Here is a 144,179-nt window from a genome sequence, read left to right as displayed (position 1 = left end):
TTCTTCTTTTTGTTTTACTCTATTAAAGGGAAAGATCCTAACTGTTCCAGCATTTGACAGAAAATATAATAAACCAATTTAACAAAGTAAAACACAGTTTGAAAACAGCATTTGAATTGCATACAGAGCTATATCAAATAGTAGTGCTAATAGATTAATCTTTATAAAATCATATGTTGTATTCCAAAATAAGAACCAGAGGTATGCACAGGCTAAATGACTTCCTAGTGGCAGAACACACAAAAACTGCAAAACAGAATTAGGAAGGGAGTTGCCTACATCTAGTTTACTTTCATGTACAATTTATATAAATCAGCTGATTCTACTAATAATTATTGGTTTTCTTTTGTAAGTAGATTAGTTAAGCATCTTTATTATAAGTCATGAAGATTTATATTATATAATCTTTTCATTTAAAGTCTACTCAAGGATTTATACAGGTTTATATGCGACCAGAAATTCAGATTAGAACAATCATTATATGTCATTTACAAGAATAAACTTCTTTGTTGTTTCCCATTTCCCATATCACTCAATATCTTGCTTCTTAAGAAAACTTGATATAAAAAATATGTTAAATATTGAGATTCCAAAGTGTTACACCTCCTGATTTCCCTCACACTACCATAGTTAACTAAGTGTTGACTGGAGACTCAAGGTTTCATTAAACTCGGTGGCAAATAGTTCTTGAATCACCATTATAGACATCATGACTACTTCCAAGGTCCTCTTCCAAAATTTAAAACTAATGCGTTGATTTTCTGTCACTATCCTCAGCTTTTACACCACTGATGACTTTAAAGTATCATTTACAAGATGAAACATGGAACATCTGTTGAAAATGAAAGAAAAAGAAAGAAAATAATTTCTTCAAGTTTTATATAGATCAGGTTATCCTTAAAAAAGATAATTCTTTTTTCCCCTTAGGACCAAGCTATACATTTTTTTCCATATTTGATTCATGTTTTTTCCATTAAATATGTGTTTGGTATTGTAATTTGTCTTTAAACAGTGCTTACAGAGATAACATTAAAGTTGCCATGTAACAAATGAGATTTCCTCTTATTGTGAAGGAAACACTCCCTCTATGTCACAGTCAGTGGAGAAAAGGGGGGAGCTCAGTTACAAAACTATTTCTTTCTTTGGCTGTGGTTGCCAAATTGGACCACATTCATCAAGTATTTCAGGCAAGTTCCTTTCTTAAATTGTTTCAGGTATTTTACTGTTTGAGCATAGTTTAATTAAAAGAGGGGCAAATTAACTCTGAAAGTTAACAGCAGCACTGAGCTGAAATCTCTGCTTTAACAGAAGGCCACCTTACAAAAATTTAAAACATTTTTTTTTACTGTGAAAAATTAAAAGTACATTAATCTGGCAATATCAAATTATATTAATTTTAAAATAAACGTTTGGTATTATACATACACACACACACACATACATATATATATATATATATAAATCTAAGAGTTCACCTGGAAAGGATGCCATTTTAAAAAACTTGACCTATATTTAGATATTCTGAAGAGAAGCTCGCACCATAGTCTATGTTACAAACAACAGCACTAGAAAGTTTCACTTGTTGAAGGTAATATATGAGTGACATTGGTTTTACTCACAAAAAGAAACTTCCTTTCACCACCCAAGTCCAAATTTTCATAAGGACAAAAGAAGAACCTAAAGCTCATAGGACAGCAGCAAAATCACCCTTAAGTTATAACCATTCACTTTAGATTATGTTTGATAGAATAATGCTATCAGGATTTTGAGAAAAACCAAGTTTATGCTTTTTATGAAACTCATCCTAATTCAATCTTAATTAAAGTAAGTTTCTGAGTATTATTACCTTACACAGTCACCAGGGATTATATAGATAAAATACAGTGTCCAATACCAATGTCCTCACATATCACTTCTCCTTATTTTCTTACTAATCTAAACATTAAACTACCTGCACCCAAGACTGAAGGTAAACAATCTCTGCCCCTTTCCTCTTAAGAATGGTCACACATATCCAGTACTATTTTTTTCTTAGCTTGTCTGCCTGACTACCATAACTCACCTTAGAACAATTGCTCCCAACCTGCTCTTAGACTGAAATTTGCAAACTCATCTTGGAACTCATCTGGGACTATGAATAAAGGCTTTTATGCCAAAAAAAGTTAGAAGAAAAAATACAATAATTTTTATCACTTGAACTCATAAAAGCAGAAGCTTATCTAAACTCCTTTAACTCACCTGGGTATGAAATTTTATAATCTCATCACATCCCTTTCTAAAGCAGCGCTACCAACGTTTTTGATGTTTCATAAGGGAGCAACCTTGTGTGTGTGCATGTGTTAATCCAACTGTTTTACCATTTCTGTAACGAATTCACTTCTTGGCTTTTATTTGAAAATTGCCTATGCTGTCCATAAGGGGCAGAAAGCAGTACCATAAATATACAATGGGCTACCAAAACCTGCAAAAATCACTTGTCTGATGATCCAGTAGAGAATGAAAAAAGGATCCCATGCCACTTCTATTTAACTCTGAGGAGTTAACTCTGCCAGTACGAGGATGATTAGAGGGATGGAGCACCTCTCCTATAAGGACAGACCGAGGGAGTTGGGGCTATTCAGTCTGGAAAGAGAAGGCTCTGAGGAGACCTAATTGTGGCCTTCCAGTATCTGAAGGGGGGGCTACAAGAAAGCTGGTGAGGGACTTTTTAGGGTGTCAGGGAGTGATAGGACCAGGGGAAATGGAACAAAAATAGGAATGAGTAGATTCAGATTGGATGTTAGGAAGAAGTTCTTCCCCATGAGGGTGGTGAGACACTGAAACAGGTTGCCCAGGGAGGTGGTAGAAGCCTCATCCCTGAAGGTTTTCAAGGCCAGGCTTGATGTGGCTCTGGGCAACCTGATCTAGTGTGAGGGGTTTCTGCCCATGGCAAGGGGGCTGGAACTAGATGATCCTTGAGGTCCCTTCCAAACCTAACAATTCTATGATTCTATGATCCTTTCAAAGTTGATCATCCTGAATCCTGCTAAGACTCTACTTTGAAGTGTCTAGCTTTGAATATTAGACCATTGATTAAGAAAAAGCCAAGTCCTGCATAAAGGCAAGGAGGGCTATAAACATCACAAATGGCAGGCTACCCTAGAAAGCAACCACCTTTGCACAACTATACACTGTTGTACACCAGGACACCAGATACCAAACAAGAAAATGTCACTGTGAGCCATTTTTACGTCTCTTCACTGCCATATAATTTCTGCTCAATTAACCATGGCAGCACAGAAGAGTCCAGATATCAAATAGAATAAATCAGGAGTATGTTGTTATGCCCTTTTATCTTCTGCCTAGCTATATGCCTAACTCAAAGCCTCTTCGATTTGATTAAAATGATTTTATTTACAGATCTGTAAGCCCCATAACTGAATGGTGGAACCAATCCAATTTTTTGGACATTCACTTTTAAAATGAATAAAACACACGGAAGAAACATACAGTTCAGAGTGGAAGTGCCTCAAAGCATTGATAAAATTAATGTTAATAGGTTCATTGATAAATACCAATTATTTGCAGATCTTTAAGTACTATACTGCAGTGATGTTTCATTTTGCACCGGTGGACCACTTCTGTGTTTTCCCAACATGATTTCACATTGTGATACCTCCTAGAGCCCATAGAACACTGTGCACTCTTCTTGTGAATAGTTACACTTGAATGCATTCCAAACTAAAAATAATGGTGTTTCCTCTTATAGAAAAAGCAAAAATGCTGTTAATGCATCAAACAAAGTCAAGCCAGACTGCTACAATCTGTTTAAATAATTTCATAGAAAATTATTATCGCTGATAAAAATAGAATCCTTTCTAAATGACAATGTCTGCTACATTAAACAAACAAATTATTACAAGATACACACTGGGCAACATGAAGCCACAAAACATTTTGGAATATGCCTGGAAACAAGAATGTCATATTAGGCTATCACTTTGACAGCTAGTTTGCATTCAGCTTCTCATTTGGAAGCTGATTTTGTTGTTACATGTCAAAATCAAAATGATCCCTCAAGCTTTCTCAACAATATCATGAACAGCCTGACATTTCTGTCACAGTATGGTTTTTAACAAGTCAGACAACAAAATGCAGATTTGTGATGGCTTATGGTAGAAAACTAGTATTTGAAGGTCTCGGTATTTGTCAAGAATATGAAGCAACTGAACAGGGAAGTGAAAACAGAATCATAGGATGGTTTGAGTAGGAAGGAACCTTTCTAAGTCATCTAGTCCAACCCCCTTGCAATGAACAAGGACAACTTCTACTAGATCAGGTTGCTCAGAGCCCCTTGCAGCCTGACCTTGAATATTTCTGTGGATGAGACTTCTACCACCACTTCCGTATATCGAGTCTTAAATCTAACCTCTTTTAGTTTAAAATTCATTCCCCTTTTGTTCTATCACAACAGAAGATACTGAAATATTTGTCTACAGCTTTCTTATAAGCCCCTTTTAAGTACTGAAAAGCCACTGTAAGGCCTCCCTAGAACCTTCTCTTCTCAAGGCTGAACAACCCAAACTATCTCAGCCTGTGTTCATAGGAATGGTGTTCCAGCCCTCTGATCACTTCTGTGGCCCTCTTCTGGATCCACTCCAACAGGCCCATGTCCTTCCCTTATGAGGAGTCCAGAGCTGGAGTCAGTACTCCAGGTGGGGTCTCACGAGAGTGGAGTAGAGGGGCAGAAGCAGCATCCCCAACATGCTGCCCACACTTCTTTTGATTCAGATCAGGATAGAGTTAGACTTCTGGATTGCAAGCACACATTGCTGGCTCATGTCCAACTTTTCATGCACCAGTACCCACAAAATCCTTTGCAGGGCTCCTTTCAATGCTTTCATCCTCCAGATTGTATTGATACTGGGGATTGCCTGATCCCAGGTACAGGACCCTGCACCTTGCCTTGTTGAACGTATAAACATGTTGCATGAAGACTGAAACAAAGTTTCTGCTTCACCCATACTTCTCATCACCATCTATGCCACAACAAGAAGTTCAGTTGTTAAAGACAATGCATTGAATACAAAGCTCCAAAATATAGCACAGGAAAAATTTCATCAGATGCAGATTAATTAGATTTCTGCAACTGCAGCAGCAGCAGAAGTTTCTGTGGTAATTTTATGATAGCTGTTTTATCTCACTGCAGAAAAGAAGATTGCATCTAATCTACGTCTGTCATTTCGAAAACATACCAAAGGAAGTAATTTTTTACCGTATACTTCTAAAATAGTGTGAATGAGACCAAATAAACATGTAAAACTTGACAGAGTTTGGGCTGGTCTGGTCCGGTTTAGGCCGGTCTGGTCCGGTTCAAACCGGTCTGGACCGGTTTAAATTGGTCTGGTCCGGTTTAGGCCGGTCTGCTCCAGATCAAACCGGCCTGGTCCTGTTTAGGCTGGTCTGGTCCGGTTTAGGCCGGTCTGGTCCAGTTCAAACCGGTTTGGTCCGGTTCAAACCGGTCTGGTCCGGTTTAAACCGGTTTGGTCCGGTTCAAACCGGTCTGGTACGATTCACACCGGTCTGGTCCGGCTTAAACCGGTCTGGTCCGGTTCAAACCGGTTCGGTCCGGTTCAAACCGGTCTGGTCCGGTTTAAACAGGACTGGTCTGGTCTGGTTCAAATCGGTCTGGTCCGGTTTAAACTGGTTTGGTCCGGATCTAACCGGTCTGATCCGGTTTAAACAGGTCTGGTCCGGTTCAAACCGGTTTGGTCCGGTTCAAACCGCTCTGGTCTGGTTTAAACAGGTCTGGTCCGGTTCAAACCGGTCTGGTCCGGTTTAAACAGGTCTGGTCCGGTTTAAACCGGTCTGGTCCGGTTCAAACTGGTTTGGTCTGGTTCAAACCGGGCTAGTCCGCTTCAAACCGGTCTGGTCCGGTTCAAACCAGTTTGGTCTGGTTCAAACCGGTCTGGTCCGGTTCAAACCGGTCTGGTCCGGTTCAAACTGGTTTGGTCTGGTTCAAACCGGTCTGGTCCGGTTTAAACCGGTTTGGTCTGGTTCAAACTGGTCTGGTCCGGTTCAAACCGGTTTGGTCCGGTTCAAACCTGTCTGGTCCGGTTTAAACCGGTCTGGTCCGGTTCAAACCGGTCTGGTCTGGTTCAAACCGGTTTGGTCCGGTTCAAACCAGTCTGGTCCGGTTTAAACCGGTCTGGTCCGATTCAAACCGGTTCGGTCCTGTTTAAACCGGTCTGGTCCGGTTCAAACCGGTCTGGTCCGGTTTAAACCGTTTTGGTCCGGTTCAAACTGGTCTAGTCCGGTTTAAACTGTTTTGGTCTGGTTCAAACCGGTCTGGTCCAGTTCAGGCCGGTCTGGTCCGGTTTAAGCCGGTCTGGTCCGGTTTAAACCGGTCTGGTCCGGTTTAAGCCAGTCTGGTCTGGTTTAAACTAGTCTGGTGCGGTTTAGGCCGGTCTGGTGCGGTTTAAGCCGGTCTGGTCTGGTTTAGGGCTGTCTGGTCCAGTTTAGGGCGGTCTGGTCCCGTTTAGGCTGGTCTGGTCCATTTTAAGCCGGTCTGGTCCGGTTTGAGCCGGTCTGGTAGGGTTTAATCTGGTCTGGTCTGGTTTAGGCCCGTTTGGTCCGGTTTAAACCGGTCAGGTCCGGTTTAGTCCGGTCTGGTCCGGTTTAAACCGGTCTGGTCTGGTTTAGGCCGGTCTGGTCCGGTTTAAACCGGTGTGGTCCGGTTCAGGCCGGTGTGGTCCAGTTTAAGCCGGACTGGTCCGGTTTAGGCCGGTCTGGTCCGGTTTAAGCCGGTCTGGTCCGGTTTAGGCTGGTCTGGTCTGGTTTAAGCCAGTCTGGTCTGGTTTAGGCCGGTCTGGTCCGGTTTAAGCTGGTCTGGTCCGTTTTAGGCCGGTCTGGTCCTGTTTAGGGTGGTCTGCTCCGGTTTAAGCCTGTCTGGTCCAGTTTAGGGCGGTCTGGTCCAGTTTGGGCCAGTCTGGGCCTGTTTAGGGCAGTCTGGGCCGGTTTAGGCTGGCTGTGCAGGGGTGCAGGTATGCTGATTAGGAACATCCACAGTCTTCCATCAAGAAAAAGGCCAACTGAATTACAGCAATTTCACAGGTGTGGACAGTGGAAACTGCAAATTGTTTGTAAATCTAAGATTTTATTCTTCTTTAGTTTGTGGTGTATGAAATGGGCTAATCTCTAGGGGCATTTACAGCACAACAGTGAACACTGAGCTCTCAAACCTGCATCTGTGGGTATGGTTTCCTTCTTTGCTATATAGCTTGAGGGAACAAAGCACAGTACCACACTGGTAACAGATTTTCATGTCTGGATTTTGGTGGATTGGTACAGGTAAATAATTTTGATACTTCAGTGTGTTAAATTGTACATAGAGGTGGGGACTAGGGACTGCAGGAAGGATACTTGTTCTGTCATTTTCTTACGGAAGATGTGTTTTACAGGCTTTTGAAATTGCCACGAAACCCATATGTCTGACCACTAAAACTCCTGCACATCGTAATGTGGAAACATTTAATTCCACTTTGTTTCCTGAGGTGACCTCAATCTGCTCAACTACTGCCGAGAAGCGTTTAGGAGATGGTTGGGAGTACAGAAATTTGCCTTGACATGACACTGAGGTTTTAGATGTGAAACTCGTTATGCAACCTTATCATAATTCTCAGTCACATGTTTTGATGATTAAAGAAAACAGAAGAATTTTCTGTTTATAATAATCCATTACTTCTGTGGAAGGCTCATACTGGTATGTATGTGCCATTAAGGGCAAGCGGAAGAAAATAAGACTACAGAAGTATATTTCTGAGATTAAGTTGATCAAATACACATCAGTATTGGTAAATGTGCAGAGAAATGACAGTATCTGATTTGGCTTTTAGTTTTTACTTGGATTTTTGGGGCTGAAGTTCCTTGCTGTTCTGCTTGTAAACTATATATTTGATATGAAAACCTTTTAGAAAATAATCCTAGATGGTTTTAGGATTTGTAAAATTATTTCCAGAATCTTCATCTTGCAAACAAACAACACTGGATTATAATTTGCCAGGATACTTCCAAGAAATAAGATTAATGTTACTCAGTTTTGCAAGGATGAAGTTTAACTTTCTTTGGGGGGGGCATTTTACTTGTAAACTATGTATTTTATATGGAAATTTATTTTTTTATTAGATGGTCATAAACATTTTTAAAATTTCCAAGACAAGGTTTAGAACTTTTGTTCAAATTACATTTACTGATCCTTCTTTTTAAGTCTACAGCAGAATAATAGGATGAGCTCATGTTTACAGCTGATAAGATTAATGATTTCAGATCTATTTTTCTTTTAATATCTATATATTTTTCAGTTCAGAGTACTACTGCCCACAGAAAGTACACTTTCTTATGCTTGCTTAAACACTTCTAATATAGTTAAGGTGCAGCCTTCAGTGATTAGCATGGTATTTCTCGTTTCCTAGAGACCAAGTGCTAAGTCTATTAGACATTTCCTGCTATTCTTTTGAATTGTAAATACTATTCTTGTAAATTGAAAAGGCCAGTGTAGGGAGATATTCATGCAACTTCCCATCTATTAAAGATGTAGATTTTAGAATGGAGAAACAATAAAATGCAGTTTTTCATAGAAATTAAGGCGCACTATAGATGGAATTTACACTCTTGAGCATTCACAGACAACAAATATTTGGAATGCTAGCATCAATTATTTTCCTTTTCTCATGATCTGTTTGAAGCAAATATCAGCACATTAACTAAAGCAAATTGTCAAATCCTGATTTCAGTGATCCTGGAGGAAAGTCTGTAGCAATTCTTTTTAGCGTCAGTGAAATTATTCAGTAACATAAGTGAGATCAGAATTTGGCCTCCTGCTTTAATCTTTTTCAAAAGTCCTTTAGTATACAAATGCAGATGTTGTAATTCTTAAATTAAGCTATTTGGATAGCATTTAAAATAGCAGCCTGTAAGAACACGTAGAGCTTACCATGTACACTAGGCAATGTACGCTGTTTGTAAGAATTAATGTTTATAGCCGGACACAGCTGATTTTGGGGCAGGACAGAATGGGGGGGGGAAGGAGGAGGAGAAGGAAAGAAATAAGAAAGTCCAGGGAGGGTGAGAGGAGGGAGAATGAAATCACACAATCTACTGAATGTTAGCTCTGTGTGTCAGCCTGAAGAGGAAGAGGACCACCCATGGGGAGGACAAGTGAGTCTAACATTTTCTTAAAATTCTGCCTGCCTTTGAAATGCAGCATCCTACAAAGCAGCTGTAGCAAAAAGTATTAACCAGCCTCAAGTGCAGGTATAAACTTCATGCTATCCAGACTTCAAATGCATCCTGTCAGCTGTGTTTACTTATGTTTATCTAGAACACATGACATTTATTGGACTTGGTTAATCTTTCCTGGTGTAGAAGCTCAGACTAGAACGATCCTGCTGCATTTCAGGAGAGCAGGTGGGAACTGCAATATTTCTTTCCTTAGTGATTCTGCCAGGAAAAAATAGAATCTCATTACATCTTAGATTGACTAGGACTTGTTTCTGAATGTATCAGTATATTATTAATTGACCTACAACTTCTGGTCTGATTTTTTTTTTTTTCATTTTTCCCCCCTCTAGCTCTAGCTTGGCTTTTTAAAGTTCTTCTCTTTTGTGGGCAGAGTTTTAAGCCTTTTACATTATTACACCTTTGTGGTTGCAGAGACACAGTAATCTAAACCAACTTCAAATTGTGTGCCAATAAACTTTTAGGCAAAAAGTACAGGATTTAGCCACATGCTGGAGGAGGCATGACTTTAAGATAAGCACATGGGGGCATGCCTGTATTTCACTCAGCCTCTTACTCTCCTGCAACAGTACCTTCATTATAATAGTTTATAAAAAATTTACTCTAATCTGGATCCTTTTATGCTGCCTGTGTTTTGTAAATGGCTTGTGGTTTTTTTGCCTGAGTGGAACCAAAACAAGTTGCAGTAGCAATAGAACCCAGGATTCCCTGCATCAGTTTTGTCCTCCAAAAAACCCAACCCAAGACGGTGAAATAAAGTGTGCTGAGTAATGACAGCATTGGACTTCCCCTTGCACAAGGCTTCAGCTTATTTTGCACCTTTGGCTTCTAGGCAGTCCTCAAGTAAACGTAGGGCAATGCTTGTGCTGCAGTAAAGAAAACTTGCAGGTGCAGCTGTGTTTTCCTTTCAGAAGTTTTGACTGTGAAAGCAGCCCCTTTCTTTCGCTTGCTCACAATGGGTGTGCTTTGTTCTCTGAAATAAATGTTGTCCAGTTTACAGAATAAGAATGTGGTGGGTTTTTTTCCAGGGACTAGCTGTGAGGCCTAGTTCAATGATGCCAATAGATTTGTCTTCAAAAGGTTTTCCATTGCTGGTGGAATGGTGTCTTGTAGCTCCCCTCTTCTCGGGGGAGATAGGGGCTAGAAAGGTGAAAGCATTCCAGACAGGTGGCTATTTCTTTGACAGAAGTGCTTTGTTGTCTGACTGATCAAAGCCCGAAATACAAGCCTACATATTGCAGCTCACCATCTCTTTCACTTGTGCAATATGGCACAGTTCAAAACAATATGCTTTGCGCTCATTAGTGATGTTTTCCATGCACCAGATGTGCTTACAAGTTGTATATGCCATTCAATAATTCTAGAAAATAGGCAATACAGAAAGGAGAAAAGTATTTACAACGTGTTGTGTCCTGTATCAAAACACTAGTGTGTGTGTGTGTGTGTGTGTTTGTGGAGTGAACACATGGGTTTTACTGCTGAATTATTTGGGTTATTAGTTTATCTCAAGTAGAGGTGGTTTCATCCAAAGATTTTGCAGGTGAATAAGGTAAGGCATGGAAGGACTCTTGTCAGAGGCATCTTGATGAACAGAAGTTGGAGGCACCACAATAAACCCAACATAGTAATTATAATATTTATTTTAAAGGAGATACTATCTTGGAACTGCTATACTATAACTGACTAAATTCACTGAAGAAAAATCTGTCAAAGACAAAGCTGACAACTGGTTCAGGAAGGGTAAACAACCTAAGGTTAAACGGCCTAAGGCAAAACAGCCTAAGGTTAAACAACCCTCCCCTGGCATCAGGACCTGCTCCCTCAAAAAAAAGAGGAGGGTAATTGTTATTGGTGACTCACTTCTGAGGGGAATGGAGGGCCCCATTTGTCGGCCAGACCCATCTCATAGGGAACTCTGTTGTCTCCCTGGAGCCCAAATTAATGATGTTACCAGAAGGCTACCCAGGCTGGTACAGCCTTCTGACTATTATCCTTTGCTACTTATGCAGATAGGGAATGATGATGTTGTAGTCAGAACTCCCAGGGCTATCAAAAATGATTTCAGGGCCCTGGGAGATCTGGTTGAGGGGACAGGTGCTCAAATAATTTTTTCCTCAATACCCTTAGTTGCAGGAGGGAATACCACAAGGAACAGGACAGCAGCCATAATCAACAAGTGGCTTAGAGGCTGGTGCAGACAAAAGAATTTTGGGTTTTTTGATCTTGGTAAAATTTCTACTGCACCAGGCCACCTGGCAACAGATGGAGTACATCTGTCCCAAAGAAGGGGAAAGGTCACAGTATATGAGAATGGCCTGTCCCCCAAAGGTAAAAAGATTCTGGGGAGGGAACTGGCAGCTCTCATCGACAGGGCTTTAAACTAGTTTCGAAGGGGGGAGGGGCTGAAACTAGTCCCCTCAGGCAAGAGTCTGGGGGCAGTAAGCTAGGGTCAGAGGCCAAACCAGCAGCCCAGCTGAGGTGCATGTACACTAATGCACGAAGCATGGGAAACAAACAAGAGGAGCTGGAAGCCTTGTTGCAGCAGGAAAGTTATGACGTAGTTGCCATCACGGAGACGTGGTGGGATAGCTCACATGACTGGAGTGCTGCAATTGATGGCTACAGGCTTTTCAGGAGAGATAGACAAGGAAGAAGGGGTGGAGGGGTGGCCATGTACATCAGGGAGGCACTAGATGCCATTGAGCTAGAGATTAGGGACAATCAGGTTGAATGCTTGTGGGCAAGAATTAGAGGGAAGACCGGTAGGGCAGACATCCTGGTTGGAGTCTGTTATAGACCACCCAACCAGGAGGATGATGTCGATGAAGCATTCTATAGACAGCTTAAGGCTGTCTCAAGATCTCCTGACCTTGTCCTTATGGGCGACTTCAACCTGCCTGACATCTGCTGGGATCTCAACACAGCAGAGAGGAGGCAGTCTAGGAGGTTCTTAGACTGCATGGAGGACAGCTTCTTATCCCAGGTGCTGCGTGAGCCTACCAGGGGCAAGGCTTTGCTTGACCTCCTCTTCATCAACAGGGAAGGGCTGGTGGGTGATGTGGTGGTCGGAGGCTGTTTAGGGGCCAGTGACCATGAAATAATAGAATTTTCAGTATTCAGTCAAGCTAAGAGGGCCAGCAAGAAGACCTCCACTCTGGACTTCCAGAGGGCGGACTTCAGGTTGCTCAAGGAAACAATTCAGAGGGTTCCTTGGGAGAAAGCCCTTAAAAATAAAGGGGTCCAGGAGGGCTGGACCTGCTTCAAGAAAGAGCTGATGAAGGCTCAGGAGCAGGCTGTGCCAATGTGCCGGAAGAGGAGCCGCCGGGGCAGACGGCCAGCCTGGCTGTGTAATGAACTTTTAATTGAACTAAGGGAAAAAAAGAGGGTGTATCATCTTTGGAAGAAAGGTGAGGCAACCCATGGAATGTTTAAAGAGGTTGCTAGGGCATGTAGGAGGAAAATTAGGGAGGCAAAAGCATATTTGGAACTTAAACTGGCCTCTGATGTGAAGGACAACAAAAAGTCCTTCTATAAATATATTAATAGCAAGAGGAAGGGCAGGGACAACCTCCACTCCTTGGTTGACATAGAAGGAAATGTTGTAACACAGGATGAGGAAAAGGCAGAGGTACTTAACACCTTCTTTACCTCAGTTTTTACTACCTGGAAAGAACGTCTACCAGACAGCTGGCCTGCAGAACTGGCAGAGGGAGCCAGGGAGCTGCATGGTTTCCCTTTGTTCCATGAGCAAGTGATAGGAGCTCTCCTCAGCAGCTTGGACCCCCACAAGTCCATGGGACCAGATGGGATCCATCCTAGGGTGCTGAGAGAGCTGGCAGATGAGCTGGCCAAACCACTCTCCATTATTTTTCATCAGTCCTGGCTCACTGGAGAGATCCCAGCTGACTGGAAGCTGGCCAGCGTGGTACCCATCCACAAGAAGGGCCGGTTGGATGAGCCAGGGAATTACAGGCCTGTCAGCCTGACCTCAGTACCAGGAAAGATTATGGAGCAGGTCATCCTGAGTGCAATCACACAACACTTAGAGGATGGCCAAGGGATCAGGCCCAGCCAGCATGGGTTTAGGAAGGGCAGGTCCTGCCTGACCAACCTGATCTCCTTCTATGATCAGGTGACCCGCCTGGTGGATGTGGGGAGGCCTGTGGATGTAGTCTACCTGGACCTCAGCAAGGCCTTTGACACCGTTCCCCATAGCAAGCTCCTGGCCAAGCTGTCAGCCCATGGCTTGGATGGGACCACACTGCGATGGGTTAGGAACTGGCTGGAGGGCCGAGCCCAGAGAGTGGTAGTGAATGGTGCCACATCCAGCTGGCAGCCAGTCACCAGTGGTGTGCCCCAGGGATCAGTGCTGGGCCCCATGCTCTTTAACATCTTTATTGATGATCTGGACGAGGGCATCGAGTCCATCATCAGTAAATTTGCTGACGACACCAAGCTGGGCGCAGGAGTTGATCTGCTGGAGGGTAGAGAAGCTCTGCAGAGGGACCTCGACAGGCTGGGCAGTTGGGCAGAGTCCAACGGCATGAGATTTAACACATCCAAGTGCCGGGTTCTGCACATTGGCCACAGCAACCCCATGCAGAGCTACAGGCTGGGGTCAGAGTGGCTGGAGAGCAGTCAGGCTGAGAGGGACCTGGGGGTGCTGGTTGACGGTAGACTGAACATGAGCCTGCAGTGTGCCCAGGCAGCTAAGAGGGCCAATGGCATCCTGGCCTGCATCAGGAACAGTGTGGCCAGCAGGAGCAGGGAGGTCATTCTGCCCCTGTACACTGCACTGGTTAGGCCGCACCTCGAGTACTGTGTCCAGTTCTGGGCCCCTCAGTTTAGGAAGGATGTTGACTTGCTGGAACGAGTCCAGAGAAGAGCAACAAAGTTGGTGAGGGGTTTGGAACATAAGCCCTACGAGGAGAGGCTGAGGGAGCTGGGGTTGCTTAGCCTGGAGAAGAGGAGACTCAGGGGTGACCTTATTGCTCTCTACAACTATCTGAAGGGAGGTTGTAGACAGACAGATGTTGGTCTCTTCTCCCAGGCAAGCAGTACCAGAACAAGAGGACACAGTCTCAGGCTGCGCCAGGGGAGGTTCAGGCTGGATGTTAGAAAAAAGTTCTATACAGAGAGAGTGATTGCACATTGGAATGGGCTGCCTGGGGAGGTGGTGGAGTCGCCATCACTGGAGGTTTTTAGGAGAAGACTTGACAGGGTGCTTGGTGCTGTGGGTTAGTTGCTTGGGCGGTGTTGGATTGGTTGATGGGTTGGACGCGATGATCTTGAAGGTCTCTTCCAACCTGGTTTATTCTATGTATTCTATGTATTCTATGTATTCATTAAGTTTCGAGTTATCTGGATATTAGGAGAGTATTCAGGGGAAATATCACTAGAGTTGGTTTTTTTATTGTTGTATTATTTATTGTTTATTTCATTACTCTTCACAATTATTTTGTTCACTCTGAAAAAAGTGCATGTCCAGATGATCCTTTGGCCTGAGCCTGTAGCTTTTTGTCTCAAGAACCTGGACAGAAATGTCAACAAGAAGTAGTTTTGCTGGTTTTTCAGGCTACAATCTGCATTTGTCCGCTTTTGCAAGCCTAACCAAAAATATTATGACTCTGGAAACTGCCATAGAACCCTTTTACTATGGCATGTTTTAAAAAGTAGATAAATAAACATTTGTATAGACCATGTGTTCTTGTAAATGCTTGGAGCTGTATTTGAAGCAAATGGAAAACATAACACACAGTCTTAAATAGTTGCAGCAAATCTAGTCTTAATAAATCAGTGCTGGGTGTGGCATAATTCAAAATTAGAGCACCTGGATGACAGTTACTGTGGACTGAATCTCAGATTATTTTTTATTCCAGTAAAGGCCTTGTCTTCTTTTCTCCTTCCTCTTTTTCTCACAAAATCCCTCTGAAAACATTTTCATACAAGAGAATGGAAAGAGCACTGTGGGTGTGCTTGGCCAGAGTGACACAGAATAAAAAAAGTGAAAAACTAAACTAATTTAGAACATCGTTTCTGTAGAAAATCAGACCAGTTTATTTCCCCATTTTAAAAATAATATTTCTGCAGATTTTCATAGCAGCCCTTTCAAAAACTTTTCACTTTTTTGCCCCGGATGTGTTCAGAGAAACTGTTTTGCTTTACCACTTTGCCCTGGGATATCCTGGTCTAAACGAATATTTTCCTCTTCCCATAGATGCCAGCTAAAACATGCTGGGGGCAGAACTACTTTTAAGTGAAGATTATCAGCTGTTGTGTTTCATAGCTGTTATTCCTGTATGATAATGGCCTCTTTGTGAAAGTGCCTGCCTATTGGGCACATACCTGATTTATTTCAGACAGCAGTACTAAGACCATTCATTTTGTGCCTTCCTGCTCCATATTGACCTTGGTAAATAAAAAGTCATCATTCATATAGTTAATAATTTGAATGGGATGGCATTAGCTGCAAGTGTCTGCCCTCTGAAACTGAGAAGGTAAGATTGTTTTCAAGCAACTCTGGAAGATGCATAAGACAACGCTACTAGACCTATTAGAAGCATGAAACAAAAGCCAGTTATGTTACAGTACTAGTATTCTAAAGTCCTTTCCCAAAGGTATTTGTCTAGAATATGTATGTTTGCATGTATGAATGGATATTTTCCCCCACCATTTTCTTTTGTAGCAGTTTAGTGAATTTTTTCTTCTAAAAGGAGAACATAGGGTACAAACTGGACAGGACTAACATGACCAACAATTAAATACATAAACAATCATCTTTGCAAAGAAGTGAAAAATAATGCATACAAATGACTGAACTGATAAGAACTACAGATGAGAGAATGATGGAAGAAACCCAGTGCCAAGGAATAGACTGAGATGATCGCTTCCCCTTTTCTAGCAGGAAGGGAATAGAGAGGGAAAGGAGATTTGGCTGCCTTTGGTTGAAGATGAATGAAGCATGCATTTTGCTGCCACAATATAATTTAATTACTTGGTTTGTTTATTTAGAGGGCTCCATAAAATTGTGTCATAAAGACTGCTGAGATTTAGATTTTCCTGTCCAAATGTAATAAACAGTCCACTTTGAAAATAAAATGCTTTGGTTATGCAGTATACCCAGGTCTAGTATTACTGATTTCCATTTGTGTGTAATTCTGTCATCAGCATTCCAGTTCATAGGAAAAAAAATAATTATGAATTTAGCTTTAGCAAATTACTTCTTGATAATTTTGTGGGAAAACCTATAGGATAGCAATGAATGACTTAATTTATTTTATTTTTTTCATGCCCTCTGGAACATCAGAAGGATGAAATGGTGGAAGTCTGATTTTGTTTCAGCTTACTGTGGTACTGCTCCTCTGTAGAGTTTTGCTTCCTGTGGGTTGCACCCTGTGACAGGAGGCAAGATGAAGCCCTTAGGCAGAAAAACATACATAAAATTTTTGACATGTCTTCATTACATGAGAGGCCCTGGAGCTACCTGCAGTTGCTTAAGGGCCGAAAAAGCTTAAGAACAGTTAAAGCATCTGTGTTCACCTGGGAAAGAAGGCCTGTTTGCACCTCTGGCTCAGTATGTCAATTGTTACAGCTCTCTATTTTTAGAAGCCTGAAAGGAAATACAGATACATTTGTTCCAGTGTATGCTTCAGTAGATAACTTTGCTAGTAAGGTTGCCTACAATTTTAATTTCAAGGTTAATTTTCTTCTCAGGTCGACCTACTGGCCACTGAAATAGTTCTCAGTATTTTCAAGATTTTTTGTACATTGTACTGCCACTTTAAGCATATAACATTTATCTAATTCATAACCATCTCATGGAGGAAAACAGCAAGTCTACATAAAAGAAGAGCATCAGCATCTAGATATAACACAGTTCTGTATTCATTACTAAGAATTTTCAAGGCTGATATAAAGTTATGTGCTTTCTAAAGATGGTGTCTACCTTCCCAGTTTGATACGGAACCTGCTCAGCTTTTCTGTCAGAAACCAGCTGTGCTTGCACATGTTCTCTGTTATATTTAGGAAACAAGAGGAAACCTGATCCACTGCCAATCAGAAATAGTTGCTTGTAATGTCAAGGACATTAGTAGCCCAAACCAGTTTACTTTCAAAATGTTTGGGTTTTTTTTCCCTGACAAATGTGAATTATATGGACAAATTAATTTCTTTTCCTTCCAGAAAACCTCACTTTAAATTTTCTCAATTGTGATGAGGTTATGCTTAGCTTGATTTGACAAAGGCAATATCCTTGCACCCAACCTGTTTTAAGTTGAAGTGAAGTTAGATCTTAACAGAATGGGATTGTGTGTGGTTTAGGCTGGCTCAGGGGTTTACAGATTTTGTCACCAGTACTTCAGCCACTCATGATTTCTTCCTTCATTCTGCATTTGGGCACTGCTTTGGGATGAAGGAACATGAATAATAAAGTCTCTCTGACATCTGCAGAAGGCAGTAGCTGTAACTCATGATAGAGGTCACTGGTAGGACAAGAGGTTTGTATTGTGTCCCTTTTTCCTGCTGCCAGTCATTTATTTTTTTTATAGTCATTAAATGTTAAAATAAAAATGATCATACATTATAAGCACTTCCTTTGATGGAGTATACAAATGTCACTTGAAACAAAGTGAGCTAATTCTATGACTGATTTAGATTAAATGTTCTGCAGGAGAAGCTTTATGTTAAGATTTGAGTCATTTACATCCCAGCTCTAGCTTCCATTTTAACTGATTTTCCTAATTAAAAAAAAACAAACAGCCAAATGATAGCACCCAGGTTAGCCTTCAGAAAAAGCCTGAGGTGAGCCCACTAAATGTGTTAACTTTAGAAGGTATTTCTTAAATGACTTTATACAGACCCTTATTCTTGCATGTCTATAAATAGTGAAATACTTTTTGAAGAGACTTGTAACATAATTTTAAACAATACTACAAAGAACAGAGAGTTGGTCTATTTTCTAAATTTGTACTTTGTCATTTCTTGTTGCAGTTAAGGGTACCTTTTGTTCACTTTTAGTATCTGTGCTGGGTCTCATGGGATGGAATTAACTGTCTTAGCAGCCCATATGGTGCTATGTTTTAGATTTCTTACCAGAACAGTGTTGACAGCACTGATGTTTTTGCTATTGCTTATCACTTGCACAGCATCTCTTTCTCAATCTGTCCACCTGGAAAGCAGGTTAAGGGTAGGCAATAGTTTGGGAGGGGACAGTGCTGGGACAGCTGGCCTGAGAGGACCAAAGAGATATTCCATACCATATAATACCACATTCAGCAATATGATTAGCATCAGAGAGTTTTTCCAAGGTAGATTTTGCTGGGAGAATGTCTGGTCATCGGTGTGCTGCAGGGAGGTGGTGAGTGGCTGCTTTTTACATCAATCTGGTTTTGTTTGTTTTTTATTTTCTTCACTTCTTACACTGCCTTTTTCTTCTCCCTGGAGTTTTTTTTCTCCCTTTTGCCCTTCCAGTTTTCTCCCACATGTCACTGGGAAGGAGTAAGCAAGCAACTGGGTGAAGGTTTTTCTGCCAGCTGGGATTAACCCACCACAGTACTATATGTCAGTTAAAAGGTTGTGCCTCCTGTTTTTGTGAGGTTGCTGTTATTTTGACATTACATCATAGCCTAAAATTTATAGATTAATGACCTTGTATAAAAGGAGAAAAAGCACAAATGTGGAAACTCATTCAAACCCTCTTTTCTTCTGCCAAATTTTAAATCCCTTGATATAGGAAATTTCTGTATATGGGTAGAAAGAAATAGTGTCAGCTGCAAAAACAGTGAAACCTTTTTGAACAAACTGGAGACCTCCCCAGAAACATCACAATGTTTAAGTGAACAGTATTTGCCAACGGAAATATACACAGGGTATACTTTATTTCTTCATTAAGGAGTATACATACATCTAAGCCAAGATTAATTCTGTCAGTTGGTTTGGATTTATTGTAAAACAAACATGGGCACAGAAATTAGTCATAGTGCTGGTGCTTTCCCATTATATTAAGTCAGTCAAACAGTTTCAAACTTTGAAGCAATGTAATCTTAAATGAGATGTGTGTGAAATACTAATTCAAATTAATTCTTGGTTTATGGTCTCTCTGCTGAAGGGCTCAGAGAAAAATGACATTTCATAAGAAAAATGGGCCATTGTAGATGTAAGCAAAAGTAATAACTTTGGGGGAAGCTGCAAAGAATTCAGGTTAAAGCGTGAAATATTTTAAAGTAAAATCAGGCACGGTGCAGTTGAATGTCAACAACTAATTTTGGTGGTTGTTGCAAATGTAGCTGCTACTACTACTACTACTGGAGGAGATTACAAAGTACATTACAAAAGACTGATGGGCAAATTAAATGGCAAATATATGTGTGAGAATGAGAGGCATTAAAAATAAACAGACAAACCCAAACATTCCAGAAACCTAGAGCCGATTAGTGGGGCTCTTGTCTATGTTTCTCTGAGTAGCTTACAGGGGTTCATAGAAAAAGTGAGCTTGTAAAAATGAAAACGAAAAAAATATCTGTTATATGGATAATGTCAGAAAAACAGGGGGAGAGGTGATATTGAGTGAATGAATACAAACTATAAAAAAACTAGATTATAGTAAAGTTGAATTTTCTATGTAACAAAAGAAGGCCTCCATCCTCTTCTCTGCTAAATATTTTATTCTTTTTTTCTTTTATTTTTTTTTCCCCCTTTTCAGTTTAGGTCACACATTCTGGAACACAGAGGGATATTTACAGTTCAGCTATTGGAACATGAAACTCAGTTTGTGAATTTATGTCATCTACAAAAAAAATTGCGCCTTAGTTTTCCGTTGTTGTAAAGATAAAAAATGTAGGAGTGCTAGTCTTACATTACTTCAAGTAATACTTGAGGGACTATAGGAAAGTCATTAAAAACTGAAAAATTACTCATCTGTTCTCATGTCTCTGTTTGTACACTGATTTATTTTCTGTTGATTATATTATTCCTTTCCATGTGTGTGTTTTCTTAACTGGGTACTAACTTGATTTCCTAATAAAAACAAAACAAAACAAAACACACACACAAAAAAACCAAACCCAAACCAACCAACCAAAACCAGAACAAAACCCCCAAACTAACAAAAATCAATACAAGCTGCTGGATTTTCCCCAATTAACATATTTTTCCCTAGGTCTTCCTATACCAGAGGTTAAAAGTGTGCAAAAAACTGTATTGTGAAGCATGAGTGGCATACTGCAAATTGCTTCCATGAATTTCACAAGATTTCCTGGTGGTCATATGTGATTTAACACCATACATCTCCACTTGTATTTTTCCTACCAGACTCCAGTAGAATACGGTAAGTAATCCAAAACCTGACTATATAAAACCTTATTATTTTGTATCCACAAAACTGTGTGTGGGTTTCCTTTAATGGACTTTTTGTTTTAACAGAGTTTAGCAGAAAACTGTTGCTTCCCCAGGTTTAGAAATATGCTTTGATCTCTGCCTACTTATTTCATCTTTTCTTAAGTCAGATGCAGCCTCTCATTATATTTAACTGAACACACAGAAAGTGTAATAGGACATCATCTGGTGCTAACCTGAAGGTTACATAGTGCAATGGTGAGGACAGTAGGGTTTGAGTTTCATTTGTGTTGTCAAATTGACAGATTAGCCAGTGCTTGTTGTGGGTTATGTGCCAAGTGATGTCTTGAATCTGATTCCAAAGAAAACAACAGGCTTTCCAATCGATGAATGCCTTGAAGCAGTTCTTTCTGGTTGTTAGAAGTAATGGATGACTGAAAAAGCTCAAGCACATGAAAGTGTACACACTGCTATGATCACTGTAGTTTACATATTGGGTGGAGCATATAAAATAGCTTGATGTAATATCACAATTTCATTAGAGAAAAAAAAATCTCTGATAATATTAAAAGTAATGTACTGAAGAACAGCATTACAATGTGGTGATATTCTAGACAAGTACTTGAGACAGAGTGTCAGACCTGTATGAAAGAAAGGTTTCTTCAGACCTGTATGAAAGAAACAGCCATGAAAGCTCTTTTAATTTGCCATAAAAGTAGGGGCACCTTGCATTTGCAGCCTGTTTGTGCCATCAATATGTGGGTTAGAAGTTAGAGATGCTCTACTGGGAATTGCATTAGAACTGTGAGACTGACCTTTTGATCCTGAAGTCTTTCCTTTTTTTGTCATTCTGGACTCACTTCTGTGCATGGAAACAAGAATGAAAAGAAAAGCATGAGAAAGTAAAGAAAGAATTAAAGAAGTTGGAAGTACTGCTGAAATGAAGGGGCATCAAGGAAAAATTAGTAAGGGAAGGTTCACTCACATGAATACCAGGCAATTTCTGACATCTGCTATTGTGACTATTTCTGATAACTAGACAAACTCATTTAAAGATAATCAGTTTCTGTGTGTGTATGTTTAGGGCAATTACCTCAACACACATGTTTTTTTCACTCTGTCAAGTTTTACATGTTTATTTGGTCTCATTCACACAATTTTACAAGTATACTGTAAAAAAATACTTCCTTTGGTATGTTTTAGAAATGACAGACGTAGATTAGATGCAATCTTCTTTTCTGCAGTGAGATAAAACAGCTATCATAAAATTACCACGGAAACTTCTGCTGCTGCTGCAATTGCAGAAATCTAATTTATCTGCATCTGATGAAAGTTTTCCTGTGCTATATTTTGGAGTTTAGTATTCAATGCATTGTCTTTAACAACTGAACTTCTCGTTGTGGCATAGATGGTGATGAGAAGTATGGGTGAATCAGAAACTTTGTTCCAGTCTTCATGCAACATGTTTATACGTTCAACAAGGCAAGTTTACAAGCAGAACAGCAAGGAACTTCAGCCCCAAAAATCCAAGTAAAAACTAAAAGCCAAATCAGATACTGTCATTTCTCTGCACATTTACCAATACTGATGTGTATTTGATCAACTTAATCTCAGAAATATACGTCTGTAGTCTTATTTTCTTCTGCTTGCCCTTAATGGCACATACATACCAGTATGAGCCTTCCACAGAAGTAATGGATTATTATAAACAGAAAATTCTTCTGTTTTCTTTAATCATCAAAACATGTGACTGAGAATTATGATAAGGTTGCGTAACGAGTTTCACATCTAAAACCTCAGTGTCATATCAAGGCAAATTTCTGTACTCCCAACCATCTCCTAAATGCTTCTCGGCAGTAGTTGAGCAGATTGAGGTCACCTCAGGAAACAAAGTGGAATTAAATGTTTCCACATTACGATGTGCAGGAGTTTTAGTGGTCAGACAGATGGGTTTCGTGGCAATTTCAAAAGCCTGTAAAACACATCTTCCGTAAGAAAATGACAGAACAAGTATCCTTCCTGCAGTCCCTAGTCCCCACCTCTATGTACAATTTAACACACTGAAGTATCAAAATTATTTACCTGTACCAATCCACCAAAATCCAGACATGAAAATCTGTTACCAGTGTGGTACTGTGCTTTGTTCCCTCAAGCTATATAGCAAAGAAGGAAACCATACCCACAGATGCAGGTTTGAGAGCTCAGTGTTCACTGTTGTGCTGTAAATGCCCCTAGAGATTAGCCCATTTCATACACCACAAACTAAAGAAGAATAAAATCTTAGATTTACAAACAATTTGCAGTTTCCACTGTCCACACCTGTGAAATTGCTGTAATTCAGTTGGCCTTTTTCTTGATGGAAGACTGTGGATGTTCCTAATCAGCATACCTGTACCCCTGCACAGCCAGTTGTGCTTAGGTATGCCTTACTGGACTTGTCCAGGGAGGTATGAGGTAAGACCATGGTCAACAGCTGGAAGTGAAAGAGGTTAGTACTGTTTCAGCAAGCCCTCAGACCAGTGGTGTAACTGTAAATCTTCCTGGCAGCAGTTTTATACTGTGCCAAGTCCTCTGCCATATGAGGAAAGGCTGAGATAACTTGGTGTGTTCAGCCTTGAGAGAAGGGAAACCATATTACTGTGTACCAGTATCTAAAGTGTGGCTACCTTTTTTCACAAGGAGTCACATGGAAAAGACAAGGGTAACAGGTACAAGTTATTCCTGGGGAGACTACAATTTGATTCCAGAAGGAAATGTTTCAGCATGAGAACAGTTAGACATTGGAATAATCTCCTAAGAGAAATAGTGGATTCCCTTACCTTGGTCAGTTGTAGAACTCAGCTTGATGTGGTTTGGGCCATCTAATTTAAACTAAACTATCACCTAGAAAGGTTGGACCAGATGATCCTTGGGGTCCCTGCCAACTTGGCATTCTGTGATTATGTGATAAGGAAACCTGCTGCTCCTCATCATTATGGCAATTTAATATTTAGTTATATAGCTTTGTTACTCATACAAACATTGAACAACAAAGATTGAAACTTTAGCTTATGAAATTTTCTTCTCCATTGCATAGTTCAGAATATTTTAGGAATAAGTGTAGCAATAGGTAAATTTGATTTATTATGAAATATATTCCTTTTGAATTATGAAGGTGAAGATCTACAAAGGTGATGACAGAATTCAGCCATAAGAAAATACAGCTGCAAGCTTAAATCCTTAGCTGCAGCTGGGGGGGAAAAAAGAGGAGAGGAGAGGAGAGGTTCGGAGAGGAGAGGTTCGGAGAGGAGAGGTTCGGAGAGGTTCGGAGAGGAGAGGTTCGGAGAGGAGAGGAGAGGTTCGGAGAGGAGAGGTTCGGAGAGGAGAGGTTCGGAGAGGAGAGGAGAGGAGAGGAGAGGTTCGGAGAGGAGAGGAGAGGTTCGGAGAGGAGAGGTTCGGAGAGGAGAGGAGAGGTTCGGAGAGGAGAGGAGAGGAGAGTCATGCAAGTACTACTCAGTATTCTGTTAATCTATGTCAATTTTAAATATTAATACTTTTATTCAGAGGCTATCTACACAGATGGAACAAGGGCCAGAAGAAAGACAACTTCATTTCATGCAAATTTTTTATATAATCTTTTAAGTATGAAAAGGCCTTCAGGGATCCCCTCAGCACTGAAATGCAAGTTGCCTTAGAATTCAAAAGAAGAAAAAAATCTGTTCTACCACTCTGAGAAAAGCTGTGGACCATGAAAAAAAAGTGCTATATGATTCCTATGATTATTTCTGTAACCATAGGTTGCATTTTACAACTAAACTTCAGCTGTTATATAAAAGGCAGAACTATGACTTCTATAATAAGCATGCGGGAAGTGACTGAACATAATTTTTGTCCCAAAATGTAATGCACAGACATAAAAATTAAACCAGAGTTAAATCATTTTATCTACTGTGATGAAACTCAGCAAATCTAATGCAGGGAAAGGACATGGCCAATGGAAATAACAAAACAAAACAGAAAGAAGTCCTAACCACTTACTTCTTGTGAATCCTAACAAATGCCAAACCTAACACCAACAAATATTTTAGACAGAGAAGCCTCTAAAAATACTTTCCTAGTGACTGAGGAAAGGAGATATTTTAACAATACATTTGCATGTAGTTGAATGCTGCTGCTTTTTCCACTGATAAAGTGTTTTTTAGGGCTCAGTTTGTAAGCCAGAACCAGATAAGGAGCTTGCAGAAAGTACATCTGAAGGCGTACTGACCTAACTTACTTAAATGATAAAAACAAATAAATAAGACCATCTGTTATTTCTCCTTTTTAAAAGAAGATGTAAGTATTCTGCATACCTAACTGACTTGAAATCCAGATGATATTATATGTAGTTTCTCACTGAACAATATGTAGTTTCTCACTCAACAGAATACAGCTGAATTTAATTTAAAAAAAAACCAAAAACACCAAGAAGAGAGAGAAGTTTAAAAATATTTAATTGCCTTAAGATCTGAGACAAATCCCAATAGCAATGACACCCAAGCTGCATTTCACATGCAGTCCCTTGACCTGCAATAGGAGAAGCATGCTCATTTCTGATTACTATCAAGATGCAAGATGGTCTGGTGATCTCTCAGAAACACACTGCTACACCATAGCTGGCAGCAAAAGTGGCTTCCTCTGTGGCTGCACCACCAGCCACCATCAGCTGCCTTTCTAGGGTGGCTCCAAGGAAAGCAATCTCAATGACTGCTTCCCTGGCACTGTAAGGAAGAAAGATGCTTGTACATGGGGAAAGAGACATGTAACACTGCTGCAAATGAGAAAGGAGGCCATGACTGAAAGCAAGAAGTATTTCAGCAGAGAATTTAAAGCTACAAAGAGTATGAATCTTAGGTGTCAAAGAGTAGACACTGAATTTCAGATGTCAGACACTTTGTCTACAGCATTACATATTACAAAATGTTTGGCAGACTAACACTTCAGAATACAAAACAAACCCCCCAAAAAAGCCCCCGAAACCACAAACAAACAAACAAAACCAACCAACCACCCAAACAAACAAAATAAACCCCTCACCAAAAATCCCAAGAAGTCCTGGACAGTAGACCTCCATTAGATCCTCTGGGGGTGGGTAAGGGGGATAATAATTTAAATGAATAAAAATCAATTTTTGCATATTTCCCAGCAATCATTAGGTGATGCATATGTGAAAAGTTTGTAGCCCCAGATTTTGCCATAGTTTCAAGGATTTCTCTTGTGTTATCAGTTAACTGAATTCTTAATTAATTGCAGAAATAAACATGAAAAGGCGAGTAAGAACACAGACAGAAAACCATAAAAGCAATAATAGCTGAGACCAAGGGTCCATAGAGATAAGCACTTTGATCACCAACAATAGTAGAAGTAAGGACTGAGCAAGTATACATGAGCAAGCAAGAAACCCCTAAATTATTTTAATCCCAAAGGTTATTTCAAGGATGATTTTTTTTGTTGTTGTTTAGTAACCACACACAAATCTCTTTTTCAAGTACTTAGAGCCCCCTGAACTCAAGCAAATATTTTTCGCATCATTCATGAACATAACCCTTGCTCTGCAAATAGTTCTGGAACCAGCCTCAAGCTGAAACATCTCTAAAACATTATTGGCTCTGAATTTACACCTGGAGAATCCATCACTGCATAACAGGGACAGAATTATTTCTGAAAGTCAGAATATGGGGGATGGGGGGTGGGAATAGAATATGCTTGCAAGAAAGCTAAAAGAACTACATTTGCATATACACAGAGCACAAAAGCTAAAATTTTAGCTTTGGTCTTAGAGAGGAGAGAGATAATTATTAATGCCTTGCAGTTAAAAAAAAAACCACCAGTTACCATTTGCCTCAGTATGAAGATTTTTCATTATTTTAAATGTGTGTTGTCACTACAGGCTCTTCTATTAATTTCACACAGAGTAAATTGCAGATAGTATCCCAAACCTATTCCATACAGAATTGGCACCCAGAAACTTGCTATTTAAAAATAATTTAAAATTGGGTTCTATACAAAACTTACTTTCCAAACAGCCCTTTTAAAAAACCAAACCCCATAATTCGTATATATATTTTACCTGTTTTTCCTGATACTGCTATCAAGAATACAAAAATACTTTCAAAATACTTCAGAAGTGAAAAACCACATAGAAGAATCAGGTCCGGCATGACAGAGCTGATCCTGAGGAACATTTCTACCATTCTGTTTTGGAATTAATAGTAAGACCTTAAAACCCAAGGGGAAATAAAGGGTAAGGAAGCAGGATGAAACCTTGTGTCACATTACCTGGGTTAAAGACAATTGAGTTAAAGGGAATAATTTTTAGCTTTTTATGAAAAGCTGAAGCAGTCCTGATTGCAAGAATTAGCAACACTGATTTATAACTTTCTCATGTCTGCGGAAATTGAATAGGAGAATTAAATTAAAACATTGCCCGTTGTATACAAACGTTTCAGCAGCGTTTAGCTTGTTTGCAACCACAAATATTTCATTAAATAATCTTCATGGGACAACCAAGTGTCTTGCTCATTACATCAGAAACGGGTAGCAATTTCTCCTATTTATCTCAAGTCAGCTTCACTTTGATCCCACAATTTAATCGATACTGTATATATCATAATTTCTTGCATACTCTCAGAATTGATGTTTCCATGTATAGAGATATCTAATTCCCTGGGGTGTGTTTTGTCAATTTACTGGCAAAACTCAATATGTTTAGTTTCAAAAATAGTTTTCTGGCATTGCTAACTTGTTTGTAGCAGGACAAATATCCATCAGTGGTTATTTTCTTGTTTTATAGCCTGAAGTCCTGTTTGTACTGAGGAAAAACTCAGCAGGAAAAACAAAAATGCACAAAGCGTTATTTCAGATCTTGTGTAACTTTGTACATTTTGAGATACAATGCATGTCCAACATTTGATAATCAAAGGCAAATTTAATTTAGTAGCCTCAAAGCTTGTTGGTAATCCCTGACAAGCCAGGAGCAGGCCTTTTTAAGGCATCAATAGAACTTACATATCTTACTTGCAAAAACCTCATTTCCAAGTGCCACGCAAACACTGACCAGTTTGCTAACACAGCACAGATTATATTTTCATTTACACAGGCAGTGAAACAAGACCTATCTACCCTTTTTTGTGATTTTCTGTTCACTTTTGCCAGAATGTGCCGCTGCTATTTTCATTCTGTTCACTTTTTACCTTCTTTTTGCCATCACTTGTAATCTCCTTGAAACTTGATCAAACTCTTGTTTTTCCTACAAAACCTGAATCATAAGTCTCCTGACAATGCCAGTTCTTTAACAGTTTTAAAAGTAGTTTGGACACAGAACCACCCTCCCATAGTGATCAGAAGACTATGTACATGTTTTGTTTAGCTAGTTAGGTTTTTGAGAACCCACATAAAGGATACCATGGAACATATTCAAGGGAGAAAAAATGTATATAATTATAAAAATCTGAGGCAAGCATGAGAGGCAAGAAAAAAAAAAAGCACATCTTGAAGCCAGCCTTAGCTTCCCTGTTGAAGTGGAGACAGCTGTTTGGGCAAGGATCAACATAACTGAGCTGCTAGGTCCTGGCCACTGGGAATTTGTGTGTGTGTGTGTATGCTGGTCTGCTTCAGCTGTCATGAAGCTCTTTGAAAAGAAACTAATGAACCACTAAAACTTCCAGTGAGGTAAATAATTATCATCCTTCTTTCACAGATGAGTAAATAAAGATAGTAAATAAATAGATGGCTTACAGCCACAGAGAGAATTCAGTAGGTCCAGAAACAGAATACTCCTTCCCATATTTATGTATTCCCTTTTAAGAGCTTCTTTCCTGCTCTGATTTTTGGTTCAGACTGACGATCAGTCTGTGTGCTTCCAGCTAGCACACTTAGCTCAAATTCACAGAAAAAAAACTCACAGGGGAACAGACATTGTACAGTATAATACAACACAGGGATCCCTGAGCAACAGGACAAGCACATCAGCAAAAAGCAATTTATTAGCAGAGAGAAGACCCAAAACAATTGTTCTTGCAGAGGTTTTTATGCTGTGACAGCATCAACCATCTCATCTGAGTGTTGGGTGATAGGTTGAACTCAATGATCTCAAAGCTCTTTTCCAAACTGGATAATTCTGTCTTCTGTATTCTATTCTGTATTTGCAACACAAGCATCTTTCCACTATCCACTACAGGCAATAAGTAACTTACTTCATTAGGAGTTTAACACCTATTTCTACTGTGAAATTCCAGCCCTAGTTATTTAAACTGTAGCAGTACATTGTCTGATAGATGAGCTTTCATGCTGCTTAATTACATCCATATGAACCAGAAGTTCAGTACAGGCTTCAGAATGACTACTGATTAATCTTTTTGAAAAAATAAGAAGCAATGTGAGAGGAGCAGAAAAGAGCAGAAAAGAGCAACTAACTGAGATGCTGTAACAGCGGGCTGGGTTTACACACTGCACTACTATCTAGAAATGGAAATCTTAGTATTACTTCTCTAGAGATGAAATAGCTCTGTATTCCAGGTTATTAAAGAACAGCAGGACTGTAGAAGGTAGCACTGTAGAAGGTAGCATAAAAATGATATATGTGAGAAAGAGTATAACAGTCAGGAGCAAATCACAGACTCATACAATGGTTTGAGTTGGAAGGGACATTCGAAGGTCATGTAGTCCAACCGCCCTTCAGTAAGCAGGGGTATCCTTCATTAGATCAGGTTGCTCAGAGCCTTGTCGAGCTTGAACTTGAGTATCTCCAGGGATGAGATGTGGCACTTGGTGCCATGGTCTAGTAGTCATGACGTCTTGGGTGACAGGTTGGACTTGATGATCTTTGAGGTCTTTTCCAACCTTATTGATTCTATGGGGCTTCAACTACCTCCCAGGGCAACCTGTACCAGCATTTCACCACGCTCATGGTAAGGAACTTGTTCCTAACATCCAACCTAAATCTACTTTTCCCTAACTTCAAACCATTGCCTCTTGTCCTATTGCTACAGGCCTTTGCAAGCAGTCCCTCTCCAGCCTTCTTGTAGGCCCTCTTCAGGTACTGGGAGGCCGCTATTAGGTCTCCCCTGAGCCTTCTCTTCTCCAGTCTGAACAGTCCAACTCCATCAGCCTGTCCTTGTAGGAGAGGTGTTTGAGAGAAGGATGTTGTGGGGGACTTTGTCAAAGGCTTGACAAAAGTCCACATAGATGACATCTGTTGGTCTTCCCTTGTCAACTGATATATTATCATAGAAAGCCACCAGGTTGGTCAGGCAGGACCTGCCCTTGATGAAGCCATGCTGGCTGTCTCAAATCGCCTCCCTCTCCTCCATGTGTACCAGTATAGCTTCCAGGAGGATCTGTTCCATGATCCACCCAGGCACAGAGGTAAGGCTGACAGGCCAGTAGTTTCCAGGGTCCTCCTTTTTACCCCTTTTATAGATGGGTGTAATGTTTCCCTGCTTCATGGCCAAGCAGAAAGAAAAATAATCTGATCAATTAAGCTCTTTATCAGCAGGACATGACCAGTCAAAAAATCTTGGTGGAATCATGGGAGGCTGCTTGATAAGGATGGCTACATGCTATAATGTATGGCATATAGAAAGGGAAAGGTAGGAACATCATCTTTAAAAATAAAAACTGGGTGACGAGGGCACTGCAACTGAGAAAAGGGAAAAGGCCAATCTTCTATTTCACAGAGAGGCAGAAAATTAGGGTTTTCTCTTACTTCATTTGTGTAATGTGGAATTAAGAAAAGTCAGTCATCCTCTCCTCCAACATTCCATGTCTCTCTTATAACAGAAAATTCAAAATGAAAACTCATAACACACAAAGCAGGAAAAGTACTGCTCCTGTATTCAACAGTGTCCTGTTTTAGAGCATTTGAGTTTGGTTTACAGTAAGACTTACTTTCCAGAAGATTTGCTTAAAATTGGCATCTTTCCAAGAAGTGTTTTGTTCTTGGTACTGCATTTGTCTACTAGAAAAATGTTTAGAAATTCAAGAATGACATAGCACCTTGATTCATTTATAGCTATCCACTTGAAATTCTGTTTACAGCTCATTAATAGGAAACATTTTTTCAAGACTGAACTGACAATTCAAAGCAATGAATCTTCCTTAAAAAAAAAACCAACAACAAAACAAACAAACAAACAAACCCAACAACCCAAAAACTTTGTTCTGTAATGGACAAAATTTCCAAGAATAGGTATGTAGCCCATAGACATTTGTGGGGACAATGGAAAACATTGATGTTCCTCTTTGAGGGTTACATCACCTTTGAAAAATTGCACTAGTCCAATGGGAGCTTGGCTCATAGGAATAGCTGTCAAGGGCAGGGTAAAGAATTTGTAAAGAAATGGACATATCAGGATGATTAAAGCAAAAGCTAAAAATCCCCAGAAGTGTACTAATAAGCAAAACATCCACAGAAGTCAACCATGTAGCCACTCTCTCAAACGTTATCTCATCTTAGTGATCCAGTGCACACCTAATAAATATTGTGGTATGTCAATAGTTTTCAGCAATATTGCTCCATAAATTTTAATATCTTGCCTTTCATATTTAACTACATCTGTGCATGGGGTGAATAAAATTAAAAATTTAATTTTATAAACTTGCTTACTCTGTAACATCCTCCAAGATATTGAAAAGGTATTCAGCAGACAAACACTAAAATGTGTAGTAACTTGGTGACATTAATGTACCCATACAGCAGAAGCAAAAGAAGCAAACAAAAAAAAAAGCTTAATGTGTTCTCCACTATAAAAATAAAAATTCAGAACAGAGACACATTAAGGAGCAACTCTTTTAGATAACAGTTTAAAGCATCTGCCAAACACAGTTAAGGAGCACTGATAAATTAACATGAAAATGACTGTATATGACACAGTATGTTTTCTGTTTAGTGGATTAACAGACAACTGTAACCTATTAGTGTTCTCAGTGCTATACACACATCAGACCACTAAAAATACAACTTCTGTAATTTTAACTTCAACTCCCAGATAAACAACTCTTTTAACATGACAGCTACAAGTATTCATAAGAAAATAAGTCTCTTAAGCAGTCATGTAACAGAAGCCATATGCAGAAACACATACCAGCAGCAGATAAAAATCTTACTACACTGCACTCAATTTCCTCAAGATACATTTCTGTTCCCTTTTCCAACACAGAAGAACCACTATTCATAGGAACATGCTTCTCATGTGGTAAAAAATCAGGTACGTGACTTAGTTTGATCCTAAGTGCAATTAAAAAGGAGCATTTGGGAAACTCAAGTAGAGTTGTACACACTAGCTAGGAAAACACATTTGCAGAAGAACTTGAAAAGGAGAGCAAGTTGTGTCTGAAAATGTCACTCAGAGCATAAAAAAATTGAAACACACATGTCCATCACAGTCTATGATGGTCACCGTGTTTCTGTTTAAGGGATAGTTTTCACAATATTGTTACACTGACTGTAACATTTTAAGGACAGAAACCTGTGAAGTATTACACACATTCTGCTAAAGACTTCGAAAGACAGCTCCAAAGAGCAGAGAAACTTAACACCAGAGAAAGTCAGTTTATTGCAGATTTCAACTCCTGTAAGCCTTAAAAGAGTCTTCAAAGAAAGGCCAGTCTCTGAACACAATGGATCAGGCAAGCAATTTTTAGCATGCCATTAACAAAAAAGTTCCAAACAGAAGTACAGGATTGGGTTGTCTCTCTGAAAACAATACTGTGCATGTCATAGTATTTCTTCAATATAATTTTGATTTGGTGAGAACAGTGCTTTGAGTTTTCTTTAGCAGACCTTCTTTGAAAGGTGGGAATTTCTAAAGCACAGACTTCAGCTGTGAGTCATTACTATTGTTTCCTTTAAATTTTCCCACCAGCTCATCCTGCATCACTTCCCTAGTTCTCATGAATGAACAACAGTAATGGAAACACATCCACTGGTAAGAAAAACCGAGAAACCTATTGTGATGGATTCTAAAATGCCCTGTCAACAAAAAGTTAACATTTAATTCTAGCTGATAACTTTTAGGATTATATGTGTTTCCTTGTTGAATACAAACTTATTTAAACTCTGCAGCCATGTGACTTCTCAACATCAAATAAAATGCACCCATCTTGAGCAACATTGTTTTATGATCCATTACGGTAAAAAAGAAAGGGGATATGATTTTAATCTTAAAATAATATGCCATTTGCGTAAAGCCAATGCATCATCAAGACTTAATTTCCCCACAGCATCTCTGTACTTCAGCACAAGGGGGAAAAACACCGTCCTTGCATACCATGAAATCTTACCTCCCTTCAAGATTAATAGGCACTAGTCTGTACGTACATTAAGAGGTCAGTCGACCCCATCTGTTGTGCAATAGCCAGGCACACTGGGATAAGCAAAGGAGACCAAAAAGCTTAGTTTGCCCTCTATAATTCATTGCATGCAATCTTTGTGTTGTGGGCCCTTCATGTGTTATGCTTGTGGAACTCCCTTTGATATCACTGGAATTTCTGAACATGACAAGAGTGCAGTACCATCGCATCTGGCTCCATGAAGTGCTATTTTCCTGCAGAGGTCCTCTAGTTATTTCTTCTCTTTTAATATTGGGGTGGTGGTTAAAAAGCAAACACATAAAACTCCACCAAACAAACAGAAAAACATGAAAATAGTCTAGTTTTACTATACATGTGCAACCTTGAACAATGTTAATTAGCTACTTGGCTACAAAGAAGGCCAGCAGATGCAAAAGTCTTTCAAATTGCCCTTTCAGCAGCACTACGACAGAAACTCTGACCAGATAGATACCTAAGTGCAGTTTCTATTTCACTGTAACTGCTGACGGTCCTCAAACACAACTGAACACAAACATTGCTAACATTTCTCTCCTTTCACAATTATAAATAACAGCCTTGCGACAAGATTACCTCTCTTCTCATTAGCTGTGCTTTGATGCATAAAAAGCGGCTCCAAAAGCTGCTTTTTCCTGACACTAAAATCAGTTAAGCCAAAAGCCCCTGATGCTGTGTATAACATTGCCATCTAGTGACACACTGCAAGGGTGCTTGCTTCTGTGAACTATCCTCAATCACTTTTTTAGCTAATGAAACCTACCTCAGTGTATTAGTTTAATATAATTACAAGGTTATTCAAACCATTAACGTGATTTAACAAGAGAGGAAATTTTGTTATTTGATTTTAGAACATTTCTTACTGTGTGTTTGCATTTCCATGATTAGCTTTTCAGAAGTCTGGGTGGTATCTTTTAATATTGCTAATGAAGAAGACCTTATAAGTAGGATATGGAAGGTAGCATTTTCTCCTTTGGAAAGAAGAGGTAGGGCAGATCTTGTTGCAGAACTTGTCATTAGCACTGTGAAAACTCACGTACACTTTTACTTGTTTTACATTTAATGCTGAACCTTTTTCTGATGTATGTCTTATATGCTATCACCTTAATCAGTACAAGGTATTTTCAAAAGCAGAAACACTATAATAGAACTCTTAAGTGGACTTTTCAGCCAAAACTGAAAAGTTTTGCAGTGAGGATCAGCACCATAGAGCCACTGCTGGCTTACAGCCTTCTCTTGATTAGCAGTTAGTCCCAGCAGACCAGTTGAGCCACAGTGTCACAGACCTGCTCACTGAGACAGTGCAAATTCCCTGCAACTGAACAGCAGCAGAAGCTGCTCCAGTGCAGTCCTGCTAAAGCAATATAAGCTCTAGGAAGCCACAGTCAAACCCTGGCATGTTCACTTCAGCTTTACAAGCCCTGTGGAGACTTCACTGCACTGCCTCTGGCCACTTTCATGACAGTTTTATAGCCAACAGTCCCACAAGTAGAGGACAGTTCCAAAGGGCCTGTCGTAGATTACATAGATTAATTGGCTGACAAGTTTACCATTACCCTTCTCTTAATGTATTATTTGTTCCAAAGGACCTTTGAAATACTGCTACTTAGCAGAAGTTATTTTGCTCACTTTTTGGCAGGGTGGCATGTCTCGTCTGAACTGGCTGTGGACCCAGCCATTGAAGTGACCAACTGGCTGAACTTTTTGAAGTTCAGACACGAGTGAGTGAAGGAGGGCCAAATTAAAGGAATGGAAACCTAACCATGCTGATCTTGCAAGAAAGAAATACTGAGCACCACAAACTGCTAAGTGCAGTCTTAAGTAGATACTAATCAACTCTGCAGGTACTACAGAGGCATCAGCTCTTGAGCCAGAGTGTAAGAGATGGAGTGTGTGTTTAAGATTTTCTTTCAAGTCAGCTACTTTCATACAAAGTCATCCTCTGTCATTTCTTATCTGGGCAGTTTCAACATGCCTTATGAACACTATTGATCCACATTTGTATGGGGTCTAGTGTTTGTATTTCCATTTTCATTTTGATCAAAAAGACTTTCCTAATACTCATGAGTGAAGGAAAACCCCTCAACATTCTGAAACAAATGGAAAAGCTCAGTAGGTGTAGTTCTCTCTCTTTTTCATATATACAGAATAATTTTTATGCCAACTGTTTTGGTCCTTTTTATTTGCAAGGGCTAAATTTGAGAAGGGAGAGTATAAAAATAGTGGTTTGTTTCCAATACAATGGGAACTACCAAGACAGCAATTCTTTCATGCTCAATCCTTTCTGTTGTTTTTAACCAAGACCACTTTGAGACTCGTGGTGTCTCTAGCTCTAGCAACTGACTTGTATCTTGACTCCTTCAGAAGCAGCTGTTCCCACTTAGCTGGGGGAGACACTCAGAACACAGACATTTACCTTAAAGCATGAGGTCAGTGCGGTTATCTGTATAGGAATATCACCCACTTCAAAGGACAGCTATTTGTGCTCTACTTCCCAAATGTTGAAGAATATTTTTGTTTTGTTTCCCACAGGAAACATTTAACAGGCAGCTAATAAATGCACTGAAAATGGACTTAAATATATTCACAACAGTGGAGCATCACAAAGAAGTTCAGTCTTGTCAGTCTCTACACCCCCTGCCCATACAATTCAAAGCTGAAAAATATGATTTATATTCGCAATGAATTAGGTTTCAAAACATTGAACCAACCATTGCTCCTGCACACTTTAAAATTCTGTACACAGTTTTGTCATCTGCAGCTTCTTCTTTGGTCCATAAAAGGTCTGTAGAGGGGCCAGGAATAGTATCTTAGAGTCCTGACTTTGTCAAGGACTTTAATTGTAAGGATTCTTTCACTTTTAACAGATGGCCAGTCAAATTCCAGGGAAATGAAACAGTACTATCTTCAATGCCACCAGACACGTAGTGTCTAGAGAAGACAAATATGAGGATGTCACTTACATACACATGTCCATAATTTTGACTCTTTTTTTTTTTTTAATCTTATATAATAAGGTATTCAGAAATAGGTCAAATATCCCAAAAGACATCCAATTTAGATTAACCTCACACAAAATACCCTTAAAAGTAATTCATTACATCAACATCTCTCAACTCTAATGTGTAAGAAGCTGCACAATACTGGTATGTACTTAAATTTAAAAACTGAAGCTTCTTCCATCCTACTGTGAAAATGGGCACTTTTCAAGCGCAGTTGCTTTGTAAAGTGAATGCCTGACATCTGCTGGTAATTAGACAAACTGTCCTGAATTTAGGTTTTAAACTAAGGAAGATGCTTTAGAATACAGAAACTTTTTAAATAAAAGATTTAATTATTACAATCATGATGCATTGTATTTTTGTACCAAAACTGCATCGATGTGACCTTTGTTAGATGCAAAATAGTGTCTTAGAACTTCCTATGAAATTTTAATGCCGAATTGGCTAAATCCAGTTTTTCCCCAATATGCTTAATAAAGTAGCAGAAGTAATTCTGCTATTGTACTTCCCCTTCCCTTTGTTTGTTTTTTTTTTTTAGGCTGAACATTTGTTAGAAAGCTGTTTCTACGCTGTTCTGGAATATATCAGTCATGCTACCAGAATGTTATCAGTCATGCTAACAGAAACAATGTGAGTGCAGAAACGTCCATTAAAATATTGACTTAAAAAAATCCTCCCGGTGCTGAAGGATAGCATATATGTTTTTATTGAAGAAGACTTCTCAGGAGCCAGCAAAGACTTAGGAGAAAATAAAAGATATTGCATTATTTTAAAAATATATATTTAATCAAAAAAAAATACATAGCAAGAGGGGACTGCCCCAAAATTGATGAACTGAGGGTTTCACTCTTTTGTGAGCTGCTCAATTCTTTCTCAAAAAAATTGCTGACTTATCAGAACTAGTAAGTAGGACTTGGTTTTACACTACCTAAACATCTGTGATTTTATGAAGCAAATGTGTAACACAATCAGTTGGTAAAACAAGGATGTCCTCGCTCACTGAAGGGGGGTTGGACTACATGACCTTTGGATGTCCCTTCCAAAGGAAAAAGGTTCCTACCTGATAGTCTGAGGAAACAGTAAGCAAGAAAGCAGACTGGTGCTTGTTGCACCACAGAAGCAATATCCCACATGTGAAATTCAAAGGTAGTTCTGATAAAGGGGATCTCCAATTACCCCTTTTGCCTGTAAACCACAAGCACACACAGGTGGTAGTGCAGTGTCCTGGGTACCTCTAGCTACCACCAGATGTTTTTGGCAGTTGCTTGCAAAAAGCTCTTCCAGTATAGTTTAAGAATGCCATTGTCTTTTTGGAAATACAGATGTTTCTTGTAAAGCACTTGGATGTCATTGGATTACAACTGCAGAATATATGACAATTGTTGTTACTAATGTTACAGATATACTAAAAATGTGTCTTCAAATTACAAAAAGGCTTGCTCACTGCCATAGCTCACCAGTGCCGGAAAGCTGCCTATATTCTCTCCAATTAATTTCTGCCAGTTCCAGGATTTTAGAGGAGTGACAACTATTTCTTCAGAATTGATGGTCTGGAGCACGGCTAACAAGCACAAGGGGATACCGCCGGAAACCAGAGGATAGAAAGATAGAATCTTTGGTGGCCTTCATTTTCACTGAGCTGAGGGAGGGAAAGCAGTTAGGAGGTCAGAGACTCCTTTTTGACCATATCTGAGTTTTGAAATGTTGTCTTAAAGATATATGACTCCATTATATTTCTTTTCAATCAAAAGCTTATAAGTCTAAATAATGTATCTATATCAATTCATAGGGTGGGTTTTTTTTCTGTTTTGTTTTCTCAATATCTTAGGAATAGAAGATATAGAATTTCATTATTAGATCATTAAAGTTTTGAGAAAAATCATAAATGCACCTCTGTTGGAGCTCATAGTAAAAAGATGGGAGAGCAAAAAAATTTGAAGTAAAACAAATTGGAATGAAGAATTGTTAATTAAGAACAATTATTAGTTCATAAACTAAATGACTTGTATAAAAGGATTTATTACTGTGACAATATTAAGGGGAAAGGAAACTTTAACAATGGAATGTCTATCTTTACCTGTGCCATATTTCTTCAAGAAAGTGCATTCAGGAAAAATGGTCTCAGGATAGTGGTTGCAGGGTGCCAGAAAAAGGTCCAGCAGGAGCAGTTTGGCATATTCAAGCTAAACTTTGGATTTTATTTTGCTTAATAAAAATATACCTGACTGACTACTGTAATACAAGCACCTAGATGTGGGCTTAGAATAGGACTTTTCATGCTAACTCTATATGCCTGTTTGCTTGTTTGCATAAATAAACTTTTTTTTAAAAAAAGGTTTTAGCTGTTTTTAATGGAGAAAAGTCATTTTCTTCCAAAATAAAGAAGCCAAATAAACCAGAACATTCTTTAAATACCAGATTTGCAAATACTTATTTCCGCTATTTTTGCTGACAGAAATTTGGAGCAAGATTGCTCCAATACCAGAATTTTCCATTTAAATAATTTTCATTTTCCAGAACTCTTGCTGCAAAATCTGCCTTGAAATAATTTTCACAAGCATAATATTTCCATTATTTGTAATCCAAAAAGCTCAGGAACCATCTCTGGAGGTATTTAAGCGTCATGTGGACCTGGCGCTTAGAGACATGGTGTAGTGTTGACCCTCCAGTGCTGGGTCGATGTTGGACTGGGTGATCTATGAAATCTCTTCCAACTGGATGTGTTCTATGATTCTGTGTATCTCTACTTGAATCTGGGTGTTAAGCAACATAATAGCTAGCTGTCATTTCGTTGTTCAGAAGAAATGTATTAAAACAATAAATAGCCAATAGTTATAAAACAATTTATTTCCTCAATGTCTATTTTCAGGATCTGTAGTGCAAGTCCATAAGTAACTGTGTGTGCAGGGGAGCGGAGTTTTAAATACAGATTAAAGGAAGGAAAGTAACTTTCCTGTATAGGGCTTTCCATGTCATGCTGCATGTTCTCAATGAAGAGTAAACCTTAAGAATATGTATTTTTCAGTCCTCACACAAGAACTCCAGAGCATCAATACCTATCTGAAATGCATCAGATGTGTTTGCAGTTCAAAATTCCCACAAAAGAATTTCAAGCCTTTTCCCATTAAGTAAATCAGTTTCTAGTTATTACATTTTTTGTACATATCAGTAGATAAACCATGATTTAGTTAACATCACACCCATGAAAACAATCAGCTGCCAGCAATGCTTATTTTTAAAGGATGTATCAGAAGAGACAAGTGAATGTTGTTTCCATAGAAGTGCATTGTCAGTGGTTTGAGAACTGAAACACTTTGAAGAGTCCCAAATGAGGCATCTGCCTTCTTGCTCCCAGAGCTAAGAAGAGAACAGAGAGCATACCGTCCTGCTCAGTAGCTGAGTAGGCCTGTAGTTAGCAATGTACTCCCAGGAGTAAGTAGTGGGTCCACTTTTTTTTCAACAACTTCATTCATGATCCAGATGGTGGGACAGAGTGTACTCTCAGAAGCTCAGAAGAGTGGGAAAAGTGGCTGACACGCCAGAATGCTGTGCTGCAATTCCATGAGACCCAGATAGACTGGAGAGCTGGACAGAGGAGAACCTAATGAAGCTCAACATGGACAAGTGTAGGGTCCTGCATCTGGGGAGGACTAACATCATGCACCAGTACAAGTTAGGGGCTGATCTGCTGGAAAACAGCTCTGTAGAGAAAAACCTGGGAGTCCTGGTGGACATCACCAGGAGGCATACCTGTGCCCAAGAAGGCTAATGGTATTCTGGGGTGGCTAGCTCAAAGGACCTCTCCCTCTCTGCTCTGCCCTAGTGAGGCTATGTCTGGAATTCTGGGATCCCCAGTTCAAGAGAGAGGGAACTACTGGAGAGTCCTGGGATGAGCTACAAAGGTTATTAGGAGACTGAAGCACCTCTGATGAGGACAGGCTGAGAGACCTAGAGCTTTCAAGCTTGGAGAAGACTGAGAAGTGACCTTATCAATGCTTATATATATCTAAAGGATGAGCATCAAGAGATTTGGGACAGACTTTTTTCAGTGGTGTCCAATTATAGGACAAGTGGCAATGGGTGCAAACTGGAACACAAGAAGTTCCACCTAAATATATGGAAAAACTATACATGGAGGGAGATAGAAACACTCTAAGAGGCTGCCCAGAGAGGCTGTGGTTTCTTATTTGGAGACAGTCAAAACCTGCCTGGTCACATTCCTGAGTGACCTGATGTAGGCAAACATACTTTAAGCAGTTGGGGTTGGACTAGATGGTCTCTTGAGGTCCCTTCCAACTCTCCTACCATTTTGTGATTCTGTGATTTAAGTGCTTCTCTATCCTAGCCTTTCCTGCAAGATAGAACCATGTTCTCTCTAAGAATTTGAACATAAAGACAGTGATGGTTTCCTCCTCATCCCTCTAGAGGACTCACCTCTAACATTTCTCTTCACTGTGAAAGCTATGATTCTAAGCTATAAGCTTCAAGCATCATGCTTGAAATGACGATTCTAGTGTCTTAAATCTCTGCTACTCTCTACTGGGAGGAATATACCATTTTGGAGGAAAGAAGGTAGATTTTTCTCTGACATTTTTTGACAGCAGATCCTAACTAGTTACTTAGGGGATAATTCACAAATACTAAAGATCCCTTTTTTAAAAGCAAGTTAATTTCCTAAAAAATCTGTCAGCTCTTAGGTGAACTTGCAACAAAGAGGGAGACTCTGAACCAATCCTTTGCATCTCTTCTTGTGAAAGGCTTGTCACACTGGAAGTCTCATCATTTTTCCTGTTTGTTTTTTTTGTGTGTTTTTTTTTTAATTATTTTTTATTTATTTGCAATATTAAAAAGCTCACAGTTTTAATTTTAATCTATGACTGCTCTTTTTGAAAGTCCCCAGAACATGTAGGACATCAGAAGTCTGAAAATAAACTAACTTCTACCATACTTTGAACAGATACATGTATATTAAGAACTATGTAAGGAAGGTGGCAAGTGCCTCCTCTTCTGGATGCATGACAAGCAAGAAACTAGACAATTACTATAAACCATTGTTATCAAGAGGCAATCTTGATACCATTCCTTTTCTCTGTTCTTCCAACTATGACAAGAGTTTGAGACTGTAGCCGAGTGAAATAGGACACAAAGAGGATATGCAGACAGAGAGACCACTTCAGCAGAACCGCCACCCACAGCTTGCTGCCTTTCCCAGTTGATGCAAATCAGGAAGACTTGAAGGTAGACTCACTCATTTTCAAGCTAGTACATCTGTCTAAATGCCTTTATGTTCCCATGGGAAATCCTCTATTTCTTAAATATTTTCTCAGACTGTTTTGGAGAACATCTGTCCCATACTTTGCTATGGAAGGGCCTCTCTAATATTAATTGTCCCAGCCGCCTCTGGAACAAGTGTGTTAATTCATCCTACTGAGCAGATCCCAACAAAAATCAAGTGGTTGCTTTGTACACAACATTTCTTTACCTAAACCTTTTACTTTCCTTACTGACTTAATACACTGAAAAGGTTTTTTTATTCTTACAGTTAGCTGCATTATAAATAGTTATTAAAATATGATCATACAAAATTGTACGTGGGCTACATCAATGGCTCTCAAAACAAGATCTGCAGGCTTTATAACAGAAACCTATCAGTAGCTGTTGGCAGTTCTAGAAAGGACCAAGCTTACCTTACTGCAGCATGCTAAGCATGCATTTAGCAAAATGCCTATAACAAACTTCCTTCAGGCACAAAGGAAACTTCACAGAAACTGACTCCAGAGGGTGTATTTGAGCTTTACACAGATTAGGTAACTATGATGGCACAAAAAAAGCCCCGACCAACCAAACAAAACCCCCCAACCCCCCCCAAAAGCCAGTAAAGACTATCTTCTGGTTTTAAAATGTTTATTTAAAAGAAAAAGAATACCTAGATGACCAGCGGGGGGGGGAAAAATGAAATTCTTCAGTCTTCCCTCCAAAACCGTTACTCTGCAATTTGCCTTTCACTTAAGTTTCAGCTTTAAAGTTTTATTAAAAAAAACCCAAACAAACAACTCATGAACTTTCATTTCCTTTCCCTATGCTGTCAGACCTGAGAAAATGAAGTACCTTTCACTGAAGGGTTGCATGGGGTGTGAGAAGAAACCGCAATAAAACTTATTCACAATATACAAGTATAAAAATATCTTGCTTAGGATTCAGTAGTATAATTTAATAACTTTTCGTTGTTTCATAGGTATCTGGGAAAGGTACAGACACATGTCCTGATCCTGTTACAAGAGGTAGAATGCCAGCATTTGGAACAACATTCCAGGAGAGAGTCAAAGTGATGTTCCTGTTCCCCCTGCAAAAGCAACAAAGAGTATTAGTACAAATTCTCAAGTTAACCAATTTAATTAATTATTGCTAAGAGTAATAAATTAGACACAAATTGTTTTCCCAATCCAGAAGCAATGTTTTAATTTTACCTAGTTACTTCAGGAAGTATTTTACCCATTTTCAAGATGTAACTTGTTTTAAGTTACTCAACTTTGGAGTTGAATGCATCACAGAACAAATTCTATGTAGACAAGGATACTGGAAGCAGAAACCCAGAAGCCTATTGCTCATATTATCAGAAGAAACAGGGTATCTTGTATCCCAAAGTATCTTCTAACAATCAAACTGCAAAGATGCAGGAGAGTGAAAAGAGTGTCACATAAAATGTGTGTCACAGAATGTTAAACCACAGCAATAAAAACACATATCAAATGCAAAGTATGCAAGTAAATCAAGACACCATGAATAATACAACAAAAGGATTTACTTACTTGAGACCATTTCCATCATCAAAGAAAAAGTACTTTGACTTCATGTCTTTTAAGAATAATCTTGGGTTATCTCCTCTCAACATAATCTTGTCCCAAAGAACCACCTGGTTCAGAGCCTACAAATGTAATTGTAATTAAGTCAGCATGCTACCTTACAAGATCATATTCAGTCACCAAAATTTCATAGCACTGTTCATCTAAAAACCCTGAAGTGAAGAACATGCTTGCAATTTGTAACTAATTTAACAAAATAATCCTTTACGACAGGGAGGACTACTACTATACACTGAGGCACAGAATAAATGGAAACAACAGCTCAATAAGACACGAGAAAGCCATTCAGAAAAGTCATAAGCTATCAAAGACTTACAAAGCATGATGGATTTTCCTCTTGAACTATTAAGGTTAAGTCACTTATAAACAGTATTTAGACTTCATTTCAGATGAAGGACATAAACTGAGCTATAATGTCACTGTCTAGGTATGTAGCATTTTTCCAATTCCAATGGGAAAAAAACCTCTACTTGAACTGCAAATTTAACTGGTCACATTGCAAGGATATAGTGAATGCTTGGGGGTTTTTCTTAACTTGCTACACAAAGCTATCACCCTACTTTTTTTTTTAACCCCTAAAGCATCCTGATTGTTTTATACATGCTGCTGGATAATGTGTTCGTACTAAAATTTTGTCTTGCTTCACCCTGTAGATTTGTTTGTTTGGTTTTTTTTCTCTCCACATAAACCACTCTTCACACAAATACTGAGAATATTTTTTCCTAAATTGCTCTGTAAGGTACTAAATAAGACTGCTTAGCACACCTTATTACTAAGAACAGTATAAAGATTGGAACATTCAAGAATTTGGGATGCATCTTTTGAATTGTTCATACAGTCTGTTCACCTGTGATCTATAAAGATACATCACACCTGGTGAGACCCAAGGCCACTATATCCTGTTTCTAATACCACAGAACATTAGGGAAAAGTAAAACAGAGCAAGTAAGTAGAAAAAAATGATTTACAGTCCACTATTGTGAGTTAATAACAAGGCATGTGGTACTTTTCTTCTGTTCTGTTGGGAACATATGTAGTTAGGCTTCATGAGGGTGAACTTCATACCCTGCAGTTAAAACTGTCAAGAAAACAACAATCACAAAGGCCAGTAAAAACAGTCCAAACTAGGAAATGTTGGTGCCTTAACTCTTCCCAGCAGAACTTCAGAATGTTAAAAATAACTGCAATACAAAATAGGTAATTGCTTCAACTTTCTTTTTGATACTTACATTGTTTTTTGTTGAATATTCTGCAGACAAATATAGAAACAATTGTTTAACATTCCAGTCAAATATACTCTGCAGATGTAGGTGAGTTAAGAAAAATACCATATTGTACTTACATAACCTTGCTTTATTTTTACTAGATCTAAGTAGGCCAAACTACAGTGAGGTTGTTTTACCTTTCAAAATAACTCATTTATAAATCAGAGTAATTCCAGGAGTTCTAACATGTATTTTAACCATATTAAAGCAACAAGTTGTTGTTTTTTCCTTTTGTTTTTGTGTTTGGGGTATTTTTGTATTTCTGTTTGTTTGTTTTTTAACTTTACTATTTAAGCAATCTAACAGGTATTTCTTCTCGTTTTGACACTGCAAGCTAGTAACTGTAATACACTGCTACACAATGTATTATAAAACCCTAAACAAAAGGAAAGACAGAACCCTTCAGCACATATTTTCAAAATGGTTATTTATACTGTCAAAGAACCCTGTTATAGAATTGTGGATCACAGTTTCAATAGCATTAAATAAGGCATAAACACAAAATTGGCACAGTATAGAGAGTTCAGAGTCTGTGATACAGTACAGAAGTTAGTGGATGGTCAGTATTTCCTACTGGACGGGACACCAGGGATTAGCATATTTAATTACCTACTTACTACTAAGAAAGTCAACTTGTTAGACTGAAACAAAATTCCTCACAGATTTCTGATCAACCGTAAGGAACTGATGACTGCCATTTGAGACTCTTAGTATAATAAAGCTGATATGTATGCTAATTATTGTCTGCTTATTTAGCAATAAAATGCAGTATGTGTGACTGATAAGGAAAAGACCTCCCAACTCACAATAAAGATTAGCTGTAACCTTTTAATTCCCAGTCCTCTTTTTTTATTCTATTTGCCACTGTCTCAAAGAATAAATTAAACTGATTCCCCAACCAGCCTCAAAGTTTGCTTTGTCACGTTCCACTCAAGACTAAATCATGTTTTTAAGACCTTAGTTCAAAAGGCAAGTATTTCAAGAATAACTAACTGCTGCTGCAAGAATAGCTGGAGCTATTTTACTTGACCATTTTTCGTTATCTAACTCAAAAGAACAGACTAGATTCTGAAAATCTCCTTTTTAGCCACAAATTAAGTAAGCTAAAGAGTTTGTGAAAACTGTCTCCTTCCCTTTTCCTTCCCTATTTGTTTTCTGAATGTCATTTTATTTAATTCTTTCTAGGACTAATAACTTGTTTCTGTTAGTTAAGACAGCCCATGTACCAGTAACTCTTTACAAATGTATTCAAAAACACCCCAACCCTACAAGAAAGTTGTATTTTACAACTCTACATACTGCAAGGTTTATTTCTGCCAGGCATGAAAGGTTAAGTCAGAGTTTCTATATTTAAAAAAAATAATTAAAAATTAAAACTACCGCTCTCCAGCTTCCATCTGACAAAAAAAAATCCCTCTTATTCCTGTGAAATACACACCTGCAAAAAATCAGATTAACCTGTTTATCCAGCAGTCACATGAATTCAAGAATTGTATTTTGTTTGGTTTGCTTGCACAATGTATTATTCTCCAAACATCGACAAAAAAAGAGCACACAGGGAAAGTCCCAGGAATCTCAGCCTGGCTGCTAAGCAAGGCTTATTGTAATCACCTGAGGTAATGCCTGCTGCCTCATATTTGGTACACTAGTAATGTATTAAGCAAAATCCTAAATCCTATCGCTTTCTACTGTCAAAAAGCCTACCCAAACCAAAACCAAACAAAATACACCTACCCACAACCCTCTTCCCCTAGTAAAAACCAGACTAAGATGGAAGTAGAAAAATATGGAAGTTGCCAAAAGGTAACAGCAATGAAAAACAGGCAAAAAAGAAATGTCATAAATTGTGCAGTACTTCATATGCTTCCCAAGGAAGTTCTTACCATTCAGTGTTAAAGGTTTGATAGGTTTAAACAAGTAAAGGGTTATAATGTATTTTTATTTTTAAAGACAGGTATTTGTATACAATCACGTGGCCAGAACTTTGAGAGCCTCACAACAAAACACATCTGAAAGGTGTATCAGTTTCCAGATTCAGTGCAACAGTAAAAATAGTATGTTATAAAACCCATGTAATTAATTCATACCTCAAAACACCCATTAATGGCAGTATCATCTACTTCCCATTATTAGATACTGTGCTTTTCATTGAAGCCTGATTTTTAAAAAAGGTATTACAAAGAAAGAGAAAACGATTTGCCCTGTGTCATTTACTACAGAACAGCTATTTCAAGGCCTATTTTACTGCCCTAGATATGTGAAATGCTACTTTTTACAGCTTTAAATTTGTATTTTAACACAAATAGCTAGTTCTCCCTCAAATCCTGAGCATCTGAAGATTATAAGGTAACAAAGCATATGTCAAGATGTTCCTATTTCAAAATGTTTCCAAATAACTTTTTTCATTAAGGATATCTGCAGTGATGTCAAATGTGATGAATCCCAGATCACTTCTTTCTCTGGGTCCAGTGAAATCTTCCACATTTTTTCTAAAATAAAACAAAACAGATGATTATCCTTTCTTATTATTTCTTTTTCATGCATTACATAAATTATTAGTCTTACTACATATTTCCCTCATCCATTTTCTGTGCTTTCTTTGAAATACTTTTGGCTGAAGCATAATCAGTATTACAAAATAAAACCCGCCTTCCAGAAATTAAGAGAGTCTCAGTTTTCAATGACAGGCTTTGTCACCACAATAGTCCAAGTTACACAAACAGCCTATAATTTTTTTTCCTGTTAACAAAAATCTGCATCTGTCTGTACTTAAAATGCATTACATTTCATTTTAGTAAAATGTGTTAGCCGTCCCCAAATATATAAATCTGATTAGAACATCTGTAGCACAGTTGTCTGCTGGCAACCATTTTCAGTTTCCACTAAAAAAGCCTCTAGTGCTCAAGTCTCATAGAAGATACTCCAGACAGTCTGATAAAATAGTTTATGTTTGTAGTGCCTTACAAAATTTCTCTCTGGAATGTATTTAATTAACAGTATGAAGAAATGCTTCTTTTCTCCTACATGATGGAAAACGGTATCACTCTGGAAGAATTTATTACAGATCCATATCTGGACAAATAGCTGACGTTGCCACACTAAACTACATTAGAAACTGAAAAACAGCAGCATGAAAAAGAAAAAAAGAAAAGGCACTTTTGGAGACAGTGATTAAGAAAACCATGAGGCCTGATGAGGTGTACCCAAAAGTGTTCAGAGACCTGGCAGATGCTGTTGCTCTACCACTCTCCATTTTTTGCAAAATCGCGGCACACAGGAGAGGTGCCTGGGGACTGGAGGAAAGCCAGTGTCACTCCAGTCTTCAAAAAGGGCAAGAAAGATGACCAGCCAGCCTCACCTCCTTCTCTGGAAAAACGATGGAGTGCAAAGAATGGTGATCAATGGTGCCAAGTCCAGCTGGAGACCTGTAAGCAGTGGAGTACCCCAGGGATCAGTGCTGTGTCCAGCCCTGTTCAACATCTTTATCAATGACATTGATGACAGGACAGTGTCTGCTCAGCAAGTTTGCTCACAATATGAAAATGGGAGGCTTAGCTGATACACCTGAATGCTGTGCAACCATTCAGCAAGACTTGGACAGACTGGAGAGCTGGGCGAAGAGGAACCTAATGAGGTTCAACAAGGATAAGTGCAGAGTCCTGCACCTGGGAAGGAATAATCATAGAATCGTAGAATTGTTAGTATAGGTTAGGAGGGGATCTGCTAGACAGCAGCCCCATAGAGGACCTGGGAGTCCTGGTGGACAAGAACTTATCCATGGGACACCAATGTGCCCTTGTGGCCAAGAAAACCAATGGGATCCTGGGGTGCATTAAAAAGAGGATGTCCAGCAGATTGAGGGAGGTTCTCCTCCCCCTCTATTCTATCCTAGTGAAGCCCCAACTGGAATATTGCATCCAGTTCTGGGCTTCCCAGATCAAGAGGCACAGAAATCTACAAAAGACAGTCCAATGGAGGACTACAAGGATGATTAAGGGATTGGAGCTTGTGTCTTACGAAGGAAGTCCGAGAGATCTGGGGCTTTTTGACTGGAGAGGAGAATACTGAGATGGGGTCTACAACTACCTGAAGGGAGGTTGTAGCCAGGAGGGGGTTGGTCTCTTCCCCCAGGCAATCAGCACCAGAACAAGAGGACACAGTCTCAAACTGCACCAGGGGAAGTAAAGGGTCGAGGTGAGGAGAAAGTTCTTCACAGAGTTGTTAGCCGTTGGAATGGGCTGCCCAAGGAGGTGGTTAAGTCACTGGCCCTGGAGGTGTTCAAGAGGGGACTGGACATGGTACTTGGCACCATGGTTTAGTAGTCATGAGGTCTTAGGTGACAGGTTGGACTTGATGATCCTTGAGGTCTTTTCCAACCTTATTGATTCTATGAAATGTATATAAATATAAGGGCTGGGTGTCAAGCAGGAAGGGACAGCCTCTTCTTGCTTGTGCCCTGTGACAGGACAAGGAGTAATGGATGTAAACTACAGCACAGGAAGTTCCACCTCAACATGAGGAAAACTTCTTTACCGTAAGGGTCACAGAATCTCCAGAGAGGCTGTGAAGTCTCCTTCTCTGGAGACTTTCAAGACCCATTGGATGCATTCCTTTGCGACCTGTGCTAGATTATATGGTCCTGCTCTGGTGGGGGATTGGACTCGAAGATATCCAGAGGTCCCTTCCAACCTCAAACATCCTGCAATCCTGTGATATGCCCTTATACTGTTTTTATGCTGTTTGCAACCCTCAATCTAGGAAAAATGTGGGGGTTATTTTCCTAAGATACTAAACTAATCCAAAATGCAATTGCAGATTCTGCTCTTTATTTCACAGAATTGTCAGCGTTGGAAGGGACCTCAAGGATCATCTAGTTCCAAGCCCTCTGCCCTTTGAGTTATCTCCCCTTTTGTACCTTTCTGATAGCCATCCACTTACCTCAGGGTGGCTCCAAAGCTCCATGAGATGCTTTAGCTCACTAACACAGCCAAAATAAAACTAAACAAACTCATTAGTTGATTTAAAACAGCTTAGTACCCTGTGAGCCAGGGTCACCTATGCAGTTCTAGTGCAAGACCATGTCAGTATAACCACCATCTCCACTTTTTGGTGGCAGTCACAACTGCTCAAATGTTCAGAAAAGTACAGCCCTCCACATTATTCATAATTCACTTGATGGAATTTTTCTGTGACACTTTTCTTTTTGGAGGGTGACTGGGGGGGTAAGAACTGAAAAAGTCCACTCCCCCTGCACAGATTTGCATCAGCACATTGTGTCTTATGAGCAACATGATGTGGTATTACTTAATTTACACCTGGTATGTTTCACATCCCGGTCATCTCACTGTCATAGGGCTTGCAAAAAAGACTGAAAAATATGCTACCAGCAGAAAAATGGACAGTGGCATTGAGAGCACCCTCAACAAGTTTGCTGACGACACCAAGCTGTGTGGTGCACCAGACACGCTGGAGGGAAGGAATGCCACCCTGAGGGACTTTGACAGGTTGGATAGGTGGGCCCATGACAACCTCATGAGGTTCAACAAGACCAAATGCAAAGTCCTGCATCTGGGTCAGGGCAATCCCAAGCACTGTCATAGGGTGGGCAGTGACTGGCTTGAGAGCAGCCCTGAAGAAAAGGATTTGGGAGTGCCAGTGGATGAGAAGCTCAACATGAGCTAGCAGTGTGCATTTGCAGCCCAGAAAGCCAATCACATCCTGGGCTGCATCAAGACAAGCACAGCCAGCAGGTCAAGGGAGGCAATTCTCCCCCTCTACTCCACTCTGGTGAGACCCCACCTGGAGTACTGTGTCCAGTTCTGGAGCTCCTGTTACAGGCAGGATCCGGAGATGCTGGCACGTGTCCAGAGGAGGGCCATGAGGATGATTATTGGGCTGGATCACCTCTCCTATGAGGACAGACTGAGGGAGTTGGGGCTATTCAGTCTGGTGAAGAGAAGGCTCCAAGGAGACCTTATTGTGGCCTCCCAGTATCTTAAGGGGGCCTAAAAGATAGCTGATGAGGGACTTTTAAGGGTGTTGGGCAGTGATAGGACTAGGGGGAATGGAACACAAATAGAAATGGGTTCCATCCATCACATTGGATGTTAGGATGAAGTTCTTCAGGATGGTGAGACACAGGAGCAGGTTGCCCAGGGAAGTGGTGGAGGCCCCATCCCTGGAGGTTTTTAAGGCCAGGCTGGACAAGGCTCTGGCCAGCCTGATCTAGTGTGAGGTGTCCCTCCCCATAGCAGGGGGGTTGGAACTAGATGATCCTTGAGGTCCCTTCCAACCCTAACAATTCTATGATTCTATGATAACTGAAACAACAACAAATAAAAAAACATTAGGGCAATAATCGGTATGTTCATTTAGAGAATTTCATCCCCAAAATTGTTAAAAGCAGTTCACACTTGTTTCCTCGCAATTCACTATACCTTTACCACTGAACGCGACCGGTGCTAGCACACAAGCCTGCCTTAACGCCACGGCCGCTCACCGCCACCTTCAGCAGCGGGTCAGCCCCTTAACACGCTGCCCAGCAGCGAAACGCCCAAGGCAGGAGGCACCGCCCCCGTCCGGGGCGTGTGGCTGCGGAGCGCCGTCGTGGGGCTCCCTCATTGGCCCAGGCGGCAGGCGAGGGAGCGGGCAGGAAACGGGAGATCTCCGCGGCCTCAGCCGAAGCAAGCCGGCGGCGCGGCGGTGGGCCTCTGTTCGCGTCAGCACCGCTCCGCAGCCGGGCGTTAGCGTCCCCTCAGGCGCCTCGGCCCTTACCCGCCCCGCAGCGACTCCTCGGCAGGCAGCCGGGGAAGATCCGCAGCTCCCAGACAAACCCTTCCACTCCCTAGCGGGCAGCCACCGCCCCGCCCGGCCCGGCCCTCCTCCGCCACTCCCTTCCTACTCCCGGCCGCACTCACAGCGTGACCCGGGACACGGCGATGCTGACGGGCACGCTCCGCTCTTTGAAGGCGGTGGTGATGAAACAACCGAAGGTGAGCGCCGCCATCACGCTCAAAAAAAAGGCGAAGAGCGAGTTGGCCCGGGACAGCACGGTGTTCATCTCCCCGCTCGGTCCGGCCGCTGCGCCGCTCAGACTCCCAGGCTCCAGCCGCCGCTCGGAGGGGCGGCGGTTCCAGCGGGCCCGGCGGCGCTAGGGCACGGCAGGAAGCGGCGGAAGGGGCGCGCGCGCGGCCGGAGGGGGGGCGGGGCATGGCGAGAGCCCGCCCAGCCGGGGCGGGGCCACGCTCCGCCCGCACCGCGCCTGCGCCCGCGGCGAGCTCGGGTTCCTACTGCTTCCGCCCGGCGGTGGCTGTGGTTTGGCGCTGTGGTCCTAGCGCACGACTGCTTGTCGCGCCGTTCCTCTGCCGTCCCAAGTGCCTGCTGTTACTGGCTAGTCGTTAGCTTTAAGACATGATGCTTACTGAGACCCGCCTTGTCCTGTTCGGCTGCCATATGGCAAAGGTCATTTGCGCTCAAAAAAGAGCTTGTACAGTCTGCGCCCGCCTGGTTTATTGAAGAAAAAATGCCTGAAGATGTACCTGCTTGGTTGCGCCGTGTTTAGCTGTGGGTGGTTTGTTTCCCTTCTATGTGCAGCGGCTTGTCGGTTTCCTGCGTGGCTGTGAGAAGGTGCATGCTGACACCTGTGACTCCTCTGAGCCGTGCGTGGTGGAGACACTTCTGTATCCCCCTGCGAGTGGTGCCCAATGAAGGGTTTCCTGGGGGGTCTGTTTGTGATCCCACACCGCAGAATGAGATAGTCGTTCATCTTCTCCAAATTGGTTGAAATTTCAGTTTAGATCTGGGCTAGCAAGCCATAGCTTATGTAGTTAAGTGGCTTGCTAACTCCTCTTTCTAGGCCCCTACTTGCTTCCTGTTCCTGCTCCCTGGACCTGCAACATTATGAGTCTGAGAACAGGGTGAGAGACAGCCTATATGGTGGTGGTTTTCTCCGTATTTCCCTGTGTCAAGTACACCAGGCCGATTAGCACACATTTATCAGAGTGGGCAACAGGTGTCAGTAGTGGTTCGGTTATATTTGTTTCCAGTCCTGTAAGTATGGGAAGTAGGAACAGGAGCTCAGAGGGGTCTAAAAATGTCGAAGGAATTATGGTAACTGAAAGAAAAGGGACAAGAAAGTGTGGACTGTCAGGCCATTCTGAAAGGCATATGTTCTATAATGATGGTGCTTTTTTTTTCCTCCTGTAACTGAGAATCAGGTCTGTAATTCAGGGAAGAAAAATCTTTACAGGTAAAGGTAGGGAATGGAAGAGCAAAAAGATCATACTAATGGTCTTTATTTCCACCCAGCTTGAGTGTCTGTGGTACATTTCTGCTTAGCCCTATTGTTAAATGTAAGATGTGAAGTTGTGTATGGGAACAGGTCTTGCATCTGGGAACCTCTGCTCCACTTGCTCATACTCCCACACATCCTGCCACGCTTAGTTATCTAGCCCCAGGGCAGCTCTCCAGGTAGTATTCTGTATTGCTCTGGACAAAATCTGGCCCATCAACTGAGATTACATCTAAACTAAGTGGCCAATGGAATAACCATGTAATAACCTGCTAGTAACCAGCACAGCAACAGCACAGGTCTAAGCAATTTCCCCAAGGTGACAACAGCACCAGAGAGCACACAGAGGACCCTAGCACATCACCTGCAGCTGCTCCCAGAAAACAAATGCATCAATATGCAAACACACCATAGGGCGGGAAAAAACAACACCCAAACTTACATAAAACTCTCTTAACAAGTCTCAAGACTTAATTGAATCCTCTCATTATCATCTTCTTATCTCAACCCTTTTGTCTCCTGCCAAAATAGACTGTCTTAGTTAAGACAGCTGTTTTTCAGGACCAGTGTTTGGTGCCAAATATGGACTGTCCTGCATTAACACAGCCCACTCTCACAAGTCCCCACCTCTTTCCCTATACAGACAGGAACACCAAAAAAAACCAAACAAACAAACAACACCAACCCACCAACCAAAAAAACCCCATTGGAGCTGAGATAAAAAGAGTTTAGTGATATGATAAGATGCAAAATTGCCTTGGCCTGTTTGCAGAAAACATTCAGCCCACACACTGGAAAATACCAACACCCCAAACCTGGAAACAGAAAGCAGCAATCAGAACAAGAGGCCTCTCATGTTACAATCTGAACGCCAAGCCCCATAGTACTTTGCTTCAACCAGCACTTTCATTTTGAAGCTGGCGTGACAGCATCATGGTATTGAATATCAGCAGCAGATTCAACTCACCCCATGACAGGGACTCTACAGTTGTTCCCTGTCTCTTCTGAATTGGGGAACCCAGAATTGGAATAATACTCCAGATGCAGCCTCACTAGGGCAGAATAGATGGGTGTGAGAACCTCCATTGACCTGCTGGTCACACCCTTCTGAATGCTATTCTTTTTTATGCCTACAAACAAAAGGCTCATTTGCCTTTGCTCTTGCTTTTATCTCTTAAAGTTGCTATTTACTTTTTCATTGGATGTTAAACAGCTCTACTGTTGGGGAAAACTTAACTAAGGTGGAACTTGTATGAATAAAGCAGCAGTCAAGTACCTAAAGAAGATCAAAGTTAAAAGGTTTAGCACGTGTTTTTAAGAAAAATAAGCAAATATGACTTCTGCTCACATAATTCTGAATTTATTGAGGTATAACCCCTAAGTAAATGTCACTATTCCTTATCAATGTTCTCAGGCCCAGAGCAGCAGAGCACCTAAGGCTTGGCACTGCTCAGGCTGGTTCTTACTTCAAGAAATGTTGTATTTTTTCATTATGAACTCATTGAACAAAATGCAGACATGGGATTAAGAGCATGTGTGAAAGGTAGAATTCTTCCTTCTATCCTTCCCCGAATTCGGACTTGTGGTCTTGTGCACTCTTTGATATATTAATCATGTGTTCTTTTTTATAGTGTCAGCACTTCAACAGAATTGATACCAGTCAGTAGCTGATGATGTAGTCTTCTGAGAAGGAGTAGCCTGCTTGCTTTGGTTGAGATGTTTCTACTCTATTCTTCAAGTTACTGAGCGATTCCTTTATTCATCTATAAACAAAATCGCAAGTGTTGACACTGACCATCAACAGAGATGATGATGTTTTGAGGTATGGTTTGTGAATTCCAGGCAAAGGGACAGTGTTAAATTCAGCCCAGGAGGTAGCACCTTTGGCCTTCTTGGGGCTTAAGTTTCCATTTTACAGGTGAAAATTTAGGTGCCTGTGGCATCTGTGATGCCTGCCTAGCTATATGACTACTATATGGATAACTTTTTTTGGGTCTAAGGCCATTTATATACTTCCTAAATTTTACCATAAATGTCTAAATCCTTCACTGAATTTCTCTGTAATTACTGAAATATTCACTCTTAAAGAGACAGTGGCAACTTACAGCCTCTTAAACAGCTCTGGGTATGCAGATGAATAAAATAAATATGGTCATGAGCATCTTGCAGAATTTTTTTCTATTTTTTTATCAGCTCTTCTGGGTCGTCAGTTTTTACTACTTATGTGGAAAGGCTGTGGCTAAGAGAAATAATCTTTCTGAACTGCACTGAAGGGTTTTTTTCTAACCGTCTTCTCACCTCCAGTTTTTCAGTTTGGATCTACAAAGTATGGAGAATAAGAAGACAAACAGAAGACCTGGCAAAAGTCTGAAAAAAGGAGGTATGAAGTAGAAGGCAACAGATAAGATTTAACTGTTTTTAGAAAGAGTTTGCAATTAAATGAAACCAATTAAAGAAAAATTAAAAGGCAGACTGTAATGTAGAATAAAATAAACCAATTTTGGAAGGAATTCAAATTGGTGGCTGAAAATATTCAGAACTCAGATATCACTTTGAGCAATCTTTTCACTTCAGAATAATTGACATGTCTCATCTTGACTTACAGTTCATTCAAGAGAAGGTTAATACAAAAATACCAAGTTCATTTACAAGAATTTTGATTAAAAAGATGGCTGCACAGTACTAGAGGAATGAGAAATTGCAAAGTCAGTTCTGTAAAGCTAGCTCAAATATCAAAAGCATAGTAGCTGTAATACCACATACCTAAGGAAGAGGGTGAGTTAGTTGATGGAAAAGGAATCTATTAAGTTCTATAAATGTGGTTTGTGATGAATACATTTGTTTGGACCCAAGAAAGGAGCTATCCAAAGAGATGCAGAATGGGGAGACTCCAAAGTTTCACAGATATAGTCGTATACCAGTACACTGAACCATCAAAAATTACACAAATACCCTTATTAAGAGGCAGCTTGACCTCTCCTTTTATAGTTTGTTATTTTTTAACAAGAGGTTACTATCTGTGTAATAGAATGAGTAGTAGGGGATGTGAGTGGTTTTTTTCATTGTAAAGTCTAGCAGGTTAGTTTAAACTCATCAAAAGTTTACACTGCCAGATTGTGAAGTGGCTGAGTATCAGTACAGATTCCTTTCTTTTGATTGCCAGGAAGGGAGAAAGAGGGTCAGGAGCCTTTAGCTGGGGAATGGAATGGGCAACTGGAGGTGGTAACTTTTAAAACTAACAAGGGGGCAAGATTTGCTAGAGTTTGTCTGTCAGCAGGCTGTGTGTGCCTGCTGTCTGACATGTTTCTGGTTTTAGACCTGTCTCCAAGTATGCACATGACTTATTTTGGAATCTCCTTCTATAGTGCTCTTAATAATTGGGTTGTGCTAGATATCCAAAGAGGACTGCAACAATACTGCAGGACGGACTTGCTGTGTTTCTTAGCAGAACTCAGATTGAATTTACTTGTAAGCAGGTCAGTTACACCTGCTTTCCTTCTGTGTAGAACTTCAATGTCAGTGATTAGATTGACTGGCTAAGCAGATCAAGCATACTCTTACGATGGTGTTGCTGGTAGCAGGGACTCTTTTCTATTAGACTTGTAGTTGAATGTATTGAAATAGTTGCTCTGTGTTGAGATTTATTCAGTTTAAATGCTTTGGCTAGAAAGTGGTAGAAAAACCTGCTTAAAGAACATACGTGAGGAGGAAATAACATAAATGGCATTCACTAACTGTGTATGAAGCAGGTAAAAGTTGAAGTATTGAAGATTAGTGTCCCATCCACCTATTAAAATACAAGCCTTTTTTAGTAGCTCAGGCTTCTCAGAATTTTTTAGTCCTTCATCAAGCACTATGTGCTTACATTGAAAATAAGGTACTAAAACTAGTGGCATCTTACTGATTTTATTTTAAACTCTCTCCGTTTTGAAGTCATTCTTCCAGAAGTTTCTCTAGGTAGGTTTTATGAAATAATTTATTCTTCAGAGCACCTAATTCTTCCAGTTCCTCTGCCTGGCATCCCATTTTCTTAAATGATCTTCTGTTATATTTGTTATTAGGCGGAAGTTTAAAAACCAGGACAACTATCTTAACTTCTTGGTATTTTTAGCCAAATCTCTTATATGTGGAGAAAGACATGCAGATGAAATGCCATCCAAATAATTCCTTATACAGCATTACATAGTTTGTCTTCAAAAAAAGCATTTTTACTTTCAGACATGTAAATGCATTTCCAAAATACTGATGAAAATTATTAAGACTAAGTGTAACAGAATTTATGCTGTGAGTATAATTACTCTTCTACAACCTATATAAGTAAATTTAAGGATATTTCTTTAAAAGATTTAATTAGAAGTATATTTTCCAGAACTTAACACAGTATATGCTATAAAGAAATAATATTTGTAAGGGGTTTAAAGTCTTTAGTAAGACTATATATCTGTTATGGTATGTTTCTTGTGTCTCTTGGCTTACTTAAAATGAAGCATTCTGATGTTCTAGAGTGTTGAGGGAAATCTGGCAGAAGAAAATAGTTTATTAATGTGGTTATATAATTGATCACAGAAGATAGAATGCATTTATTTTTTTTAAAGTTACTCAGGTTATATGTAAATGGTTTTGAATTAGCAAATTCAACCACTGAATGCTTTCTTTCTGCACTTGGCCACTACACAGTAAAACACTGAAAGGCAGGCTACTTTGAGCACTGGAAATGAAATGAACCACTTTTATAGTAATTATAAATGACAGTATTTCTATCTGGAGTGTGCTGGTTATGTTCTTTAGGAACGGTAACTGACCAAGCTACACAAAACCAGGATTCAAGACCATAAATTTTCAGCATTTGTAGTTTTTAAAACGGTTTTAACATTAAAATAGCTAATTGCCAGAAATGGGGAATGCATACCAGAGAAATGAGTGTATTGTTTTATTTGCAGGGAATATGCTAGTACATTAAGCTGTCTTACTGTACTCTTAGTGTTCACTATGTTCAATTACTGCTGTGTTCTTAAAACAAAAAAACCCTAATGTTTTTCTGCAGTGTGGTTCATGCCATTTTGCTGTGTGCTATGATAAAGCCTGAAATGTTTTAATAATTTTATATGCTGTCCATTTTGGAGCCATTGAATGAATGGTCAGTATTTTGTTTAGGTTTATCCAAATTTTGTATTAAAATTTTTAGCTACCTAATTAGTTTCAGTATTGTGTTCTGTTAATAGTAATGAAATACTCAGAATACTCCTCTTGAATGGTCTACTCAAACCCATTTTACAAGTGAGAAAATGAGATGGAGAATTTAATCTCCCAAAGTCAAAACTATAGAGAAAATATTAATGTCCAGATTAAGCCACTGTTCTTTTCAAGTGATCTGATAGTTTTCTAATGTTATCTGTTGTAAGATATTGCTAATACATTTCTATTTGGAGGGTCTTGGTATTCTATGCTGTTGCTAGACCAGACTCCAATTGCTTCATGTTGCCATGCAATAGAAAATTTGCAATGCATATCATGCCAGTTTTTTTACACTCTTTAATGGTGTCGCATTGACTCTCAAATCAGTATAATTTACTTATGCTTCTACTTTCTGATTTCTCTTGCAACATCTTTAGCTTTCTGTTCCTGGTTCTAGTCTGCATGGGCTTGCTTCAGCAATTTTGTGTGCAAGTCTCAGTATTCACATTGTTGATTCTTCCAAAATGCCCTGTGAGTGTTAATACCTGAACAGTTCTGTTTCCATGACTGGGTGCCTGGTAGCATGGGTATGCCAACACTCTGTAATGGCAATTATAGGCAGGGCTTTAGTACAGCAGAGCCTTGGATTAAGATAAACTAGGTTGTTCTGTGCAGTTGGGAGTTTACAGCTGAGCTGGCACATGTAAATTGGAGAGCTTTAAAGAAGTAAAAATATTATTAGGGCATAATTTTGCCAGCTTCTTACGAGCATATGTGAAATTAAATTCTCAAAACTCATAATTTATTTCATTTGTATGTCATTTATAGCTAAGAAGGGAAAATTTTGAGAGGACAGCGGGCAAACTTTAATATAAAGGAATAACCTCCTGCTCAGTTTTCTTGTTTCTAAAAGTAGAACTTTTATGGATCAATGACAAATTTGAAAGCTCATGTACAAAACATTACATGCATCCACAGCCTTAATTTTGAACAGGTTGCTGATATTTTTGTTGACCCTTTAGAGAAAAAGCCAATGTGAAGAAGGCAATGTAACAACTGAGAAATTTCAGTGATTTATCTACTGCAGTTATAAGCAGGAAACAGTATTTTTAAGAGGAAGATTGACTCTGAGTGCTGCTAACTCCAGCTCTTAGTTATAGCAATTGCTGTTTGGATTTTTTTACAAAGACTGTTTTGTTAATTAACAAAATGTGGGAGAAGTCCAGATGAGAAAGCACAGTTACTGGGTGGCAGAGTGTGGGGTCAGAAATGAAAAACAGTCAGGGAAAACATTCTAAGAAGAAAAATGTTTTCCATGAGATAATTATGATTCTTGCATATTCTGCATGGTAAATTTGCAAAGCAGGTACTTAAGATATATGGGGAATTCTCTGGACTGATTGAATTAATAAGACTAGTAGAAATGTGGATGAAGAAATTCCAACACTGGATGTGTTACTAACGAAAATACAATTTGTATTAATGATTGAAACGGAAATTGGCAGGGATGGCTGAGAACATAATGCCTATTTATCCTTACGGAAAGCATGACACCTCAATTCAGTGTCAGATAACAATGTGCCAAATATAAAAAGGGATTTTCATTTGGTATTTTAAGTACTCTTGTTTCTAACGATGGTATGAGGAGAGCAGTTCCTATTCTGGCTGGATGAGTAAATGTCTATAAATGAAATTTAGCAGAAAATGTGAATATGTTTTTCATAGACTAATGGAGTTTACAGTTTAAACTGCATTTCAATTGCATTTTCTGATTTTTATGTGGATTTTTTTTTTTTTTACTTTTCAAAGAAAAAGACTGAACATCTGTTTCTCTTAAGCACAGTTCAATTTCTGTCTGTTAAAAATCTTGGTATTTCCAAGCACGTTTCATTTTGTCAATGTATTTTTTTCATCTATATAAGTTTATTTGAAGGCAGTTTTCAGAGCACGTTATACTTTCCTACGCTAATAAATTACTCCTGGAGCCAGATGATAAGATGTTCTTTATTTTGCCACTTTCCCTTAAGAAATACGCTTTTGTATCATATCCTTAACGTCTGCTATCCTGTTCATTGAAGTCAGGGGACCCTGTGGATGCAGTGGCATTTGGGTCATACCCCCTGTTTCCAATAGGCAGTTGTGAACATTCTAAAATGTTTTTTTCTGACCATTAAACAAAAGAATTCAGGGTAGAATAGAAAGGATGTTTCAGTTCAAGATTACTGTGGGTAGACTATTTTAAAATGTAATTAAAACCAGTGATTTCTTCCTGTGCTGCCAGAATCATTTATTTAGGGTTATAGCTTACTTAGGAATCTAGTTCTGTCCTGCAGCATGTCTGTTTGTACCTTTCAGGCACAGTTATTTACTCAGCAATTACACTAATGGAACAATTTCTGCCTGACTATGAATAACAACTTTATGGTACATAAGCAAATTAATAAGAAAACAGAATCCCAGGAATTTAGACTGCCCCTCTTTAAAAATGGCCAAGAAATAAAGCCTGTCATGTCATAGATTTAAAATAATATGATACAGCAACGAAATGTGTATCATAAACATTATAAAGCTTCCGTGTTTTGTATTTACTATTGCATTTATTTTAATTACATTTTAATTAACTTAATTTTAGAAGTTCTGTGATCTTATTTATAAAAATACCTAGAAGTTTGATTGTTACAGTCTGTTTTTAGTACAATGCCATAAGCCACAATGTAGTACACATTCAGCCTGAATAAAATGATGTGAGACTGTCAAAGCTGATATATGTTAAGTCTCTGCTTCTTTGTTAATATGTATTTCAAGTATTTACTGATGTGGGTTTAGTTTTGTAAGAAAAAAAAATAGTGGTTTAACATAAAATGAAGTAACACAAAGGACCAGTTGTACTTAAGAAGCAGGAGAACTTACCAAAAATCTGATTATCAGAGTTACCTGGTTTAGTATGTGGTTTAGTTCTTAATACTTTTGACAGTGTATTTTTAAACATACATCAATAGCTTAAATTAATGAATTAGAAATGCAGAATTTGGAATGAAACAGACCTTTTAAGTGGACCAAGTACCAAGGAGCCTGTGTCTGTTCTATTCCGTCTCACTTGAATATCACCAGGCTAGCAGGAGTGGTAGTGAACTCGAGACTATGTACAGTATAAATAATCGTCATATTTTGAGCAGCTAGCATCATGACCAGCTGATATTTTCTTTCCTCAGGACCAGTTGTTCCCATGAGTGCGTGGCTGGAGCCATATGATCTTATCAACACATTTGAGAGCCCTGCCCAAACACTGAGAGAGATTTTGCTGCAGCAATGACTGTCATAGAAGAGAGTCGCCCTTTTGCCCAGCAGCTATCCAATGTCTACTTTACTATACTTTGCCTTTTTTGTTTTAAACTTTTTGTGAAAATCAGCCTTGCTATACTTAGTCATTTCTACATTGTGAAAGGAAACCGTAAGGAAGCAGCAAGGATAGCTGCTGAGTTTTATGGGGTTCCTCAAGGACAAGGTATGTTTGTACTTACTATCTTATCACTACTGTTTGGGGTTTTGGTTGTTACTGTTTTTTTTCCCCCAGGTAATTATTTGTCTGCTAGCATCATTTATATTCAGCTTATCAAATGACATATGTGAGTATTTTTTTCCTGTGGTGTGGGCTTTTGTTAGTTTGTTGGTTTGTTTTTTTGTTTGGTTTTGGGGTTTTTCTTTTGGTTGATTGCTGTGGCTTTTTGGGTTCTTTATAGATTATTGAGCTCAAAATACAACTGAAATATTGCAGCCAATGTCCTGTTAAGAGAGAGGCTTATGCTTAAGATGGCTGTATTTAAGATTGCTGGTACTTCTGAATCTTAGACAGTTTTCCAAATTGCTTCTGCACATTTGTAGTTGAAATTTTCTACACTATATGTGTTTATTTTACAAAACTTTTCTAGATATTTCTGAGAATTATTTCTTAATTGAATTAAAGCTTTTGTGTAATAATTTATCAGAGAAGATACAGTCCTTATGTACTTTGAATTAGTGTGACAGTATATATCAGGAAGCTTGCTGTTTTTCAGGGTGAGCTATTGACATGTGTAGAATAAACCCATCAAACTTTGCTAGGTTGAAAGCTCCTGTGAAAATTCCTTTTTCTTTTTGCTGAAGCAGAACTTTGGCAGAGCTGGGCATGACTGCTCCCCCATCTCATTTGTGGTGAACCAGTACCATTTTCATTCAATCTTTTTTCTGGGTCAGAATGCAGAAAACTCTTGTCTTCTCCGTTATGGTATACTAGTGCATGACTGAGCCTGTTTTTGCTCAGCTTGGGATCCTTGCTGCCTCTCATGTCTTTGATTGATGTTCCTTGTATTCTGGGATAACGTCAAGTTAGGTGAAGGAACAGGAAGACTTGTTTTGCCTTTCACCACTTCTACCACTTGTCCTTACATAAATACTAAGGGAAAACTGTAGAAACAAGACAGACCCAGTTTCAAATGTAAATATCTTTTCAGTTCAACGCTGAGACAAAAATTAGACATTTTGTGTGTATTTTAATCTGTAAATCAAACAGAGGCTTAGATCCTGAAGCAGGTATTAACTGCTTCAGGATTTATATTATGTGTTCTCTGCATAATTGTTCTCAAACCCAGGATTTTTACATCTGAACATGTTGATCACATCATTTGAAATACTTCACCTGTGTTTGTGTGTATGTGTACAGATTGTGTGTGTATATATATATATATATGTACGTATGTAGGGGTCTCTTACTGTGTTTGTATTCAACCACAGTACAATGGGATGGACTGTCCCACAGGCAGAAACACTTGCAGTGAATGTGGTAGCTCTCATTTGGAATCAAGAGTTTGTTGGGTTTGGGTTTTTTGTTTTTTTATTGTTGGGGTTTTTTTGGTCAAAAACTACTGGTTAGCTCTTAGGCAGCTTGTTGTGGAGAGACTGATACAGAATCTGAGAAAGGAAGGGGAAAAAATAGGGAAAACTAGAAGGAAGGGAATAACATGAATCAGGTTGGAAAGCAGAATAGTTTCTACAGTGTTACCTGTTGGTGAATCCAGAAGTCTTTAGTTTGGTCGCTTTTCAAATGTCTGAACTATTACATCTGAATAAAGGTATATTCAGCATTCCAGTGGCTGGCCCATACAAAATCTGAAAAACAGTCACTTTTATAGATTACTGTTTTGCTCAGCTAGTAGAGGTGTATATTGATTTAAAGACTCAAACATATGGTAGAGTTTCTGATTTTCTGCTTGGTTTATTGAAAGAAAATAGTTGATACGACTGTTTTGTGCTTAAACTGTGCTTCTTCCAAGTCGGCACCAATGTGTCTTAGTTTTTTCACTGCCCAGCTCAGTGTTTGGACTTGGAACAGGCTTAAGCACAAGTTCAGCTAATGTGACATTATCTGCAAATTCAGCCAGCTGGCATGATTAACAGGACCTGCCCTTGCTATTTGGGATGCACACAAGGGTCCTTAAAATGAATCTTTTATCTCATCTTTTCTATATCTTTGTTCTATGTTTATGTAAGGGAGCCAGATACTGGCTCAACTCATGCCATGTTGAGGGATTTCATTGGTTTGTGAAATGCAGCACAGAGATACCTCAGTAGAGTTTCCCTGTAACAAAATCCTGTGCAGTGTAGTATCTAGAAGATGTACAATAAGTAATCTGAAGTTACAGCTTGTAACTTTAGATGACAAAATTAACTCTGAGGGTCCTCCTATTTAGTGATCCTGTTGTGTGTTTTTATTAAGCAATAGAGAAGCCTCAGCAAAGAAGAGAACAGCCTGTCGTTGCCTAATTGAAGTTTGTAGTGTTTCAAGAACTATTCTACTTAGAGGAAATGCTCCTTTTTTTAGTTTTAACCTGATTACAATGTCTTAAAATTCTGCTAGTGCTGGTGTTTCAGTTTGCTTGAAATACTGCAAAATTACCTTTTTGCTGTTATAGTGGCTTGGCAAGGATAGAGTAATTTTGAAGAAGAGCTATTGGAAATAATGTTCTATTAGACACAGGCATTATTTCATGTTTACTGAACTGAGCACTTGAGTTAAAATAAGCCTTTCCTCTATGACTGTATATATGACTATGGTCTTGTGTAACTGAGGACCTTTTAGGTACTGAGTAGCAGTACTTGGTAGAACACCAGAACAAGGGGACACAGTCTCTAGCTGTGCCAGGGGAGGTTTAGACTCGAGGTGAGGAGAAAGTTCTTCACCGAGCGAGTCATTCGTCATTGGAATGGGCTGCCCAGGGAGGTGGTGGAGTCACTGTCCCTGGAGGTGTTCAAGAGGAGATTGGACATGGCACTTGGTGCCATGGTCTAGTCATGAGGTCTGTGGAGACAGGTTGGACTCGATGATCCTCGAGCTCTCTTCCAACCTTAGTTATACTGTGATACTGTGATACTGAACTCCTTTTGTCATACATAGATCAGTACAAAATTTGAGGCCCAGGATCACACATTTCATGACTGCGTTTCATGACTGTTCTTCATTGACTACAAAGAGATGGCTTTACCAGTGTTACCTGCCTACTGGGGTCCTGTTGCTAGGTATTAGTAAGGAAACAGGTCATATTTTGTTCTTCACTATTTCAGGAATATTTTCTCTCTGGTATGGATAGTCGCCAATCTGCCATGTTAAATCTCTCCTTTAGATCTCTCATATATGTGAACAACTGGATAGGGATAGTATCCCAAAAATTATTTAGAAATTACTACACTGTGTATATGGCATTGAAGTATAAGAGCTAGATCAGTGTTCAGCATCCAACCAGTTTTTAAAGTGCTTAGTAATAGTGATTTCTGCAGTGTCTTTGTGCAACCAGTTGCAATTTTTTCTATTCTGTCACTGGAATGCTTCCCACTCCCCCCAAGATCTACCTAAATCTTTATTTCTGCAAACTAAATATATAAGATATGCTTATGGTATTTATCATTTTTTTCCATGTATGTAATCAATTTCAAGACTATTACCATGCATCTTCCTAACACTACTGTTCTTATCTTTTCTAGAATAAAGAAAGAAGGATTTAACTTAGTCTGTCCTCCTACATCTTATTTTCTAGACCTGGAATTACTGTAGTTGCTCTCCTTTGGACTTGTGCCAGCTCATATACAGTTTGTAGACATCTTTATGGATGTCTAATTCCCTATATTAAACAGAGTGCTCCAGCTGAGACTTCATTAGTGCAACTAGTGGAAGCATTAGTTGTATAAAAGTGGAACAGTTATGTCATGTCATATATATGATACCCTATGTAGTACCTTCTGGAATGATGCTTTTTTGGTATCTTTCCCCTCCCATTGGTAAACTACTAAGGATACAGTCTGTAGCCTACTGTAAATACCATGTTAAAACAGAATCACTGTACTACACAATTGCTTTTTCCTTTCTAAGTGTAACCATTTTTGTACAGGCCTTCAACTATCTTAATGCTTTTTATATTGGACAGTTTCTCCATTTTACTCAAGTCTGTATTGAATTATTTCCTTCTGAGCAGTTGCAGCACCTGCAGCTTAGTGTCATCTACTGATTTTATGAAAATAAGCATGACAACCTGTCATCCACAGCATTAAAAAACTGAACAGCATCAAATGCAGGACAGAACTCAGTGGCCTTTTACATTTGTTTAGAGTGGTTAAAAGACCCATATCTTAATAAATTATCACAATTGAATTATTTCTTCAGTAAAGTGAGTGATATTACTACAATAAAATAAATGGGGGAAAAAATACAGTCATTCTACTATTGACAGGATTATTTTTAGCTTTGGCACTGATTTTGTAAACGTTTATGAATCCTTGCCCCACTGAATTGAAGACGACTGATTAGTTGTTTAGAGCTAAGTGCTTTGCAATCAGGGACTATATCTGTGTTCTAAAAATGTTACAGTGCCCAGCGTTTCTTTTTTTACTGTGTTGAAGTGAGCATATATTTATTCATTATGCTAGAGAATTCAAAGTCAACATTCTATTAATTTCTCTCTTTATAGAAAAAGTCACACCACATACATGTTTCTTTAGTTTTAAAATTCTGTGTCTTACAAACTGACCTGTAAAAATGAACTCCATTGCAAATTATCTTTGGGTATAATTAGCTCCTTAGTAGGCTATCTGGAGTGACAGTGATCCGCACAGTAAGATTTCTTTTTTCACTGTGTTTCCAGACTTCTGAAGTGTTACTAATTCAGCCCTTTATACAGGGTTTGCTGGCTGCAAACCAGCAAAGAAACCTTTAGACTGTTCCTACTTTACCACCTAGCTGGTCACATCATGAAAGTGCTCTGTAAAAACAAGTGCTGAGTTGGAGCTTCAGCTGAGTTTTATAGTTCTGTTGCTTTAGAATGAGGTAGTAGTGCTGTGGTGTGAAATGACTTTAAAAGTGTGTGTAACAAATCTTAAAAGTTAATTCATTGTCAGGTGTTTTGGGTCTGTAAAATATAAACTCTGCTTACAAATACTGCTAAGAGTTTGGTTTGTTCATACTTTGATAATACAGACAACTTTATAGAAGGAGGTATAGTTCTTGTTCATATACTTTTTATAATGCAAAAAATTAAATTTGATAGTCCCTGACTGTCAAAATGCTTTTTGATACAAGCAGAAGGTGGTATAGAGGAACTTTCTTATGAAAGAATAACTTTACGTAACTTACTGCAGCATAAATAACAAATGACTACTCATGTATTTCTAGGGGTACTTGGGATTTGATGTGCAAGCTAGGTAGTTTTGACAACATGTGTTTTTGATTAATATCCTAGTTTTCAATTTTGTCAACTCTTTGCAGATTTTTTTAATGGAATACTACTTTATGCATAACTACTATTTTAAAGTAATGCTTGAAAGTTATTTGAAGGCAAAAATGTGTATTTGTAATTTGTATTTATAGTGTCCAGGTACAGCTTCACAAAACTTACTATACTCTATTTTTTGCAGAACCAGAGAGATGAATCCTAGAGGACACAGTCTCAGGCTGCGCCAGGGGAGGTTCAGGCTGGATGTTAGAAAAAAGTTCTATACAGAAAGAGTGATTGCACATTGGAATGGGCTGCCTGGGGAGGTGGTGGAGTCGCCATCACTGGAGGTTTTTAGGAGAAGACTTGACAGGGTGCTTGGTGCTGTGGGTTAGTTGCTTGGGCGGTGTTGGATTGGTGATGGGTTGGACGCGATGATCTTGAAGGTCTCTTCCAACCTGGTTTATTCTATGTATTCTATGTATTCTATGAATATGTCCTGACTTCTTCTAAGTGTGTGTGTATATATAAAAATGCCTATTTCTGAAAGAACATAGCAAGTTGTAAGCTACTCACCTATGCTCTATGGCATGGTAGGAATGTTCAGTACATGAGTTATTCCTTGTTACTCTAAATTAAGCCATTCATGGGGTTGTGGTAGTTCAAGACTGGAGTCCCCATGTCCTCTCAGGATTGCAAGGCTTGTAGCTAGCTTGATGCCTTCTGTTGCCTTCTTTTTCAGGTACACTGAACACTGCTATGGTGAACCCAAGAAACCAGTCCATTAAATGTAGCTCCTAAATGAGAAATAATATATGTTTCAGTCTTAGAGATCTGCTGTTTGGAAAGCTAGGTTACATTTTGAGCTGTAGTGAATAATTAGAGGAAGGTTTTCCTATTATTTTATTCTAACAAGTTGCAATTGATAATGTCACTCAGCAACAGTTGTTAGGTAGAGAAGATAGGGCATGAGGCATTTTCTCAACTTGCATTCCACAGAGATCACAGTTCTATAAATAAAAAACATATAAGACCTTTACTAGCTTCCTGGATACAATGGAGATTCATTTAGTAATGACAGGAATATTGTATGGCATACTTACTCACCATACCACTTGGTGTAAGGCGCCACATTTAGCATTTATTTTAATATGCAACACATAAGCTAACAGTGAAGAAATACTTAAGATAGTCTGAACGTTCCTTTTTGAAAGTTCAGATGGGATGTTTTTTGATGGAGCTCATCACCTTCTCTTCTATGCTAACTTTGCCTAGTATGACAAATAACTGCCAAGGAAGAGTTATACTTCAAAATCTCATGAGAACACTTGCTTAGAACGAAGCAGGTGACACCACATGTTAACAAGATACCAGAACCATTCTCCTCTGAAGAACATAATCTATCTTAAGGGGATTTTGGTGAGAGTTATATGATGCAACTAGTCTGACATGGCCAGAGCCCTGACCTATTTCCAGCAACAAAACCCAAGCACTGGATCTTCCCTTAACTTAAAGAAAATCTGAGAACACAGGAACTTCTAGTGAATATATCTGATGAAGCCTGTTTGTGTACTTGGTTACTTGAAAGGAACTGAGATACCCTATCATGTGTATTTCTCTGTGGTTTGGGTTTTTGTTTGTTTGGGGGTTTTTTGTTTGTTTGCTTGTTTTTTCACTTATATCTGTACTTGTATGTCAGATGCTCCTTAAGAAGACCATTTACCACAAGCTGTATTTTACAGTCAGTACTGTGTGCCTTCTTGAACAATGTGCCTTTTCTGAAGATGGACTTTGTCACCAACCTAGGTCCCACTGGCTTGCTCAATGTGCACATTCTGAAGTTTACTACCACGGAAATCCCCTTCAATTGATGTCTTTATTTTTCTGGATTAAATGAATAATAAACTTTTGAACTACAAACAAGCACAAAATGAAACACCGGATTTTTAAAGATGTATTGTGATAAGATTTAAAAGCTAATCCTGCAGCAATCTGATTGCAAAGTCTTAAAGACAACTGTTCTTGAAGAAAAGCCTTTTGGGAAACTCTAGTACTGGGGAAAGCTCAAACATACCATCTGCCCTGTTTTGGTGGTGGTGGGGGGGGGAGGTTTGGTTGGGTTTTTGTTGTTTGGTTTGGGTTTGTTTGTTTGCTTGTTTGTTTGGGTTTTTATCAGCAGTGGGATATAAGGCAACAGGGGAAGACCAAAATAGCTCATCTCCCAGAAGGTGCTGTACCTTCCCTCAGCCATAGATTTATTATGGCCAGGGTTCTGCTATTCATACTCCCTGTAGGGAATGTTCTCAAACATTTGCAATGCAGGCAAGCCGTGACTGAACTTCTGCCAGTGATGATGGCTTCGGGGGAATGCACTGCGTGCCTAAGTACAGAACTCTATTCATGACTGCAGCAGTGCTTGCTGGTTGGTCATAAATCCATTATGGTATGCTGCATCTGTTGCACTAATGGATGTTACTCTTTGCTATGTCTAGTCTTTCTTGCAATAGATATGATCTCTCTCTTTACAGCTGTTGTCTCATGACAATTGTCTGAAGATTCACTCCATGGTTCTCTGTACCACTCCCATACTGACCTCTGGTCTCATGCCTTGTGTTTTTCTTCTCTATCTATATCTGAAGCCCAGGTATACTTGGTAACTGATTTGGTTGGATTCATCAGCTTGACTGCTGTGATTTGTTTTACTTTAGTCCACCACCAGCAAATAACTGTTACCACTGCCTGTCTGCATGAAGAGTTTTGGCGGGCACACGTTGCAAATCCACAAGCCAAGAAATGTAGTAAATGTGTCATTGTTCCGTATTTGACGTCTCTGGGAGCTGGCAGAGCCTGTAACATATCAGAAATTTTAATGTTTTCTTAACTTTCCATTCTGATTCCTAGCATCCATAGACACAAGGCCCAGCAGCTGTAAAACATCTCAGGTGAAGAGGCAGGGGAAGTACTAAATATTCATGCTGTTGCTACCTTAGTAGTAGTACTGGTAATAATAATTTGTCTTTCCAGCTAAAGGACAGTGATGATACTGCATAAAGAGCAGGAGTATGTATTAGGCTTTTTTAGTGCTTTATAGTGACATAGGGAAATATCATTTTATGCTTAAATAACTAATTACATTTTAAGTATTGTGTACATAATCTGCTGGCATTTGTCAAGATGTGGAGCACTGAGTTCTCGGCTGGTGACACCTGGCTAATGCCCAAGTTTCTGTTTGCTGATGATTTTTCATTGTATTGGCCATGAAATATGTCTTTATGCATGAATATGTTTGGGAAAAAAAGAAAAGTAAGTTGTTCCTGTCCTTTCTCTATCCTGCTGCTAGAGCTTTATCACTTTGCTTTTGTAGTGCATTTAAGTTCCTTGTCACCGAGTTGGCACTGCAGGGTTTGATAGTGGCTACTGTAGCCTTTTAGGGTGCTCTGATGTTGTCAGTAGCCACATTTCTATAATTATGTCTAAAACTTGCTTTATCTTGTCTTCTCTTAACAGGGAGGAATGTTAAAGATCTCTCTCTGGAAATGTCAAATGACAGGCAGCTCTTGGGGACTGGGACTGAGGCCTTTTCAGCTTAATGGTTTTAGTTTGTGGATGACAGCAGCAGGAAGAGGCGATTTCTAGTCCTGTCCCAGAATTTGGTGTGGCAGATTCTGTGCAATCATTGTGACTTCATAATAATCCTGGTCATTAAAGTAGAGTGAATCTGAAAGTACAGAAGAATTTGGGAAGTCAGTCACCTCACCAGTTAGTTGGCTTGAGGAAAGTTGCACACAGATGCTGAACTCAGACATTTGAAAACAGTACAATTGTGTCCATTTTTCCCTAAGATAAATGGTTGTTATTAGAGTTCATAATGTTGTGCTTTGGGCTGTATCATGTATTGAAAGGTGTCTGGGGTTTTTTTTTGTTATTTTCATTAAGACTTTTTTTGGTGCTACCTTAATTGCATTGTTACTGCCTTAAGAACAGTCTTCAAAATAGAATGAGTTCCCCATTGAAAGGGAGGAACAAAAATTTGTTTCCATTTTCATTCCTACCTGTTAAGAACTGCTGCCTCTGTAGAGTAAACTTAAGAGCTATTTGCTGACATGGAAATGTTGAAACTATACTGACATTTTTAAAAATAAAAATCTGGGGAAAAAAAAGATTGTGAAGAAAATCACTTGAAAGTTTCCATTAATAATTTCTCCCCTAGGCTGTAAAAGTTGAATAGAACTAATTATTAATTGAAATGCAACACAGTGGTTTATTTAAAGCTTGTCTGCTAAATTAATTCAGAATTACAAACTCCTCAGTAAAATCTTCCAGTTTTCCTTAAGTCTCAGACTGTAGTATCCTGCCCTTCCTCTGCCTGCTTTCCTTCAGGTATCTGCACAGCTTCTATGAGTAATTATAATCTAAATACTGTCCCTGATTGCTTGTGTGGCAAGACAGAAAAAGTAGTGACTTACTGTATTTTCTACATACTATGATACTTATATTTCTGTTAGAGGTTTTTTACGGTGGATTTTGGGCATGTTTCAGTGTGTTCTGTAGAGAAAAATCTGAAGAACAGAACCTGACTACCAAGCCCAGGTAGTTTCAAATATTAATAGCTTCACTATCTAATGAGATTGAGAGACACCGATTTTTATTTTTGTGGTTGATGTAACCCAGTGCATGGATGGCTGACTTGCAGAGGATCATCCAGAAATTCCACGTTTGAGGTGGAAGCGAAACAGAAAGTTTTTCAGTATTATTCCACAGTTTTAACTGCCTATCACATCTCAAGTATATTTTGAATACATTTTAGGATTTCTGATGTTGACTTCATGGATTTGTTTGTTTGTTTTGGTTGGTTGGTGAGGGTTTTTTGGTTATTGTCTGGGGTTTTTTGGTTTGTGTTTGATTTGGGTATTTTTGTTTGGTTTGGTTTGGTTTTATGGTTTGTTGTTTGTGGGTTTTAGTGTTTTGTTTTTACTTATGTACTGTTTTAATAGATTTTTTTTTTTTTTTTAATGACTTTTGCCTGGTGGATGAATGGCTGTGCCTAGCAGAATTTAGTGAAAAGTTGCTTGTGGAGTCCTGAATGGGATCGTCTTTGGCTTCTTTAAAGCATGGGGGGGAGGGAAGGAGGAAGTGCACATTATTATACATTGCATTCTGATGTCCTTGAAAATACTCACAGTAACTTAATAATAGTGAGTGGCAAGTGCCTCTGGAATAGACAGTCTTTCACTAGTACCTTTACTTTGAGGGTGGCATGTTGTCATCAGTTATTTCTCACTTGGAGAACAGTGCTCTTGTCTTCCTGACACACATGTATGCATATTGTTGGTAAGCTTTCCTGTTAATTAATTTTCCAGTATTTGTTTACTTGAAGAAAACACTAGAATTTAACAAGGAATTCTAGCAATAAAGTGATACATTTATAATGGACCTTTTATAAAAGCCCTTTTTTCAAAAGCTCTGTTCAAGACTTAGTTTCAGAGTCTGATTGCTGGATGTGTAGAAGTGTTTATTTCAGTCTCTGAGATATTCTATTTCATTCAGCTAGATAAAGCCTGAGCAAAACAGTTTTCTGAAAGCAGCAGAGAGTCTGTGAGAGTGCCATCTTGTTCTCTTTTGTGAGAGCAGCAGTAGCCCACCTGCTTCTGTTCTGCAAAGACTGCCATTCCAGTAGGGCAGTTCTCATGTGCTGTAATTTCAAGGTGAAATTTGCAGCTGCTCATGCTTCTTTCCACCCCTTATCCTACTCGACTATATTCTTGCCTCTGGTTTTTCTCTTTATGAAAAACAAGAAGGATGCAAAACATTTAATTAACTAACTATGTATTATTTCAGTATCTTAGGGTTTAATTTTTGACAGCTATCTGAAAGGACTAGTACTAATGAAACCCAGAAAGGTTAATTTCATTTTTTAAAAAACTGCAAGAGATACTTTTTGTATCAGTAGAAGAGGATAGTGAGGACATTCTAGAAAGAAGTGGCAGGGAGGTAAAAGTGGCATCTTAACATGTCACTGGTACAGAGAAATCACTGTCCTCTTTATGGAATTCATGCTGGAATTTTATCATGGCTTGTTTCTCCCTGCATGCTTCTGTTGTGTAGTGTCAGTGTAATACTTAGTAACAAAGAACATTTTTTTGATACTAATCTTTTGCCTTCTTTTTTGCTATTATACAGAAAAAAACAAACTTACTTGTCCTCTTTCTGACAAGACTCTAAAGCCTTACTTGCAGAGTTGGATCAGACTTTCAAAGTAACCAGTGAAATATTTTAATCTTTTTTGTTTGGTTAGTTTGTTTTGTTAGTCAAACTATGCTTTTATTTATTGAAAATGTAGTTTCTAGTTGGTGGCTGTACAATACATTGTCCCCTATGTAAAATAAACAACCCACCAAAAAACAACTAACCAGCCAATGAAGAAAAAACCCACCAAAACAAACCCCCACAAACAGGAAGACAAATACAAAACCCACAAACAGCAACAACAACCCCAAACCAAAAAGCCATAAAAAACCCCAACACGCACACACAAAAAACCCCCACACAACCCCCTTCCCCAAAACAAAGAAACAACCACCATCATGAAAAACAACAACAACAAAAAAAACCCCACAGAAATATTTCATAGTTTCATGGATTCTTCTGAATTCCAAAATCTCTCTTTACTTCAAGTTACTTATGAGTAAAGCTTGATGCAGTAATAATTATCCTTTCTATTAATAAAATAATTTCCATTCTCATAAAGCAGTTTTAATTTTTCTTTTTTTTTTTTTTTAGGTTGCTTGTTATTCAGGTAACAATGCATTGAATGCTTATACTTTAAGAATCTGGGTTTTTTTTTTTGTTGATAAATGATTAAAAAAATCAACACTTTTCCATTTAAATCATGTAAATAGTTAAGACTCATGCTGTAGCTAAGCTGATTCTTTCTCTGTTTTAAAAATAGAAAATGCTAGAGCAGTTCTTCCCTTCCCCCACTGTGTACTCACTAGTCCAAGCTAGTAAATGTTACTGAATGGATTTCAGTGTTATAGGCATCCTACACTAAGTACAGCAAGATTCTCTGTGAAAAATCGAGAGGAGGAAAAAAAAGGTGGTAGCAATCAGTTTGTGGATGTTCGTCAGAGCACAGTACCTGCACCAATGAAAGACAGGCTTTCTTCAAGAAATGAAGAAATAATGACAACAAACCCAAGCCAGAATCTCCCCAAAAGACGCCTAGAAAGTATAGGGGAGTGTCCTGTGAAACGAAAAGCTAGCTGGGGTATTCTGACCAGCCAAGGTTAGTATAGCAGCCATTTCGGAAACCGAGTACAGAAATATGCTAAACCGATGCAGCTTACAATGTCCTAGCTCTGAACTGGTTTTTGTTACGTGTGTTTGTGGGTGGTTGTTTTTGGTTTTGGTTTTTTTTTCCTAGCTCTAATGGTTATAGCATAGCATGGCTATGTTAGTGGCACTTTATTGTATTGCATGGGTTAACATAAGTGTGTTGAAGCTATTTTTGTCCTTTATACACTCTTATCATCTGTTCTGAAATGCCTTTTTCATGTTTATCTGCCCTATTTGTTTTATGCAAGTGTTTAAGGCTTGGCTTCCCTGACTTTTTCTCTCCTATTACACAGTAACTGGATACGGAAGGCTAATTGTTTACAACAGGGAATGAAAGGAGGGGGGAGTAAGCTTCACATATAACTTTGTATGTAAAGAAAATTTTATATGTAACTGTAACAGGAAGCAGTGGAGAAACTACAGGCGATGGAACTGTTGTCTTGTACTAAAATACTGAAGACAGAAGTAATTGCATAGAGAAGTACTTAGGAGGTATTTAAGTTGCTGGACACTGGCATATTCAGCAATGAGGAACAAACTCTATTATATTAAAGAAATGTTTTGGGCTGCTCTTGTCTGTGCTATGTTTTCCAATTATTTTCATAATACAAGTGTGTAAAAAGGAGCTTTGAGTAATTGTAAGGGTCTGATAATTTTTACTTTTTTTTTTTGGTTATGCCAATTAATACTGCACATCATAAGGCATCAATGTGAAACCAAAAACTAAAAAGGAAGTAAAAATTGAAAATCTGGATAATATAATATCAAATTTAAAGCTGGAAATGTTAACATAGTCAAGGAATGGAGGAGAAAGGAAAGAGAGATTAAATATGTTGTGCATAAAAATAATTATGAATTTACCGTGTGAAATGAAGCTATATGTTCTGGGAACCAGAGTCACTCTTCAATTACCTTTGCTCATTTCCAGTATTGCTAGTTCTAGAATTAAGCAATGTTTAATAATTTGAGCAACAGTTAGCATAGCTTCCCAAGTAATTAAATGCAGTAGTATTGTAAGGCTGTATTTATTCATCAGCTTTAATAAACGGTGTGTCTTTTACCCTCATACTGTTCACTCTTTGGCCTAAGATTTTCTAAGCCATACTGAAATTTTATCCATGTTAACAATAGCCACCCCTTGATGTGGTTCAGTGTGCTCTTTTGTCACTTACGAAGGAATAACCAGAGTTAGACTTTTAAACTTTCCAAATCACATTAAAATATGGAAAGTAACATTTTCTGAAGAATCCATCTTAACACACTCCTGCTACTTACGGCCTCACTGTGATTGCCAAATTGGGCATGTGTATTTATTGATAGAGATCTCTGTTGCAGCTGAGGCTTCTGATTGTTGCAGTTCCCTTGAATAACAGGTATATCTAATATCCAATTGGAAGGAGGCTCCTATCTTCCCTCTATTCCCAGCTGTGGAGGTATCCAAACCAGAGGTTGCTACGTAGGTGCCCTTACAGAGCAGAGAGAAAGTTGTTCTGTGATGAGTATATAATGAAATGGAAAATGGCCTAAAAGTGATGCTGGAGATGGAGTATGTCATGGTAAGCTTTAGTAGAAGGGCAAAAGGATAGAGTCAGGCTAGGAAAAGGCCTTCAGCCTACTGGCTTGAGAGTCCTCAACTGGGCTGTTTGATCAGAATCTCCTGGATGTGGCAAGGATAGGCATGCTAGGCCCAACTTTGCTGTCCAGCTGGGTCTTGCTTTGAAAGCTAAGGATTAGGCCATGTGATGCATTCAGTCTTTGGCAGACTGGGAAAATAGTGAGACTTCTGAGCACACCTTGAGGAAAATTGCTTGTTGAGACTGCATTTGAGAAACAAATTATTCCAGGCAGATGTCATCTGGAGTCTGAACCCAGCCAATAATGTTTGTATGTCTTTTCTGTCACCTAGTTGGGAAGGCCACTGAAAAACCTTTACTTTTTCTAGTGACTTGTCCAAGGAAATAACAGCCTAAGAGTACTACCAGCTGCTCCATGTACTCATATCAAATTTGATGTGGGTTTGATGGATTACTGAATTTAGAGGCTGATTTTAGACCTTGGCACTCTAACTATGGCACACAGAGTTTGCAACCTACATTCAGATAGAAAAATATCCAGCCAGTTGTTGATCTTTCAAGAAGATGGAAAAATGGAACCATGCATGAGCAACAGACAGGAGAGTGGTTGCTGTGCTTTCATGTGATGGGAGAAGGGGTCTGACACACTGCTGTGTGTGCAAGGCTTGGCACAGGGCCAGCAACAACTGCTGCTGCCACTGCCATCATCATTACCATTGCCTGCTCATAGCATAATGCTACTTCTGTTGGGAACCAAGCAAGCTATACTTGGATATTACTGTTATGGGCTTTATAAAAGGCTTTTTAATACCATTTAATAACCATGTTTGTGTGAGAAAAGTATGTTAAACTGCCATGCCAAAGTACTCAACATTTAGGAACTGTTAAAAGTAATTCTGCCTGCGCCATGCTGATTATGACCCAGTATTTGACAACACAGCCACATGCTGTACTTTTCACAAATGCTTTTCTTCCTTTGATGTACAAGATAGAATTGTTCTGATGATGCATTTTGTTTATACTTAGAAAAAAGTACATCCTATGTTTTCTTGTATGCTGCAAAGATTAGAATGCATTTTAGTGGATAGTGAGAAAAAGGGTTGATGTTTTAACATCCCTAATGGAAAATTCAGTTCTTGCCTTTGCTGTGGCACCTGCATGTTTTAAGACCTATCACCTAACTTAAAATTTCCTTGACTCATCATGGTTATTATTACCTAGGGGTTGAAATTTCAGAAGCTCAGAGCTCTCATAACCATAATTAAACTAAGCTTTCAGTGTACACTCAAATGTTTGAGTGTCCTGGAAAAAAATAGGGTATTAGATTGGGTTTACAATTTGAGCATTAAAACTATTTGTCTTTTGGTTCCTTAGTTATAGTGGCATCTATCCACACTATTTTGTGAAGATAGACTCAGCAAAGTGTTTGTAGCACTCTTTTGATACTGGGAGAATATCATGGAGAAAAAAAAATTAAGAATTTAAACAGTGTCATAGTGAGTTTGTAGTTTGTATAGCTAAGAGTGAGAGATGGTGCTAGATACACAGGCAGAAAATAATTTCAATGCTAACTCCATAGAATATGACACTGGACTGAAAAAACTAATGTGTGGTCATGTATTGTTCACTGTAAACAGAGCTGTGTGGTAAAATAAATTGTTTTGTATGCTTTTCAAGTCTAGGAAGGCATTGACATATGCACTTGAAATTAAATCACCAAATTTTGAAAGTCTAATGATGACAGACCATGGAAGGAAGATTGGTTTGAGCCAATCAAGGTTTCATATTTTGTATGCATAGGTTTATATATTTGTGTGTATATATTTATATATTATATAATTTTCTTTAAAGATTATTTAAGTATAGAAATTTATTTTAAAGCCACTTTAACTACATCTTTGCTCTTAGAAATGTTAATGATTTCTAGCTTAAATTCTGATTTTTTGGGTTCATCAGTGTTGTTGCTTTGGGATTTCACTTGTGAAGAAGAAGTGGCTTCTGTTTTGTTGGTCATATCTAATCATATCTGTTGTTAAGATGTTAATATATACCACATACATATTTCTTAACTTTTAAATCCTTAAGATTCTTTTCAATAGTTTTTAACATCAAACATCAATTAAGTAGATGACACATTTATAGTGCAAGGGCTTTAGGCAAATGGGTCATTTTATAGTGCCACAGTAAAAATCTGTTAGAGCTCAATTATATATACAAAATATCATGAAGTTTTAATAACTGGAGTGAAATGAGTCTGGTGATCTTGGGACTATAATGTAGCACAGCTTTTCTGCTTCAGCTACCACTCAAAATATGTCTTAACGGAATAAAAGGTAACACTAATGAGCTAAATACAGAGCATTTGTTAGTTTTGCAGAAATATTAGCTACAACACTTTCCAAGTAATCTCCCAATAATGAACTGTGGCAGGCTTCTATTTTCAGTTCTTGTCTCATAATACTGCTTCTTCTGAGGATGCCGCTGTCATCTATTTACTCTTAGAGCAGTACCTTTATAATGCTAATCACTGGCACAAATCTTCCCCTAGTGAACTGCGTGAGAAGACTTTATTTCCAGCCCTCCTTGTTATGAAAATCCAACTTCTTAATGTACCTTTTATGTTGTTGGTTGGTTGGTTGGTTTGGTTTGGTGGATTGTTTGTTTGTTTGTGGGGATGGGGGGTGCTGTCTAAGACTACACACATTTTTAGAAATAAAAACACAAGGATGGGATAGCTGGAATTAGTGACTTCCAAGAAAATATTTTTACTTAGTAGTTGCCTGCTATCATCATAACTGCAAGAATGACTTGCAGGTAATTGCAGATAGATGTAAAGGAGTGAAGTCTGTAGTAAAATATGAAGAAAATTGGAATGAGCTGCCTGGGGAGGTGGTGGCGTCGCCATCATTGGAGGTTTTCGGAGAAGACTTGATGGGGTGCTTGGTGCCGTGGGTTAGTTGTTTGGGTGGTGTTGGATTGGTTGATGGGTTGGACGCGATGATCTTGAAGGTCTCTTCCAACCTGGTTTATTCTATGTATTCTATGTATTCTAAAATATGAATGACTTAGAAATGGATCCAAGTCAGAATTGAAAATCTCCATTTTGGGGGATTTTCACTTTTGAGAATCATTGTCAAAACCCCGATTTAACAACCACCGAAATGTTTAGAAGGTAACTGAAGCAATAGTGAACTGCTAAAAGAAAAGCACAGTTCAGCATATGGATGAAATAACATTTGAAATATGTTCAAAATATCTAAGCATATTTCTTTTCTAAGTCTATTTTGAGTAAGTAGTAAAATAGCATAGGAACATTTGGCAATGCTTTCCTTGCAAATCTATGTACTAATAATGATTTTCAAAGATAAAAATAATGTGCCTCATTGCACAAGGTTAAAAATTAAGGAGTTTGCCCTGCGTTCTTATTCAGCTTGAGGTACTCTTGATTTCACCAAGTTTCTCATGTGCTGAAATTCCAGTTCATCTGTCCTGGGAGGTAAATGCACAGATACTGGCACTTTGAAGATTTTATGTTAAAAAAAGAACTGTGAAACATTAATAAAAAGGCCTACAGTCCTTTAGCATAAGAAAAATTACTGGCAATTTGTTTATACTTGCATCTTCAAAGTTGTGTTTGTTGAAGAATGAAAGTTCATATTACAGTGAGCTGCTGATGCCCTTCCAAACACAGCTGGTCTATATTAAGCACAGGCCCAACTAGCAAGAACAGATCTTATTTTTTTTTTTACATATTTTTATTTTTATTTTCCAGAGTGAAAGAAATGAGTAGAATTTATAATTGCAATTGGCTGGAAGTGCCATGGGGAGATGGAGATTTAGGTATTGTATGCTACTTTGTAATTTGTTTTAACTTTGCCTGTTAATACAGCAAATACATTTCTGCGTTCTTGTTAGTGTTTACAAAGCAATGTAGGTTGCCCTTTCTGGCGAACTATACACTAGGGAACTTGGAACTAATGTGGCTTCTAAATATATTTAGAGATACTTTGTATTCAGCATCTGTCAGAGACAACATTAGTAGGGAATTAATGCATTAACAGTTTTGGAACAGACTTGTTTGCTAATACTGCTGTTACACACAACAGTGAATGAAAAAAATTCCTCATTTAGATTCTTGTTAATGCTTGCTCGGTGCAAGACATAGCAAGTTTGGAGATTAACAGAAGGCAGCAATCTAGACAGAATTTGTTTTAAGACACCTTCGATGTTTATTTATGATATGTATTTATTTTGAACATATTCTTATCCTTGCGGTATCTTACGATGAATTACTGTCCCTACCGATAAATCAGTTGGAATGTGAAAGTTTTTTCCCAAACTCAGTATGCACAAAATATTTTTGCAGCATCTGACATTCAGGTTTAATTTCTAGTAGAGATGATGCAAGTATTTTGTATTTAATGGATTGAGCAGAAACTACTGCTGGATGTTTCTACATGAAGATGGGGGCATAAAGGTATGTCTAGGTGTAAAACAGAGCTCAGAAACAGACACGACATCATTTTGTTCTCAAATGTCACTGGAATAATAATATTAACAGATATTTTTCTGAACAATACAAGAGGGAATTGAAATAGTTTTGTTTAGAGCAATACATAGCTACAAAAATGTCCAGAGTATTTAATGAGCCTAAAAACTTCATGACACTTAACAATTCTATTACATATTTTTTTCCTGTTAATTTAGGAGTAGGATACTGTCAAGAGAGGGGAATCGTCACCTGTAGAGACAGTGGGGGGAAAAAATGCTTCAAAAGCAGCCTTATTTTTGAAGAACTTTGCAGCTGCCAGGAGAACTTAAGTGATCTAATTAATTTGAATTAGAATGACTTGAGTTCTGGTTCAGATATCAGAGAAGGAAAACAGTGGTCAAAATCTTCATTGTGATTGTACACATCCAGCCTACAATAGGATAATTCTTATTGAGATGACAGAGAAAATACTGATCTAAATCAGGGCACTTTAATATTTCTCAGCTCAGTTTTTGTAGTATAATGCCCCTTAAAAACCCAATCACTTTGTTTTGTTTTCTTGTGGTTTTGTTGTTTGTTTGTTTGTTTTAACTGTTATTCTGACTAGCAATAAGAATTGCAAAATACTGTGTTCAATAAACCTAAAGTAAAAAGGTTAAGTAAAGCAACAGGGAATAGTGTGTGCACATACATAAAATAAACATGCAGTAACTTGTTTTGCAGGCAGTCCTAGCTTGTTGCAACTGACAAAGTCAAACATTGGAAATTCATCTACCATTGTTAACAATTCATCATACTTAGCTATTTCTCTCTACACTTCTTCAGGGATTTTGGAGGGCTGGATATAACTCACATGAGTGATTAGCATTTTACAGTTATCGTGATTTTCTTCTAACAAGTTTTTCTTCTAACACATTTTGAAGATGGTTCTTGCTTGCACAATCTCTCAAAATTCCATATGCAAAATGCACACTAAAAATTGGTATCAGCTATGCCTGGAGGGGGAAGTCTGGCTAGAAGGGCAAGCCAGTGGCCAGTTCTGGAGGAAAGGGCCAGTTCTTCGTCAGGAGACACAGGATGACTCTGGAACCTAGGTTGGGAGTTAAGGAATGGGGAAGTTGTGTGTGTGAAGGTGTGGATGTTACGGTTTTCTTTTTCTTTTCCCTTCCCCCCTATTTTTGGGGGTGATAAATGAAAACAAATGCCAAACCTTTACAATAAGCAGATCTAACTATTTTTAGCCCTAATAGCCTATTCGAATGAGAACTTGGACTAAAGATTGTATTTTGCTATAGCCATTTTTAAAGTGTGATTCTCACTGTATTTCTTTCCTTGCACTTGTGTACCAGCTGCAGATTAATCTCATGATGCATAAGGATTTCCATATTGGTTTTCATATACATCAGCTTTTTCAGGCAGATTAATGTCTGGTTTAAGTTCAAATACCAATGTGTTGAGGTCTATAAATGTCTATATGCCAGCTGCAAAAATAAGTTATATAATTTTACAAAGTAATTGTACAACACACAAAAAAAATAGTGGGAACTGTGACAATTGATGGATGCATGAAACCAGATTACTAAAATAAGTATTTTATTCTCTGTACCACGTAATCATTTATTATAGATATTTACAGGTAATCATAGACCCATTTTTATTGTCTAGAAACTTGAAATACAGTCTCTAAAGAGGAAAACTTAATTTCATAGGACAGTTGACTTCATTCTGTGCATCGTATTTTCTGCTTTGCTCTATGCATTCCAAAATCCTTGTAATTCATATGGTTTACTCAATAAATGTTGTTATTATATAGGTTCATGGGCAGATCGCTCACCTCTGCATGAGGCAGCCAGTCAAGGACGTCTTCTTTCTCTAAAGACTTTATTGTCACAGGTGAAGGCTGTATTCTTAAAATTGCATTTAATTTTAATGTTACTTGATTTGTCATCATAGATTATTAATGCAGATTTAGTATGCTTTGCTATGCTTTTTTTCACTTGATTTTTTTCCAGAGCAATACACATTTAGGAGTTTTGATTTATATGATACAACATGAGTTAATAATTAAACTACTTGCTCTGTATATTTTAAAACTTCCATCCTCAAAAATTATTTTTACCAAACTTGTATCTAAATGTGTATGACTCTTCCCATCTTGCATGGTGTAAGTCAGTGTAGCTTTAACCCTCAGGTAAATAGAACTGTCAGGAAGATACTTGCTGAGGGAAAGAATTCTGGAAAGATTCCAGGTTTTACATCATTGTGATTTTAATTTTTTTCTTTTAAAAAAGTATGTATTTTGTTAATAGCAAAGGACAGAGACTGTAAACCACTAAATTTCAATATTACAGTATTTTCATATTGGCTACTACAACGATGAAAATTTTTACTACAGAATACATTTGATGAAAGCCAAAGATGCAATTATTACTTCTTAGGCATCAAACATCTACTGCAGAAAATTGGAAATGCAAGAGTTTGATGATTTTATCTATCTAAGAAGTGTTTTCTTCTTTTCAAAGTTCAGGGATTTAGATATTTCAGACCTTAAATTAGAGAATCATAGAATCACAAGACAGTTCAGACTTTGGGCCTTGCTAAGTTCTAAAGTCACAAAGATTGCAGATGTACCAACCTCTCTGGAGCCTGTTCCAGGTTTTCACTATACACACAACAAAATCTTTTTCTATATAACTAATTGGAATTCACCATATTCCAACTTGTTTCTATGCCTGTTGTGCTATCAGCATGCATTTCATCAGTCTGTTTCCATCTTTATAGTCTGTAAATCCTATTTCTTTTCCTGATTTAAAAACAAAAGCTGGCCACTGTTATATACATTGATTAATGAAAGATTCTTTTTATACTCACTGAAGCAGAATTTAAAGCCTGTTTATTGTGTTGTAAGTGATTCAAACAGTAGTATGAGGAAATTACTCTTAACAGCTTTTGTATGATCTTTGTGTAATTCATGTCTTGTTTAGGGGTACAATGTAGACACACTAACAATTGACCAAGTAACTCCACTTCATGAAGCCTGTCTGGGAGATCACGTAGGATGTGCAAGAATTCTTCTTGAAGCAGGAGCAAATGTAAGAGATTGTGGATTTTTTTTTTGTGTGTGTATATATATGAATGACAGCATTCACCTTGGTTTAACTGAGAAGAATATATGGCTTAATTATTAGTTTGGGGGTTTTTTAATTGGTATTTCTCTCTATTGCCCTGTTGCTTGCAATTGCATTGGTCTCATTTAATTACAATAAGCTGTCGATTGAAAGCTGTGAAAGGAAAGTGATGGGCAGCCACTGGGACAGAGTAATGACTTGCAGAGAATCTGCTTGCAGTGTGTCACCAGCCTTATCTCTAAATTTCATTACATTATTTCTCTTCAAAATAATGGAATGCATCCCTCTACTGGTTTCATTTTGCTTTAAGTGGCCTGCAGGAGCCTGTTCATTTTACCTCCATAATGTCTTTATGCACTGCACCTGTGTGCTTTTAAGGTTCTTCAGTCTGAGTACAAAAAGGCACTGGCTCTTGTCTGCTCCTGACACAGGCTGGGACTCAAAAATAGGAGCTTACAGATCACTTTCACAACCATTTCTGTTGACATCAGAGTTAAAATGCATAGTTTCCCAAATTTCTCATCTTTGTGATGGAAATATTTATTGTCCTTACAGTTCTGTTTTGAGAACCATGTGGGATATGTCTGTGTTACTACCAACAACAAAGTTTCCAAACCAAATTCCTCTCCACATCAGCTAGCACATGAATTCTGAAGATATAAAACTGTAGTACTATAAACATAAGAACAAATCTCATTTTTCCATCTGAAATATTTCAGTTGTTCTGATGGGTTTGTGGGGAGAGTGCATGGAAGATGACAGGCCAGAGTCCTGGAAGGAGATCCCTCCTAATACCTGTGCCACTGTAGTATTAGCCCTCAGAAATTTGCCTAGTTTCTCTCCTCATTCTCTCATACTGAGTATTTTGTTAACCAGTGATGTGGTGAAGTTGGTTTGAAAACAGTGAGCTTGTAGTGTTAGCTTTGTCTCCATCCTGTGAAGTATCACTGCAACCTGGAGATTAAAACTACAGAAAAAAAGTGACAAATAACGATCAGATATAATATGGATTTTGCAGTCTTGACAGTGCTGTGGAAAGAAGATCCCTAGCATCCCATTACTACACAAAATGTAGGGGTTTTTTTCTATCAATGAAATAAGCAAAGTGCAGTGACTTCTGAAAATCATTTGCTGCCCAAAAGTGAATGGGTGCTTTTTAGTATTCCAGATGTATTTTGGTTTATTCAACTTAGTTTAGCAAGAATTTTAAACTAATTTCAGCTGTGGAGTGTGGTGAGAGGCCAGGGACTGATCACCTAAGCTATGTTTTGGTGTTTTAATATAAATTCTAACCATATCCTGTTAAGAAATTGACCTTTCAATTCTGTTCTTAAATAGATTTTATATATTCTAGGTGAATGCTACAACAATTGATGGAGTCACACCTTTATTTAACGCCTGTTCGAGAGGCAGTGCAGCATGTGCTGAGCTCCTGTTAGAGTATGGTGCCAAAGCTCAGTGGGAGACCTGTCTTCCCTCACCAACTCATGAAGCAGCCAGCAGAGGTAAAAAGTTTCCTGCTGAACAAACATGGAGCAGTCGACAAATGTCTCAATAATACTGTTAAGAAATGTGTCCAGTTTTCTCTATGAGACAGCCTACTGAAGTCAAGCAAACTCTGTTGTGCTTTGTACTGGCAGGTCACAGTGAATGTCTGGAAGTACTGATATCTTGGGGTATAGATGTTGACCAAGATCTTCCTCATTTAGGAACGCCTCTGTATGTAGCATGTGTTTCACAGCAGATCCATTGCATTCGAAAGCTTCTTTATGCAGGTATGTCATGACTTAAAGATTTACTAGTGTATGAAACTAGCATACCGTTCTCATCTTTGAAGTGAGCTGTGCCCCATCAGTGAAACTAGAAGCCTTGCATGCTTGGCTCTACTTGTGATGCCTGTTTTCTTACAAGAATTTTCTATGCTTTTCATTTTTGTGTGGCATAGCAAGCATATGAGGGTAAAAAGGAAGCAAGACCAGTAAAAATGGACGTTCAAAATGTTTAGTATTTACTACAGCTTTGTAGATGTTAATTTTCTGTAGGTAAAACAAAGGTAAAAAATCAACCTTGAGGAAAAAGAATTATATAGTAATTATTTCAACAGGAATTTATAGCAAGGTAGTCCCACCCTTTTTCATTCTTCAGCATGTTCTGATTGATATTTTACAAGGTATAGAGGCTAAGTTGCAAAAGGAAGAGGTAAGGGAAAAGGCATTTGAACCTAAATTTCATGTTATTTATTTAATCAACGTGAGATGTTGGATGCTGTCTGTTTCAGCACAAGTCCAGGGACATAACTGATTTAGAGAATTATTTACTCTGTTTCAGGTAATGACATACAGGGCTTCAGTATCCTGCAGCACAGTAAATGAAAATGTTTAAATGAGTAATTGCTGTCATGATTGCACCAGAATTGTTTTTCTAGTTAATTGCAGGTTATTTGGAGTTTAACCAGTTATGTTTCTTGTTGAGTCAGTCTCGTTGTGTGATTAACTCTCTGTTGCAGTTTGAGCTGGGTGCCCCCCTCGTGTGTTCACTTCCTGTGTCCAGAAGTCCAGCCCAGAGGGATGGACACAGGAAATTGTGTGTATTTCCTACCATGATTCTTTGCACCACTATAAGATCCAGTGCAGGGTCTAGCACTTTCTCTTTCCTTCCCTCTCCGAGACTTGGTAACTGGGGGAGAGATCTCCCGGCCATGGGCCTGATTGGGCCCAAGGCCACTGGGGGATGGGCAGTCTCAGATCTGGCCAGCTGAGACCAGCCTAATAGTAGGGGGGGGGAAGAAGGAGCCCTGGGGGTTTTGGATGCACCCTCAGGTGGGGTTTGGGGTCTTTCTGGGTTTACTTTGGTTTCTTCCTTGTCAATATGTTTCCTTTTGTGCACACTCACTGTTCTCTATTTAAACTTTCATCACTTTTGCAATCCGTTTGTCTGAGTGTTTATTCCTGCCTGTGGTGTGGAGAGGGGGCTGCCTCAACCCAGCACATTCTTGGTAGCAGAGGATGGTTGTTGTGGGGAGGGGGTCTCCCTCTAACCCACCACACTCTCCTATGTCATGATTTTTATTGTTGATGTCCTAAAGTAGAAAAGGTAGAAAAGGGTATATAAATTGAGAATATAAGTCACTACTTCTATCAGTCTGAACTTTTTTCATATTTTATCACTTTATGAGAATGTATTAGAAGTTGAAAAGCAAATAAACAATCAAATAGGCAAGAGGATGATACTGTGGAAGTGTTCTAAAATTGTTAGTAGTCAGAACAGTAAGTTATTTGGACTTAAAATCTAATTGCTAGGCCTGTGAAATTATTAAATTATTTTACTCAACTGGGAATCAAAATGCAAAAATTGATTCAGGGACAAGAGTTGGTACCAAAGCCAATTTTTGGTCTCACAAGATCAGTAAAGCTCTCTTAAGAAGTCTGTGTTTTCTTCTGCTTCAATACTCTAGAAAACTAAGGCAAACTCAGTTTTAGGGGGACTAACAGCTTACTTATAAGGGGAATTCTTCCATACTAACTAGTTTTGTTTAGCTCTTGTGTGGATATTTTTTTCTTGAATATGAATGCATTATTGCACATTTACTTAGTCCATTTAAATTGAAAGTAAATTAGCAATTCCTTATTAACACACAAGCGTAATAATTAGAATACTTTGGATTTGGAGAATTAATGGTTAAAATGAGGTTATATATAAGGAAAGTAGTGCAAATTATCTTAAACATGTACCAAATGTACTTTATAAATTAGGGCAATGGTGATGCTCACATAACCTAGTTTTATTTTTCTTTTCTTCCTTTTTATAAAGCTGTGCTTAGGTATTAAAACCTAGGATAAGTGTATGGGTTCAAAAAGAAACACTGATATCATTTGCTATAGTGCTATGCCATGAAATTAATAAAGTGGCTAAATTCACATTCTAGAACAGTGTATTTCTTTCTGTTCATTTTGTAACATCATCTTTATTCAATGACAGTTTTAATGAATCTTTTCTTATGTCTCTTTATGTGCATCTACCTACCAGGTGCCAACGTGCAGAAAGGAAAGTATTTAGAAACTCCACTCCACGCTGCTGCTCAACATTCTAGTACAGAGATTGTAAACTTACTTCTTGAATTTGGGGCAGATATAAATGCCAAAAATACAGATTTTGAGAGGCCTGTTGATTTAGCTGCTCCAAGCAGTTCAGTAGAGAGGCTGCTGCTCCTCCATGAAGGTAAGTTTTACATGAGTGCTTTTGCAGCTATAACTTGTATTCTCAAAAAACCCCCCACACCTCACCCCACCCCCCAAAAAGAATTCCAAACAACCCATCTTATATAAGCTAACATTGTGTTTTGTGAAATGTGTGTATTAATAGTCAGGTAAATTCCTTTCTAACTATAAAAACACCCAGTAATATTTAGTCTCAGGCCAAAGGCTGTTGACCAAGCAGCATCTGAATTTATACAAGCTGAAAGAGTATCATCTTATGTTTATTGGGTGTTTACACCATTAGCCATTAAAGCTACATTTTATTTGCTGTTAGAGACCTTATTAAAAAGAAACAGAGCATTTCAATTTCAGATTAAAAATATGTTTGGTTTTGGCCAGCTGTCCCAATATTTTTAAGAAAATATATTTTTTAAGTGCATATAAAGCACTTTATTTTGATTGTAAGCAAAAACTATGATAACTTTAATTTTCTAAATTTTCTTTACTGAATTATAACAACCTGAGAAATAGGAGTCGACACTTCAGAGTCCCTTAAAACTCTTAAATGTCTCTTGCCTCAGAGAGAGAATATCCCAAAGGGAACAGGATTTGTTTGTACAAATGGTATTAAAATGAGCCACTAGACATGGGTGGGAAAGAAACAGAGAAACTACTGCAATAACCACTGGCATCTCTTTGGAGGTGAACTGACAAACAGCGTTGATTAATGTTCTGCTGCAGAAGACTTCTCCGTAGTCAGAATGCTGTTGAACCCCTCTGAAAACAGTTGGTTATCACAAAATTGCTAAGGTTAATAGGATTTTTCTAAAAGTCACAGCAAAGATATAAAGAAAATAAGAATTGGTATGAAACTTGTACGATTTTATTGCTCAGAGAAACAGCAATGTGTTTGTTTTGAGGGACGGAAGGGACATAGAGGGACAAAGGCATTCTCATGAGCTAGTCCAACCACCAATGTGGTCCAGGATCTTTCGGTATTTTGTCTGCTTATTCTTGTTGCAGTGATGCACTGATCTTGTGGTGCTGTAGCATGTCTTCACCTTTTCTATGAGTAAAGAAAAAGCAACCTGTAGTTTTAAGTCATGTCATGGACATCAAACATTTTCTGGGAGTAGGGTTTTAATTTCAAAACACAAATGACCTGCTGGCCTGAATTCTCTTTTTTGAGTTTTTCCTCGATTTCAGCAGCCCCAGCCTTTATCTTTGAGGGGGAAAAAAAAAACAAGGAAAGAAAAAGAAGGAAGGAAAAGGACAAATTTGCAAAAATGTGATTTTTAATTTTTTTAAAAATCTCATAATTGTGAAAGATTGTTATAAAATAAAGTACTAACTAGCTTTTATTGTTGTGTAATTAAACTCCTTTCTTTTTTGTTTGCAGCCACACCATCTTCTCTTTGTCAGCTCTGCCGACTATGTATCAGAAGTTACATAGGAAGAGCAAGGCTGCATCTTGTCCCACAACTCCAGCTGCCAACAATACTGAAGAATTTCTTACAGTATAGATAACAAAGTAATTAACCTTCAGAAACTTGAATAGCAACTACTTTTTCTTCTTTCTGTTTATTATATGTTTTATCGAAAGAACTGCTGGGCGGAAAACTAAAAAAAAAAGCCTTTTGCATATTACTTAAGTTTTTGACACCTGGTGTTGATATATATTAATAATTGGGAGCCATTCAGCAACTGGTACCAAGGTGCTAATAAGGCTGAATAGAATGGAAAATGATTGTATAGCTTTAGCTTAACACTTACTAAATAGCTTTAGTGCTGTTAATTGTATTTATACTTCTAAAATCTGTTTGACACACCTGAACCACAAAGAGTTTCTTTGTTAAGTTTGTCCATTTCAGGTCATTATTTTATGTGTTTTTCAATTTCTATGGTGTACCTAAAAATATGTGGTGATAGGTACACTATATACATTGATAAAAATAAAACAACTAAATGTCATTTTTCTTTATGTAGAGAATTTATTTAATGACAGCAAGAGGATCTCTTTGTTATTCCCCACTGCCAGTGCTGTGAATCGGAATTATGCTGCTGTGAACATAATCACAATTGTATTCATTTTTTTTCAGCCCAGGTTACAGTTGCTCTGTTGATTAGTACAATTCATAACTTTTAAAATTTCAGAGGAGTATTCCCAAAAAAAATTTAATACTGAAATACTTTTAATCTCCTCTTGTAGAACAGAATGATCTGGGCTCTTTATTTTTTCCTAACAATGATGCATCACAACTCATGGGCATATTATATAATTTGCCTCAGAAAAAGGCATATATAATTGTATAGTATTTGTGAGGTTTTTGAAGGCATATCCTGGTGATGTGGATGCTGTATCTTCAACCTCAAGTTCAGGAGGTGGATGCAAGACTCCAGACTAATGTTCCCTGAATAAAGACATTGTTTCTCTTGCAGACTAGTTTTATAAACAGTTTTCCAGCTCCCAAACTCACATTGCAGAATCCCAGAATGCACTAGCAGACATTTCTGTGATCAGGTTGGAATTTTATTGGTCAGCTCTCTAGCCAGAGAAGGAAAGCTGACACCTCCAGGAAACAGTGGAAACCCCAAAGGATTTCTGCCTCACTCATGCCCTTCCATGATGTCAAAAAAAAGGTGATTTGACTACTTCATTGGAATACAGTGCTTCTTCTCTCAGTCTTTTTATTTGGTCATTCTTTGAGAACAGATCACTTCTCCAGTTGCTGTTAGTCAGTTCCTGCAAACCAAAGCATGAGAGACATGCAAAATTGCCACTTGCCCTTGGTGATTCACCCATTCCTTCTCAGTGACTATTTTCAGTATTTATGTTCCTACTGGAACAAGATGCTAAGGAACTAACTACAGGGGAAGTTTTCACAAAGAAGAATGCGTACTCAGTTGCTAAATTGTATCCACTTAATAAAACTGCAGCTCTCTGACACTTGCCCATGCTAAAAGTCATCTTGGATTTGCCTTTGTTGCTTGCAAAAACTCTAGTGAGGGCCTCTTCTTGAGTCAAGCCAGATGCAAGAAAGAGGAACTGCTTAGGAGTCCCTAAAGTACATATTCTGTAATGGAGCAAGTTGGGTGGTTTTGGTTTTGATCCAGAAACTAGTAATTTTATGTAGAATACATGTACTGTGTATTGCTTCAAGAAACAAGGAAGTGCCAAGCCAGCTATGGCACTGTTGAACTTTTCTGTGTAGAATGAGATAATTTAGACCCACACCTTCAAGTGTGCACAGCACTTTTCAAGTTTGACATAGGAAAAGTGTCATAGAAAAAAAAGCTCACCCATGTTCTATACAATAATGTTCTATACAATAGCAAGCATGGCTACTCTGCAAAACACCTGTTTGAAACTAAATTAGAGGTTTCGCTGAGAGTCATGTCAGAGTCCAAGCCATCTCATCTCAAATAGGTGTGCTCATGCTCTTGTGGCATTTGCAATGTCTGTTCCCACCTTTCCCACTGATAATTGCCATCATCCAAAGACCATGCGGCCATTGAGCAAATGAGTTTACAGGTATCTGGTACTGCTTTATTTTTAATTCACTAGAATGGTAGATTAGCCCAAAGAGTAATCCAGAAGTAGTTTACAGTTTACTTCAATCTCATGCAAGATGCAGCTCTCAATATAATCTTTAATCTTTTGCTCGAGGTAGCTATATGAAAATAGCGTGACTTGGCAAGCTGAACCAAGTTGGATGGGCATTCCATCTGTTACTATGTAACAGGAACAAACAAAATAGGGAATAGATGTTAATCCTGCCAGGGCAACGTGTGCTGGAACAGGTCTCTGGAAGATCAAACCATGCTAATGCCACATACCAAAAATATGTAGCAATGAAATACCTGACATTACTGTTTGGTAAAGTACTTTCCAAAGAATGATCTCCTGTTTATCCAGAAATGAAAATGGTTTTGTTCTCATTATGTAGGGTACCATTACAAAGGGGTTTCTGATGGTCTGGATTCTTAGTATGAAATGAATTTTAAACAGTGTATTAACATATTTGGAACCAGGATCTGATGCAAACATTGAACCGTATTAGAGCACTGTTAAAGACTAGCACAGCACACTCAAGCTTAGAAGGCATTCTGCTTGAAAAGCTGGTGATTCATGGCTTTGACAGGTGGACTCTTCACTGGGTTAAAAAGCATCTGGATGGCTGAGCTCAGAGAGTAGTTTTGATGGCATTAAATCTGGTTGGTGGCTGGTCACAAGTGATGTTCCCCAGTGCTCAAGTTTGGGACTACCCATGTTTAATATATTTATCAATCATTGCATGAGCGGATTGATTGCACCCTCAGTAAGTTTGCAGATGACACTAAATTGGGAGGGACTGTTGATCTGCTTGAGGATAGGAAGACTTCAGAAGGATCTGGACAGACGGAATTGATGGGCTGAGATCAATTGTATGAGGTTTAACAAGGCCAAGTGCTGGGTCCTGCACTTCAGTCACAGTATGAGCAATATGAACCAGTGATGTGCTCAGGTAGCCAATAAGACCAAGAGCATCTTGGCCTGTATCAAAAATGGTGTGGCCTGCAGGAGTAGGAAGTGATAGTGCCTCTGTGCTTGGAACTTGTGAGGCTGCAGCTTGATTACTGTGTCCAGTTTGAGCCACCACAGTATAAGACAGTGAGGTGCTGAAAAAGATCCAGGAAAGGGCAAGGAAGCTGGTGAGGGGTCTGAAGAACATGTCTTATTGAGGAGTGGTTGAGGGAGTTGGGATTGTTTAGTCTGGAGAAGGCTGAGGGGAGACCTTATTGCTCTCTACAAGTACCTGAAAGGAGGTTGTAGGAAGGTGTGCCGCGGTCTCTTGTCCCAAGCAGCTAGTGACAGGATGAGAGGAAATGACCTCAAGTTGATCCAGGGGAGGTTTGGTTTGGATATTATGAAAAATTTCCTTACTTAGTGGTCAGGCATTGGAACAGGCTGACCAGGGAACTGGTGGCATCCCCATCCCTGGATGTGTTAAAAAAATGTGTACACATGCCACTTCAGGACACGGTTTAGTAGTCATGGTAGTGTTGACGACTGAACTTGATGATCTTGGAGGTCTTTTCCAATCCTAATGATATTATGATGCTATGATTCTTTATTGTCTGAGGTATCTTTTATTATATGAATTACTGTATCTGCACAACAGCATCACAAGGTATTACCAAAAAAACCGCTGTAGTGTGGCATCACGGTGCTGCAAAGAAATCCAGGTGTGAAATCCTGCAGGCTTGCTGAAGAAACACTCGAGATAGAAACGGTCGACATACACGGGCGACACCACACTGGCTCCCTCGGATACGGTACGACGAACGGGGCTCCCTGTGCTTTACAGCGGCCCACGCACAGGCGCACCCGAGCGGCGGGACTGACGCCCGGCCGCGGGGAGGAGCCGAGCCGAGCCAAGCCGCCGGCGGCCTTGCCACGGCGCCTGCCGGGCAGCTGGGAGGATAGCTCTGTGCCGCCGTGGGCTTTCCGCAGGTAGGGCTGCTCCTCGCTGTGCTCCGCTGGCTGCAGAGCCTCCACCCCTTCCTCTTCCCCAGGCACTGCCGCCGGTGCGGGCACCTCGGTGTGCTGTCTCGGCAGGGACATGACCACCTGGAGGTGGAGATCCCCACAGACGGCCAGCCCACCGAGGCCCAGAGCCACTACAAAGCCGCTGCTGCGTGGGGCAGCAGCAGGGGAGGTGCCGGTTTAAGGTCTGTCATTTGGAGCTCTGCCTGCACAAGAACGAGGTGGTTCCAGCGGGAAAAACCAGACTAACGCAGCTGCTTTTGGCAGTATCTGTCTTATTTTTGTGTCAGCGCAAATTACATCTCGGTGCTGAAAGCCTTTTTGGGTGAATTAAACGGCTTTTGGGAGCAACAAGGAATCTCAATTTGGGTAACAGATTCATACAGGCATCTTCCTGACACCTGCGCATGCCTAAAGCTTTTTTTCCCCTGTTGCCTTTTTAAAAATTATTATTACTGCTTTTTTTGTTGTTGTTGTTTGTGGAAGAGAAGCTGAACTTCACCCGGGTGGAGGGAACAATGCACTGCAAACCACTAGAAGCGCTGATGTGGGACATCTGTGTGATCTTAACTCATAAACAGCGAATCGCTAATGCCTACAGGAGATTTAGTGCCTGATCATCACCACTCCCTGATCATTACTCAATATCTATTATATCCCGATTTGATAAGAAATAGCACAGTCACAAGTACAAAATGTGTTTTGAAATGAAACTTGATGACACTAGCTGTTGACCTCATGGACCTGGATATTGACTGCTGCTTGATTCCCTTCAGCTTGGCCACTAGCTTTGGTCAGACTAGTTAAGATGCTTATTTATTGATTTCTCTGTTTTCAAAGTGAAAGTAATTGTATGTTGCAAAACTGTAAAAATTAAGTTACTAATACCGAGTGAGATTTTTAACGATGTAATCCCTGCACATCTCTCCTTTCGAAAACTTCAAGACAGGGAAGCAGATTTTTACTACTATATCAGGCAATTATCCATGATTACCAGAACAGCTTCAAAGCTATTGAAGAGTTAACATTGGGTTACCAGAAATAATGGTGGAGACCTGTATTAACATGAACAGATGGAAGATTAATGTCATCATTAATGTGTACAAGAGAATGAGAATGCAAGAGAGCAAAGAGGATCCACATGAGTGCTTTAGTTGTTGGTGTTTATTTTCTTTAAAAGTAGAAGAGCAGGACCAGAGCTTGGTACACTCATGCTTTACCACAGCTAATGTGCTATGTGGCAAAATGACAACTGAAAGCAATAAGCAGCAGGTCTCCTTTGGTTGCCTTTGTCTTGCTTGCCTGAACATGGTTGAGCAGTGCCATTGGAACCATGTGGATGGTAACAGGAATTGGGTTAAGCGTACAATCTTCTGAATTTTTCCTGGCTTTTCCTAACATTTGATGGCTGCTGCGTGGCTACATTCAGCATTCCTTGGGTAGTGTTATGCTGCTGGAATACAATCTACTCTTAATAAATAGCCCTTACACCATTCATGTTCAATACTCCCCTCTGATAACTCCGTATTATTGAAGCTGTGGCATTCCTTAGCCCTTCTTAGCTGGATCATTATACCTATGGTAGAAATATTGCAGCTTATCTTCAAGTCTTAAAAAACCCTAATGCCTATTCTGAAAAAGGTATCTAAACTCAATAGTTTAGTTTTCTGTATAAAGAAAGGAGTTTCTTGCATTAATCTTAAATTGGTTTAATTCTGGATTTAAATGAATTTTAAACAATGAAGAAATTCAGCTACGTGGATTTAAAGTGTCAGCCCATTTTCAAGGCAGTCCTTGAAATGTGAGGAGTTTACAGCACGACAGATTATTTTTTGTCGTTATTATTGTTGTTGTGGAACTCACCCAGGAAAGTCTCAGATGTGACTGCAGTCTCTGAAGTTTATAAATATGTCAGTAATGTTGATCAGATTTCTTCAACAATGAATTTGATTTTGTGGGGATAAAGTGAAGTTAACTGAGATTTGACAGTAATTGGAAAGCATTAGCTATGGAGCTTGATAAATGTCTTCATTCAAATAGAAATATGACTTCTACAGAAGATTCAAACAATAATTTGAAGACAAAAGGATTCTTAAATGATGAATCTGTAGTCTGACAGTTGCAATCGTAGTTGTAGCAGTACACCCTTAAAATCTTTTCTGCATGTCCCCCTCACTACCTCATGGGGTACAACCACCTTAAAGAAAATTCAGCATCATTTGATTCACAATGACTTTTACTTGATAGATTCCCAATATAAAAAAAAGCCCTTGGCCTCCATTTTTGTGCTTCAGCAACAAAAGAGTTCATTGCTGTGAGTCCCTTAAAGTGAGTAATGCTCACTGTAATTTAAAGAGAGAGTAGATTTGTTTAAGGTTCCAAGTTTAGGCACAACTTAAGTGCAAGAAATTGATGCAGTTATGCAACTCTGAAATACTGGTCAAAGTCCTTAGGACACAGCAAAAGATTTAAAATCTAGTAGAGTGGCAGCTGAGTCAATCCTTCAGATCTCAGTCATAGATCACAAGTCTGCATGTTCAGTTCTTAACTTTGCTCTCCAACTTTATATTAAAAACTGCTAAATACAAGGTTGTGTAATTTACGTGCTAAGACAGATCGCCTTTCATTTGTCAGAAGCAACACATCAGACACTGACTCCTGGAAAATTCTTTCAAAAACTATGAATTTATTTCTCAATTCCAGCTCTTGCTCCCCAAGCTCCACAGGGTTAAACAAAGGAAAACATGTTCCAAACAGTAAATGTACAAAGGAAAACATTCTGTTCCAGCATCCAAGTATGTACAAATCTTTTTTTGTGCAGGTTATAAACCAGTTTAGCTTAAACCTCCAATATGTTCTGGCACCAGAAACCTTGTAGTAATACACTGGAGGAGTGAAACTTTTTAAAGAGAAAATAACCCCAACAAAACCAACAGAACACAAAACATGGGATGTTTTATTTGTTTTTAATCTCCATCCTACCTCTCTGGTGCGGTGGCATTGTTACATCTCATTAAATGAAGGCATTGCTTATCTATGCATTAAGGATTTTGTCCCATAGTCTGCTACAACAGACATTGTGTTATTTCCAGTTCTACAACAATTTTTCCAGAAATAGTTCTGCCAATTTTTAACCAGAATTTCGGTACATTTTAGGTAACTATTGGGACTGTACAATCGATTTTTAACCAGCAGCAAAAAATGTAACAACAGATGAAGCAGATTTCTGCTTGTGTGCCATCAATTCTGATGGGAATTATTAGTAAGATTTGCCTTATGATTAAATTCCATAATATACACAGCTTTAAAATGTAAGTATTCTTAGTATTCTATTGCTACAATTTTCTTTCCATTCGAGCACAGATTTAATAAATAAAAATATATGCAAAGGTATTTGCTTCTGGTCTCCCATAATATATGTGTATTTGTAACTAATAAAGAATGTAAAAAGAAAACAAGTGTTTAAAATGTACATAATGCATTTAAATAAATTTAATACATTTGCTGTTTGCTCCTTACAAACCCTTTGTTATTTTAAGGAAAAGAACCCAACAAAACAACCAAACATTTTATAAATAGATTTTAGCTTCCAGAGAAATTATAAGGGGAACAGCTGCCAAAAATGAACTTAGAAGAAAACAGAATTCTGTCATCTACTTATATAATCAAATGTTAATAAACATCTTTGTACTGCTTTTAAGTACAATGACTAATGAACAAAAAGAAAATAATCTAAGTACTTTAAAAATCTTTCTTTTGCTATAGAATCCTGTGTGTAAAAATTTGTTACAATTAAAAAGGGGGACACAGCACATGGAACAGCTGCAGGATTCCAGTCATTCTAGAAAACAGGTTGGAGTGGCGAGCAATAAATTCATTCTGTTATTATGTATCTGAAAGTGTGTTTATGGATTTCACAGTTTGTTATCCATATTTTGATAATGTGCAGATAGTTGCTTTCTTTGCAAGGCATCTATTTACACAGAGTTGACAAATATGTCTATATTGTCTGACAATGCTATTCTTATTTAAAAAAACCCATGGCTGTCTATGAAGTTAAGACTTTTATTTTCTTTGGATTCTCAAATAATTTTTTCTTTGGAATATCAACAAACATTTGGATAGTAATCTTGTTCTCATTTTGCAATTTTAAAAGTCCAAGTAACTGCCCTTCAGGAGGAGTCAACTGCCATCTTTCTGTCATTTGATAATCAAAGTTAAGTCAGTATTAACCTCCAAAGTTTTATTTTAAGCACTACAATTTACAGAAGAAAACACTTCATCAAAATGGGTTAAGTCGTATTCCTGTTCCTAGTGGTGAAAAAGGATTCACTTTGGCCCACATCAAAGCATCATTCAGTGAAACAGCAGATTTTCCATCTTCAAGGAAAAACACTGGACCCTGTACACCAAAAATGATTCGAGAAGGGGAAGAAAAAGTACACAGGTATTAGGGTAAAGGCTACCACAACAGAAAGCAGTGTTATCGGAGAAGAACATCCAAACCTGGTTTACAACTATTGTCTACGATTGCACAAGAACTGTACTTTGCCACCTTAAAGCTTTAATAATAGTTACACACTATAAATTGAGTGAACTTGTTATGCTCCAGAATCTGGAGACCTGTTATTTCATAATCCTTAAACTTTTAATTTGATTTTTAATAACTGCAGTATTTTATATATGTTTGGCAATTATTCTAGAGTTAAATTTAGCCTGAATTAGAAAATGAGGAATCCAAGTTTTTTTATCTTCAGAATACCTTACTGATTTAATTGTGTCTGTCATTATCTGTGCTGATCTTGAGTGCTTTCCCATCTACAAAAAAAACATTGTAATACCTTCATGAACTGTTTGAAAACATGCAGTCTACATGCAGGCCAAAAGAATAATTTCAAATGTTCACTATGAAAAAGACAAAATATTAATTTATCTGATGGAAGAAGAGCTATTTCTTCATTTGACAGCACATGGTCTCAAGGCTGCATTTCAAGTGAATTCTTAAAGACAAGCTCTCCGAATTTGCTACTTAAAACTTGTAAACCCCATGCAATTAGGCTACTCTACCTTAGTATTAACTGAGCGATTTGTGAGCTGATCTGGATGCCTAAACCAATGACAACGGCAGCTTTACATGGCTGTTAGTCAATATTGAGAGTACATCCATAGCCAGAGACCATTGATCTAATGTGGAAGTGTTGGCAGCAAGTTACTTCTAAATTTGATGATGTACAGTTGTGAATTGTTTTCCTCAAAAATCCTACTAACATTCTGCAACCAGCCAACTCCAAAGCAAAACTATCCCTCATACTTTTTGGGCTTCCATCTTGCACTGGACAGAGAAAACAGATTTGGCCTGATAGAAGAGTAAATTCACTGAAGCACTGTCTGGAAACAGGAGCCTAAGAGCAGTGTTTCCAGAGCCAGACAATTTTCCCTTTATGGACATAACATATACCAAAGAGGTGATAAAAGGACTGTTATGTTTTGATCATAAATCTTTATGTGAGTGATGAATAAATATATTTCAATATTTAGTCTTCTATATCTGGCTTTAATCAATCACAAACTACAAGTTTTATGGTATTTATCATCATGGAAATGTGTACCAACAATAGAATGATTTTAGTCTGTAGCAATGTTGTGCTCACTTTAGACAGAACATTTGGCAATGGAAATCTGCCTTTCCCACAGAAATGAAAAAGTTTTCTATTAGGAAACTAGGCCTTATAGAACAGAAGTCAGTCCCTGTGCTCTTTTAACTTCTGCAACTATCACAGAATCACACACAGAATCACCAAGATTGGAAGAAACCTCAAAGCACAGGGAAAATGTTTTTCCTCTCAAATGATGAGAGGGGCCTTAGATTTATGGCAATCTCACAACTAGTCAATGCTATCACCAAGATAGAACATTATCAACTCTCTGAAACCATACCTGTATCCTTAGCCCTGTCAAACAAGAGATGTGAGCATCTGAATGACTAGGAAGATTTGATCCAGTGACATAATCTGGCCCAACCATTCCTTTCAGCGGCTCCTCCTGTATTCGGGACATGAGTAATGAATACACTGTTCGTTGTGACTCAGATGGTGGAGTGCATGGCAAGTCATCGGTGGGCCTACAAACAAAAGACACTTGGTTTTCAACCATACATCTTCATTTCTGTTAGAAATTAAGAGCCACAAAGTAGTCTTTTCTCTCACATTCATACTCAGGTTTTATAAAGAAAATAAATGTTGTTTGTAAAACTAAACAGTTAAATACTGTTTAGTTCATAAATACTTCATGGTTATTTTGTGGTTTTCCACCTACTTGTTTAATTGAGTACAAGCTCTCCAGGCATCTAGCTCCTCAGAAAGCTGTTCAATTTTCAAAGGTACAGACACTTCCCGTCTTTTTAAAAGCTGGCTGAAAAGGAATGCAATTAATTAAAGTCCAAATTAATTCTAACAATTAAGTACTTAAAACAAGACAGACTGTAATAACATAAAACTATTTTTGACAAGATATGAAAATAACTTTATGGAAATAAATTGATTCCTCACAGTAATCACTATATTAAACCTTAGAAATATTAAATTTCTAGATATAAAAGTAAAGCTCTTAATTTAAGTCTGGCCTTAATTATCCATATGTACACTTTCTTATTTAAGCTTGCCTTTAATTCACTCTGGTTTTTTGTTTATTTTTTCCTTTGAGGCCATTCTAGATTTCTGGGCTGTATGCATTTTTATTTTGTAAGGACCCATTTTTATTTTGTAAGGACCCATTTTGCCTATATACATAGTAGGTGTGGGAAAAATAGAGTAGCATGGTTCACTATATGCTCTAGGACAGCCTTGTTTCACCTGATTTCTTGCAGAAACCAATTTCAGAAGCCTTGCAGTAGATGCATTTTTATTTATCAAATCATAATTCAAGGCACAGTTATTACTTGACCTAATTCACCAAACTCTCATTTGTGGTGGGATACCTTAAAAATGTCCATCTTAAGCTTTTAAGTGCCCCATTTAATATGAGCTGGAATCTGAAAAATCTATGAATCCTAAAAATATTGATTAATCTAAGGGGAAAAAATACAGTATTGTTCTGTGGCTTTTTAAATCCCAAGGAAATTTAAAGCCTAACAGCCAAAGTATCACAAATGGAGTCTCAAAAACTGCTTGTTATTAGTCTATTAATTTTCATGTCAAAATAGCCCTTCTGTAGAAGCTTATATTTAATCTTGTTTTCCAAACATAAAGCTAGTGGCTGAGAACTGAAAAAAAGCCAACAAATCCAAACAATCCTTTTTCCTATCCTCTCAGCAAGTTGCAGAAAAGGAAAGGAGTGCTATTGAAACATCTGATGGAGAGAAGTCAAAGAAAAAGGAGAAGCACACAGCTCCTAGGCATGTTAAATTCATGTTGTTTAATTATCCTTGGAGGGAATTCTGATAAAGTATCAGGAGGTGTAGAGAAAGCTCACAGTTGTAGTAAGATGTGAAAGGACTGGACAACATATATGCAACATTTATTCTTGATGAGGAGATAAATGAGCTGAAATTGCCAACACAGCTTGCACTATGAAGTCTCGCAGTTGTATCTCGAAGTTGTCCTTGCTACTCAGCAAGTTGGGTGACAAAACCAAAAGGATATGAGAGTTTCAAATTGTGAAGCAGAAATGGAAATCAGTCAGCTAGGTAGTAGTATCATTACTAAACCAGACATGAAGATTAAACAATCATGGTTATACTCTGAGGAAGGACTACTGAAGTATTGTATGGAAGCCTATTTTATTTACCAGGTTAGATAAAAAAAGACTGATCTTTATGTTTCTCCTTTCAAGTCCAAGTTGGTTGGTTCAAGTCAAAGTGGGATCAGATTGACTAGGGTGAAGTGGGTTGGGCCAAGCTGGATTGGGTGAAGCCAAGTCTGGTCTAGTGAGCCGGGTCAAGGCAAGTGGGTCAAGTTGGATCATATCCAAGTGGGTTGGGTAAAACCAAGTCAAATCCAGTCATGACAAGGGGGCCAAATTAGGTGACATAAAGTGAGTGAGGTGAAGTGGTGCCCTCAACACCAAAAAGGGCATGGACCTGATGGAGCAGGTCCAGAGGAGGGACACAAAAATGATCAGGGCACTGGAAACAGCTCTCCTATGAGGACAGTTTAAGGGAGATAAGGTTGTTCATCTTGGAGAAGAGAAAGCTCAGAGGAAACCTAATAGAAGGGTTCCAGTACCTGAGGGGGGCCTACAAGAAGGCTGGAGAGGGACTGTTTACAACGGCCTGTAGTGATAGGACAAGGGGCAATGGTTTGAAATCAGAGAAGTGTAGTTGTAGGTTGGACATTAGGGTACCATGAGGGTACCATGGTACTACCAGGAGGGTAGTGGAACACTGGAACAGGTTGCCCAGGGAAGTATTTGAGGTCTAATCCTTAGAGATATTAAAAGTCAGGCTCGACAAGGCTTTGGGCAGCCTGATCTAATGGAGGATGTCCCTGCTCACTCCAGGTGGGTTGGACTAGATGACCTTTGGAGGTCCCTTCCAACCCAAACTATTCTGACTCAATGGTTGAGCTGGTGCAAGTCACTCAAGTCTAATCAGGAAGGTGTAGTCAGGTCAAGTCAAGTCAGGTGACTGTTTGGGATTGACCTAGGTTATGTGGGCAGGACCACACCAGGTCAGATCGAGTGGGCCAGGTCAAGTGTATTAATGGAATATTAGCTCTCTGAGTAACAGAAGATCAAGCCAGGTTTCTGGGTGGGAATCAAGCTAGTGCCCAATCATGAACTCAAAATTCAAAGCATCCTTGTTGCTACTAAGCAAGTTTTGACAAATGGTCTACACACAGATATAAAATTAAAACTCTTACTGTCAACATATAATCATGCATGGAGGTAATGCTGAATACTCATTTACTTCTAAAAATTGTTTCCCTTACAGAATTAAGAGTTTTACTGAAATCCTGGATTCACAATGTGTTGCATAACCTCAGAAACTTCTGTATGAAGTAAGAAAGGTTCAGTATTCAGTATCCGTATCATTAAGTTTGGAAGAGACCTCAAAGATCATCAAGTCCAACCTGTCACCACAGACCTCGTGACTAGAGTAGGGAGGACACTACTGCCCGCTGCAGGCTTGAACTCATGACCTTCCCATGAAGGGTCTTATGTGCTACCAACTCTATATGCAGGCATGGGCATACCCTTAAAGAGAGCTGAGAGCTCAGATTTACTTTTTTTTTTCCAGGTGGCTGGGGGCAGAAGGGGAGGGGAGGGTACAGGGGTAAGTGCAGATAATGTACATCATAAGTCATAATAGGGACTGAGATTTCTCAGTGTTACTGAAGGCATATTACCTTGTATACTCATAAAGTGCAGGTACAATGCTGTTGTACTGTCTTCTGATAGCAAGTAAAGCTCCAATGTAACCACACAAAATCAACAACTCATTCCGAAATCTATAAATGGACAAGTATTAATCATGAAGAATTACAAGCATTTGCAAAAACGTTTAACAAACTCATTTTCAAATTACAATTTCAAAACCTAATTTAGCCATCCATCTTCTGTGGAGAATAAATTTTTACTGCTTATGCTTACTTTCCATGTGACGTAATTGTTAAACAGACTCCATCTACTTTATATTGATCTCAATTATTAAATTTTAAATAGCATGTACAGCACATAGTTATGAAGCACAATCATGCAGAATTACAAAAAACCAACATCACTAAGACCCTTGTATTAGCATGGACTTGAATTTCACCAAGTTTTCCCACAGGCCACAGATAAAAGTTAAGCTTTTTGCTCTTTTTAGTTCTTCACATGTACACCTGTGCAGGCATCCAGGCCTAGCCTCAGCCATCTCTGATAAAGGTGAACCACAGCTATTCAACTATTTTAGAGTTAATTCTGAGAGCTATCACTCTCAGCTCAAATTTCCTTAATACTTTGATATAAAAACCCATATCACATAGCACCACTGATCTTTTCCTTCAGAAAACTGAAACCAGAGCTGATCAAAGTGGGATTCTTCAAATGGGCTCAACAGTGATTGTTCCATTGTAAACGTCCCATAAAGAAAGAAGCAGTAAAATACCTGGGTTATTTATTTATTTTAAATTCCAAAAGTTTCCTTTCATTAAAATTCCATTTTAATGGAAAATATACTCACTCACTACATTTATGCAACACTAGTCGTTCGGTGCGTATGTAACTTAGAAGATCAAGGTACGGACACACTGAATCTAGAGTCCAATCTGAGCCACAAAGTTGCTCTGTTGAAAATCAGAAACAAAATTATCTCAAGAGGCAAGCTTCAGAAATCATTTAAGCTTTAAAATGTTTTTTCATTCAAGTGTTTACCTTTCACATACTGAATGCCGATCGGAAGAGCCTTTTCAGGTTCTGTGCTTAAAAGATAGTACTTTATAGTTTCAAATATATCCCCACCTGCCTGAATTGTTTCTGCCAACCGCATGCACTCTTCTACATCAGGAAGATTACACTGGAAAACAAAGATTATGCCAAAGGATGATTGTAAAGTTCAGTTCTCTAAGATGCAGAGAAATTCTGAAGTTTGCACATAGAGTCGTACAATTGGAATCATTTTAGGTTGGAAAAGACCTAAAAGATCACAGACTCCAACTATTAACCTTACTCTGCCAAGTCCACCACTAAGCCATATTCCCAGGCACTGCATCTACACAGGTTTTAAACACATCCAAGGATGGTGACTCAACCACCTGCCTGGGCAGCCTGTTCCCTAATGTCCGGTCTAAACCTCCCGGCTGCTGCTTGAGGCCATTGCGTCTTGTTCTATCACTAGTTACATAAAAATCTCAAACTCTCTCAGAAAGATGAGTCATTGTTTGAAAGGACATACGTGCATATAATGCACATTAAGAAAGCCATCTAGACCAGAGAACAACACAGCAGAAAAAAAAATCCCTAACTTTTGATTTAAGCAGTATCAGTTTCCATTGTCAATGTTGTTGTGGACTTTTACTACTGTTTAATAGATGTGCAGTCTGAGTTAAATGTTAAGGAATTTATTGGAGGAGACCCTTCTGCTACTGAAGGGTAGAAGCAGGGATTTAGGGAGATTACACACATAGAATGTGAAACAAAATTCAGGGTAGTACAAGGAGGCTGATATGCGAAGACATGATTAGGCTGCACTTCCATTATGAGGAGGTTATAAATCACACTGACAGGTAATTCTGTAGATAAAAAGCTACTTCAGGAAGTAACCCATGCCAAGGAAATATTTTTGTGCAGTACGGAAAATAAAGTCAATGAAGACTAAAAGAGCCAAAAAGGATATGTAACATGTAAGACTGTTAGTGACAAATTCATCCTACAGATTTATGTGGCCTGAAGTTTTTTTGAAACTAGTAAACAAATCAATACATAACCTCTTGTAATCATTTGGGTAAATTCTTTTTCACTGTACCTTTTCATGCAGGTCATTTATTTCTGCTACACATCCAGGATAAAATGCACATAGTTTTACTAAATGCAGTTTATTATCAGGAATCATCATAAGAAGATCAGCTGCTAAATCCCTGCACAAACAAAAGATGACACGTAGTTACTCTTGATGGTTTGTAATAGAAGAAAACTGTTATCCCTTTTACATTACTTATATAAAGAAGAGTTTACTGAAAAAAAATACTATATCCACCGAAGAACAAGCAGCTTCAGTCTCTAAGAGTATTTTGGTACAATAAATGAGGCTTAAGCTATTAATTAATCTTTTTGGGGAATTTTGTGTTAATTTTCTGTTGCTTTAGTTTGTTGAGTTAAACAGCTGTGCAATCCTAGAGCATCAGAATGACCTCAAAGTGAGATGGAAGATAAGTGAGCAGGTATGAGAAGCAGTAGGACCTATCCAATTTGAAACACGTTAATGTGTCTCTGTGTCACTAAATCATCCTCAAACTTCCAGTCTTCTTGAGCTCCATGACATCAGCGTAAAGCATTTCTCAGTAATTCAGAATGGCTAGTGTTTCTGTGGCATTACAAAAGAGAAGCTGTGCAAGAAAAGAATGTAATACCTATTTTCATCCTTCTGAAAGGAAAATGGTGTTTGAGCAATCTGCTGTGTCTGAAATACTCCTAACTTTTTACCATTTGCTACCCCCTCCTTAACACAACAAGCAGCAGACACATATTAAGAAATTATTTTGAAATGATTATTCAATTAAGATTTTAATAACTGATTATTCTGTCTGGTGACTCTTGATTAATGCAGAAACCATTTCTCCTGTGACCCACAGACTGACTTGCCACTGTGTATGGCAAAAAGTCCTACTGAGTTCCCCTGCATTTTCAGAATGCAGTCCTGGGCTTTCAAACATTTGGAGTAAGCTACTGTCCAAAATTTGCAACTGCTTTCTATCCTGCTTTAAGATGTTGATGACAATTTTAAGAGTGCTCAGTTTAAGCTTATTTTTAGCATTAGTGAAGTCACATGCTTTTCAAATCTCTTTCTATAAACAAACAAAATACCTGTATCCAAGTGATGGAAGGCTATAAGGAAGACATTGAAACAGTAATGAACAAAACTTTTGTTTGTGTTCTTACTTTACAGAGGAAAAATCTAATAGAAAGTTATTAAACTACAACAGCAAATCTAAGGGTCAAGGTAACCAATTTCAACAACAAAATAATAGCCTTTAACAACCTAAAGAAGGTCCTTGGAAAATCTGTTGTACTATTACCATGCAATAACCACTTTTCCAAGTTACAGAAAGGCTCTTTCAGGATGTAGGACATTTCACAAGTTCTTCAACTATTTTCAAGATCAGTTACTGACACATACTCATCTTCAAAAGCAATTTAAACATTTTTTTCAAAGTGATTAGAAATGGCTCAGTCAAAAAAGTGAAATTAAATGTTTATTTTAAAAAATCCAAAGAAGCCCTCATAAAATGGCCTACAAATCATGCTACCTGGAACAGTTTTTAAAACACTGTCAGTATAAACAACAAAATCTGGTGGCTGAGTCTGCATATGTGGAATTGAGTATCTCAAGTGAAATACCACCAGCCTTTCCAATAGCACAAGTTTGCTTTTAACAGTATTTGGGTGCTAAACACAAATAAAATGGAAATTTCCCCAAAGCTGTAGATTTGAGAAGATGAGGAAGAGCATGAATATTTAGTTTTGACTTTTTATATTTTAGCACACTTTATAAAAACACAAACAACAAAAAGCAAATAACCAAACCCCCCAAAACATTGCACCAATAAATAATGTCATTTTTAACCCATCAAGGTCCTTTCTGTATTCCTTGAGGTGTCTACAATTGAGTGTGTCTCTTCCAATCGATGGACATCCCAAAGCATAACACCCAGTAAAAACAAGAAGGGAAGCCTTCAAATATCAGAGCCCCTTGACTATCAGATTCTCCCTACTTGATCTTATACATACTTCAACCCACCACAACATGCAGTGGGCCAAGGGGTATTATGCTGTGCCAGTATTTCTTTACAACAAAATATGAAGAGATCCAGGAATCTCTGATCATTTCCTACAGAATAAAAAGAAATGTGCTGTAATGGCTGCAAATCAGAATCTGAGATTACAGTGTGCAACTGTAGTCAGGGCTCGGTATAGCACAGGAAACCCACTGACAAATCCAGATGTTTACTTGGGCAATATGCAGTACACCAATTTAAATTTAATTCTTTTCATTAAATTCTTACCATGTTGTTACTGTCATACATTTTCTTGCTAGCAATTCTAGGGCATAATGTGTTGCTTGTGCTGCACTTTCTCCTAAGACAGTACCCACACTGATTGCCAACTCCAGTTCATTTCCACGAATCAGGTTTGCCATCGCAAGCTTGCTCAATGAAAAAATTATATCATTAAGGGACACAAGCATTTTTGGGGATTCACCATGTTGAGCATACGACATTCATTTATGAGACTGCTTTTCACAGGACAAAATATCTATTAATTAAAGTAGCTTTATATATAATTTGGGTCTCTTGAATAACTATGTAATTGTGCACCACATGTTAACCAGTTTTTAAATAACCTAACAGATTTCCTTTAGCATAATCTTCCTTTGTTCAACCAAAGAGATTATATAAAAATCATAGCTAAAAAGTATAATGGTTCCTTCCCCTCTTAAGTAAGGACACTAGCTTTCAGAGTATGCATTTCCCCTCTCTCAATAAAAGGAGACTTAACTCCAAACCAATCATGATCTTACTCCAAACCAATCATGTTCTTACTGTCTATGGGTGGTTTTTTTCTTATTTACTTCATCACTTAGACTGCAAATTCCTCAAGGGAGAGATCTGGTCTTTTGTAGCACAATAAAATTCCAGTTCTGAATGGGTCTCTTGAGTCACCATGAACAGTAAAAAGTAGTATTTATATGAATATGTATATATAAGATACTTAGCTACTTTGTATTTTTTAATATAACAAGATATAGTAAAATATTAATAAATCATAACATAATAGCTTCTGTGTGCAAAAGAAATCTTGAATTTAATAGAATCAGGAGTTTTGCTACTCATTTAATACTACTGTAAGGATCAAACTACATTGTTATATACAGGCAAATGTTAAAATATTTTGGCATGTGACTCACAGATTTTAAAAACCACTTAACATGTGGAGATGTAAAAAGGAAGTAAATGTTGGCCTTTGCATAGTTAAAGAGGAAAAAAAATTTAAAATTACCTCTATATTTTCAACAGCCAGATGGCAACATGCTGCAAGCACTGCATGGCCATTCTGGAAATACCATTCTGCTAGTTCTTTACTGACCTCGTGCAGGAGCCTGCAGGAACAAAAAATGAATTCTGCAAGGTCATTCTGAGTTCTTTGACTCTTAATTTGTGTACAAGTCACCACATTTGCTTCTATACCCTAAAATTTGTGTATGTGACTTAATAACACCATTAGATTTCAAAATGCAATCCACTGCTTAGGTTGATGCATATTCAGGTGAGCCAGTCTGGAAATGTCTCTCCAGACTGACAGAAGAAAATTCAAGTATTTGGGTATTCACTCTGTACCTGTGAACTCTGCATAAATATCTCTAATTGCTCAAAAATTGCACATGTAAATGAAGTAACTTCACAGCCTCCAAGCTTTTGTTATGACACATGTAACTTAATAATCTCATTTATGTTTTTAAGCACTGTTCTCAACAGGAAGGCTTTTTTATGGACACATACAATGGAAATATGGTTATTTGTGTACATTGTCAGAAACTTCACTAATAAAGTGAGGCTTCAGAAGGAAAAGATGCATAAAAGAGAGTCTTACAGATACTTGTTAATGCTAAATATTACTATGCTCACCAAAATTTCTAAGTTGGTATTCCAGATATTTAAATACATTTACATATATATGAATGTACCTTAAACAGCAAGTAAATTAAAAGAATATTTATAACATATACATATGAAAAATTCTTTTGGTATCAGAAGGTGCACAATGGCAGAACTAGGCAGTGGAGCATTAGTTAGTAAGTCTGTCAACTAAGTAATAGGAGATGTAATGTTTTGTTGTCAAATTCCACATTGCTGATTGTCAAAGTAAGTCACTAAGGTTTATTTAAGACATTACATTGTCCACTAAAGTGAGGCTTTAGATATAAACTAGAATAACATACTCATTGTAACAATCTGTATTGTTTCCACCAGAATTTGAAGACACACTTGTTGTGGAGAGTGGTGACATCTGTATATTTCCCTCACAAGCTGCCTAGAAGTGAATAAAAAAATGATGAATGAATGATACTGGATATGAAATATGATTTTTCAACAACAACAACAAAAAAGATCTACGTATTTTCTTCTAAAGCTCACTTATAAGAAAGGAAATGTTTAAAACCAATGAAGTTATTCATACCTGAATCTTAGCCTAGTTTCATCCAAGCATACAAGAAATCTACAGAAGCAAGAGATCTCTTCCTTCCTATGCATTTGTACAGGATTTTTCTGGCATCTGAATATGCTGAAAATGGACAGTGATGGCTACAACCTTCATTTTTACACCCCAAGGAGCAAGTGGTTATGAGTGAAGGATAAACTCCATAGATACTTCTCAGTAGGTATACCAGCAAATCTGGAAAGGTGGCATAAGCTGAACCTTTTTCATGTCTGGCAATAAATTATTTCTAACATTAAATGAGATCAGTGTGGGTTGAAAGGAAATTCTGTCATGTTCTTTAAGGTGTATCTCGAGAAACAACATTAAAACTCTGGGCTCAGTTAAAAGGAAAGAAAGTCCTGCTATTTTATTGCTTAATATTATCTGAGTAAAACTTTGGGACAAAGGCTATTCTATGAATTGCAATAAGAATAACCCTTACATTATGTCTCCTACAAGAAAAATGAAGATCTTTCTAAAGCATTAAGGTGCTTTAGAATTCAAACATTAGAGCTTGTTAAATTTAAACATACCTCAAATTTACACATACCTATCCAGCTACTATTAGAAAATGACATACAGACAGACATTTCTAAAGGACAAGTATGTTTGTCATCTTCAGAGATGGAAACAAATAGCTAAATACATTCCCCACACTGTTATATATAATACCTGTGCAATAAGAAGAGCATCTTTAAGCTGGCCTCTTGAAGTAAAGAAAGAGACTATTTTTTTAACATCTCCAACAGCTATACAGTATGGGATGACATCATCATTTTCTTCCTGAATTAACTGATCAGCTCTCCTAATTAAACAAATTGATAAACAAACAAGAAAGACTTACATATGTAATTGATCGATAAACTTACCTCTATAGCATAGGTTCTAAATGCAACCACATAAATTTCAATGAAACCCATCTGCCCTTCCAGGCTTCAGAATACTCTGGATACTGTACTAATGAGTTTGCAGTAAAAGTTGCAATTTATGATTAACCCTTTGATTCCTGTACACAAAATAATTATTGAAATCCTCCACAGTTCCATTCCAAAGCTTAGTGAACAAAAAGTAAAGACTGCTGTAACAAAAGCCATGTACAAATGATACTAACGTTCATCCTTCCTACTTGTCTGTATCTTTTTAAGGACAGAAGCTACAATGCAGCACATTTTTATTATTTTACCTTTGCATTAACTTCCTCCAGTATTTCATTGATACACCAGGTGCTACTGAGAGAGCTTTGTCCCACTAGAAGAAAGCAGCAATACATTTAGCCTGGTTATTTTATTTTGCGAAGCAGCTCTATTTTCTAACTAGCTTCATGTTTCTGCCATTAAAAATAGATTTGCTAAGAGGTAAAATAAGGAATGATCTATGCACTACACTACATATGTTAAAAATAATCGTAACAAGATTACTCTTTTCTGGATTTGGGACCCATTTGGTTGCTACCCCATCTTTGCTAGGGTAGCTGGTTTTCAAAAATCTTTCCTATTTCATTGGTCTTTAATAACACTCTGGTATTATACCTCTCCAAGTTCTACCATTAGTTCACAATAGCGCTGAATTTGTCCTAATCTTAGATGTATGTCAGCAGCTTCTTTCAGCCTCTCTTCTTTGCTTGGTGCACCAATACCACCTCCAAACTTGGACATTTTTACTGTTGTCAGTTCTTGTGCCTTGGACTGAGAGAGAAAGAAAAGAAAGTACAATCTTCTCTGATGAAAACAAGTTTTCTTAAGAATGAACTGGTGCCAAACATTACAATGGAATACAAAAGATATAATTTAAGAAAAAAAAAATCCTTTTGAGGCTAATCAAGAGGTTACTATGAGAGTATAGTGAACTAATTAGAAGACTTTACAATGAGATTAAAGTGAACTTGTTAAAGTAACTGTGTGTTTTATTGCAGACATACATTTTCCTTGACTATCTTCCTTTAATCTTTTATGTATACATTTTTAGCCCATTTTCTCATATGTAATAGTAATTCATCCAGATGTTCACTGTCAAAATCTTGATCTTTTTGAAATTAAAAAGAGTATGTGAACATAAAACACAGAGCTGGAAATTGCACTTATTACCATTATAATGATGCCCACAAAAAGAAAGAATAAAGACAAGAGGCTCAACCTGTGTCCTGATCTGTCATACTCCATTACCTTTATGACCAATAGATGCATTTCCAGATCTATACAATAGATATAGATATTCCAATAGATACAAATATTCCTGTATTTCCAACTCAGTCATTTGAATATGGGATTTTTTAGTATCACTAATTCCCCAACAGAACCACAGTTCCCCATATTCTGCCCAAATTATATGTCTGGTTGCATATTTATTTATAAATTTATGGCCTAGTACTTGAATTTCATATTTACATCTGACTCACTCTTCAGCTGCATTATCTGTATTAATGGTGGGTTCTCATTTTTTCATTCCTTCTTCCAGACACCTAGATAACATATTTCTGCTGACTCTCCTCCATTTTCAGAGTTCCCCTGTACCTGCATCTGAACATAACTACAAACTTGTTTATACAATAAAATATGACTGACTTTATTGAATATAAAAGTACAGAATATATAACGGGCCAGATAAAATCACTTCATCAGCCAAGCTGCAGTGATGCTTGCTTTGCAGTTTCTTTTCTCTATTTTGAAAACTCTTTCCTCATTAATAATTATAGCCTAGCATTTTAAGAGAGTATGCATGCACTTAACTAGATGCTATTGTTCTGGCAGACTAATCATGTAAAGAGAACTGATAATGCACAATTGCAATTGAATTAGTAACCCTTTTGTATAGCACTGAATGTTATTTTTAAAGAATGAAATACTATATGGATTAACAACCATTTTCATATACTGTTCATGCTTCACTTACCATTCTAAATCTAATGAGATGTTTCATATGCATAATTCCTTTGGAATAGTTTTGTGGAAGCAAACTGTCATCCTGTCCATTTATTACAGCAACCAAATCCCATAAATTTTGGCTGCCTCCAGGAGGCTAAATTTATTACAGAAGAAAAGAGCTGTATTAGAAGGAATGTTTAAGAGAGAAACTTGAACTTATAAGCCATTGGAAAACATTTGTCAGTCAATTCCAAGAAATATAATTTCAGTCCATTTCAATATTATAAGCTATACTAAGAAGACATAAACTAGTTCAAAACAGTGTAACTCCTTCAGTCTTGAAGGCTGTGAAGATACAGCAAGATCCATGCAAGTATTTGGTTACATGTGCACATAGTTGAGGGCTTGCCTTTTGCTCTAAAGGTATACAAGCTATCTGGTGGTTGCTGCTGTCATAAACCAGCATTCAGCTGCTGGGATGCAGGAGCATGTAATAAAAAGCATTAAAAAGAAAAATCATTAAACCTTTGACCCAAACAAACTTCTCTAAGAATTACAATCCTTTTCTAAGGATTACAAATTAGTTCTGAAAGACAAAAACCAGAAGATCCTACAAGGAGTTAAAAAATAAAAAGAGAGACCGTTCTCTGTATTTTCAGTCCCTTAGAGCTCATACTTGACTCCCCATACTTAAAGCACAATACTTTCAATTTTCTGGACTCAAAAAGCACTGAACACAGATGATCAAAAAAAGCTTTTGTTCCTGAAAATTTAAAAATTCTTATAATAGTTTTACTCTTGAATTAACATAGGATGTCAACATATGTAACTTCTGTAAATCACGGAATTGTATTTAAAAAAAATTAAAAATAAAACAGAAAATGTCAGTATTTGTAATTCACAGAACTGAGAAAGATTTTTTTTTCGTATTTTACAAATCACACATTTTAATTTAGTTAGAAATAAAACTCAATGCTTTGGGTGAGCCAACTCTCTGTAGACTGCTGTACTGACATATTACAGCAGTGCTTGACACAAGCTGTAATATAAGGGCAAATCCTTCTTGTACTTGGGGCTCAGCTTCTATGCAGGTAAGCACTCACAGGGACTCACAGTTGAGTTTTTAACTCAACTGCATAGGAAGGCTGCAGTGATTTAAAAGAACTATTACTGCGCAATGAAGCAAAGGTAATAACAGATACTGAGGCATGGGTCATCCAGATCTACAGCTTCTAGGAGGTGTTTAGGAGGAGACTTGATGGGGTGCTTGGTGCCAAGGTTTAGTTCATTAGATAGTGTTGGATGATAGTTTGGACACAATGATCTCGAAGGTCTCTTCCAACCTGGTCTGGTCTATTCTATTCTATTCTATTCTATTCTATTCTATTCTATTCTATTCTAATACAGCAGTTTTGGCACAGGCACTTCAGTGATTCAAACCTCATCTGTAATGAGAGTGTCCCTTTGATGAATTAAAATTAAAAACTCTGATGTAGTTTCATAAAGCACATTTTTGCATTTTCTTCAATAGAAAATTTTGGTCAAAGCACTTTTCCTTTGGAAAATTAAATTATCACATCAATTTGACAATTCAGTCATGAAATTTTTACATGCAGAACTGCTAAGGGACAGAATTGATTTCTGCCTATTTCCTGAGCTCCCTTTAGAAAGACAAAAATATTGTAGAGAAGAAATTTAATTTTTGAAGATTAACTTCAGAAAAGAAAGTCATGTTCAGTGACAACATCCTTAAGTTTGCAGAATACTTACTGAAAAACATTCTGAAAACCACCTTAGTTTTTTGTCTTGAGGATTTCCTGTCAATTTTTCCACTTCTTGTTTAATGTCCTTGGAAACTTTACCACACAGCAAAGGAGGAGCACCAGATTCTACAGCCCGATCTAACATACACAAAGATTTATATATCAGAACTAAAAAAGAAATAAAGTAACATGCAGAAAATTAAAATGAGAGTATACACAACTTACTTACCTGTATTACCTATTATCTCATCCCAACATCTATCCACTAAGATACTTATTTGTAGAGGGTTTATAAGAGGTGCCAATGACCAGAGTCTCACAGTGGAGTCACGAGAACAAGATGCCATAGTAAATGGACGACTAGGATGACATGTTAATCCTAGTAGAGAGAGGCATTGTAAAATGTAGTCAAACAATTATCTAATAACTAGTTTAAGCTATTTTATGCATTTTAAAATATTTTAAGATGCATTTCAATACCAAAATAAAACAAAATTTTAAAGTATTACCATATACATCTGCACCATGATCATATACTGTGTCCAAACATGTCCCATCTCTTGTGTCCCAGGCTCGAATTGTATAGTCCCAACTGCCAGATATTAGAAGGTAAGGAATTTCTGGGTTCCACATCAGTCCCCGTACTGGAGCTGTATGTCCACTAAGAATATTTATGCAAGCATCCTGTGTATAATCCCATATCCGAACAGTACTGAAACAGGATTAAAAAGACCTATGTCCATCAAATCACCTACTGAAATATCATTTTCTCTCTACTTCATCAATATTGTAAGCAAATTCATCAGAATAATTATTTGCAGTATATTTACAGAAGTTTTAATTGGAGAGCTTGAAGCCAATGACTTTAATGTTTATGACAGGGTACAAAATATACCAAAGACATTTCACCAGAGTAAGAAACTATTCCATCTACCATAGTCTTTGAAAATCTCACATGCTCCTTATTTTACATGTCAGTGAGAGACAAGTTGCTTGTATGCCTGCATACATGATAAAATTTTGTTGGAACAGTCAATAGGGAAAAAAAATGAGAGAAAAGAAAAGCAAAACTGTAAGATATATCTCTCCTAAGAGCTTTCTGAGAGACACTGGAAACTACAGATCTGCTAGTCTAACCTGCAGTTCCTGGGAAAACTATAATGATCATGCAGGGTACTACTGAAATGCATTTAAAGAATAATGAAATCATCAGGCACAGGCAATCAACATGAGTTCACAAAAGGAATGTCCTGTTTAACTAATTTGATATCCTTCTATGGTAAGGTTACATGCCTAGTGAGTGTATTTTAATAAGGCTTTGATACTGGCCTTCACAGCATCCTTTTAGAGTAGTTCTCCAATGGTGGGATAAGCAGGTTCATGGTGCACTGGGTCAAGAACTAGGCCCAAAAATGAAAGTGTGACTGCATTCTGGAAATCTTTATGTAATCAAGTCGTATTACATAGCCAGGATAAGTAATAAAATCAGAGTATCTCATAATGACACTATGACAAAAGTTTGGATTCACTTCATAGACACATGAAATAGGATTTACATGTAAAAGAATTTTTTAGTCAGGTTTGGTTTTTTCAGGAGTCATTCCAGTACAGATTTTGCTGCAAGCATAGACATCTAATGAATGATACTTGGGAAAGCAAGAGAAGACAATATTCGAAACCTGTGATCCTTTACAACGAAGTTTTGCATATTCTGCAGAAAGTCATAGGAAAATCCTCCTGCTTATACCATAGACTAATGTGCTCTCCCTCAGGAAATGTCATCAAAACCAAACTGAAGTACCTAGCACTTACTAAAAATCTCCACAGATTAAACTTAATTATACATTTGAAAGACATCAAATAAAGCAGGTCTTGCACTAACATCTTAAATACATAATGTATGCATGTAGTATCCCCCTTGTATCATTAACAGGAGTAACAAGTATCAGTCACTAACTCTACTCTTGGTAAAGTATTTCTAAAGTTGTACTGCTCCAGCAGTTGTGACAATTGAAGATAATGATCCTGCTGCCAAATACTCTATTAAGCTAACAGTAAATCTACAGCCTGAATCTTACTTAACAAGGCAGAGGTTTAGATTATTATATTATTGACAGGCTTTTCAAAGGTGCCAGTACCAGCATAACTAAAATACAAAATTTTTCTCATAGTCTTGCTTGAGGTTTTAACTTTTGTAACAGATCAGAAATACACACCCATCATCAGAGCCACTGCAGAGGATTCCTTCTCTCAGAGGAGACCATCGTACATGAAACACCTTTGCAGTATGCCCTGAAAAAACTTTCAATGGCTGATCAGAGCTCGTTGCCAAGTAGTAAACACGAACATTTTTATCCTCACAACCAGTAGCAATCATATCTCTACAAAATAAAAATGGTAAAATCTTTGGTCACAGAGATCATCCAAAATACTCATGCTTTTTTAGTTTAAAATAAATATGGTATGTATTTCACAATATACTTTTTAAAAGTGTGTTTTTTAAAGAAGCATTTTTGCTTCTCCTTTGCCTCTTTATAATTATTGATAACCCAATTAAATATACTACATCAGAAAAAAAATTACAAAGATCTATTAGTTACAAAAGAGAATAGTATTTGCACTAGTCTGATCAAGCACCAACACAAAACTCTTAGACTGAATTATTGTACAATTTTTTTTTGACAAAAAGTTCTATTAACATATATCAAAGATGTATTTAGTGGCCTGCTGCATCTTCAGCTTAGCAGTCATTAGAAGGAAATCAGTGTAAATGGTATTGAATGCTTTCCCCATTCCTCCTGTTCCCCATTACATATTTAACCAGAGAACTTTTCTTCCTTTTTCTCTCATCAACAGAAAAGATCCTCCTTTGAAAGTTAAGTAGGTTCATGCAGGGCAATAAAATACACTACTGGGAATAAAAAGCTGCTACAGACATATCCTACCGTGGAAAAGAAAATATTCCAGAGCTCTAATATCACAATAAATACCACACTATGAGTAACTTTGTGTTACTTTATTGTTAATCAATTTAAATAGTAAATAGTATCAATTTGTTGGGTTAATTTTTACTTACTTGTTATTCTGACTCCAGTCACAACCAAACACTGCAGCTGGATGTTTGTACTTGTGAAGGACCTTGCCATCGATGGTTCGAATGATGCTGAAACCAATTACAATGTAATATTGTGAGGAAAAATGCATTCTGAGTAGGCTACCCAAAAATCAAGTTTGATTCTGTGCAAATAAGCCAGGTAGCAAGATGTGTAGCAAAGAAAATGAGAAATTTTTAATCCTATAGCAGCCTCTCAACTACAAGCTTAGTATCATAGTATCAGTCAGGGTTGGAAGGGACCACAAGGATCATCTAGTTCTAACTCCCCTGCCATGGGCAGGGACACCCCACACTAGATCAGGCTGGCCAGAGCCTCATCCAGCCTGGTCTTAAACGGGGCCACCTCCCTGGACAACATGTCCCAAGAAAAGATTTAACTTGACTTCAGAGTCACTGTTCTTTCAGAAGTGCTGTAAAGATGTCCACTGAAAGGATCTTCATAGCCCCAAATCCAAGCTGTAGCTATAGCTTTAAGGTACAAGCCGATCTTTAGGGAGTTTTTTTTTTTTTAAAAAGAAGCTGATTGTTTTCTAAAATTCATGCTCACTGTGTTTGAGCTGCAATAACATGGGTAGCAAAAGAAAAGAATGAACATGTAAAAATCTACTGAAACATAATGCATTCAAAGTTGTTCACAATGGGCATTTGCAATTATTTACAAATAAGCTATTAGACTCCTGCAATAGTACAGTTGCAATTACTTTCTTCTAAAATAGTGATTCCTAAGTCATTCAAACGACAGACACAACGTGTCTTTTTAATGAGGACAAGTCAAGTGGAATAGCTTTGGAAGTGGCCTTAATATCTACAAGGGAAGAAATCTAGAAAATTCCTGGTTAAATAAAAATCAATATTCAGTTTCACTATCAGTGTCTTGCATACCCTTCTTTTTGCAACTATTTCTTTTTTTAAATCATGAGAAATATATCCTAACACGTACATGACACTAATCAATATTTTTCTAAGAAAAAAATTACAATTAATCACCAATAGAACTGTCAAAGTTTACTGACTTGACAAGTGCACTTAGCAGTTAGGTTTTCTCTTCCAGTAACTTACCAAAATCCATCACTGCTGCAGGTTGCTATTCTTTTGGAATCTTTATGACTCCAGGCAATGCAGAAGATTCCATTCTTTCCATGCTTCAAAAAATGCAAAATACCTATCAATAAGAAATAATTCACCCCTTTTTCTCTCATCTATTGACTCATCTTTTTGTTTTATTCTCCTATGTGTTTCAGCCCTTTTCTCCCAGCAATGCATACTATGCAAAATCACATTGTAATCAGTCCCGAATACAGCTACAACATTTGAGAATCCAAGTCCAAAAATTTGGGCTGAGGACAGACACACAGTAAAAATATCATATTCTTCAGGATCTAAGATACAGAACTGGGTCAAGTAGAAGAATAAGAAGCGCATAACTATATAAACCTGAAGACTGAAAAAAAGGGGTTAGCTGCTTGCTGGAATAATGAAGTTACTGGGCATGAATACTTGTGGTATGTGAAAACTTTAGTGGGACGCATATTAGGATGAGTGTTTGAGAAAGGAAGCTTAGTAGCACAAGAGCTAATCTTGTGGGTGCTAAAACTGAATAACTCCTGAATGTTTTATGCCCACCTCCCCAGTTCTCCATACCCCCTACACCATCCTTGTCTTCTTAAAAAATGTCCTAGCAACAGGTGCTACAGTTCATTATGTCTGTATTATCTGAATATTACAGCTGTATACTAATACACAACATAGTATTAGATAGCTTCTACTGCCATTAACAATTATGCTACAGTTTCAGGATTTGCACAGATTTCAGGTAACAAAAGACAAGATTCTAAATAAGGCCAATTGTTCACTGTGCTGCAAAATACAGCTTTATGGGTCCAGACTTCAGGAACTGAATTTTTTTTCTGGGTCTTATGTATGAAAATACAGAACAGAATTTTACATTTTGATACCAAGTCAATACATCCATCTATATTTACATGTTTAAGATAGAATCTGCTATGCTTTTGCTGTGCATCATTACAGGACCAGGTTTAGGAAACGAGATAATTTGGTGCTTCATCATCCTCACATCACAAACTCAGTCTGAGGAGGTGAAAATGCTCCTGCTTCAGAGATAAGCTGGCATCCGCATAATCTTTATATATTTATATAACAGCAACCTTTTACAAAAATATGAACTCTGACCCATTTTATTTATAGACAATAAAGGCAACACCTGAAATACATTCGTATAGACCAAAAAAAAAGAAGTAATTTCAGCTTACCTCACTGAATCTGGTTATCATTTTGCCTTTTCTGACATCCCAGATGAAACCACCATTTCTAGATGTTGCACCTGCTATGCAGTTCAGATCTCCTTTAGAGAAAGACATTTGTAAGATCTCACAATAAATATAAGATCACAGTATCATTTGACTAATGAGTTTGCACTGTAACTTCAAGAAATGTAATATAAACAGAAGTCATGAATGGTACATAAACAAGAGTTTTTCAGAGTTTAAGGACAGCATCTGACACTAAATCACAAACATTAATTTCAACAAAAGCCCCAAAACCTGCTTTTCTACATTCTTATTTTGAGGAAAGGGCAAAATAAAAGTGTCATTGTAAAAAGTATTCTTAATGTCTGCTCAAAGTTAAGGTGGCAAGAGAGAAAAAAAAAAAGATCCCTAGGTGATCATGCTTTGGCAGGGGCATTGGACTTGATGATCTTTGGAGGGCTCTTCCAATCCCCTACCATTCTATGACTCTATGAAATAATGTCCACAATACATATGTCTCAAACTGAAGAAAGAGATATAAACTTAATGCTTCAAGCTTAAAGTTGTAGCAGCTAGAGCATATTCAAGTTTCCTACATACTAAGACAGGAAGGCTGTGACAGAACATCTAACAGGATTTTTTTCTTAATCTTGCACCAGTGCAGAACCTAAGCCCATCAATTATGTAGCTCAATCTGTAACCACATGTTCCATGGTGGAAAATCTTAGTATATATGATTCCACAGGGAGACCCTGAAAACTGAATTAAAGGCTAATCCAAAAGCAGCTGAACATTCATTACCATAATGACCCTCTATCCCAATATAGTTACACTTTTCCAAGTATCTAGATGGCACAAATATATGAAAGTTGTAACTTATTTTATATCCCACTTCAGAGGTGGAAATGGCAATATATGCAGGAAGAGTCTAGAGAGGTACACATGTAAGATGGGAAAATTCAGGCAGGAGAATGATGGGTAAAAATAGAGTAATCACTAAGTTCAAAGGTCTTTTGAAACTAAATACAAATGGTGGTATCCATTCAGTTATACATTAGGAATAAAGTACAATGTGGAGAGGAACTCAAAGAGTAAGGGATGTGAAAGAAGCAGGAAAAGTATGAGTAGTCATCAACAAAGTCTGAAGCATTGAGTTCTGTAAGTTTCACTGATAACACTTCAGTTATGTTTAAATCTTACAAGATACCCTCCTATCTCACACTTGAATAACACAAATTCCGCTAGTCAATGCTAATTCAAAAAATATTTAGACCTAAAGCAAAATATTCTCACCTGGAGCCCAAGAAATGGAATAAATAACCCCCTCATTACCAGGAGATGTGTAAACCGCTGTTAAAGTATTTATGTCCCAAACTTTTATTGTGCCATCAAATGAAGCTGTAGCAAGAAGATCAGGGTTATCGGGTTTGAATTTGCAATCAAAGATGGTCTCAACATGTCCCTTAAATGAAACAAATATTTAATCCATTTTTATTAAATTTGATTTTTTGTCAAAAGTCCAACTCTAGATCATACTCTAAAATACATGGTATTATAATCTGTTAGGTCTGAGTTCAATATGTTCTATATGTTATGGCTCAGTCAGAATTAAAAGGCGTAAAATAGCTTGGACTACAACACTCCTCCCTTTCATAGATCATTGCTAATGACAACAAAATTCCACCCTGAAACAACAAAGTGATGCAGTGCCAGGGACTTGCTGGTATTTCCTGTTGGAACTGAGTTGATAAAAGGTAGAATGACAAGAGTCAACCTAAAAAAAAAAAAAAAGGGAAAAATATTTGTAAAAAACCCCAAAACCTATTTAATTAAAGGGCAAAATTCTCTGACTGAAAAAAATAAAGCTTAGTATATTGATCATGTTCTACAAATTTTCTACTATTCCACTGAGTTGTACATGTTTCTACAGTCTATGCTCTACTGCAGTTTAAACTTCAATCCATTAAAATTTTTGCATCAGTTTCTCATTTTCTAAGACATGCATTTGTAGAATTTAATTTGGTAGACACATGAGAAACATAATATGCAATTTTTTTATGCCTCAGAAGCTTTGCAGGACCAAAACCATTAAAAATGGAAAAAGAATGCTAACCAGCAGTCTCTATTCAAATGCATATGGAGGCAGATTCAAGTTTCTCTCATAACAAGGGAAGAGTGAAAAATGAAAAATCTTCAATAATAGCCAAAAGCAGAATGAAGAGGAGGTTCACCTAATATCTGACAAACCCAGTTCTGAATTTCTGCTTCAAGAAAGACTTACTAATTCAGTATTTGTCATTTTAAACCGAGTGACCTGATCATCTGAGTTGCATATATTTTCCTCTGTGATTTGACTAGAACTTTGATTCTGGTTTATAGTAAATTCTCTTTATACCATTTCTAAGGTCATCAAACTAAAATTTCAGTTCAAACCCTAATAAAGCAGCTAACAAACCCAAGGCCTTATATCTTTATTTCTAGATAAAACCAAACTGACAGAATACAACCAACAAGATTCAGCCTTTTGAAATGAAGAGTTAATTTTAACTTCAGAAGTGTCATTTTGTTTCCTAGAAATTTAGACTCCTTTTAATCACAGAAACTGTTTTGCAGTGCTGTGAAGACTTCATTCTCATTTTTTTGCTGTTAGAAGAAAGCATGTAAGCCAAATAAACTCTCATTCTAAAGACAGAAATGAAACATACCAAATCTCTAAGGAAATCCCACTTTTTGGCTCCCATGTCATACAGCCCCACTCCACCATCCATGAAGCAACAGACAGCATGACCAGGAGGAAGAGAAAATGCTTGGTTTTGGGTTAAAGTTGGAGGAGGAACAGCCTCACTTGTTGAGGATGTATGGTGATTTTTAGTAGGATACTGTGATGAATGTGCTTAACAAAATAAAAGCAAAAGATATAAATAGGTAAGATTATTTTATACGTTTTAAATTTAGTAATAAATAACAAAGAGTAAAATGCTTTGTATTCCAATGAGAGTAAAAACAAAAGAAATGGAGAACTACTGTATGAAGCATCACCTGCTACAGAAGGACTTTATAAAGTACTTGATCCTTTATGCATTTTCTAGTCCACTGGTACCAGAGGGTATTTTGTTTACTTTAGAAATACAGTCTACACAAACTTACAGAGACCAACTTGAATATAACAAGGTTCACAAACAAGATTTCCTTAGCTTGCAGACACTGCAATGAATAACACTCAAAGTTACACTTACACTTTTTCTTTGGAGGAGAACTTAGCACATGTAAACCATGGAAACCGGTTTTCTTCAATTTAAAATTATCTATAGGTGTTGTACGTGAAACATTCCAAACACGTAACACACCAACCTGAGAATCTGAGGTTCAAGAAAACATAAAAAAAAAAACCACTTCATTTATCACTCTCTTTTTGCTGTACACAGAGGTATGCAATTTGTGGACTAATGTAAGCAAAAATAAAAAAATTAATGTAATTTAGAATCCTAGGAAGGATTTTATAAGCAGGCACTGTCATCTCCAGGGTGATACCACTATTAACAACATTAGTTATTTAAACCTTAGTAGATAAACTATGGAACCTCTTTTATTATGAAATATTCGCACAGTCCCTCTTTCCTTATTCATTAGTTCAACCTCAGCAGTAACATCTATGGTGTAGAAATGAGGCAGAAAAAAGAGGGAGGGAAAGTAGAGGGAAAGTAGAGGGGAAAAAAAGCAGGGGCTCAAGAAGTGACATCCACCAGTACAACACATTTTCCTTCCCATCCCCAAAGTAACTGTCATATGTTGCTAAAGTGTGCATGAGGAAAATATTCAGTATAAAAAATAGTTTGAAGTAACTTCTTTATGTACACAACAAATATGAAGTAAGCAAAACCTCCTCAGTGTAGTTTTCTGTTTCTTTTTCTTTTCTACAGTTTCATGTAATTATTTTGTATAATGCAGGTATGCTTTTGTTTATAGAAATACAGAAATTTTATGACACAGATAGTATTTGAAGTATCAATTTTGAAGACTCAGTCCTGTATTTATCACCTTTGTATAAATCAGGAAATAAAAGGGCTTACCTCCAGTTATAAACATTCCAGGCGCACTGGAAACCCAGGCTAAACACTGAACGGATGCTGCCGCACTGGGAAAATTAAAAGTTGTGATACAGGACAGAGACTCAGAATCAACTAATCGAATACCATTATGTAAATTAGCAACAAGAAGGTAGTCGGTTGACAAAGGGTCCCACTCCAGTGCTGTAACTGGATCCTCTTCATCTGTTCCTTCAAGAGACTCCGGTCTTAAGACATGTTTCTGATTTTTAGAGCCTTTAGGGGCACAAGAAAACAGATAATTTCAAAGTAAAAATAAGTATATCCTTTCAATAGTTACAAGATTTGCAAATATCAATTTTGTCTCTCCCTGGATTTTTTAGTAGCCTGCTCTACTGTATGCACCAGTGAAATTCATGAAGCTGGTTTAGTAGTATTTGACTTAAAGTATTTCCAGCTCTATCAGATAGAACTTTCTTTTTAACTCAGCAGAAAACAAAAACAGCTGTCAGGTCTATTAACATAAGTTCATATTAATGAAAAGTACAGTAAATCATATACATTGTTATAACATTTTCCACAAGTAAAGGTTTGCAGCGCAGCCTAAAATATCCAGTCATTTAAGAATATCTGCATACCACAGCAAATACAGGCAAAAATAAAGGCAGCATGACCTAGGAAAAAATAATTGTGGCAGACAAAAAACTCTTTATGAACAATTGCCTTTAGATTTGTGCCCCCCCAAACTCAGGTGTGCAATTATGAAATGGTGACAGATTTTGAAGCCAGAACAAGCCATTAAATATCTAATTTGACACCTGCAAAACAGAAGAATTATTTCACTTGATGATCTGTATTATTGAAAGTTTCTAAGAAGATGGTTTTTTCCTCACTTTTTCTTATTATCAAGAGCTGGCTCTCATTTTTGTAAGAAAGTGTACAGTCCAAAAGAGTAATTAACTTAGATCTATAGTTCTGAAGTTGTGATCTAATTTTCAATTTTGGTAATGAAGAATACAATCAACTTGTTACGATAAATTCCATGACCCACCTATATTCTTTAATGATTGATGTACAACTAAGCCTATTGTGATACATACTGAAAAAATGCTGAAAAGTTTTTGGTCACTGGGGAACAGTCTGAAAATAACTCTCATTATTATTTTCTAGGGAAAATGCTGTTTAATGCACATTATATTTAGACTAATTTTATAAATCTATTACCAGACATGGGGGAAATAATTTAAGACTGCACAACAATTAATAACATAAACTGCTACCTCCATTTATGCTTGTATACAAGATAATTGCAAAGTGCATATACTATAAAACCTAAATGACAGAAGTGCAGAATTACATGCATATACTGAGACAAGAGATATATATACATAAAAATAAATATTTTACCATAGCAGTTTTTACCTGGCTGAAAAATAGAGAGGCTTCCGTCAGTATGGCCAAATACTACTTTTCCTTTTTTCTTTGGATGCCATCTAAATAGACTGATATCTGACAAAAAACTATGTGCTTCTCTGTGTACAGTTACCCCACTGTCGGGTCCTGAGATAGTCCAGATGTACAATGGACCTCTGTGGGACACAAATGCAACTGCATCACCGGCATTCCAGCACCAGCTAAGTGATGCAGGAATTCCTGAAACATATAGGTAAACCTTGTAAGAACCAGGATATGAAATTCAGTGCATTACTGCTTGAGTCAGTATCAGTAATTGTCTTTAAAAGCTATATAAATTATTACTCAACAACAAAATATTAGACAGCTGTGTGAACATCTTACAGTGCAGAATTAAACTACATATATCTATACATAGGAAGTAGACTGTTTCCCAAATTATTTAACTACTACTTTGATGGGGTGTATTTTATGATACCTATACTTTGTTAATGCTAAAGCAAATCACAATACTTTACTCATTCACTGTTAACATTTTACTGTAAGCTATTTGCTACTAATCTGATACTAAAAAGTTTACAGTGTCTAATTTTACAAAACAAAATGGAATTTAATTTAGAGATAAATGTAGTAGAGGTAGGTATTTGTGACAAAATTGGAAAGCTAGCTCTGTAATCAGAGGGAACACTTGGTAGCTTCCTTCTGGATATATGACAGTTTAAATTCAGTTGCCTAACACTTAACTGTAAGCATTGTAGTATAAGGATTTTCATCTTATGCTCTCCAACTCTCAGTGACCTAACTTAATAGTAAGTATCTGAAAGAAAAAATGACAAACTCATCAAGCTGCAATTTCAAAACTGTTTGTATTTAGACATTTTAATATGGAAATGTCAAAGAGAGTAAGAAGCAGCATTAATAGGAGGCTTAAACATATTATTCTAAAAGGAAACTAACTTTTTAAAAGTTTAAAATAATAATAACACTTTTTCACTGGTAGCCATTGGCTAAAGTAGTTTTTTAAACAAGCAATGTATCGAAAAAGAAGTGTAAGGTTTTATATTAATGCATAAACTAAGACAATACTCCTTTTAGAATCCATTAAATCAGCGTGGGTTTTCTCCTACTTATTCCTTTTGTAGAAAATGCAAGATACAGAAGTTTTTCAGAGATATCCTATGTGCTCTGGAAAGAACAGAGGAGGGGGTCACAAAATGTCTCCCTATGTCATCAAATATTGACTGCTCTTGGGTTGCATCTGTTTTCCAAGAATGCAAACGTAGGAGTCATGGAGGCCCCATCCTTGGAGATCTTCAAGGCCACACTCAACAGGGTTCTGGACAACCTGATCTAGTGAAGGGTGTCCCTGCTCATTACAAGTGGGTTGGAATAGATGACCTTTGTAGGTTCCTTCCAACCCAAACCAATCTATGATTCTGTGATTCTATTCTATGACACCTGACAGAGACTGTAAGAACAGAAATACAGGTGCTGGTTTTGAGTTAAGGGTATGAATCAAAAGCTGTCCAGGAAAAGTGTCAGGCAAAGACTTTTAACCCCCTAGACTTCTATTACAAAAGCCAAATCACCAGTTTCAAGATGCAGGTAGAAAAGCATTAGGGTGTTTAAACAAAAGCTGGTTTTCACTCGTAATTTAGATTTGAATCTGCTGAAGGCTACATTTTACTTGATTTCACTTCTGTAAGGTCTTCATGAACACACACAATGTTTAAATCATTATTAGTTATCCTTTTACACAGTAAAAAAATAAAAAGAAATTATTTTCCTGCTCAAAAAGAAAACAATGGCAAAGAAAATTCCTAAATTTATCAGTTATAATAGTTCAGCAATTAACTCAAACGCATTATCATTATTTTCTAAAATGACCTGCAACAAATCTGGCAAGAATATTGCATTATACAATAGTAAAACCTCTGGATTACTAACTGCTTAGAGTTTATTCTCTATCAAGTATTTCTGATACCATTGGATGAAAAAGCTGTATGGATCAAATAGATCAAATAAATCTCCATGTCTGAAATACCTTTTGTATTGTCCAATTTGGCCACAACTTTCTGTTCAGTGACATTCCAAATGATTACTAAACTATCTGCACTGGCACTTGCAAAAATGTCAGGATTGTGGGGACACCAAGATATGGCTGTGATTGTCTTCTTATGCTCAGACATAATTGCTTGGAGCTTGAATTCATTGTATCGGTGATCCAGCTAAACAAAAAGTAAAATCCATTAAAAAAAGATAGGTATTTTGTAAACCCACTTTACATACTGTTAGGTTGGAGAAAGCTCATACAAGCATATCAGACTTACAGATGAATTTATAGTGTCTTTAATAATTATAAGTCCCTGACATCTCAGTATGTTACATTCTTAAGCATTTTGATTCAGACTGAAAAGTTGTCAAATACTCAATTAGCCCAGCCATTATTAACAGTCTTTCCTTGTTCCACTTGTAAACTATTACATATATGGTAAATTGTATATAAAACTTGTTGTATATTAGTAACAGCAGTCAAACATGATCCTAAAATGCTTTATTTATAATAATAAATAAAGCATTTTGTATCTCTTCTCATTTCTTGTATCACTTAGCACAATGGAAAAAAAAAAAAAAAAGCCCAAACCTGACACAGTGACTTGTTTCTTATAATCCTACTAGCAGTATAACTCATGGACTTAAAATAAGAAAATCCTTTGTTTCCTGACATACATTTCAGTCTGAAAATTCCACGTAATTTCTACTTTTTGGTTAGGTGTTGATGAATACTATCTGCTAACTTTAGAAGACCTGGTGCCAAGCAGTCCAGAAATGTAAAAAGCAGTAACTTGTTCCAAATCAAAGAAAGGTGGGTCACTGAACCCACAGCTTTGCACAGTGAATGAAACTACTTCAAAAGACCATTCTCACACTGCAGCTTCAAAGGAAACTGTGGAATTCATTTCTTTCTTAGAACCCTCTCTTCTGTTGCTGCACTTTATTCATCTCAAGTGTTTGTTAGATTCAGAGCCTGTCTTTTAAGAATAATATTTGACATATATAACTTCAAATACAAATTTTACATCAATCTTCTGCACTAGCTGTAACAAGGAGGAAAAATAATTTCTAAGGGGTATCTAGAATGGAAGACTGAGCTTTACACAGACATCTTCTCAGCAGCAATCATATTTCCAAAAACATTGTAGAAACACTTATTGACAAGGTTAAAAGTGAAACAGACAACAATGTAAAAATGCAAAACTAATCTTACCTGATAAATATAAATAGCAAGGGTAGCACAGTAGGCAAATCTGTCCCCACTAGCAGCACATACATCCTTGTTCCATGGCTGGCATCCAGCAGCCAGAAGTCCCACTTGTTTAACCTGTGACATTTTTGCCTTTAAAACAGAAATTTATTAGACTACAACAAGGCAGTAGAATGCTGAAGAACAGAATAATACATTTTTGCTCCCATAAATAATGTATACATATGTGCCTTAAAAGTATAGCCAGCCTTTATGATTTAACAGCAACGTCTTGTGTTGATGAGGTACAAATGAATGTATCCAAAATAAAGTCAAGCAGATGTTCAGAGGCCTCAGTGCTATACAGGAAAGGGATTTTAATATCACTCACAGGAATCAATTTGAAAAAAAAAAGGAAAAAAAAAAGGCACAGCACATGAAAACTCAAGATAGTTCTTAATTTATACTAGCTGAAGCTGTTCATCACTTTCATTTTCTTCTGCAGCATGGTTCAACACTTTCTATATTACAGTGCTCTCTTTTCCCTTCCATCCTCCATAAAGACAGCTGGACAAAATAAACCATATGCTAATAATGTTGTACATAAGTAAGTTATGCAATATGTCTTAAAAGGTCTTCAAACTGTTGTGCTTAAAGACTATGACAGAGTGCTAAACGGGTGAAGAAAATAAAATGTTTAGCCAGTGAATAACAACAGAAATATACAGGAAAAATGAGTTACAAGATACAGCTCTGCTGCATACTAGTGCTTTGGCTATTGGACTTCCTTTCTGTCTCTGGCAACAATACTCAACTTTTAACTTCTGCAGAAAGGATACTTCTATAGATTGCAGCTCATCTGCAATCCATCTCATGTTACAAAGGACAGGAATCCCACACAAAGTTTATCTTATTATTTAAAGAATCAGCAGCAGCAACACCAAAATGTGACAATTGTCTATAATGAAGATTTATCCTCAAACGTTTTAAATTTGTGGCTTGATTACAAGTTATGATGTCTTACAGATGCCAAAACAGTATTCCAAATGGTTCTTTCAGAACAACAGAATTGTCTTGTAGGATTCTGCAGTAATCTGCATGTAAAAAATCCTGTTAATCTATTCAGTAGATATTTCCTTTTGCTTTGTTATGAAGGAAAGAAGTTATTCCTGACTACATGAAATCTAGAAAAAAACTTGGTTCTAAGTGTCTGAGAATAAGGATTCCAAGCCTAAGTGCTGAAATCTAGAACAGAAAAAGCTCCTCTACACTGGTTTTGCAATTACTATGATTACACAAAACAGATTAGTGCTTTGGTCTTGAAGAGAGTTCCACTACTGGGACTACTACTTTCATGTTTTCCATGAAGCTGACTTACAATGACAAGGCTTTAACTTATTCCTTTTTCATGTCATTAGGACACCTGCATAGTTTTGGATATTTTTAATAGTTTCCAAATGCATATGTCACTGATTAGAATTCAGACTAGATTAACCATGACCAAAAATCATTGTTACCAAATGGCTATAAACTTATTTCAGCCTAGTTCTAAACGTATGTCTGTAAGCATTACTGGCTATGTCATACTAAGTACTGTATTTGAAAGAGAAGAACACATTTTTCTGTTCTTTGTTCTACATTTACATAAAAGACAAAAGGTAACTTTAATCTGTTTTGAAGAGAAATTTACAAATAAAAATCGCATTCCCCATTTTAAACAATCTTTTTTGTTGTTGTTGTTGTTAAATAATGTACTATTTTTCAGTCTGATACTCAAATAGAAATGTATCCTACAGAGGAGCAACATTTAGAAGAAAACTGCTGCCTTTTAATATATCATTATTTCTCTGAATTAGTAATACATGCTTAAAAAGCATTATTAAGATGATTCTTCATATAGATTTTTTCTATTTAAGTGTACCTAAAAAATAAGAACAACAAACATAAAATATTCTGAATTGCATTACAGAAAAGAATGCACTTTATTTATTAATATGTTACTTTAAACTTGCAAATAGTTCCTCTTCTTGTAAATTCATAAAATAACACCTAGAGGAAGTTACAACTGTGTGGCATACTGTTATTCTAAGTACCATGCATTTAAGCAGTTTTCTGCAGATCTTTTCAGACATCATGTTCTGTTGAATATACTAACAAGGGAGAAAGCAGCATTTATCAGAATAACCTGAGTAAAATGGCAGAAAACTAGAAATGCAGTATAACTGAATAAATATCGGTATGATTTCACACGTTATAATTTTATACAATGGAGATTTCTCTTACTTTGTTAAAAAAGCATTTTATTTCAAAGTAAGTGAGGTATAAGTAAACATATTGGACTCTTACATCTACACTAAAAAAACAACAACTGCCCATGTAAAAATGTATACCACACTGGGAAAGCTACCAAAGGAAGCCCACAGTTTCCAAGGAGATGGACAGATAAGGGAGGATAACAAAAACCTTTATTTTCTATTGACATGAGCAACAACACTCTAAGCCCTTTCTTGTTGCTAAATATAGGGGTTGGGGGGAAGGGATTAAACTGAAATGTTGTATACCATTAAGTTAGTGATATTTAAAAATAACAACTGAACAGACTAGATACATAGACATAGCTATATATCAGTAACTTAAAGATAAATGCCTAATAATCCCTACCTTAGCATAGGCATCATTTTTTGTAAACCACTTAGGAATTTCCACGTTCATTCCAGTACCTTGCTTCTCCCAAAAATGCAAAATCTTGCTCAGGTTGTAGAATGAAATCACTTTACTCAACAGATGAAAGAACTAAACCTTGATGTTCAGAGAATAATGCAGTTACTAAAGGATGCAGGAGAAATGACTGAGCGTTGTGTCGCATACACACACAAAACGGCAGTGTCAGTAACCTGGCAACTGCAGCTCCTTAACAGGCACCATTTTAATTTTAACCTCTGCTTCAGTTACTCAGTGTATTTCATGGCTCTTGTATTTCCTGACTGTACTGCAACAGTGCTTATAGAATAATAATAGCTCTTTAAATCCATCACTTAGCACCCTCAAATTATCAAACTGTGTGCTTGCATGTTTTAAGTATTCATAAATGTATAACCATCAAGCACAACCAGTAACATAGGCTTATCTTGTTAGTGATTGTGGTCCAGATGGTGTCTGACCTTTCCAAATGAGCACATATGCAGTGTGGCATGCACACAGAAATTAATAAAGTAGCCTTGTGTTGATCAATATGCTTCTCTGTGTGCAAACCCCTAGTTTCTGAACAGCTATATGCAGTAAAGTATTAGTGTACTCTGGTTCTGTTCATTCTACTGTCACTACCTTCCAGATAGATTTATGTAGTTTCTTATGTGTAAAGCCTGATGTCACTCCTGTATGTTTCACACATGAAACTGTTTCATCCAGACTATTGTTCCCAGGTACCAGTATTTCTGTCAATATGTATTAATTAAAATTCTTCTTTAATTATATAGTAGTAACACCTCCCCTAAAGACACTGGGTATATTTTCCCCACCTTTGTGGAAAAATCCATTGCAGATGAAAATGTGACCACTGAACCAAAGAGTTTCAAATTTACTACCCTATCCAATGGAACCGGTGTGAAGCAAAAGATAACAGGCAATGAATTTATCTTGCTAAAAAAATTGAAGGTCTTCAAACCCACCAAGAAATCTCTGCATGTCTGCATGACATTGAGAAAACCAACTGTGCCTGCTTCAACAGCAGACTGTCATGTACGAACATAAGCAGAATTAGTACTAGCCTTCTTCTAATGGGGCTGGAATACACTCAGCACATTATATCCATACTCTGGTACATATGCAGCTGAAAAGCCAACACACAAACTAAATTTATTAAGATTAAACAGAGCAAAGTTCCAAAAATATTAATGTTTCTAGAATGAGCATTTTCTAAATTTTATTCTATGCCACCTGTTACATTAAATGCATTTTTATCTATTACTTTATGAATCTGGGGAATATCAAAAGTAAATACATCAAGAGATGAGAAGAAATCTTACACTATGAAAACTTTGGCAGTATTTGTATTGTCAAAGATCAGTTGTCATGGATTTTAAGAGATGCGTAAGAAAAAACATGTTTAGAAACAAAGAATAGATGGCAGTGCGTGTGGTATTTCAGTTCTAATTTCTTAAGAACCAGGTATCTCAATATCAGTTGAAGCACTGCCTTTAAACAGAAGTTTACTGCTTGTTAAATGTGACAGGATGTTTACCAGTTTACCACTGCGCAGTACCAAGAGAGTTTGTATGCTCTTTGGTGAAGTTGTGAAAACTTTTTTCCTCCTTCTGTCTACAATTAATGGCACAGAGACCATCTGTGGCTCCTGGAGTATCAGAAGATTGACCAAAGGCAGGGAAGAGTGCCAAAGACTAGGTTTTGAATTTCAGCAAGGTTCTTCAAAATCATCAGAAGACTCTTGTAACCAGTATTTGCAGATTACATTGCCTAACTTATGATAACCTAGCAAGTGTTCAAGATTAGTGCATTCATTAGCCTGGAGAGAAGGAGACTCAGGGGTGACCTTATTGCTCTCTACAACTACCGGAAGGGAGGTTGTAGACAGGCAGATGTTGGTCTCTTCTCCCAGGCAGCCAGTACCAGAACAAGAGGACACAGTCTCAGGCTGTGCCAGGGGAGGTTTAGGTTGGATGTTAGGAAGAAGTTCTATACAGAGAGAGTGATTACCCATTGGAATGGGCTGCCCGGGGAGGTGGTGGAGTCACCATCATTGGAGGTGTCCAGGAGGAGACTTGATGGGGCGCTTGGTGCCATGGTTTAGTTGTTTAGGTGGTGTTGGATTGGTTGATGGGTTGGATACGATGATCTTGAAGGTCTCTTCCAACCTGGTTTATTCTATGTATTCTATGTATATTATCCAGACACTGACTAGGAAAATAATATTATTATTTAAAAAATCATTTTGAATGAACAAGTGTACTACTAACACAGCCTTTTAAACCTCTACAATAAACTGAGAGCCAAATTCCTGCTATAATTCAGGGGAAGTTTAGGCTCGAGTCACCATCCCTGGAGGTGTTCAAGTGGGGATTGGACATGGCACTTGGTGCCACAGTTTAGTCATGAGGTCTGCGGTGACAGGTTGGACTTGATGATCTTTGAGGTCTCTTCCAACCTTGGTGATTCTGTGATTTAACCACAGTATCTCTGTCTTCACAAGAAGTTGTAAACCCCTTGCTGGTTTGGAAAAAGTGTGGATTTGAAACACTTACTTGAAATTAAAAGGAAGTAAATTAATCCAAGGTAGATATCCTGCTTAGAAAACCTAAGGCTAACAACTTAAAAAAAAATTAAAAATCATAACTTGGGTAAGTCTTACAAAGGAATGTTTTTTGACTGTCTTGACTATACCACTTGTACAGGTTAACTAGATTACCATTTATTGTGCAACTTTAACAAGATAGTCCAAAGAACAATACTAGGGTTTGAAACAGGGCATGGAGAACCACTGGTATTTCTAACATCACCAGCATTGTTGGACTACATACCTAATCAATCTAAGACAATCATATTTTGCATCATCTCCAGAGTACTGGCTAGTGATATGGTACCAGAAAACTAATTTTGGGGTACTGTATGTAATACAAAGAAATATATACAACAGTATCTATCTCAGTAAAAAGCATGTAAGAGTTTCCATTAGAATTTTGTTCTCATCCTCTAACTCAGAGCTACCACAATCACCAATTGCTTTTCAGCTGGCAAATTGCCAAGACACTTCTGATTTCAGCTACGTTTACTTCTTGACATATCTAGCACTTGAATCCCTGATGAGCAGCTATTAAAAAATAACTCCACATCTGAAACATTGATATCATGAGTGACACGTAAAATGAGAACAGTAGAAAATTATTAAAATCAGCTAGTTCTTAATATTTATGGAATTAACAAGTTAGATGCAATAATGTAATTAAGGCAGATGCTGGCCCTTCTGTTTCAGTAGCATCTCCTGCATTTCAATTCTTTACCATAGAATATACTGTCAAAATGACAAAAATAACAGAAATACATGATTACATAAAGGAACTTGATACAGTGAAACAGAAGTGACAGAGATCCACTTCCCATCATAAATCTATGAAAGCAGCAGCAGATCAAGCGTCCCCAAGGCATGCAGTTAATGAACATTGCTACAGTAATGACTTCTTCTCCTGAAAAAATAATAATAAAAATACATAGATACTGAAGGTACAACTTGGAAATTACTCCAGGTGAATTTAATAACTCCCAAATAGTTTTGTTTTACTCAATTACTGCTTATAATTCTTTTAATTTACTCCATGCACAGTGTATTAATTCCTCCCAATACAATAAAATTAAATGTTTGATTTCTATCTCATTACATGTTAGAGAATGTGCAAGCAGGTGGCCACCAACCTTCTAGTATCTTTTATTCAGCAACATTAATTTAAAAAAAAAAAAAAGTTTAGATGTGCTTATCTATGATTCAAAAGCTTATTAAAACTACTAAAAATCCCTTGTAAGTGCCACTGTGGGAATAGTATTTTTAATACTGGTAATAGAATAATCATCAGGAAGAAAGATATAAAGGAAGTAAAAGAGAAAATATTAAGCCATTCTTACTCTTTGTTGTCCTTCATACCAATCATCTTCATCAAACCAGTGGGAAATATAAGTCATCCAAGCCATAACAGAAGGCACAGTTGTAATAAAAAATTACAGAACCTGAAGACACGTAAATACAATGAGCCCTGTACTAAAATTTTCTCAACACAAGCTACCTGAAGATCAGATCTGAACTCTGTGATACAATCCTACAATAATCTTTACATTCATTAATATATAATCGGCAATAATTTTAGCAGCAATTACTGTATCTATTGGATTCTGAACTGGAAAACAGAAATCGTCACTAAAACAATTACTACAGTATATATTCCAGTATTTTAAATTGAAGCAGGTTAGTGCTTCAAGCTTGATTTTACAGTGCCTCCGAGCTCTGAAAATGAGATGCTGCTTGAGTCATTCTTATGTGTCTCCTAAAAAATTCTTTCCTTTTTCTTCAAATGTACTGTCTGCAAGAAATGTGGCTCAAAAAGCAGTAAGTGTGCACAAAAACTTGCACAGAAATGTAAAATACCTTCAGAATCATGGGAAGCGATATGTTTTGGTTATGTAGGGGGTGGTTTTAACTGGCGCAGTGGGAGGGGCCATAATTATCACAAGTGCTGAGCATCTTATGTTTAACATTTTTAAATAAGAGGGAAAAAAAGAGAGAGAAAAGATCTGCATCTCCATTGTTCACAACCAGCAGAGCCTGAAGGGCTCAGCTACAGCCACCAGCACAGGGCTGGGAAATTTTAAAAGCCTAATTTTCACTAATTCATGGGAATGCATCTGTTCCTTTTTTCTCTCCCTTGGGAGAGTTTCACGTATCTGACTGTAATTATTCCTTCTCCAGCCAGTTATCCTATTCTGGTATGCTCCCAAGTTTCACATCAGATTTCACAGTGCATTATACAAACAAAAACAAGAGGTAAAAAAGGGAATAAAAGTTCTATTCCTCACACAGTTCAGTACTGCAGCAGCACACTTCATCAATGTGGTATTTTGGAGACATCATACAAAATCCCCCTGACTGCATGACTGCAACAACTATAAAATTCTCAAAAGCGACTATGGACACCTAAAACCCACTCAGTTTCTTAAAAAAATCTGCAACTCAGACAACATCTGTCTTTCATTTTATTTATTAATTAGTGCATTTACATTGAGAATATGAAGCGAGTTATGAGCCTAAATATCCTTAAGTAAAGCCTCAAATATAATGTTTAAAGAAAGGTTGTGCAATAAGCAATTGTATGAGAATGACAGAGCACACCTGTGTCTCCATGATCCTGTCATATGTGGTCACTTAAGAATTAAGATCTCCCCTACTCCCTCAAAAGCTACTAAAGGCACAAACAGAAGCAGGACTCTAAATGGTTGTCCTTTCTGGTTTTCACCTCATTTATTCTTTTCCAGCAAGCTGCATGGATTTACCAGGACACCATCATCATCACCAGATCTGCACTGGGATGAGACTTTAAAACAACCTTCACACAAGAGTACAAGGACAAAAACATGGCTATTTTTAAGATTGAGCTTTATCAGTTTATGAAGGAGATTAGGCTCTAGCTGCCAACAATAGCAGTGGATAGGACTTGATCACCAATCTTCCTAAGGATGTTTCATAATTGGATCTGGAAAAAAAAAAAATCAATGAAATTTTTTATAGTCTTTTTATTTTTGAAAAAAAAAAATTAACATAAATGCATATACATATATGCATATGCATATATACAGTACCAGAATTCTATAGCTTCACAGATGCCTCTATTCATATTCTGTGAAGAATACACATAACATTCAAGAAAGAGAAGACAAATATGTTTCATTTATAAATTCCTTGGTCAAAAGAGACAAAAAGGGGCACACAGGATGTATGTGTGCATAGAGAAAAATCATAGTCTTATTCATAAAGCTATTTCTGTACATAAATGCTTGTCTCAATTTCATAACTGCTATAAAATTTAAAAATATTCAAAGCTGAAGTGCCTCAGAAAAAAAAGAAAAAAAGATCTTTCAGTCTGTCAGCAAACAGCTAATATGGCAAGAAAGATGTTGCGTGGGGTTTTTGTATCATGCTCACTGTTTTTATCTATGACTAGCTCAGTCATTGCATTCTAACATGCTATTTAGAAACAGATTATAGTAAATTTAGATTGTAACAGTGCAAATTCCAGTCTGGAATGATAACAAACACATTTGAAAAGAAATAGTTTAATAATAATAACTTTTAAAACTATATTTTGATGATTTAGATGTTTAATAGTACTTGATATTTAATTTACACTTAAGTACATTTCTAAGGCAGATATAAGAACAAAAACATTTCCTCAGTACATTTATCTCAATGCACTCAATGCAGAAAACTAAAATCTGCATCTGAAGCACAAATAAACCTTAAAAAAAAATAAATTGAAAGTAGGGGGGTGGGAATTGTAAAAAAAGAAAAGAAGGAAAAAGAAGTAATAATTCTCTCTACAACAGAACAGAATAGAATAGAACAGAATAAACCAGGTTGGAAGAGACCTTCAAGATCATCGCATCCAACCTATCATCCAACGCCACCTAATCAACTAAACCATGCAATCAAGCACTCTATCAAGTCTCCTCCTAAACACCTCCAATGTTGGTGACTCCACCACCTCCCTGGACAGCACATTTCAATGGGTAATCACTCTCTCTGTGAAGAATTTCTTCCTAACATCCAGTCTGAACCTTCCCTGGCACAGCTTGAGACTGTGTCCTCTTTTTCTGAAAGCTGCAAAGCTGTAAAGCTCAAGGTAATAACTAAAATCCCTCACATCTTGGTGATGTCCTTTTGCCATTCATCATCCATGTGCATTTGTAATAAGAGAGGTTGACTAGCTGAAGTGTGGATGACATCCAGCTGTATATCATCTTATACAAACTGTACCCTCTCACACATCTGCTAATGAGAATTTTCAAAATTTGGAAAACTAGCTAAAGCTGGACAAAGGAAAGCTAGAGTTGATTTTATTAGAAAAATAGATCAGCTCTTGAAAAGTTTGTCTACAAGACAGCTTTCTAAAACATTTTCTGTTCTAAGGATTTTTACAAAACATTCAATTTAATAGATCTGTTCAGACACTTCGAGGGCCAAATGCAAGAAGAACCCCAAGAAAACCCCACCACAAGCACCTCAAAAACCAGAAGCCTCTTTAACTACAATAAGATTGTACTTCATTTTCTGAAAAACTGAATGGGATACAGTCACATGCATGTTCCTAGACAGCAGGTTAAGTATAAAAAACCCCACACTGTACATTAGTAACAAATGATTACAGATCTCTTCTCAACAGTAACCTCACACTTGAAGACATCTTAATTTTCTTTCCTGACATCTGTTAGGAAAGCTATTTCAAAACAGGAAGAAGCTTAACACCATCATATCAGGCATTATGTTTGTTTAGCATATTCAAGAGAGATGGATTTAAAGATTTCAAATACAGTGTTTTAAAAAACAAAGTAAGGAGAAAGTAATTACCAGAGATATAAAAGTGTTACAGATATCGTATAGGCTAAGAAGCTGAATTTAAATTAGCCACACAGGCTGGAAAGTAGATAAAGGTTTGTGTACCTGAACTAGACTTCTCATCAGTAGAAGCATTAAAAAAACCCCGCTTCGTTAACTAGGGAAAAGGCAGTATTAACTTCACCAGTATAAGACCTATAATGTACAGCCTAAGAAAAAAAAATTACATTAATAATTTCCCACTGCTTCCAAGAGCATCCTCCATCATTAAACACTAAATTAGACTCTGGACACTGAATAGAAAGATTCATCAGTGCGGAGTATTTTTGAAATTACAAATTATCAACTTGTCTGCTTACACACACCTTTACACCTAAAACTGACCAAAGCAGCCCAAATGAAAAAATCAGAGAAGCCTTAGCAGAGATAATGGTGCAGTCAAGGTCATCACCATAAATGAAAACACTGCCAAATGATAGAAAGAACTGAAAGAGATGAGCTTTCACACTTGAAACTGCCTTGAGAATTAGACTGTGATATTGTCAACAACATAAAAACAGGTCAGCAAAACTGCACAAGCTGATACTGCTAATCTAGTAAATCTCCATCCATCCCAGCAAATCCAGAATCTCCAGTCTGTGCTAGAATAGGGGGAATAGAGGAATAAATAACGAACAAAAAAAGAATTAATGGTTATTATGAAACTTAAATTGGGGGGAAAAAATACTGTACAAAACTTCTGTCCTCTAGCACCCAGAATACAGCTCAGTGGCTAACTTAAATAGGCTGAAAGACACTATGTTACTGAACTGGCTATACCCTACAGTAAACTCTCAGTTCTCAACTCCAGTTGCTATAATTCAAATGTTAAATTGATATTTACTTTCTCCTCTTGTGTATCTTCTGCATATATAACAAAATCTATGAGTTATAACACAATAGCTTCACCAGGATTTGCTGAAGTAACTTTTCTTTTCCTCATGAGCTCTGACTCACAAACTGCAGAAAGAAGAAATACAGCTTTCCCTAAGTTCTCATCTTCAGTAGATGAGAACTGTTAGAAATAAAATACTGGCTCACTGAGCTAAATGGACTTAGTCAAACTCAGCAAGGATTTTTGTGTGTTGTTCTTGATATATGGAAATTTTCCTCACAGCATATGGCCAAGTCAGATGTTTAGCATTGTGTTATGGATTCTTTAAACAGTCAGAGCTATTTAAGGAGTCTGAGATTTGGTGCAATAGAATGCACAGAATGACACTTCTTTTGAAACAGAGACATGGAAGACAGTAGATACCTTGTCAGGGAGAATAATTAATAAGCTATCAAAAATCAGTAAGTAAAACAATGCTCCCATGGTATTTTAACATTTTGATGTTATCTGTATTTCTCCATTCATACTCCATATTACTTTTGCAAGTTCTTTAGATCACCATGCCTCCATACGACTTACAATTAGCCAAAGATGTCTACAGTCTTACCTGAAGGTTCTGAGCAGTTCTGACAGGCAAAACTTAAGTAATGATAAAACAAAGTTTGACTAACTTGTGCAAGACACTTACTTGATAAAAAAAAACATAAAATGCATCAGTAAACTATACCATTATGCCTTTAATCTGGAAAGAAGTGACATAAGCTAAGTGATTTTCTCCTATTTTGGGACTAAAAAGATTAGGAAGCACAACAGTTAGCAACTTGAACTTGTCTTAAAACAATGGGAAATATGGCTCCCCATTCTCTTCAGAGGAAAAATACTGCTAAACTTTGAAAAGCATGTCATTGTTTACTCTATGAGTTTATTAACAGAATTCTTCCCCTTAAATGCTTACAAATAGCAGGACACTGCATCATGTCATGATAAAATTTTATAAGGAGATATAAAACCAGGAAGTTCTGCAATCCTAACATAGAAGGGATTTAAACTCTAGAATTAGTTAGAAAGACACAATGGACTTCCAACCCATGATGGTTTTGAAAGACCAAGTACTTGGCCATCAGAAAGATATTCTTGAAACAAATAGTTTTGGTGCTTGAAAGGAAATTTCCAACTATTTCCGTTCGATATCATTCAGTGGTTAAGCCAATTTTTAAAAGCACTATGGTCTTTATTGATTTTAAAACCCAGGATTATGATCTTTACTACAATATTCCAAGTAACTGAAAGATCTCAGACCGGTCATTTTCAGAACATTCTCAAATTGGCGCATGACCATTTTCATGTAAAGCAACATCTCTTAAGAGCTCAGAGTTTATTTAACAGATTTTTTTTTAAATACTCATTCCATCATTTTGAGATTTGATGTCTTAAATTTATTTTCATACACTTTACTTACCCTATAGTTTGCTTTTGTACATAATTTTGTTTGTTTGTTTTACATTCTCTAAGCTATAAGTCGTTCACCCTTCCCGCACTTGTCTCAGCTGGGAAAAGCACCTGAAGTACAAATAAGCCCAGAGGTTTCCCTCTTCCTAAGGAGGCAATCGTTTTCCACACAGTTGGCTTCTCCCAAATATTTCTGCCAACGTATTTACTCAAGTTTACATTTCCACACAAGCACGCAGGTACATATACGAACGCAGTAGAAAAGTCTCAAAAGCAGTGCAAAACCCCAACAATGCCGTCAGCCCGCTCCTGGATACTTCAGATAACCGCCCAAAGCCCCGAAAGCCCCCGAGTCGCCCCGTACCCAGGCCGCGGCGGGGCGGCGCGGCCTGGCCGAACCCCACAGGATCGCCGCCCGCAGGCCAATCGGGCGCCCACCAGGTTCAACCAACCCCCCAAACCGAGCCGCCCCTCGACACACAGCGATGCAGTACACGGCGTAGCGCACACCTCTTGCCCTACCCGGCTTGGCTCGGCCCGGCTGCCGAGTGCAGGGCCGCTTGCCAGTGGCGACAGCCGCCAGTCCTCACCTGTCAGCTCGCAGCGTCGACAGCGCGATCGCCACCGCCGCCGCTAACCAACCCCGTCTCCCGGGCAACCCGGCGGGCCCGCCCCCACCGCGCGCTCATTGGAGGGAGAGGCCTGCAGGCGGAATCGGGGATCGCATCCCTTGGCAACGGGGCAGCCGGAGCGGGCCCTACAGAAGCCCCGGGGAGCCCTGAGAGGGCAAACCCCGACTCCAAGTCTGTTCTTCTGTGCGGGTTTCGACCCATTAACCGCAGTTGGCAGAGCGGAGGTTTTCGACAGATCCCAAGCTTCCTTCTGTGAGAAACGAGATCACTGCTGAATTTTAAATGCAAGCAGTTCATTGTGAAATAAAGGCGAAACAGCGCTGGGCGCGCAGCAGAATTGCTAGAGGCGCGCCATAACAACACGAGCTTATATAGACATCAAACATACATATTCATAAATATCTCCACAAAGCCCTTTACATTTACACTGAAAGGAACAGGAGAACCCATGCCATCAACAAATGGCTCAGGGGATGGTGCCAGCAGTGGAATTTTGGGTTCTTTGATCAAGGGGCAACTTTTACAACCCCTGACCTGCTGGACCTAGGTGGGGTGAATCTAGATAGAAAGGGCAAGAGGGCTCTAGCACTGGAGTTGGCAGAGCTCATTGGGAGGGCTTTAAACTACGGCTGAAGGGGGTGGGTGAGAAAAACAGTCTCTCTGGAGAGGAGAGGGACATAAACTAGAGTTAGATGAGAAATCAGCAGCCCAGCTGAAGTGCACATACACCAATGCACGCAGTATGGGTAACAAACAAGAGGAATTGGAAGTTTTGGTTCACCAGGAAAACTGTGATGTAATTGCCATTGCAGAAACATGGTGGGATGATTCACATAGTTGAGTACTGCACTGGATGGCTACAAGCTCTTTAGGAGAGACAGGAAAGGGAGAAGAGGAGGAGTGGTGGCCCTCTATACTAGGGAATTTCTTGATACCACAGAACATGAGGTTGAGGATGAAAGGATTGAGTGCCTGTGGGTTAAAATCGGAAGGAGGGCTAACAAAACTGACATCCTGGTTGGAGTCTGTTATAGACCACCCAACCAGGATGAAGAGGCAGATGAAATATTCTATAAGAAACTGAAGGCTGCCTCAGGATCATCAGATCTTGTCCTTGTGGATGACTTTAACCTGCCAGACATCTGCTGGGAACTTAACTCAGCAGAGAGGAGGCAGTCCAGAAGGTTCTTGGAGTGTATGGAGGACAGCTTGATGCAGCTGTTAAGTGAGCCTACCAGGGGTCAGGCTCTGCTTGACCTGCTATTCTTAAATAGGGAAGGGCTGGTAAGAGATGTGATGGTGAAAGGTTGTCTAGGGTGCAGCGACCATGAGATAGTGGATTTTTCATTATGCAGGGAAATAAGGAGGAGCAATAACAGAACCCTTACTTTGGACTTCCAGAGGGCAAACTTCAACTTGTATAAGCAACTAATTTGGAGAGTACCCTGGGTATCAGCCCTTAAGAACAAAAGGGTCCAGGATGGTTGGACCTACTTCAAACGAGCTTTTGAAGGCACAGGAACTGGCAGTTCCCGTGTGCTGAAAGATGAGCCGCTGGGGAAGGCGACCAACCTGGATGGGCAAGCACCTCTTGAAGGAATTAAGGATGTATTGCCTTTGGCAAGGGGGGGAAGCAACTCATGATACATTTAAGGATGTTGTTAGATCATATAGGAGAAAAATTAGAGGCAAAAACCCAGTTAGAACTTAAGCTGGCCACTTCTGTGAAAGACAATAAAAAGCATTTTTATAAATATATTAATGCTAAACAGAGGGTCAAGAACCTCCACTCTTTATTTGACCTGGAGGGGAACATTGTAACTAAAGATGAGGAAAAGACTGAGGTACTAAATAACTTCTTTGCCTCCATTTTCAACAGTAAGGCAGGAGGATTTCAGGATAACTGGCCTCCTGAACTGGTAGATGGGGTCAGGGAGCAGTATAATCCCCCTGAAATCCATGAGGAAGTACTCAGGGACTTGCTGAGCCACTTGGATACTCACAAGTCCATGGGACCAGATGGGATCCATCCTAGGGTTCTGAGAGAGCTGGCAGATGAGCTGGCCAAGCCGCTCTCCATACCAGCAGTACAAGCACTGCATTCCATGTCCAGCATTGGTTAGTACAAGGAGTATGTGCAGAGCGAGTAAAGAATGAAGTCATATGGCTTTTCCCTCATTATGCTATGCCTTTTGACAATCATGAATTATGGACTTGGTCATAAAAAAGGTCCACAAGCATTATACTCCATCTCCAACAAAAGCTTCTAGCAAAGGTAGGTGCAAAGGATATAAGGAAATAAAAAAGTATTCTTTCCCTCTTGATGTTATATCTTTTGGCAATTATAAACTATGACAGTCTTCCACTAAATGTTACATTCACATAATTGATATGTACCCCTGACATTTATCTAGCTCTCTAAGCTTTTGCTCTCCAAAAGCATCTGCATTCATTACTTTAAAAACATCCATCTGGTAACCCATGTGTTCTCTCTTTAATGATAGATAGGAAGTAGCAATTTTTTATTCAATATTTGTGTGTCATTCATGCTATCACATTTCTTTTCAGCTATCCCTTTCCCAGCTTGAAGACATCTAGCCTACTTTGTCTTTTTTTCTAAGACCTAATCTATAAATTAAAATGATCATTCTTGTTGCCTTTTTCTTTAGTAATACTGCTTCATTCTTTTGAATGCCTAAAGATTATTCCTGGAAAAGAGAAACTCTGTAGATCATAGGGCAGGTTCATAGGGTCTTAAGAGAGTACAAGAAGATTATTCAGATGAGAAGGGGCCTTTTGAGACAATCTAGTCAGACATCCTGTTCAAAGCAGGGTGAGCTATGAGGTCAGACCAAGGTGCTCATGGCCTTCTCTTGGTGGTTGTGTGCTAAACTTACTCCATTTCATTGATTCCATTCTTGTGTTGGGGGACCAAAACAGGATGCAGTATTAGAGATGTGGTCTAAGACGTACCAAGTAGAGGGAAAAAAAGTTAAATATGTAAAACAGAAAAATGTTTTCGTATTTACTCATTCACATGTGAAGGACAGAAACCTTTTCTTTAGATAGGACTACTCACATTTGAGTCCATAAAGTTGCATTTTTCTGTGGATTCTGAGATTATATTTAGAACTGCAGTCTCTGTTATGTTGTGTTTTCTTCTAGTTAGAAAAGTAATACAATTTTTAGTAATTACTAGAATTCTTGATTAAGGCATACATAATAGCTCATCTATGCAAGCATCTCTAGCTCTACCACATTACTAAGGACAAATCCTACATCTAACTTCTCTGTGACTTTTAGCTTGAGAAATGTGAGTATTGTGCTGAAATATGTTAGTTTCTTGTCATCCATGCCCATCATATACAGTCCTATCTAGGCCACTAGTTACAGTTTTCATTGCCTTAGGTTTCTACAGAATGTTTTCTTCTTTCTCAATTCCCTGAAAGGTAAACTGAAAGTTTATTCAACTAGTTGTTTCTTACCAGAGCTCTGTATTTTTTCCTGTTATTAAAGCAGTATATATTTATCACTATGAATAATACAATAAAAGTAGTAGAAAAAGAACTTTAAATTGGGTCCAAAATGGACTTTCTGTTTCTATCGTATGTAAAATCAATTTATTTTTACAATGTGACTGACCTCTGGTGGGAGTCAGCAAATATTTTAATTTCTCACCAATAATGTTTTTTTTTCTACCAGTGTTCCCATAATAGTATTAGCCTGCGGCCTGACAGGGATTGTATGCCTTTCTACCTCTTGTTAACTGTCAAATTACATCTAGTGAAGAATTTAATGTAGGAATCAGGCTATTGTTTATTTTTCATCATTCTTGCTGAGAAGTGCTTGCTAAAAGGTGTCAAAAGAAAACAGTGTAAGTTTCATTCATTACACTTAGTTCATGCAGTTGTTTTATTAGAAGCATGCAGCTGTTTTATTAGAAGCATATAGTATCTTCTATGATTAAAATAAAAAGCTT

The 144,179-nt window shown here is 37.9% G+C and overlaps 3 protein-coding genes across 12 annotated transcripts; 1 reads left to right on the top strand and 2 right to left on the bottom strand.

Moving 5' to 3' along the window:
* Nucleotides 1–41,828: 41,828 nt before the first annotated feature.
* Nucleotides 41,829–51,303, bottom strand: SPCS3 (signal peptidase complex subunit 3). Its single transcript, XM_054166282.1, has 5 exons — nt 51,000–51,303; nt 46,498–46,571; nt 44,047–44,123; nt 42,764–42,879; nt 41,829–42,297 (listed from the first exon to the last, which is right to left on the bottom strand). The coding sequence occupies exons 1-5, from the start codon at nt 51,140–51,142 to the stop codon at nt 42,165–42,167; spliced, it is 543 nt and encodes a 180-aa protein (XP_054022257.1). The 5' UTR covers nt 51,143–51,303; the 3' UTR covers nt 41,829–42,164.
* On the top strand, nt 50,961–89,271 carry ASB5 (ankyrin repeat and SOCS box containing 5). 5 transcript variants are annotated; one of them, XM_054166243.1, is made up of 10 exons: nt 50,961–51,074; nt 54,004–54,194; nt 54,677–54,752; nt 60,760–61,052; nt 81,497–81,576; nt 82,668–82,775; nt 84,166–84,316; nt 84,452–84,586; nt 86,838–87,029; nt 88,407–89,271. In XM_054166243.1, exons 4-10 carry the CDS (start codon nt 60,857–60,859, stop codon nt 88,532–88,534), a joined length of 990 nt encoding a protein of 329 aa, XP_054022218.1. In that variant the 5' UTR covers nt 50,961–51,074; nt 54,004–54,194; nt 54,677–54,752; nt 60,760–60,856; the 3' UTR covers nt 88,535–89,271. The 5 variants fall into 5 exon arrangements, with proteins under 5 accessions (XP_054022218.1, XP_054022228.1, XP_054022236.1 ...); XM_054166253.1 differs by lacking the exons at nt 54,004–54,194; nt 54,677–54,752 and having other exon boundaries at nt 51,048–51,074; XM_054166261.1 differs by lacking the exons at nt 50,961–51,074; nt 54,004–54,194; nt 54,677–54,752 and adding an exon at nt 78,964–79,031 and having other exon boundaries at nt 60,969–61,052; nt 88,407–89,091.
* Nucleotides 89,272–95,711: 6,440 nt separating this feature from the next.
* WDR17 (WD repeat domain 17) lies at nt 95,712–140,189 on the bottom strand. Of its 6 annotated transcripts, XM_054166225.1 has the most exons (30): nt 133,768–133,854; nt 127,162–127,290; nt 125,938–126,121; nt 123,903–124,133; nt 122,505–122,756; nt 121,671–121,793; nt 121,140–121,327; nt 119,728–119,896; nt 118,438–118,529; nt 117,227–117,309; nt 116,129–116,215; nt 115,269–115,433; nt 113,562–113,764; nt 113,282–113,431; nt 113,060–113,190; nt 111,318–111,443; nt 109,958–110,113; nt 109,612–109,676; nt 109,101–109,233; nt 108,169–108,260; nt 107,229–107,328; nt 106,235–106,374; nt 105,036–105,056; nt 103,978–104,089; nt 102,888–103,029; nt 102,697–102,799; nt 101,879–101,980; nt 98,850–98,945; nt 98,472–98,655; nt 95,712–96,936 (listed from the first exon to the last, which is right to left on the bottom strand). In XM_054166225.1, exons 1-30 carry the CDS (start codon nt 133,831–133,833, stop codon nt 96,817–96,819), a joined length of 3,945 nt encoding a protein of 1,314 aa, XP_054022200.1. In that variant the 5' UTR covers nt 133,834–133,854; the 3' UTR covers nt 95,712–96,816. The 6 variants fall into 6 exon arrangements, with proteins under 6 accessions (XP_054022200.1, XP_054022178.1, XP_054022162.1 ...); XM_054166203.1 differs by lacking the exons at nt 95,712–96,936; nt 98,472–98,655; nt 98,850–98,945; nt 101,879–101,980; nt 133,768–133,854 and adding an exon at nt 140,159–140,189 and having other exon boundaries at nt 102,702–103,029; XM_054166187.1 differs by lacking the exons at nt 95,712–96,936; nt 98,472–98,655; nt 98,850–98,945; nt 101,879–101,980; nt 133,768–133,854 and adding an exon at nt 140,091–140,167 and having other exon boundaries at nt 102,702–103,029.
* Nucleotides 140,190–144,179: the final 3,990 nt, after the last annotated feature.

This window comes from Dryobates pubescens, chromosome 1 (assembly GCF_014839835.1).
Source record: "Dryobates pubescens isolate bDryPub1 chromosome 1, bDryPub1.pri, whole genome shotgun sequence".
In the NCBI taxonomy this organism is placed as follows: Eukaryota; Metazoa; Chordata; class Aves; order Piciformes; family Picidae; genus Dryobates; species Dryobates pubescens.
This window is presented reverse-complemented; position numbering and strand designations above follow the sequence as displayed.

Excerpts from the sequence above, each read along its gene's own strand:
- SPCS3 (XM_054166282.1), bottom strand. The coding sequence starts at position 51,142 with ATGAACACCGTGCTGTCCCGGGCCAACTCGCTCTTCGCCTTTTTTTTG. Across the intron at positions 44,124-46,497 it reads CACATTTGACATCACTGCAG|ATCTGCAGAGTATATTTGAC; the intron begins ATATCCTTAATG and ends TAACTCACCTAC. Across the intron at positions 42,880-44,046 it reads AATATTCAACAAAAAACAAT|GCTCTGAACCAGGTGGTTCT; the intron begins GTAAGTATCAAA and ends TTACATTTGTAG.
- ASB5 (XM_054166234.1), top strand. The coding sequence starts at position 73,291 with ATGTTACTGAATGGATTTCAGTGTTATAGGCATCCTACACTAAGTACA. Across the intron at positions 73,568-81,496 it reads GGGTATTCTGACCAGCCAAG|GTTCATGGGCAGATCGCTCA; the intron begins GTTAGTATAGCA and ends GTTATTATATAG. Across the intron at positions 87,030-88,406 it reads GCTGCTGCTCCTCCATGAAG|CCACACCATCTTCTCTTTGT; the intron begins GTAAGTTTTACA and ends TTTTGTTTGCAG.
- WDR17 (XM_054166225.1), bottom strand. The coding sequence starts at position 133,833 with ATGGCTTGGATGACTTATATTTCCCACTGGTTTGATGAAGATGATTGG. Across the intron at positions 110,114-111,317 it reads ATCTCATTAGATTTAGAATG|TCCAAGGCACAAGAACTGAC; the intron begins GTAAGTGAAGCA and ends TTTCTCTCTCAG. Across the intron at positions 101,981-102,696 it reads GTGTTGCATAAATGTAGTGA|ATTTCGGAATGAGTTGTTGA; the intron begins GTGAGTATATTT and ends GTCCATTTATAG.